The 144,179-nt window shown below is 50.9% G+C and overlaps 1 protein-coding gene across 2 annotated transcripts; it reads right to left on the bottom strand.

The window, feature by feature from the left end:
• Positions 1-929: 929 nt before the first annotated feature.
• On the bottom strand, positions 930-66,505 carry slc1a4 (solute carrier family 1 member 4). 2 transcript variants are annotated; one of them, XM_038807478.1, is made up of 8 exons: positions 66,475-66,505; positions 44,981-45,023; positions 41,931-42,008; positions 41,127-41,293; positions 32,417-32,650; positions 19,720-19,914; positions 5,901-6,035; positions 930-3,221 (listed from the first exon to the last, which is right to left on the bottom strand). In XM_038807478.1, the coding sequence occupies exons 4-8, from the start codon at positions 41,264-41,266 to the stop codon at positions 2,987-2,989; spliced, it is 939 nt and encodes a 312-aa protein (XP_038663406.1). In that variant the 5' UTR covers positions 41,267-41,293; positions 41,931-42,008; positions 44,981-45,023; positions 66,475-66,505; the 3' UTR covers positions 930-2,986. The 2 variants fall into 2 exon arrangements, with proteins under 2 accessions (XP_038663406.1, XP_038663395.1); XM_038807467.1 differs by lacking the exon at positions 66,475-66,505 and adding an exon at positions 65,809-66,444.
• Positions 66,506-144,179: the final 77,674 nt, after the last annotated feature.

Here is a 144,179-nt window from a genome sequence, read left to right on the forward strand (position 1 = left end):
GCATTTGGACATGGACTGCTTCATTATCTGATGAGTTGCAAATGGTGCTGAACATTGTGCAGTCATCAGCAAACATCCCCACTTCTGACCTTATGATGGAAGGGAGATCATTGATGAAGCAGCTGAAGATGGTTGGGCGTAGGACACTATCCAATCTACATTTGGTCGCTGCGATATAAAAAAGACCATATTGGGAGCAGCAAATGCAATAGACCAAATTGAAAGAGGTGCAAGTGAAATGCTGCTTAACCTGGAATGAATGTTTTGGGCCTGGGATTTAAGCATGGAAGAGGTAAAGGAGCAGGTGTTACACCTTCTGCGATTGCATGGGAAGGTGCCATGGGTGATGGGAGAGGTACTGGGTATAGTGGAGGAGTGGACTAGATTATCTCAGAGGGAATGGTCTCTGCGGAATGCTGACAGAGGGACTGAAGGGAAGATGTGTTTGGTGATGGCATCACGCTGGAGTTGGCAAAAATGGCAGAAGATTATGCTTTGCATAAGGAGGCTGGTGGGGTGACCAAACGCAGACTGGGTGATCGCTTTGCAGAACGCAGACCTTCAGTCTGTGCGCATTCAGGACCTTGACCTTCCCATTGCTTGCCATTTCAACACAAGACCCTGCTCCCAGGCCCACGTGTCTGTTCTTGTCCTGCTGCAATGTTCCAGTGAAGCTCAATGCAAACTGGAGGAACAACATCTCATCTTCCGGTTAGGCACGCCTTCCATCTCAACATCAAATTCAACAACTTCAGATGATTAGCTCTACCCCATCTCGACTCCTTTGTTTTCATCCCATTTCATTTTAACTGTCTTTTACCATTTCTTTTTTTCTCGTCTTTCTTTATATATATTTAACCCCCCCCCCCCCATCTTAACCCCCTTTCCTTAACTTTTCTCCCCTTTGCTTCCCCCTTCCCCTCCCCCCACATCTACATCTGTCACAGTTTAGTTAGTTTAGTTCTGCTGTTTGGCCTTTCACACCTTTTGTTCTGTCTGGCGACTGCCATTAGCTCTCTTTCCCTTGGTTTCTGTGGCTGTCAGCACCCTGTTGCCTTTGTTTCTGTGGCTATGACTCATCTTTCATTCTCTCACTCCACAGTATAAATATTTTCCACTTTCTCTGTCTTTTAGCTTTGACAAAGGATCATCTGGACTCAAAAGGTTAGCTCTTTCCTCTCCCTACAGATGCTGCCAAACATGCTGAGATTTTCCAGCATTTTCTCTTTTAGTTTCAGATTCCAGCATCTGCAGTAATTTTCTTTTACCTAATTTGCAGATATGCTGGCGTTGCTCCTGACATGCTCTCCTGCACTCTTCATTGGTGGAAATTGAACTCATGTCCCTGGAATATTAGTCCATCCTCTGGATTACTAACCCAATACCATAACCACTACATTCCCATTCCCTATCTCGTGCTGTGTTGAGTCGTGCTCTGGTAGGGAAAGATGAGAATTAGCCAGATTTTATTGTTCCAGATGGAGTATAAAGTTTTTTAGCAAGAAACATGTATGATAAATATTTCTCGATCCCAAAGGCACTATCGATTTTGAAAAATTGATGTCAGTCCTAGATACAGTGGGCTTGGCTCACAGTGAAACGTGACGATGGACACATACCTGGATTGGAGCTATTTATATGTAGCTTTCTCACAGTAAACTGTTGGGAAAATGTCTTGCGAGACAAAAGTCTACTCCGGAGATGAGCACAAAGGTGGTGAAAGTTAGTGAAACTAACAATTGTGACTTTCGATTATTGAAAAGCTTCCCAAATGCAGTCTCCACTTTGAGACTGAAAAACAGTTTTGAAAACTATCATGGTGGGCACATTGCTGAATATTTTAGTGTCCCTTCTTTGTGTTCTAATTAATCTTCACAAGGGCGTTTTACAAAGGAAAACGTTTTTTTTAAAGATTTGGGGGAACACATTTGAATGAGGTACACTCACTAATTCAGGCCAGAATAGTTTATATAAAAACACAATTAAATCCCTTGGAAGCCTTTGCCTTCTTACCTTCTTTACATGCAGATCTTCTAGCATTTGATTGTTTAACACACCCTCAGAAAGCCAGTTCCACCAATCTCTTAGCTTCTACAGCCTCAGATACAAAGGCAGACCCAGTAGGGAAATCCTATCCCGTACAATTTGCTACCAGGGGATACCAGAAGCATGTAGCAGCAACTCTACACTGCTGCATATTAAAGTAGTACATAGGGAAGCAAAGCTCTTTGCTTAGTTAACCATTTCCCATTTTGTTGGTGCATTGTCTTTCAGTTGTGGGAATGTCTCATTTACATTTCTCGTGAACCCCTGGGTCAAAATAAAGACAGTTAATTCAGGATGAGTTTGAAGAGGTGTCAAAGGAAAGGAGAGAGAACACTTTAAGGCACAGTCTTATTAAACAGGTTAAAGCAACATCTCAAGTATCTGAAATGCACTTTTATCTGAAAAATCTTTTGGCATTGACTCAGTCACACCACCATGTGAAGATATAGAGGATACTGCATTTGGCATTGAAATACTTTCCCAGTGTGAAAGACTAATGATTGACACAAGAATATACAAAGCCTCCTGTTTTTTCTGTTAACAAGGAGAAAGAGGCACATTGCAGCAACGTTTATAGACATTATTGTTAAATAGGGAAAAATAGAAATATTAAAGATAATTGAAGTTTTTAAACTTTGCTGAAACATCACTGACTGACTGAAGTCCTAGCCAGTTACTCTTTAATTCCATGGTGCACTACTCATGAGAATCTTCAATGGGGATGTTTCTTCATTGTTATGTGTGAATTTTATTTGAACTATTATGGAATGATCAGAATGAAGATGACTAAGGCAGTGATACCAACACTAGTGTCCATTGAACAAATCAGCACATTAAATAATCAGCAATCAAAATCACAGGGGGTTATTTTCCCCATTGTACCAGGGTGGAACGGGTTTCTGACACAGGTAGCAGTTGCTTGTCTCAGATATTTTGATGTTCACAGTATAGATTCTTTTGGTTCTGAGTTGATGGTGTTGGCAGGAGGTGAGAGCTGCAGGCTGTAGGTGACTAGTGGAGATGTTTCTTCCTCTGAACTAGGATTAGCCACAGCCTCAACTTTCACGTCTGTTAGTTCCGTTTTCACCGTCTCTGATTCCTTCAAGCTGGTATAGTGAAGGATGGCTGCCCCGAAGGCGTCCCCTTCGACATTAACCACTGTACAGGTCCGGTCCCTGAATCACAACCAGAGCAATCATTCAGAATATGATGGGAGACTTTTGCCCAGCCCTCCAGATACCTCACCCCCTCCCGGCAGTGGGGACTGACCCTCTGATAGCTTACCAAGTGTCTCTGTGGGAACTCAGGTGAGCAAATGTTGCCCAACAGACTTTTCTTTGAAAGAGGCATCAGAACATAGCTTGACTATGGCATTACCCAAAGCAAACGCCCATAAAACTTTCCAACTGGAGCCAGTGCATAGAATCAGAAAGAGGAAAACGAAACATTGCTGCGGAACAGGAACAGGCCATTCAGCCCCTCCAGCCTGTTCTGACAATCAATTGCATCATGGCATTTCGGGGCGATGTCAACACTTACATTGTCCCTAAAATTACCCTGATTGAATCTTCCAGACCAGCAGAAACTGGAGTCCAACCGGGAGTTCCCTCTGTTGTATAAGTCAGTTCTACATAGGCGTGTATTACTCGCAGACAAATCCGGATTGAAAACACTGTTATTTAAAACATTAACGGGCAGCATGGTGGCGCAGTGGTTAATGGTCTGACGGCGCCGAGGACCCGGCTTGGACCCCGGCCCTGAGTCACTGTCCGTGTGGAGTTTGCACAATCTTCCCGTGTCTGCGTGGGTCTCACCCCCATAACACAAAGATGTGCAGGGTAGGTCAATTGGCCGTGTTAAATTGCCCCTTAATTGGAAAAAAAGAATTGGGAACTCTAAATTTAAAAACAAATAATAAAAAATATATATTTAAAATATAAAGTATTTGCCCAGCTGAAATCCACAAAGATCAAACAAGAAATCTTCCTAAGAGCCAAGTCAAGATTCCAACATTACCTGAGAATCTAGTCATGCTTTCATTTCCCTTGATAACATTGCTGAGGTTTTAAGGCAGGTCACTCAGTTGTGTTAACACTTTCAGAACTACCGTCCTCTGAACCGATTGAAGACCCCGATCCTGAAGCAGCATACATGGACACCAAACAATCACTTTCTTACCCCCTTTTACCCCTGCCAACACCTCCCCCACAACCTTCTGAAATGTCCCCCCCACCCCTTAATACCTTTGGTTAACAAAAATCTATCCATTTCAGATTTTAAATTCACAATCAATCTGGTGACAATCACCATTTGGAGAAGAGAATTCCAAACTTTGACCATCTTTGTGTGTAAACGTGTTTCCTCATTTCACTCCTGAAATGTCTGCCTCTAACCTTGCAGACTCTGCCCCCTCGCCCCACACTCCCCTACCAGTGAAATAGTTTCTCTCTATCCACCCAATCTCTTTACCTTAATACCTTGAAAACTTCAATCAAATCACCCCTGAACCTTCTAAATTCTAGGGAATAGAATCCTAGTTTGTGAATAATATCTTCTGATAATTTAATCCGCAGGTGTCCTTCACTGCACACCCTCCAAGGTCAATGTATCCTCCTGAAGGTGCCCAGAACTACTCACAGACTCCGACTGTGGACTGACCATGAAACTATTTTTTGCCATAACTCCAATATTCCTGTCTCTGTAATAAACGTCTGGCCAGAAGTATTCTCATTAATACTCACTATTGGCAAAGTTCAGCTCCTACATTTGATCAATGTTTTGTGAGCAGGAAAGAGCAATTGCATTGTAAAAGCAGAGCTACGATGAAATACAACATTGCCCTATTCATAACTCTCTCCTCCCTGGATGAGATGCTTCCAGACCAACATCATCATCACCTTGTATTTCTATAGCTTCACAAGAATATCTAAAGCAAAATCTAATGGTCAAAATCTGATGGTCAAAGGTTTGGTCAGGAGGGTACGTTTTGAGGGATGTCTTAAGGAAGGAGAGAGATGTGGGACGTGGACCGCTGACAAGACTAGCATTTATTGCCCATCCATAATTGCCCTTGAGCAGATGATGGTGAGCTGCCTGCAACTAAGTGACAAAGCCATGTACAGAGGAGTAGGGGGGTTATTCCAGAGCTTGGGACCGAAGGCAGCTGAAGGCAGGGCCACCAATGGTGGAGCAATTATAATTTGGAGTTCACAATGAGGCTGAATTAGAAGAATGCCAATATCCCAGAGGATTGTAGGCCTGGAGAGGGTGGTGGGTGGGGTGGGGGGGGGGGGGGGGGGGGGAGATTTCGCTTAATGGATTAAAATGAGGCCCAGCCATTCAATTCACTGCTTTTAAATTGATTTAACTCAGTTGACTGGATGGCTGGTTTGTGGTGAGCAGCAACGCCAACAACGCGGGTTCAATTCCTGTACCGGCTGAGGTTATTCATGAAGCCCCGCCTTCTCAATCTTGCCCCTCGCCTGAGGTGTGATGATCCACAGGTTAAACCACCACCAGCCATCTCTGTCCCTCAAAGGGGAAAGCAGCCCATGGCCATCTGGGACTGTGACATAATTTACATTTTGCTTTTAAATCGCCATTAATTAAACAGAGATGAACACTTTTATCAAGTTAGCTCTCGAGTTCAATTTCCTTGAAGGCCTTTCAGTATTTCCAGAATATTAGCTTATCCCTAGTTTCCAGTCATTCTAAGTGGCACAGGTTAATAAATGCAAAGCAAAAGTCACAAACACAGGCAAATGAACAATTCAATATTTAAACATTAAATAAATTATATTTTCTTTTTTAAAAAAGGTGAATATTTGGACTGTAGTGAGATCGAAAGCACTTACACAATCCAGTCAACTGCTAGTATGAGGGAGAGGTCGTTGGTGGGAAGTCCAATAGCTTCCAGAATAATTGCTATTGTGAGTACACCTCCGGCTGGGATTCCTGCTGCTCCAATGCTGGACGCTGTTGCAGTCACTCTGTAATCACACCAAGCAGCACTTCAATAGTAACATCACACACCTTTCATCCAGTTACAGCACACAAACAGACCATTCGGCCCAACTTGTCCAGACTGGGATATATGCTCCACATACCTACCTCTCTTCATCTCCCCTATCTGCATGTCCTTCTATTCTTTCTCCCCCTGTTTAACCCGCCACCCTACACTATTCACCTCAATCACTCCCTGTGGTGGCGGCTTCTACATTCTCACCAAACTCTTGGTAATGACCTTAATCCTGAATTCACGATTGGATTCATTACTGACCGTCATATATTTCAGGCCCCTCGTATTGGTCTCTCCCACAAGTGGAAACATCTTCTCCACATCTAAAATTCTCAATCAGCTCACCCCAGATCGCAAAAGAGCTCCAGCCTATTCAGTTCTTCCTGCTAGTTCTAATCTCTCAGTTCTAGCACCTTTCTTCTTTAATACATTAATTATTCCAAACAGCTACCACAAATTGCATTTATATAAGCAGTTTTAATGTCGGGAAATATCCCAAGATGCTCCACAGAAGCATGACCAAACAAAAGTTGACACTGAGCTCCATCAGGAAATATTTGGACAGGTGGCCAAAAGCCTGGTCAGGTGGTAGCTCTTTTTTTAAAAAAAAAATTTTTATTAGGGTATTTGCAAGTTTTTATAATAATAACAGCAACATAAACATGGTACAATAACCATTTCCACCCCCATCACAATCTTCATACACCCCAACCATAAAACAACAATCACCCCCCTTTGGAATTCTGCTTCTGCTGACATTTTAATTTTCCCCGAGAAAGTCGACGAACGGCTGCCACCTCCGGGTGAACCCAACCATTGACACTCTTAAGGCGAACTTTATTTTCTCGAGACTGAGAAACCCAGCCATGTCACTAACCCAGGTCTCTACACTCGGGGGCATGAAGTCCCTCCGCATTAACAAGATCCATCTCCGGGCTACCAGGGAGGCAAAGACCTCTTTCGCCCCCTGAACCCGCGGCTCTTCCGACACTCCAAAGGTCGCCACTGCCAGACTCAGCACCACCCGTGTTTTGAGTAACGTGGACATTGCCTTATTGAAACCCTGCCAAAACCCTCTAAGCTTCGGACATGCCCAAAACATGTGGACATGATTTGCTGGGCTTCTCGCGCACCTCGCACACCTATCCTCTACCCCGAAAACTTGCTAATCCTAGCCACCGTCATGTGTGCCCGGTGGACAACCTTGAATTGTATCAGGCTAAGCCTGGCGCATGATGAGGATGTATTAACCCTGCTTAGGGCATCCGCCCATAGACCCGCCTCTAACCTTCCTCCTAGCTCATCCTCCCACTTACCCTTAAGCTTCTCCACCGGAGTTTCCTCCGATTCCAAATGTTCCTGGTAAATATCTGATACGTTCCCCTCTCCCACCCAGGTACTGGAGACTACTCTGTCCTGAATCCCCCATGGCGGCAGCAGCGGGAGGCTGGAACCTGCCTTCTCAAGAAGTCTCGCACCTGCAAATACCTGAACCCGTTCCCTGCTGGCAAATTTATCCTCCAAGGCTTTCAAGCTGGGGAAGCTCCCATCCTTCTAATGCCTGCCCTTTGCCATCTCTGGAACCCGCCATCTAGCCTACCCGGTACAAACCTGTGGTTATTATAAATCGGCTCCAAGACCCCCAAGCGTGGAGAGCTGGATCAATGACATGGCGGGATTCATTAAGCTGGAGAAGGTCAAATTCGCCCTGAGGGGGTCGGTACAAGGGTTCTTTAGGCGGTGGCAGCCTTTCCTCGACTTTCTGGCTCAACGATAGGGAACTAGGTCAGCAGCAGCTGCAACCTGGGGGGGGGAGGGGGGGAAAGGGGGGGGGGGGGTTTCAGGGCGGCATTGTTTATGTTAATTTATTTAATTTTTTATTTATTTTGTTGTTCATTGGGTTTGGGGGGGGGGGGGGGGTGGGGGGGTTCGTGATATGCGTTGTTACGGGTCCGGGGGGTGTTTATTATTGTTATTATTGTTGTTCTGTTGTTATACATTTTTCAAAAATTTCAATAAAAATTATTTTAATAAAAAATAAATAAATCGGGGTCCAAATCGATGCTCCCTCTACTCTCTTATATCTCCTCCACTGCCCCCAGATCGTCAGAGCCGCCACTACCACCGGACTTGTGGAGTATCAGGCCGGCGAGAACGGCAAAGGTGCCGTTACCATGCTCCCCAACTGGTGTCTTTACATGACGCCGCGTCCATCCACTCCCATGCCGACCCCTCCCCACTACCTACTTCCTAATCATGGCTATATTACCTGCCCAGTAGTAATTGCAAAGGTTCGGCAGCACCAACCCACCCTTCCCCCGACTGCACTCCACCAACACTTTCTTCACTCGCGGGGTTTTACTCACCCACACAAAACCCAAAATAACCTTATTCACCCGCTTGAAAAAGGCCCTCGGGGCGAAGATGGAGAGGCACTGAAAGAAATCTGGGGAAGACCGTAATTTTCCCCCCAGTGGTAGCGGGAGCATGTCCCATCTCTTAAAGTCCTCTTTCATTTGTTCTACGAACCAGGATAGGTTTAACTTGTGCAGTGCCTCCCATCACCAGGCCACCTGGATTCCCAGATATCTCCTTCCTACCATTCTAAGCAGCAGCTCTCCTAGTCTCTTCTACTGCCCTCTTGCCTGGATCGCGAACATCTCACTTTTCCCCATGTTCAATTTATATCCCGAAAAATGACCAAATTCCCCGTGGATCCGCATAACTTCCCCCATCCCCTCCAACGGGTCTGAAATATACAAGAGCAGGTCATCTGCGTAAAGCGAGACCCGGTGCTCCACCCCACTTCGAACCAGCCCTTTCCAGTTCCTAGAGGCTCTTAACACCGTGGCCAATGGCTCTATGGCCAGAGCAGACAGTAGTGGGGAGAGGGGGCACCCTTGCCTCGTCCCATGGTGTAGTTTAAAATACCCCGACCACAGCCGGTTCGTACACACACTCGCTACTGGTGCCTGATAGAGCAACCGCACTCAGTCAATAAAGCCCTTACCAAACCCAAACCTTCCCAACACCTCCCACGGGTAATCCCATTCCACCCGATCAAAAGCCTTCTCTGCATCCATCGCTACCACCACCTCCATCTCCCCTCCTTCTGAGGGCATGATAATAACATTTAAAAGCCTTCGAACATTGGCCATGAGTTGCCTGCCCTTTACAAACCCCGCCTGGTCTTCCCCTAACACCCCCACGACACAATCCTCTATCCTTGTGGCCAGTATCTTAGCCAGAAGTTTGGCGTCCACATTCAGGAGAGAAATTGGCCTGCATGACCGGCATTGATCCAGATCCTTCTCCCGTTTCAGGATCAATGAAATCGAGGCCTGCGACATTGTTGGGGGAGGACTCCCTTCTCTCTTGCTTCATTAAATGTCCTCACCAGCAGTGGGCTCAATATCTCTGAAAACTTCTTATAGAATTCCACCGGGTAGCCGTTCGGCCCCATGGCCTTGCCCGACTGCATACCCTCCAGCCCCTCAATTATTTCCTCAATTTCAATTGAGGCTCCCAGCCCTTCCACCAGATCCTCATCCACCCTTGGGAACTGCAACTGACCCAAAAACTGCCTCATCCTCTCCACCCCAGCTGCGGGTTCCGACTCATATAATTTGCTATAAAAGTCCTTAAACACCTCATTCACCCCCACTGGGTCCAGGACCGTAATAGGTGGCAGCTCTTAAGGAGCATCTTAACTGAGGTGGAGAAGTTTAGAGAAGGAATTCCAGAGTTTAGAGCCCAGAGGTAACTGAAGGTACAGCTACCAATGATGGAGAGATTAAAATGAGATCCCGGAGGGTTTAAGCTGGAGGTGAGTACAGGTGGAGGGATGAGGCCATGGAAGGATTTTTTTTTTTTTTTTTTTTAAATTTTTTTATTGGAATTTTTTGCAGAAATATAACAAAAAGTATAGCAAAAAGCAGTAATATGCAACTAACAGCCCCATAACACCCACAATTCCCCCCATACCGTAACATCACATGTATCACATTCCCCCACCCCCCCCCCAAACAAGAGAACTTAACCATAAATTAAAATTAATAAGCTAACATAATCAACCCCCCCCACCCCGCCCCCCCGGGTTGCTGCTGCTACTGTCCCAGTACCCTATCGTTGAGCCAGAAAGTCGAGGAAAGGTTGCCACCGTTTAAAGAACCCTTGCACCGATCCTCTCAGGGCGAATTTAACCTTCTCAAGCTTAATAAAGCCCGCCATGTCATTGATCCAGGTCTCCACGCTTGGGGGCCTCGCGTCCTTCCACTGTAGCAAAATCCTTCGCCGGGCTACTAGGGACGCAAAGGCCAGCACACCGGCCTCTTTCGCCTCCTGCACTCCCGGCTCTACCCCAACCCCAAAGATCGCGAGTCCCCATCCTGGCTTGACCCTGGATCCCACCACCCTTGACACCGTCCTCGCCACCCCCTTCCAGAACTCCTCCAATGCCGGGCATGCCCAGAACATATGGGCATGGTTCGCTGGACTCCCCGAGCACCTGGCACACTTATCTTCACCCCCAAAGAACCTATTCATCCTCGTCCCAGTCATGTGGGCCCTATGCAGCACCTTGAATTGGATGAGGCTAAGCCGCGCACACGAGGAGGAAGAATTTACCCTCTCCAGGGCATCAGCCCATGTCCCGTCTTCGATCTGTTCCCCCAGTTCCCCCTCCCACTTCGTTTTCAGCTCCTCTACTGACGCCTCTTCCTTCTCCTGCATAAGCTTGTAGATATCGGATATCTTCCCCTCCCCGACCCAGACCCCCGAGAGCACCCTGTCACTCACCCCCTTCGCGGGGAGCGCAGGGAATCCCTCCACCTGCCGTCTAGCAAATGCCTTTACCTGCAGATATCTAAACATGTTTCCCGGCGGGAGCCCAAATTTCTCTTCCAACTCCCCCAGGCTCGCAAACCTTCCGTCGATAAACAGGTCCTTCAGCTGTCTAATGCCCGCTCTATACCATCCCCGAAATCCCCCATCCATGTTCCCCGGGACGAACCTATGGTTCCCCCTTAACGGAGCCTCCATCGAGCCCCCCACTTCTCCCCTATGTCGCCTCCACTGCCCCCAAATCTTGAGGGTAGCCGCCACCACCGGACTCGTGGTATACCTCGTGGGAGGGAGCGGCCACGGCGCCGTTACCAGGGCCCCCAGGCTTGTATCCCCACAGGACGCTCTCTCCATCCGTTTCCATGCTGCCCCCTCCCCCTCCATCACCCACTTACGCACCATCGACACGTTGGCCGCCCAGTAATACCCCGAGAGGTTGGGCAACGCCAGCCCCCCCCATCCCTACTCCGCTCCAAGAAGACCCTCTTCACCCTCGGGGTGCCATGCGCCCAAACAAATCCCATGATGCTGCTGGTCACCCTTTTAAAAAAGGCCCTAGGGATAAAGATGGGCAAGCACTGGAAGAGGAACAAGAACCTCGGGAGAACCGTCATTTTGACGGATTGCACTCTGCCCGCCAGCGATAGCGGCACCATGTCCCACCTTTTAAATTCCTCCTCCATCTGTTCCACTAGTCTGGTGAAGTTAAGCTTACGAAGAGCCCCCCAACTCCTGGCCACCTGCACCCCCAGGTACCTGAAACTCTTCACTGCCCTCCTGAAGGGGAGCCTCCCAATTCCCTCCTCCTGATCTCCCGGGTGCACTACAAATACCTCGCTCTTTCCTAAGTTCAGCTTATAGCCCGAGAAGCCCCCAAATTCCGCTAACAGTTCCATCACCCCCGGCATTCCCCCCCTATGGAAGGATTTGACCACAAAGTTGAGAATTTTAAAATCAAATCAAGGCCCGGCCGCTCGGCCCATCGGCCTCGGAGAATCGCCGCTCGCCGTAAAAAACGGCGAGCGGCGATTCGTGGCATGGGTCGGGTGTGCGGGTGGGGAGAATAGCGGGAGGGCGTGAAAAATGGCGGGAGGCCCTCCAGCTATTCTCCATCCCGGCATGGGGGGCGGAGAATCGCGCCCCACATCTTTGGACATTAAGGGACAATTTAGCATGGCCCATCGATCTAACCTGCACACGGGGAGAACATGCAAACTCCACAAAGACAGTCACCCAAACCTGGAAATGAACCCAGGTCGCTGGCGCGATGAGGTGCGAGTTACGACACAGGCAGCAGAGGTTTAGATTACCTCACGTTTATGGGGGTTAGAAGGGGGAGGCCTTCTGAGAGTGAATTGGAATTGTCAAGTTTGGAGGTATCTAAGGACGAATAACAGTTTCAGCAGCAGATAAGCTGAGACAGGGGTGGAGTTGGGTGATATTATAGAGATGGAAACAGGCAGTCTTACCAAAGGTGTGAATAGGTGTACAGAAGTTGACCTCAGGGTCAAATATGAGACGGTGGCTGTGAATGGTGTGGTTCAGCCTCAGGGCGCTCCCAGGGAGAGGGATAGAGTCAATGACTAGAGAATGGGGGGCAGAATTCTCCGCAAGGCCCGACGCCGTCGTGGAACCCGGAGAGGTTCACGACGGCGTCGGAAGCCTCTCCCGGCCCCCTATTCTCCCTTACCCGGGGGGATAGGAGAGCCGTACCGGGAAACTCGGCCGCCGGGCCTTGTCCCTGGCTTCAAGGCCCGGCGCGCCAAGAATGATGCCGCGGCGGCACCTAATGACGTCAGCCACGCATGCGCGGGTTGGACAGCTCAAACCCGAGCATGTGCGGTTGCCATCTTTCCCCTCAGCTGCCCCGCAAGACGTGGTGGCTTGATCTTGCGGGGCGGCGGAGGGGAAAGAGTGCGTCCCCTTGAGACGCCGGCCCGACGATCGGTGGGAACCGATCGCGGGCCTGTCCCCTCCCGAGCACGGTCGTGGTGCTTGATCCCCGCTCCGCCCCCCCTAGGACCCACACTTACCTGGCGCGCCATGTTCACGACGGCAGCGACCAGGTGTAGTTGCCGTCGTCGTGAACAGGTCGGGAACGGCAGGCCGCTCGGCCCATCCGGGCCGGAGAATCGTGGGCCGTCGTGAAAAACGGCGGCCCGCGTTTCTCCGAGCGGCGTGTCACAAAACCGGACACGCCATTTTGGGGGGGGTGGGAAAATAACGGGAGGTGCGGGAGCATGTACCCATCGTGGTTGTGGAGAATTGTGGCATTTCAGTCACAAAACGCCCGGGGTTTGTGACTGAAAACAATGGTTTTAGGCTTTGCAATATTTAATTGCAGAACCTTTCTGTTCATCCAGTACTGGATGGTGGATAAGCAGTCTGATAACTTAGCAACAGTGTGCACTGTGCATTGTGGATAATGTCACAAATGAGCAGCATGTAGATGAGCAATAGGAGGGAGCAGCATAGGTCCCTGGGGCATTCTGGACGTAACGGTGTGGGAGCAGGAAGAGAATGCATTGCCATTCTCTAGCTATGACTGAGTAGATAATGGAACCAAGTGCGAGCTTTCCCCAACAGGTGATGGAGAAGGATGTCATGGTCACTGTGTCAAAGGCTGCAGAAAGATGAAGGACAAAGAGGGATAGTTTCACAAACAGGGTTTGTGAGTAACAGCAAAATTCAAATAATCCAAATGTCCTGAAACTCTAGGATGTTGCGATGATGGGCGGACTGCACCCAGAGATTGACAAAACCTAAGTGCTTCACCTCACTGCAAACACAGACTAGTAGCTCAAACTCCCCAATCAGCAAGTTCTGGTAAAGTAGGAATTTATTTTGTTTAAAGAGGTGCAGTGCCTGAAACGTTGAGATTGATGCTATCTTGTTGTCTGTGAACTGTTGAATTGAAGCTAGTTTGAATCAACCTGATTATTCAGATGAGAGGTTTGTCAAGTTAACAAACACTCCTGGTTTTGATTAATGACCAAACTTAAAAAAAAGTGGAGACCTCACAAGTGGAGACAGAGACCAAATAAATACAGTTAGCTTTCAGACAAATGAGACACGATTACTTCAAATTGTTCTCCTCAAATCCATGTCAGAGTACTCCACATAGAGATTCTCCCCCTTGCCCTGATACACACAGCCTACCCCATTGGCCATCACAAAAGACTGTCTATTTCCAACTTTGTGACATCAGCCACCTCTAACCATGACAGCCTATCTGCTGTTTAAACCCTCATCCAGTCCCGACCATTGCAATGCTCTCCTACTCTCCGCCTTTTTGTAACTGTTTCACTCAAATGCCATTCAACACTATCTCAACTTGATTTACTTAGAACTTGCTTTGATTCCTTTTCTATTGAAGAAAACCAGGGGCAGAAAAGCAAGAACACAAAAATGTGAGCGTTTGACTTGAGAACAACAGAGTGGAGTTTTATTTTTCACAGTTATTACTCAGGTACATTTATCTCCACAACTGCCAAAAAGCTCAGCTGCTATGAAGCTTTGAGTAGACCCCAAGGTATGATTGCTCCTCTAAAATATTATTAAACAACAATTCTCAAACCTTGGGATCAAAACTCTCCCTCAAGGTGTGAATGAAACTCAGACATTTGTTAACCATCTAAATGGATATAACAATAATGGAAAACTAGTTCTCCATTTTATGTTGACCGTTGGGATCAAAGTGAGAGTCATCTCTTGGTACTCTTAAAACCCAGTTCAGTTTTGTGATTTCAACCTTCACTTTGAAAGACAGTTAGTTCCTCTAATCCTTCCTGTAATTTCCTCCCTCCCTCCCTCCTCCTGAATCCGTGTCTCAAACACACCAGGCATGGACATTTCAGTAAGCTCAGGGAAGGTGGTAAAAGATGGGGAGGGCTGGCATTGTTAGTCAAGGACAGTATTGCGGTGGCAGAAAGGACGTTTGATGAGAACTCGTCTACTGAGGTAGTATGGGCTGAGGTTAGAAACAGGAAAGTAGAGGTCACCCTGTTAAGAGTTTTCTATAGGCCTCCGAAAAGTTCCAGAGATGTAGAGGAAGGGATTGCAAAGATGATTCTCGATAGGAGCAAAAGTATCAGGGTAGTTGTTATGGAGGACTTTTGCTTTCTAAATATTGACTGGAAACGCTATAGTTCGAGTACTTTAGATGGGTCCATTTTTGTCCAATGTATGCAGGAGGGTTTCCTGACACAGTATGTAGATAGGCCAACGAGAGGCAAGGCCATATTGGATCTGGTACTGGGTAATGAACCAGGACAGGACAGGTGTTAGATTTGGAGGTAGGTGAGCACTTTGGTGATAGTGACCACAATTCGAATACATTTACTTTAGCAATGGAAAGGGATAGGTATACACCGCAGGGCAAGAGTTATAGCTTGGGGAAAGGCAATTATGATGCGATGAAGCAAGACTTAGGATTCATCGGATGGGGAGGGAAACTGCAGGGGATGGGCACAATTGAAATGCGGAGCTTGTTCAAGGAACAGCTACTGCGTGTCCTTGATAAGTATGTACCTGTCAGGCAGGGAGGAAGTGGTCGAGCGAGGGAACCGTGGTTTACTAAAGTAGTTGAATCATTTGTCAAGAGGAAGAAGGAGGCTTATGTAAAGATGAGACGTGAAGGTTCAGTTAGTGCACTCGAGAGTTACAAGTTAGCAAGGAAGGACCTAAAGAGAGAGCTAAGAAGAGCCAGGAGGAGACATGAGAAGTCTTTGGCAGGTAGGATCAAGGATAACCCTAAAGCTTTCTATAGATATGTCAGGAATAATAGAATGACTAGGGTAAGAGTAGGGCCAGTCAAGGACAGTAGTGGGAAGTTGTGCGTCGAGTCCGAGGAGATAGAAGAGGTGCTAAATGAATATTTTTCATCAGTATTCACACAGGAAAAATACAATGTTGTCAAGGAGAATACTGAGATACAGGCTACTAGACTAGAAGGGCTTGAGGTTCATAAGGAGGAGGTGTTAGCGATTCTGGAAAGTGTTAAAATAGATAAGTCCCCTGGGCCGGATGGGATTTATCCTAGGATTCTCTGGGAAGCTAGGGAGGAGATTGCTAAGCCTTTGGTTTTGATCTTTATGTCATCATTGTCCACAGGAATAGTGCCAGAAGACTGGAGGATAGCAAATGTTGTCCCCTTGTTCAAGAAGGGGAGTAGAGACAACCCCAGTAACTATAGACCAGTGAGCCTTACTTCTGTTGTGGGCAAAGTCTTGGAAAAGTTTATAAGAGATAGGATGTAAAATCATCTGGAAAGGAATAATTTTATTAGAGATAGTCAACACGATTTTGTGAAGGGTAGGTCGTGCCTCACAAACCTTATTGAGTTCTTTGAGAAGGTGACCAAACAGGTGGACGAGGGTAAAGCAGTTGATGTGGTGTATATGGATTTCAGTAAAGCATTTGATAAGGTTCCCCACGGTAGGCTATTGCAGAAAATACAGAGGCATGGGATTCAGGGTGATTTAGCAGTTTGGATCAGAAATTGGCTAGTTGATAGAAGACAAAGGGTGGTGGTTGATGGGAAATGTTCTGACTGGTGTCCAGTTACTAGTGGTGTACCACAAGGATCTGTTTTGGGGCCGCCGCTGTTTGTCATTTTAAAAAATGACCTGGAGGAGGGCGTAGAAGGATGGGTGAGTAAATTTGCAGATGACACTAAAGTCGGTGGAGTTGTGGACAGTGCGGAAGGATGTTACAAGTTACAGAGGAACATAGATAAGCTGCAGAGCTGGGCTGAGAGGTGGCAAAGGGAGTTTAAGGGAGGTGATTCATTTCGGAAGGAATAACAGGAAGACAGACTACTGGGCTAATGGTAAGATTCTTGGTAGTGTGGATGAGCAGAGAGATCTCGGTGTCCATGTACATAGATCCCTGAAAGTTGCCACCCAGGTTGAGAGGGTTGTTAAGAAGGCGTACGGTGTGTTAGCTTTTATTGGTAGATGGATTGAGTTTCGGAGCCATGAGGTCATGTTGCAGCTGTACAAAACTCTGGTCCGGCCTCATTTGGAGTATTGCGTGCAATTCAGGTTGCCGTATTATAGGAAGGATGTGGAAGCATTGGAAAGGGTGCAGAGGAGATTTACCAGGATGTTGCCTGTTATGGAGGGAAGATCTTGGGCACGATTCTCCGACCCCCACTCCGGGTGGGAGAATCGCGGGAGTGCCGGGCGATTCACGCCACACCGCCCTGCACCCGCACGCGATTCTCCCACCCCCCCCCCCCCCCCGAAAACGGCGTGTCGCGTTTTACGACAGGCCGCTCGGAGAATCGCCGCTCGCCGTTTCTAACGGATGGGCCGAGCGGCCTGCCTAATCCGACCGGTTCACGCCGGCGCCAACCACACCTGGTCGCTGCTGGCGTGAACAGCCTGGGGGGGGAGGGAGGATCAAGCACCAGGGGGGTGCTCAGGAGGGGTCTGGCCCGCGATCGGTGCCCACTGATCGTCGGGCCGTGAGGCTGTTTTCGTTAGAGAGAAGAAGGTTAAGAGGTGACTTAATTGAGGCATGCAAGATGATCAGAGGATTAGATAGGGTGGACAGTGAGAGCCTTTTTCCTCGGATGGAGATGTCTAGCACGAGGGGACATAGGGACATAGCTTTAAATTGAGGGGAGATAGATACAGGACAGATGTCAGAGGTAGGTTCTTTACTCAGAGAGTAGTAAGGGCGTGGAATGCCCTGCCTGCAACAGTAGTGGACTCGCCAACATTAAGGGCATTTAGATGGTCATTGGATAAACATATGGATGTTAAGGGAATAACGTAGATGGGCTTTAGAGTGGTTTCACAGGTCGGCGCAACATCGAGGGTCGAAGGGCCTGTACTGCACTGTAATGTTCTATGTTCTCCAACAATCACACCTTAGCAGGCCAGCTCCTGGGCAGCCCTGGTCCTGTCCTTTTCACAAGCCCACCCAGGAGACGGTTCCGCCATCCAGCACCTCTCCATGGTTACACAGAGACGGAGAACCTACAACAACAATCTGCATTTATATAGCATCTTTCCTCAATTGAGCGTTTACCAAAATTTGAGGACAGCTCAATCAAAGAGATTAGCTTTGAGGAACATCTTAAAGATGACGAGAGAGGTAGGCAGGTGGAGAGATGTAGGGATGGAATTCGAGAGCTTGGGACCCAGTCGGCTGAAGGCACTGCATCAATGCCGGATGGATTAAAATCAGGGATGTACAGTGGTCAGGATTAGAGGAGTCCAGATATCTTGACAGGATTGTAGGGTTGGAGAAGATTACAGAGATAGGGAGGGATGAGGCCATGGTGGTGTTTGAAGACACAATGGAATGTTTAAAATCAATGTCTTGTGCCAGACTGGGAGCTAATGTAGGTCAGCGAGCACAGGTTGATGGGCAAATGGGTTTTAGTGTGAGTTAAGATACAGGCAGCAGCAATAACTATACATTCAGAGCAGATTTGTTGTGACCATTAGTTGAAATTTTTTTTTTTCCTGTTTTGAATTGAATTATTACTGAAACTGGGGAGTATGGTGAATTAACACATTGTTCTTCCACCTCTGTGACTGGTCAGAATGCAAACTGGAGCAATGAGTTAATTATCATCTCTCTCTCTCTCTCTCTCTCCCTCTTCATGTTTGTGAGAATCCAAATGAGAAGGGTTTCAGCAAATTCAAATAAATTACCAATGAATACAGGTTGTCATTTAGAGTCATTAACCAAAAACCAGAGGGAGAGATGACGAGAATTTTCCTTAAATGCAGCGAGTTGTTGTGATCCAGAAGGCGCTGCCTGAAAGGGCGGCGGAAGCAGAGCCAATACGTAATAACTTTCTAAAGGGAATTGGCTAAATATTTGAAGGGAATATTTAAAGGGCTATAGGCCAAGAGCAGGGAGGAGTGGGATTAATTGAATAGCTCTTTCTAAGAGCCGGCACAGATGATGAGCTGAATGGTCACTTTCTACATGGTGTCATTCTAGAATTCTATGACGTCAATTGCCTAAAATGACAAATTGGTAATCTCCAGTTTCCTCCCACAGTCCAAAGTTGTGCAGGATAGGTGAATTGCCCTTTATGTCCAAAAAGGTTAGGTGGGGTTACTGGGTTCGGGGGATAGGGTGGAGGTATGGGCTTAAGGGGCTGCTTTAGCACACTGGTCTAAACAGCTGGCTTGTAAAGCAGAACAAGGCAGCAGCGTGGGTTCAATTCCCATACCAGCCTCCCCGAACAAGCGCCGGAATGTGATGACTAGGGGCTTTTCACAGTAACTTCATTGAGGCCTACTTGTGACAATAAGTGATTATTATTTTTATTTTTTATTTAACTAGGGTGCTCTGGGAGCAGCACGGTGGCCTAGTGGTTAGCACAACCGCCTCACGGCGCTGAGGTCCCAGGTTCGATCCCGGCTCTGGGTCACTGTCTGTGTGGAGTTTGCACATTCTCCCCGTGTCTGCGTGGGTTTCACCCCCACAGCCCAAAAATGTGCAGAGTAGGTGGATTGGCCACGCTAAATTGCCCCTTAATTGGAAAAAATAATTGGGTAATCTAAATTTATATTAAAAAAAACTAGGGTGCTCTTTCTAAGGGCCGATGCAGACTTGATGGGCCTAATGGCCTCCTTCTCCACTGTAAACTCTATGATATCAGGGCTTGAGGTGGACCTGGAAAAATTCACAGTGGCCGAACAATAATTGTCTACCTGCCGATGAAGTTAAGGGAAAGTGATGAGATGGGTGAAAGCAGCGTAGAATAAGAGATTTCTGACAGTAATGGGCCTCAACGTCAGTCCTTTACAGACAAAAGGATGAAATGAGAACACGATACTCACATAATAGTAAAGATCTGTCCTGCAGACAAGGTAACACCATTCAAGTGTGCAATAAAGACAGCGGCAACACTCTGAAATATGGCAGCTCCATCCATGTTGACAGTAGCTCCAATGGGAAGGACAAACCTAGAAATCCTTTTGTCAATTCCATTGTTTTCTTCAACGCACTTGATCATTGAAGGGAGCGTGGCTGAGCTGCAATGCATTATTGGTAGAGAGAGTTAATATACCGCTTCCATAAGTAACACGGCAACCACAAGATTAGACTCCTCTTTGTGCCTGTGTCTGATGCTCTGGAATTCCCTCCCTGCAAACCAACTTGCATTTATGTAGCCCCTTTACTATAATAAAACATTATAAGTTTCTTCACAGGAGGATTTATCAAACAAAAACACAACAGTTAGCCACACTTTTGGGAAAAACGTGGTTAAAGAGGTAGGTTATAAGGAGCCGAGAAAGGGAGTCTTCTCCCGCTCTTTGCCTCCATAGACACGGAGTTCAGAGGCTTATTATAGAAAGCAGACTTTGCCCCTAAACTATGACCAGACAGAGCTAAATTCAATAGTGAGCCAGCTCGATTGTATGGCAATGCATTTACAGACTAAATCATTGAGGAAGTGAGGTTATTATTCATGTGTGATCACGTTAATCACTGAAAACTGTTAATCTTCTAAGGACTAAGAACTTCTGGAAGAATTTGTATTTTTAAAAGACACTGACTCTTAAAGGGTTAATTCAAGGCCTCTGATTGCTGCTCTTCCTGGAAAAGACAGCGGGTGCGATTCTTCAGAAAAATATGTGTTAGTGAGCCGGAATTGTCGTGAGCTTCCCGGTGCTTGGCCCAGCAAAACCCGTAACACAATTCAACATTAATTGATCCACTTAACAAGGCCTCACCGGCTTCTCGCTGCAAATAATGCCTCACTTTGATTCGCTGGGACAGCCCTCGCCAGCGCCCCGCTAACAAGTTCAAGCAGCACTTAAACTGCACTTGCTCAGCCAACCCCAGCCAGCTTGCAGAAATGGTGCCGAGGAGACCAGCCCCAAGGTTTGGGGACACTGATCTGGGGAGGCTCCTGGACGCGGTGGAGACCAGGAGGGATGTCACGTTCTCCCGAGTGTCCAGGAGGGTCAGCCAGAAGGCAGCCATTGCTGCCTGGGATGAGGTGGGTGTACCCGTTAGTTCCAACAGTATGACCAAGAGGACTGGCCTCCAGTGCAGGAAGGTCAACGACCTACACCGGGCAGCACGTGTGAGTATCATAGAATTTGCAGAATGAGGCCATTCGGCCCATCGAGTCTGCACCGGCTCTTGGAAAGAGCACCCTACCCAAGCCCACGCCCCAACCCTATCCCCATAACCCAGTAACCCCACCCAACACTAAGGGCAATTTTGGACACTAAGGGCAATTTAGCATGGCCAATCCACCTAACCCGTACATCTTTGGACTGTGGGAAGAAACCAGAGCACCCGGAGGAAACCCACGCACACACGGGGAGAACGTGCAGACTCTGCACAGACAGTGACCCAAGCCGGGAATCGAACCTGGGACCCTGGAGCTTGAAGAAATTGTGCTAACCACTATGCTACCCTGCTGCCCGGTAGACACCAATGCTCCTCAACCACGCCTGCACCCTCTCGCTTAATGGAGCATCTACTCCCCAACTCTCCAAGTGGCTCCCAGCCCTCCCTCCCCCTTCCCCCCCTACCCCCCTTGTCCCAGTCACTGAGGAGCATCGCTGAGGGCGTCGACACCATGGTGCGGACCATGGGGGACTATCAGGGCTGGCAAAGCCAGATGATGCAGGGGCAGCCAGGGCTCGAACCAGCTGCATCTCCATCCCAAAGTGATGGACCCATGGGCACCAATCGGGAGGAGGGGCACTGAGTGCCAGGTTGGATGCATCCCATTGAGTGGCGAAGTCCCCCGAGTTCCATCCCTCTGACGAGGCTGCCTCTCACAGTCAGCACACAGGGCAGGGTGGCACCGGCTGTGCATGTGCCGCCAACACATGAGCCGGACCCTCCAGCCTCAGAGCCCCCAGAGGATGCCCGCCAGAGGTATCAAGCGCCACGGGATGAAGTAAATAGCTGCTGCCTCCACCTGTGATGTCCATCCTGGGGAAACACCAAGGCAGAGCTAGAAGGGCCAAGCACGTTGACGAGGGCACCGGGATAGGGGGGAGGGGATGGGAGGGGTAGGTAGGGAGTGGGGGTTGGTGGCTGGGGGAGTTGGACCACCGGGAGTGCGGTATTGTACAGCACATTAAACAACTTTTTGCGCAACCATTATTTTTTAAAAAATATTTCTATTCTCCTTTTCCACATTTTCTTCAAAATTTACACCCCACCGTCAAACAGTAAATGATAACGAATACAACGTCAATCCCCTTATTAACAACGATCCCATCCTCCCACCAACCCCCCAAATAACGTCCCGCATGACAACATAAGCATCAAATAAAAAGAAACCTCCCAAGAAAAAAAGAAAAAGGAACCAGGAATCGCCTATTGTCACCATTAACATATATAGTCCACCCCCCCCCCCCCCCCCCCCCCCCCCCCGCCAATATTCAAAGCCATCCAATCCCCAAAAGTGTACTGTGAATGATACCCATGAATTGTAGACACCTCCCTCCCAACCCCACACAGATTCCTCCCCTCCACTTCCTCCCCCCAGCATCGGTTCCTTCCCCCACTTTTCACCCCGGCTCGACTCACCGAAACCTGTTCTACCAGGCTCTGATGGCCGCACCCCCTCCCCCCACCTCACTCCGTTCACAAGCCCCCGCCCGGTCTCCTTTCACCCTTGCCCGGTCCCAGGGAAACAAAGAAATCCCCTTTAGCACTCAACCCAAGCATACACACCCAAGCCCCAAAGAACCATCAATGCAAATGAAAGTCCCAACTCTTCCCTTGTCCAAATATACAGCGTCGACTCGTTTAGTACATACACCAACTCGCAATGAAAAAATAAAGTTACATGAGGCTACATCTGTACAAGACCAACTCTCAGTCCCATTTCTCAATTCAGCCACAGTCATTCTGCCTTTGCAATTTCCTCCGCCGCTTCTGCTGTGCCAAAATAAAAGTACTTGGATTTGTAGGTCACCCTCAACTTAGCTGGATACACTATGCTGCACTGCACCTTGCTGATGTACTGTGCCTTCTTCACCCGGCTGAAGGCCGCCCGCCTCCTCGCCAACACAACCGTAAAGTCCTGGTACACGCGTATACCAGCTCCAGCCCACTGCACCACCCGCAACTGCTTTGCCCAACACAGGACCTTCTCCTTCACACTGTACCTACGGAAACACACAGTTACTACTCTTGGCAGCTCACTCGCCTTTGGTATAGGCCTCCACGACCGTGAGCCCGATCCAGTTCGTATCGAGAGGGATCGTCCCCCTGCCCCAATAGCTCCGCCAACATCGTGGCAAAATATTCCATCGGCCCCGGGTCTTCCACCCCTTCGATCAGACCCACAATCCTTAGATTCTGCCGCCTGGATCTGTTTTCCCGGTCTTCCATTTTGGCTCGCAGACCCTTGTTGGTCTCTATCACCCTCCGCAGCTCCTTCCCCATCGAGGTGAGTTGATCACTGTGCTGCAACTATGTCTCTTCCACTTCCTTCAGTGTCTCACCCTGCTCCCACACCTCCGTTGCTGCGCTCAATACCGCCGCCCTCACCGGGGTAATCGCCTCCTCCACCAGCACTTTCAATACCGACCCCATCTCCTTCTTCATCGCTTCCATGTGCTTTGTGAACTGTTTTTCCAAGTTCCACAGCCATCACCTTGGTCATTCCTTCCGCTGTGAGCAATGCGGCCTCCCCCGGCAACCCAGCCTCCGCTTTCCTAACAGTTCCCGCACCGGCTTTTGCACTCACTGGCGGACATTCATTAGCCCCCTTTTTCACGACTGCTTTTTTTGAAAACTTGGACATTTCTCCTCACTGTGTCCTCCTATAACTTTTTCAGCATCCGTTGCCCCTGGGACCGGACATTAAAACCTCCAAAATTCTATTCCCGAGTGGGAGCCCTCCAACGCGTGGCTGCCTCCCGCCCAATGTCACCGGAAGTTGTTGCCGTGGATAGATGTTGGAGACAGGAGGAAGTCTCCTTGCACAACCATTATGATGCCTCTGTCACTTTCTTCTGCAATGCGGGCTGACTGCTCAACCCTTTGCCCATCTCTCCAGGCATTCCCCCACCCCCCCCCCCCACTCTCCATTGCGCTCACCAGCCTCCGAACGTGGACATGTCCCTGGAGCTGTGTCCCATCCCCTGGGTGTTGGCTGCTGTATGTGCGGTGTTACCTCCCACAATGTTCAAGCGCAGTGTCCATGCATCAAGGTGTGATTGGGATGCTAGGCAATGACTTCCATATGCTACATGGCCCGCCTACCCACGGGAATCCACTTTGCATGTGTCAAGTGCTCACTTAACCACAAGTGCCAATTCCCTATTAGCGCTAGCCTTCAGCCGTATAGCCAAAGGCCTCAGTAGTCGGTGGGGGTTATGGGTGATCGGTGGGTCAGACGGGTAGGGACAAGGGTTGCCCCTGAAATGCATTTGGGATCCAGGGGTTGGTATGATGGTTCCGTGAGTGAATGCCTGCCGGTTGCACCCCCCATGGCGGCCCACCCCTGGGGTCGCTCTTGTTGATTGTATGGAAATGGGCTTACGTGGTAGATCCTGCTACAGCGAGATCCCAGTTTTGCCTATGGGAATGGGCCAGTTGCATCGCAAACTGTTTGGTGCCCAGCACGGATCTCTTTTTTGGCCTCTCCCGCGATTCACCGTCCTCATTACACTTGAGCTAGAGCGCAAAGAGGCCAGAGAATCGCCCATGTCCAGCCCGTCTGTCCTGACCATTGCCCCCATCCTCCTCATCTGGGGAGGACTGCGCCTCGTCCTGCTGCTCCTCCACTCCCCCCTCCTCTGCCTGCGACATATCGCCCCTCTGCTGGGCTATGTTGTGCTGGACGCAGCAAAGCACAATGATGTGGCCGACCCTATCTGGTGGGTACTGGAGGGCCCCTCCAGAGCGGTTCAGGCACCTGAAACATTTAAGCAGGCCAAAGCACCTCTCTCACACCCCTGGTTGCTGCATGGGCATTGTTGCAGCTGTTCTCTGCGTCAGTCTGTGGCCTCCGTATAGGCATCATCAGCCACGACCGCATCGCCCAGCAACCAGCCCCTCAGCCGGGGATGGCGTCCCTCGAACATGCCGGGGATGTAAGACTGCGCCAATACGTATGAGTCATGAACACTTCCCGGGTACCGGGTGCAGACGTGCAGGATCATCATGCAGTGGTCACAGACCACCTGGATGTTCATAGAATAGGTCCCCTTCCTATTGGTGAAGACGGCCCTGTTATCTGCAGGTGGCCGCATGGCGATGTGCATCCCATCGATCGTGCCCTGGACCATGGGCATCCTGGCCACGGCAGCGAAGCCCACTGCCCAGGCATCCTGGCTGGCCCGGTCCATGGGGAACTGGATGTAGCGGTCTGCAATGGCATAAAGGGCGTCTGTCACTGCCCGGATGCACCTGTGCACCGATGTCTGTGAGATGCCGGACAGGTCCCCACTCGGCACCTGGAATGGCCCCGTGGCATAAAGGTTCAGGGCCACCGTAACCTTGACGGACACATGGAGAGGGTGTCCTCCCCCAGTGCCACGCGGTGCCAGGTGTGCCAGCAGGTGGCAGATGTGAGCCACGGTTCCCCGGCTCATCCGGAGTCTCCTCCTGCATTCCCGGTCCATGAGGTCCTGGTACGATGAACGGGGCCGGTACACACGGGGCCTCCTCGGGCGTCTTCGTCGCCGTGGCGCAACCATCTTCTCCTCCTCTTCCTGTCGGGTGGGCGGCCCTCCAGACTGGGCGCTGCCACCTGCCCCTCTGTGGCTAGCTCCTCTGCGGCAGCCTGCGCTGCCTCCCTGGCACGCTCCTCCTCCTCCTCCTCTTCCCCCAGGTCAACATGTCGAAGTGCAACTGCCGCCACGGCAGACAACATCGCTGGCTGATCAGCAAACATAACGGCACGCAGGGGATGGGGGGCGGGGAAAGACGACATGTCATCATTGCCCGAAAGCACCCCCCCCCCCCCCCCCTCCCGCAGCCAGGTGCCATGGGCTGCATGTGCGCGACTGTTGGAGGCTGGCACCTGGCCAGGCGGACGACCTCCCTCGTCCTCTCCCCTCACCCCGGCACTCTCCCCCTCCCCGGCACACACCCTCTCCCCGGCACTCGCCCTCACCTCCCTCTCCGGCACTCGCCCCCCTTCCCCCCCCCCCCCCCCGACACTCGCCCCCTCGCCGGCACTCGCCTCCTGACCCCGGCACTCACCTCCTCACCCCGGCACTCCCCCCCTCACTCCGGCACTCGCCCCCTCACCCTGGCACTCGCACCCCCTCCCCGGTACTCGCCCCCTCACCCCGGCACTCACCCTCCCCTCCCCCAGCACGCCCCCTCACCCCGGCACTAGCCCTCTCCCCCCTTCCTGGCACTCGCCCTCCCCGGCACTCGCCCCCTCCCCGGCACTCGCCCCCTCCCCGGCACTCGCCCCCTCTCCCCAGCACTCGACCCCTCACCCCGGCACTCACCCTCCCCTCCCCCGGCACGCCCCCTCACCCCGGCACTAGCCCTCTCCCCCCTTCCTGGCACTCGCCCTCCCCCCCCTCCCCGGCACTCGCCCTCTCCACGGCACTCGCCCCCTCTCCCTGGCACTCGCCCCCTCTCCCCGGCACTCGCCTCCTCACCCCGGCACTCGCCCTCTCCCCCCTCCCTGGTACTCACCTCCTCACCCCGGCACTCACCTCCTCACCCCGGCACTCACCTCCTCACCCCGGCACTCACACCCCCCTTCCCGGCACTTGCCCCCCCTCCCCGGCACTCGCCCCCTTCCCGGCACTCCTAGTCTGGCCTACATGTGACTCCAGACCCACAGCAAGGTGGTTGACTCTTAACTGGCCCCTCAAGGGCTATAAGAGATGGGCAATCAATGCTGGCACAACCTGCGACTCTTATGTCCCAAGAAGGAATAAATAAAATACATGAGCAGCACGGTAGCATTGTGGATAGCACAATCGCTTCACAGCTCCAGGGTCCCAGGTTCGATTCTGGCTTGGGTCACTGTCTGTGCGGAGTCTGCACATCCTCCCCGTATGTGCGTGGGTTTCTTCCGGGTGCTCCGGTTTCCTCCCACAGTCCAAAGATGTGCAGGTTAGGTGGAGTGGCCATGATAAATTGCCCTTAGTGTCCAAAATTGCCCTTAGTGTTGGGTGGGGTTACTGGGTTATGGGGATAGGATGGAGGTGTTGACCTTGGGTAGGGTGCTCTTTACAAGAGCCGGTGAAGACTCGATTGGCCGAATGGCCTCCTTCTGCACTGTAAATTCTATGAAATGAGGGAGAGAGAAATGGAGGTTATGTAATAATATAGCGTGTAAGGAGGGTTATGTGAAGTATGAACATTGCCACAGATCAGTTAACCAAATGGCTATACAAATTTGATTCTCCCCTACCGGGGACGGGGGTCCCGGAGTGGTGTGAACCACTCCGGCGTCGGGCCGCCCAAAAGGTGCGGAAGCCTCCACACCTTTAGGGGCCAAGCCCTCACATTGAGGGGCTAGGCCCGTGCCGGAGTGGTTCCCACTCCACCGGCTGGCGTGAACGGCCTTTGGCACCACGCCAGCCGGGGCCGAAAGAACTTCGCCAGCCGGCGGAAAACCACGCATGCGCCGTGCGTCAGCGGCTGCTGACGTCATACCAGCGCATGCGCAGGGGAGGGAGCGGAAGAAAAAGAGTGCCCCCACGGCACAGGCCTGACCACCGATCGTTGGGCCCCGATCGCGGGCCAGGCCACCGTGGGGGCACCCCCCGGGGTCAGTTCGCCCCGCGCCCCCCTCCCCCCCCCAGACCCTGGAGCCCGGCCGCCGGTAAGAGAGGTGGTTTAAACCACGCCGGCGGGAGAGGTCTGTCAGCGGCGGGACTTCGGCCCATCGCGGGCTGGAGAATCGCCGCGGGGAGGCCTGCCGACTGGCACGGTGCAATTCCCGCCCCCGGGGGCGGGATTGACGCCGGGTCAGAGAATTCCGCCTCTTATGTTGGCAGGTTGTTTGACTGCAAAGGCATCACAGCTGAGACTGGTGCTATTCTCACCAGCCATCCATAATAATAATCTGTATTATTGTCGCTCACATTAGCACTGCAATTAAGTTACTGTGAAATATTCCCACAAGAGAGAGCAGGAGTTGGAATCCTTGCTGGACAACTCATAGGAAACTGTAGAAAACAGAAGGATCAAACTGAAATCTCAGGTCGCCTAACACTGACAACAGTCCCAGTTGTTAGTGCAGTCAACTAGGTTGATTCAATGCTAAATAGTTCATTGGTTTAATCTCACTTTCCTTTGATATGGTCAAATGGCTGGGCCATTCCAGGGGGGAAATGGAAACAAGACGGGATAAGGATGGCAAGTCTCCTTCCCTAAAGGGAGACTGGTGAACCAGTTGAATCTTAACAACTGTCCCATTATTAATCAGGTTTGATTGGATCCCGGACTTGTTTTTAAACTAAAATCAAATTCTCAAAACTGTACTGGTGGGATTTGAATTAATGATGCTGAATTATTAGTCCTGGCCCCTGGATTATTAACCCAGCGACATAAGCACTGTTCTCCTGTACTGTTACCTCAGACTCTGATCACTCTCCTCCTCTCCCTTTATCCTATTCTTCTACCTCCCTCAATTCTTCCCCCACAACTCCCCCCAGCCCTTTTACATCCTTTAATGCTCTTTGACCTAAACATTAACTCCCCATCGGCTGACTGGCCAGTTCAACTGCACTCTCTATCTCTCACCTGCTCACATCAACACCAACTTTCAACAATGCTTCCATTGCATGATTCTTTATGACATCCTTTTAAATTTTAAGCATTTATCCCAAGAACACCCAGCTAAGCAAACATTTTGGAATCTTTAGTAATGGGTGAGTAAATTTTCCATTGGTGGAGTCTATTAAGACATCAATTATAGCACTCAGCTGATTAATGGGAGTGACAATCTAGTAAATACACCTACTAAAAGCAACTCTGGAAAAGCCTGTCACTCATTATTATCTTACAAAGTGCTGACTTTGACAACGGTTGTCAGAGATCCCTCAATTATACAAAATTTAAAGAAAACATCTTATGCCCAGGCCAGAAATTCTGCTTTTCGTCTTAATATTCAAGAGTAATTTTGCAATCACTCTTTTGTCTAGTTGGAGCATTTTCACTGGTAAAGGATTCAGTGCAAGTTCACCATCTGTAAAATTCCAAAGATGGACAAGTCCAGTCAATCCTGAAAATTTAAATGTTCACTCTGTAACATTACACTTCTGTCTCCGTCTAAACCTTAATTCACATTTTCATCACTACTACAAACTGCACTTGCCTGGAGTGCAGCTCCAACAACACTCAAGAAGCTCGACACTATCCAGGACAAATCTTGATTGGGACCCCACCAACCACCTTAAACATTCATTCCCTCCACCAGCGACACCCAGTGGCAGTTGCGTGTACCATCTACGAGATGCACTGCAGCAACTCACCAAGGTTCCTTCAACCGCACCTTTCGAACCCATGACTGCTACTATCTAGGACAAGGGCAGCAGATACATAGGAACCCCGCCACCTGGAAGTTCCCCTCCAAGTCACTCACCATCCTGACTTGAAAATATATCACAGTTCCTTCACTGTCACTGGGCCAAAATCCTAGAACAGTACAGGGACTGCAGGGGTTCAAGAAGGCAGTTCACCACCACTTTTCAAGGGCAACTAGGGATGGGTAATAAATGCTGGCCTAGCGTTTTGCCCAGGTAAATAGTGACGATGATAGCTTTTGATAACAGGAAGATATAGATGGGCTGGTCAGGTGGGCTGATCAGTAGGGGTGGCACGGTGGCACAGTGGTTAGCACTGTTGCCTACGACGCTGAGGATCCAGATTCGAAACCCGTCCCTGGGTCACTGTCTGTGTGGAGTTTGCACATTCTCCCCGTGTTTGCGTGAGTAACACCCCCACAACCCAAAGATGTGCAGGATAGGTGGATTGGCCACATTAAATTGGCCCTTAATTAGAAAATAATAATTGGGCACTCTAAATTTATTTTTAAAAAGATGGACTGATCAGTGGCAAATGGAATTCAATCTGAATAAGTGTGAGGTGATGCGTTTGGGCAGGACAAATAAGGCATGGGAGTACATGATAAACAGCAACATCCTGGGAAACATCAAGGATCAGAGGGATCTTGGTGTGCATGTACACTGGTCCCTTAAGGTAACAGGACAGGTTGATACAGTGGTTCAGCAGGCACTGTGGTGCAGTGGTTAGCACTACTGCTTCACGAACTGGGTACTTTAAATTTATTTTAAAAAAAGAAGGCATATGGTATACTTGCCTTTGTTAGCTGAGGCATAGAGTTTAAGAGCAGGAAGGTTATGCTGGAACTGTATTAAACATTAGGCCACAGCTAGAGTATTGTGTACAATTCTGGAATCCACATTATAGGAGGGATGTGATAGCACTGGAAAGGGTACAGAGGAGATTTACCAGGATGTTGCCTGAGCTAGAGAATTTTAATTATGAAGAGAGATTGGATAGACTTGGACTGATTTCCTTGGAGCAGAGGGGACTGAGGGGGGATATGATTGAGATGGATAAAATTATGAGGCGCATAGAGTAGACAGGAAGAAACATTTCCCCTTGGTGGAAGGGTGAATGGCCAAGGGGCATAGATTTAAGATAAGGGGCAGGGGGTTTAGAGGGGATGTGAGGAAAAACCTTTTTACCCAGAGGGTGGTGGGAATTTGGAACTTGCTGCCTGAAAGGGTGGTGGAGGCACCTCATAACATTTAGGAAATAGTTAGATGTGGGGCAGCATGGTGGCGGGGGTAGCGCTGTAGTCTCACGGCGCCGAGGTCCCAGGTTCGATCCCGGTTCTGGGTCACTGTCCGTGTGGAGTTTGCACATTCTCCCTGTGTTTGCGTGGGTTTCCCCCCACAACCCAAAGATGTGCAGGGTAGGTGGATTGACCATGCTAAATTGCCCCTTAATTGGAAACAAATGAATTGGGTACTCTAAATTTATTAAAAGAAAAGAAAAGAAAGCTTGTTAAAAACCTATCCCCCTGAACAGGTACAAGTGGATTTCCTTGATGACGAGGCTATCGTGTTACGTGAATTTGCATAGAATGAGCCTATACACTCTGGAGAATGAGAGGTCACTCTGTTCCTTAAAACCTATGTCTGCGACCAAGCTATTGGTCATCTGGGGCGTGGTTCTCCGATGAATCCCTGGGGGCAGCGTGAATCCTGCCCCGACGCCAGCTGCCATATACTCCGGTGCCGCTTTTCGGGCGGGGGCGGGATTCACACCACGCCGGTCGGGGCCCATTGGCAGCGGCCCTCCCGGCAATTCTTCAGGCCCTTATAGGCCGAGCGTCCGTCCATTTTTGGCCAGGCCCGCCGGCATGGGTTACGCATGTTCCACATGGCAGGGCCTGGCAGGTACATTGGCGGGAGCGGTCCTCGGGAGGTTGCAGGGGGATCCGACCCCGGAGAGGGGGGGGGGGGGGTGGGGGCACGGTGGTCTGGCCCACGATCGGGGCCCACCGATCTGCGGGCGGGCCTGTTCCGTGGGGACACTTCTTCCTTCCGCGCCGACCCCTGTAGGGCTCCGCCATGGCCGGCGCGGAGAAGAGAACCCCCGCTCATGCGCCAAAATACACCAGACGGTCTGCACATGCGCGGAACCATGCCGGTGGTTAAACGCAAGCGCGAGATCATGCCGGCCCTTCGGCACATGCGCAAACTCGCGCAGTCCCTTCGGCGCCGACTGGAGCGGCACCAACCCCTCTGCACTTTCAAGGGTTGTTGGCGCCAGAGTGGTTGGCGCCGGTTCACCCACCGGCGTGGGGACTTAGCCCCCAGAAGGGAGAGTCCTGCTGCTGAGATCTCCAATTGGCTTGTGTTTTTGGGCTGAGGCACTTGGTAATCTTAATAGCTGTAAATGGAAACCTGGGGCTGGATTCTCCAAAAATGGGGCTATGTCCCCATTACGGCGTAAAAACGCTAGCGTTTCACTCTTGACTTTCCTTAAAAAAGCCAAGAACGATTCTCCTAACTGCAAGGGGCTGGCAGGGCCCCGGAGTGCTTCTCGTAGCTCTGGCTGCGGATACGGGCCCCCGTACTTCCGGTCAGGAGTGCATGCGCACAGCGGCCTGCAGCGGCCGCACCGTGCGCCATGGCAGACTCGGACCGCGGACCAACATCGAAAATGTAGGCTCCTCTGAGATGGCGCACGTCTGTGGATCCAAGCCGCCCGATCGCTGCCCCGGCCGCCTATGAGGGCCCTCCGGTGATCGATCCTCCCGCCCCCCCAACCAGGGCGTGTGCGGACTGACTCCGCAGCCGCTACCCGAGGTTCCCGACCGGCGATACGTGGTTAGAACCATGCCATCAGGAATTGCTGGGGGTCCTCTGTCAATGGCCCCCCCAGCCACTCTGCGTAATTCGTGCGCAAACGATTCTCCCGGGTAAACATCGATTCTCCGCCCCCACGCCAAACGTGATTTTGGCACGGGGCTGCGGAGAATCCAGCTCCATATTCCCCACTTTTAATGGCAAAACAATTTTTTTAAATTCTGACCTGGAACATGTTCCGAAGGCCGTTGTTAATGGAGTGATGATGCCCAATAGAAACCTGTATGGATTTCTGCGGGTAAACGTCAGATAGATCATGGGTAGAATAATTCCTCCATGTATGAAATGCCCCAGTATTGAAGCAAGAATGTATTTTCCCAAACCAGTTACCAGGGAAACAACATCATCCATCTCCACTATTTTGCTGGCAACTAGAAACAGGATTCCAATTGGTGCATACCTGTTTAAAACAAGACAGAAAACAATTATCAGTCAAATTGACAGGTAGAAGATGGGACTCACTAGAATATTAACAACAACTTGTATTGATATAGCACTGTTAGACTCAAAAAGGTAGACAAGGATCAAGAGTAGAAGGTTCTGTTCACAAACTTTATTGAAGATCTTAACGAGGCCTGGAGAGGAGTCTTTGCCTATCCTTCAATTAAGGAGTCAGCCAAAACTCGTCTCGGTTTACATGCATGGGAGCAGAGATTACAGACACATTCAGCCTCTTTGTACCATACCGCCTACTATTCTGTGGCCTTGTCTTTCGTTAACAAGTATTCTTTATTCAAGACCCTCAGAGGTTTACATGAAGACGTTATTATCCCAATGTTCGAAGAGTCTCCTGTGACCTTTAGAACTGATAACAGGTCCCATACCCCAGACATCTGCTAGCCTGGGACTCCTTCGTCATACAGGCTGATCCTACAGAAACAAAGTCTCAGTTTTCCTTATCAGCTATATTGCTATGAGGCCCCTACCGGTGTTACTTAGAAGCTGCACTGGATCTTTGTTCTTGAAGACAAGGAATAATATGGTAACAGCTCATGACTCATAGAATGTTTTTTTTTTCTTTTTTCAAAAATTTAGAGTACCCAATTATTTTTTCCAATTAAGGGGCAATTTAGCATGGCCAATCCACCTAACCGGCACACATTTGGGTTGTGGGGGTGAAACCCACGCAGACACGGGGAGAGTTTACAAGCTCCACACAGACAGTGACCCATGGCCGGGATTCGAACCCAGGTCCTCAGCGCCATAGACAGTAGTGCTAACCAGTGTGCTACATGCCGCCCCTTCACAGAATGTTTTGTAATACTGGTATAGAAAGATTACAGTACAAATTATACTTAAGATTATACAAGGTGAATTGTCAATATAACTATGCTGCCACAATCATAGTTTATAAAAGTTGTACAGAGCGAATGCACAATATAATGCACAATAGTCACAGTTTATAATGTGACATTCTAAACCAGTCTCCTAACATTTTTAGTTAATATATGGTGTTGAATAATAATGATTTAAAGAATTGTACCATTACTCACATACCGTTACAACATCTGTGATTATACAAGGTTATAATAAAATAATCTTTATTATTGTCACAAGTAGGCTTACATTAACACTGCAATGAAGTTACTGTGAAAAGCCCCTAGTCGCCACATTCCGGAACCTGTTCGGGTACACTGAGGAAGAATTCAGAATGTCCTATTTACCTAACATGCATGCCTTTCGGGGCTTGTGGGAGGAAATGGGAGCTCCCGAAGGAAACCCACACAGACACAGGGAGAACATGAAGACTCCGCCCCAACAGAGACCCAAGCCGGGAATCGAACCTGGGGCGCTGTCGCCGTGAAGCAACAGTGATAACCACTGTGCCGCCGTGCTATCCACGAGTAATTGCTTCTTTGTATCACTTATAAAATAGGATAGCTTATAATGTACATCTGTGATTCTGTCTCCCCACAACCGGCACAGGCAAGCATAGTGATTCCTTTTATTGCAGGCGGAGGCTCGTATCTGTTATCTATGGGTTATTTCTGAAGTTAAATGGGGACAAATGTTTACAAAACAAGAAGCATTGTCAAAGGGGCCTGAGTTATGTCTGGGAGTGCGCAGGCCAGCTAAGGAGCAATGCTCTCTAAGCTGTGTCTGGTTTTAGTGTGGTGCCCAAGATGGAGGCTGTTCTGTTCTGACCAGTACAAAGTGGAGGACACCTAGATCCTGAGTCCTTCAGCCCATTTTATGTAGCAATAATATGCCAAGCTGCTTCTCAGGAGTACCATCAATCAAGATTTGCCACTAAACCACATTAAGAGAATTCCAGAGCAAGTAAGGTCAGTTTTAAGATGCATCTTAACGGATAAGAGAGAAAGAGAGATGGAGAGGTTAAGGGAGAGAATTCCAGAGCTTAAGGCCCCAGGCAGAACGGCCGCCACTGGTGGACAGATTAATAGTGGGCCTGAAATGAAAATGCTGGAAAATCTCAGCAGGTCTGGCAGCATCTGTAGGGAGAGAAAGGAGCTAACGTTTCGAGTCCAGGTGACCCTTTGCCAAAGCTACAATACAAAGTGGGAAATATTTATACTGTGGAGTGAGAATGAAAGATGAGTCATAGCCACAGAAACTCAGGGAAACCGGGTGCTAATAGCCACAGAAACCAAGGGAAAGAGAGCCAATGGCAGTCCCCAGAGAGGACAAAAGGTGTGAAAGGCCAAACAGTGGAGAAACTAACATCAGAGGGTAAACTGTGACAGATGTAGGTGTGTGCTGAGGGTGAGTGGTGGAGGGTAAGGGAGACATGAGGGCGAGTGCTGTGGGGTAGGAGAGACATGAGGGTGAGTTGTGGGGGCTGGGGGACGAAAATACATTCTTCCTTAGGGACAGGGATCAAAATGATACCCAGTTCCTGGCCTACTAGGGAATGCGGTAAAGATACTGGGCCTGGCTGTGTTCCCAGTGGGTTTAGTGGGTTTAATATGGTGAGGAATCCACCACAGCTCAGGTCTTGGATTACAATCGCACATGAAGGGGGATCTCGTGATGCGAGCGAGGGAGCGGCTGCGTTTTCACAAGCTCCAGCTCTGCTCATCTTTCAATCTTAGTTTTTATTCTTGTGCTCATCTCTTTTATGTCTTTTCTCTGTTCCATGGCTTTTACTAGGTCCTGAGAGTCGTTGGCCAATTTTCAGAACTTTTGTGTTGTGACAATATGCTTTAATCCTCATTGATCCGTGGTGGCTGGAAAGAGTTGGAGTGGGGCCTTGTTATTGGCGGCGCAGCTGCCTTTGAGAGGTTTCCCGCCCTGATGATTCGGTGCACACCGATGGATGATGGTTGCTAGTGGTGAGGGTGATCCGTCTGATAGTCTTGGCTCTGCAATGCAGGACGTCAAAGCCCAAGGCGTCTTTATGGAGGTGGTGATGGTGCACAAGGATGTTCTTGTAGCTGATGGGATGCTGTCTCTGGTGGAAGCCCACCTCCGCATGGTTAAGTTCCTGTTGTGTGGCCTATCATTCATCCTGAGGAATTCAGGTGAAGACGAAGAGGAGCCAGTGAGGAACCCAGTTGTGCATGATGTGTATAGTGAGGTGATGGATACGTTCCCAGCCAAGTTTGAGAACTGGCTTCCATGTTTTGGGAATCTCGATCTGGAGGCCGGGCAGTTCAAATTCAACGGAACACATTTAATCCTGTCACTGAGGCACGGGTTGGATTAACCTTCCAACATCAGGCTCTGTGTGGTCTTGTTCCTGTTGTCAGTTGAGAGGGGTCAGGGGTGACTGAGCCGGCCGGGCTGTCCCCTCCCGGCTGCAGCCTAGGTTGTTGACCACCTGGGCTCGGTTGAATTGGCATGTTGGAACGAATGAGGTTTGTGCTTTGTTTGTGGAAATCCTTGGAAGATCCTGAACAGTGCACTCCGTTTCAGATCCCGCTTTATCTACTTTCTTCATGTGCCGGTGGAGTGGTCTTTATCCTTTAAAAAAAAAATTTAGAGTGCCCAGTTCATTTTTTCCAATTAAGGGGCAATTTAGCGCGGCCAATCCACCTACCCTGCACATCTTTTGGGTTGTGGGGGCGAAACCCACGCAAGCACGGGGAGAATGTGAAAACTCCACACAGACAGTGACCCGGGACTGGTATTCGCACCTGGGACCTCGGCGCCGTGAGGCAGCAGTGCTAACCCACTGTGCCACCATGTTGCCCTGAGTGGTCTTTATCCTGATGACTGCCTCGTTCCTCAGTTGCTACCCTGAACTTTACTCCTTGATAATCATGTTGTTGTCAGTTTACGTTGTCAATTTATCTGTTGGCAGGGAAGTAAATATTCTGGGTGTGATGTCATGCACCGTTGGTTATCTTGATTGAATAAGTTTATATCGTGTTGAGCTGAATGCTGAGTTCATGATATGTGCAAAGTATCTTTATCCTAATGCATCCTACGGGGAAGGCTAGCAGAGCTGGAGTGGGAGGAGGGGTAGAGGGTTGGATTGGTAGGATTAGTTCTGTTCTTGCCATGATCGAGGTTGGTTCCCCCAGTGAGAGTGAATCTATTATTGGCTGCGTCTCTTTCTTCTTCAGGACCAGCCAGAATCTGTGTTATCCTGTTGAGGACTGGGTTTGTTGGACTCCCCATTAGAGGGGAGGGTCTCTCTCAAGAGGGTTTCTTTTTTCTCTTCTCCTGTTGGGTTGTGGGTGTTGGTCCTCTTGTTGGTTTGTGTGTTGGATGGTTTGTTGGGGGGGGGAGGAGAGGTCTTGTGTCCTGTTCGGGGCTGAACTGGTTTAACTTCAGAGGGATGCAGAGACTGGGGTGTTGCAGGAGTCCTTGGAGCCAGTTCACTGGTCTTTTTTCTTTGTGGCGGTGTTGGGCTAGGCCAGTCTCAGCATCACCGTCAGTATCCTGTAGCTCCTTGGGCAGGGGTGTTGTGGGGAGAGTCCGATGTGGGTGGGTGCACACCTAGGGAGTATGAGGGTGCCCACTTTGCATTTGGTTGGCCGGTTCTCGTCTAATCATAATAATGAGGAGGTGGTTGTGGATACGAGAGGTTCATTCTGATAGTTCTCAGTGGTTAGCACAGCTGCCTCAATGCCAGGGACCCGGGTTTGATTCCGGCCTTGGGTGAATGTCTGTGTAGAGTTTGAACATTCTTCCCACGTGTGTGTGGGTTTCCTCTAGGTGCTTCAGTTTCCTCCCACAGTCCAAAGATGTGCAGGTTAGGTGGATTGGCCATGGAGAGTTTGCATGTTCTCCCAGTTTCTGCTTGGGTTTCCTCTGGGTGCTGCAGTTTCCTCCCATAAATCAAAGATGTGCAGGTTTCCCTAGCAAAACTGGAGTCAATAGGAATCCGGGGGGGGGGGGAGGAGAACTCTCCGCTGGTTGAAGTCATACCTGACACAAAGGAAGATAGTTGTGGTTGTTGGAGGTCAGTCATCTCAGTCCTGGGACATCACTGCAGCAGTTCCTCAGGGGAGTGTCCAAGGCCCAACCATCTTCATTTCTTTCATCAATGACCTTCCTTCCAATATAAGTGTGGATGTTTGCTGTTTCTTGCACAATGCTCAGCACCATTCGGAACTCTTTACACACTGAAGCAGTCCATGTGCAATGTCAGCAAGACCTGGACACTATTCAGGCTTGGGCTGGCAAATGGCAAGTTACATTCTCAACGCACAAGTGCCAGGCAATGGCTATCGCTAATAAATGAAAATCAAACCATCGCCCTTGACATTCAACGGCATTACCATCACTGAATCTCCCACTATCAACATCCTGGGGCTTAACATTGATCACAAACTGAACTGTCCTAGCCATATATAAATACTGTGGCTACAAGAGCAGGCCAGAGGCTAGGAATCCTGTGGTGGGGAACTCACTTCCTGACTCCCCAAAGCATGTCTCTCACCTACAAGGCACAAGTCAGGAGTGTAATGTAATATTCCCCACTTGCAGGGTGGCATGTGGCGCAGTGGTTAGCACTGGGACTGCGGCGCTGAGCACCCAGGTTCGAATCCCAGCCCTGGGTCACTGTCTGTGTGGAGTTTGCACATTCTCCCCATGTCTGTATGGGGTTCATCCCCACAACCCAAAAGATAGCAAGTTAGGTGGATTGGCCAAGCTAAATTGTCCCTTAAATGGAAAAAAATAATTGGGTACTCTAAATTATAAAAAAAAGAAAAATATTCCCTACTTGTCTGGATGAGTGCAACTCCAACAACACTCAAGAAGCTCGACACCATCTAGGACAAAACAGCCCGCTTGATTGGCATCCCTTCCACAAACATTCACTCCCTCCACCACCAATACACAGTCATGTGTACCATCTACAAGATGCAGTGCAGGAACTTGCCAAGGTTTCTCCGGCAGCACCTGCCAAAACCACGACCACTACCACCCAGAAGGACAAGAGCAGCAGATACCTGGGAACCCAACCATCTGGAAGTTCCGCTCCAAGTCACTCACCACCCCGACTTGGAAATATGTCCGCCATTCCTTCACTGTCACTGGATCAAAATCCTGGAATTCTCTCCCTAACAGCACTGTGGAAGTACCTACACTACAGTGGTACACGAAGGCAGCTCACCACCACCATCTTCTCAAGGGTAATTATGGATGGACAATAAATTCTGCCCTAGCCAGCGAAGCCCACATCCCCTAAAGAAAATTAATAAAAACAAAAAGTTTAGGTGTATTGGCCATGAACAATATGCGGGGTTACGGAATAGGGCGAGAGAGCAGGCCTATATAGAGTACTGTTCAAAGGGTCAGTGCAGTCTTGATGGGCCAACTGGCCTCCTTCTGTACTGTAGAGATTCTATGGTTCTATGAATTCTGGTACTTGTTCTTCACTCTTATGACTTTGGAAGGTTTTGGGGGCATTGTTTGAAAATCGCTTGTCACAGGTAGGCTTAAAATGAAGTTACTGTGAAAAGCCCCTAGTCGTCACATTCCGGCGCCTGTTTGGGGAGGCTGGCACGGGAATTGAACCCGCGTTGCTCGCCTTGGTCTGCTTTACAAGCCAGCTATTTAGTGCACTGTGCTAAACCAGCCCCTACTTTGCAAAGTTTCTACTTTGCTCATAGCATTGGTGCCTTTGAGGCTGGCTGTGGCGGTGCTAGATGGTGGGCCTTGGTGTCATGGACACTCAGATACAGATCCATTGGCTTTTGGGTGGCTTAATCCTTTCTTCTTTTGAGTGGTCCTGGTTGTGGGGGTGGACACCCATGTTCTGGGGGTTGCTGGTCGGCCCTCCCTCACAGGGCCCCTACGTTTGAGGGTCGCTCTGATGGCCCTCCATCCTGAAGTGGGTTTCCCTGTTTTCTGATTGCGGCCAGTTTATATTCCTTTTGGTTCTTGGCCCCGCGACATCTTGTTATCCTCTTGAGGGCGGTACCCATGCTGGTGGTCCAATGATCTGGGTCTGGGAGATGGGATTACGGAAGTCGGGATTCTTGCTCTTGGTTCTTGTTCTTGCTCTCTTTTTACTTCTTCAATGGGAGACCCTAGGCTGAGTCCAGTCCTCTTTTTGTCTTTATTTTTGTCATTTTGCCATCTCAAAGGTGTAGGATGGCTGCGTGTTCCGGTCTGGATCTAGAGAAGAGTTTAAATTGCGCTGTAAGAGTTAGTCAATTCCCCCTTCGTACTGGGGTTCTCTTCCTCTGTCACTTTGTTTTGTAGCTATAGGTTTATTGTAGATCTATAATGTTGTCTGTATGCTGTTTGGGCTCAGACTAGACATTTATCCGTGGTTAGAACTTGTTGGGGATTTTGTCCCTGATTATCCGGTCTAATTTGTTGCCAATTATGTAATGACTACTCTTTTGTGCTGTACTGCTCTTCATAGTTTTCTTTCTGCTTTTCTTTGTTTATTGTTGCAGGTTTTTGAAAAAAATTGGAAATCCCAATAAATGGACTTTTTAAAAAAAGCACCTCAAGCCCTGCCGATATATCAGAGTTTGACTAGAAGATTTGAGGAAGACCTTGCCAGTTTGGGAATGCACCCTTGTTGTTTAGGATTTGAAATTACAGTCTGTCAAATCAGGGCAGGGCAGCACGAGCTGAGCCCTGCTGCATCCGAACTTCATCAATCCTTTTCCCCATCCTAGACTTGTTTTCCACTCGGAATTATAATCAAAGGAATGGTCAGAGTTCTCCATCCATTCACGCCAGCTGGGATTCTCAGGTGTCACTGTGGTGAACGGAGTTTTGGCTGAGCGCTGAGGTGCGGAGAATCGGCGGCATTTGCGCTGGCGCATTTGGCACAGCGCCAGTCGCGGGCTGCTGTCCGTGGCCAGGCCGCTGATTCTCCGGCCCGGAAGGGCCGAGCGGCCGCACGGAAACAGCAGAGTCCCGCCGCCGCCGTTCACCCCTGGTCGCTGCCGGTGGGAACTCTGCGCGAAGGGTCAGGTGGGGCAGCCTGTGGAGGGGGGGGGGGAAGGGGGCTCCATCCCCGGGTGAGGGATGGGCCCTCCTATGGGGTCTGGCCTGCGATCGTGGCCCACCAATCGGCAGGCCGTCCTCGCCCCCCACCGGGCCTATTTTGTTGCGCGGTCGGCCCCTGAACCCTCACGCCATGTTGCGTAGGGGCCAGCGCACTGAAGAAGTCCCCCGCGCATGCACGGGTTGGCGCGGCGCCCATTTGGCGCCGGGAAGGGAGGCTGGAGCGGCATGAACCACTCCAGTGCTGTGCTGGCCCCCTGTGGGGACCAGAATTGGTTGTCCCCACACCCGTTTCGCGCCATCTTGAAACGCGACGGTGTTCACGACGGCGCGAACACTTAGTCTCCATTTTGGAGAATCGCGCCCACATTCCCCATTCTCGCTGGCAGCGGGACAGGGTGAACTCGAATCCCGGCCAATGTCTTTGGCGGAGGCTTACAACTCTCAATTATTGAAGATCCTTCCAAACTGCACCACACGGAATAACTCACCACATAATCCAAGAAACCAAGATCATGGTTGCATCATTGAAGGCACTGAAAAACCTAATCAGCTGCTCTCCATCGGGGCCAAGCTTTCTGAGAGCGATTCCAAAAGTCATTGCAAAGAGAATCAATCCTAGTATGTTCATCCCTTCCACCTCAGTACCAATCGGAATCTGGAACCACAAACACAAAAACAGGGCAGAGAAATAAACAGAGGATATGATATAAGGGGAATGATCACTGTCATATTTTTCACGCCAACAAGAAGATTAAAGTGATTTATTCCGGTTGTTAAAAGAACATCGCTTTGTCCATTTTTAAAAGAGATCCACTCACAGACCTGAAACGGTAACTCTGTTTCTCTCTCCACAGAAGCTGCCTGACCTGTTGAGTATTTCCAGCACTTTGTTTTTTAATTCTTCATTATCAATAGTTTCTTACTGTACGGGTAAGACCTTTGTTCAATTCACACATCAAAGTTTAAAATCTAGTACAATACACACCACAGCCAATCAGGAAGTTCCATTCTTTGGCTTTCCAATATTCAAATTGTATATTAATTGGGTGTTCAAGTTGCATTCAGGTGGTGGACGTTAACAGGTGGTTTTATATCTAGAAGCAGTAACCCAGTAACAGGGATCTATAACACTTCTGGTCTTATATCTAGGAGCAGAATGAAACTGTGATTGTGGGTTCGGAGGTGCATGCTTGTAATGTGTATTTCTGCAAATAAAAGCTTATAGGTATGTTAAGACCAGGCTCTGGTTCTATCCTTTGCTACCTAGCTAACTACGTTCTAACATCTCTTACCTTTTCATATGTAGTGTTTCCAGATGTTACATTTTCACCAGGAACAGCTGTTAACACCCATTTGTAATCTGTTGCATACTGTAAAATGAAGCGTGCGTTAGACTTGTCCCACCACATAGATCAATACAAATACCAGTTCATTCAGCAAAATGCATTCCACCAGGTACATCAAAATACCAACTGGAACATCCAGGTGACATCACAAAAAGCAAATAAAATAGGTATAATTTCGCTCAGTGAGTTCTTGCGCTCATCATAGTGAGGTCACTTTTAACAGCACCGTTATAATAGCGGCAAAATGTTATCGTTTTCATTTGTTCATTACTTAAAAGTTTAAATTTTTTTACTGCAATTTAATTCACCCTGCAGAAGAAGTCTACTTCCAGTGTTATTTTGAAAGTTGACATGCCCTGTCCCAACCTTTCATCGACGCTTAGCAAAGATTCCATATTCCATCTTCGAATTAAAAACCGTGCACTAGTGAGAAATGTCATCAAAATCTAAAATTTAGTTTGTGGACTAGTGAAACCCAGAGTATAAAATAAAGTTACAGCATTTATTGTTTAAAAAAAAAAACAAGCTTTTCCAATGGCACTCATTAGAACAGTTTGTAAGAATATCAATAGTAAAGGGAACAACAATTTATACTGCAGGAGAACATAATGCTGATTGGTTGACAAGTGATTGGTAGAGGCATTGCCATGGAGAATGCACCAGGGAGCAGTTAACTGCCGCACTTTTGTTCAAATTCAAACCAGTTAGATCAACTCTGATTGGTCAAGGCATTGCCATGGGGAATGAACTAGGGAATGGCTGACTCTAAGATTTTGTTTATTTGAAAAAAGGCACAGTGCGTGGACATGTTGTTTCTCTCTGAAAAGGATAGGGACCCGTGTGTGAACATATGTGGCTTCCAGCATGTATAAGTGAGCCACATGCAAGCCCAACTGATAATCCTTTTTTTATAAATATAGAGTATCCAATTATTTTTTGTCCATTTACGGTGAAATTTAGTGTGACCAATTCAGCTACCCAGCACATCTTTTTGTGTTGTGGGGGTGAGACCCATGCCAACATGGGGAGAATGTGCAAACTCCGCATGGACAGTGACCCGGGGCCGGGATTGAACCCGGCTCCTAAGTGCCGTGAAGCAGCAGTGCGCCACTGTGCCGCCCGTACAACTGATAATCTTAAATAATGCTAGCTCAGTCGGGATTGTTTCGGAAGTGTTGTCCAATCACAGCTATACTTGTTCTTTAAGTGTTACTTGCTCTTTAATTTTCCTATGACGTTGAATTGGTGCTCTACAGAGATCACTGCTGGGAACATTGTGTTTGGAAGATATATAAATGATGTGGAGCAAAATGTAGATGGTTTGATTAGCAAATTTGCAGATGACATTAAGACAGGTGGAGTTGGGCAGCACGGTGGCACAGTGGTTAGCATTGCTTCCTATGGCACTGAGGACCCGGGTTCGAATCCCGGCCCCAGGTCACTGTCCGTGAGGAGTTTGCACATTCTCCCCGTGTCTGCATGGATCACACCCCCACAACCCAAAAGATGTGCAGGATAGGTGGATTGGCCATGCTAAAATTGCCCCTTAATTGGAAAAAATTATTGGGTACTCTAAATTTATTTTTTAAAAAGACAGGTGGAGTTGCAGATAGTGAAGGGGACTGTCAGAGAATACAGCTGAATACAGATAGATTGGCGATTGGGCAGAGAAATGGCAGATGGAGTTCAATCTGAACAAATGTGAGGTGATGCATTTTGGAAGATAAAATTCAGGTGTGAATTCTACAGTAAATGGCAGAACCCTTAGTGGCATTGACATACCAAGGGATCTGGGCATTCAGGTCCATAGTTCCATGAAAGCGGCAATGCAGGTGGATAAGGTGATCAAAAAGGCATATGGCATGCTTGCCTTCATTGGCCGGGGCATTGTACAAGAGTTGGCAGGCCATGTTTCAGTTGTACAAAACTTTAGGTAGGTCACATTTGGAATATTGCGTACAGTTCTGGTTGCACACTACTAGAAGGATGTGGATGCTTTGGAGAGGGTGCAAAGATGATTTACCAGGATGTTGCCTGGTCTGGAGGGTGTTAACTCTGAGGAGAGGTTGAATAAACTCGGATTGTTTTCGTTGGAAAGGCGGAGGGGAGACCTGATTGAGGTCTACAAGATTACGAGAGATATATACAGGGTGAATAGTCAGAAGCTTTTTCCCAGGGTGGAAGATTCAATTACCAGGGGGAACAGGTGCAAGGTGAGAGGGGGAAAGTTTAGGGGTGATGTGCGGAGGAAGTTTTTTACACAGAGGGTGGTGGGTGCCTGGAACGTGTTGCCAGTGGAGGTGATGGAGGCAGGCACGATAGCAATATTTAAGTTGTATCTTGATAGACACATGGACAGGGAATGGAGAGATACAGATCATTTGGGCAATAAGTTGTTGTGTTATGTACTCTGGGATAACACAGGCTGCAATTCGATGCAGCTTTGACCAAAAGATACTCCAGACGTTGAAGTAAGTTCAATGTGATTTACTGAACCATTAGCACAGTTTCCTATGTGTTTGACTCTCCTGCTAATCTTGCTATAGTAACTCAGTCTAACTAACCAGCCTGTTCTAAGCCATGTGGTGGGTGTGATGCTTCTGATCTGCCCCTGTCCTACTCTATAAGTGTCGCCTGTGGAAAGAGACAGAGCATGTGTGCCCTGTCCTTATATATGGGTTGTGTAATGCCGCCTTGTGGTAGTGTCACCTCTGGGTGTCTTGACTGCCCATTGGTCGTGTCCTATTCTATGTGTTCATTAGCTGTATGTCTGCATGTCATGACATCTCTGGTGCTCCCTCTAGTGTTTACTTAGTCGTAGTGTATTTATATTAACCCCTTGTGTATTTACAGTGGTGCATATCACCACATAAGTAGTAGGTCTAATGAAGGAATCTGGATTGGTGCAGGCGTGGCGGGCCAAAGACTCTGTTCCAGTGCTGTAATGTTCTTTGTTCTTTGAATTTATTTGAACGTTTTAACAGAGTGAAGCTCACCGATCGGAAAGCTGCAGCAATTAGATTTGAAGGAACCAGGTTTCTGCAACAAAGAAAACACACAATTTCTCAGTGATCCATTCATAAATTTAACATAGAGAAGAATAAACAGTAGCTATATCAGAGGCAAGAAGTGGAACCTGGAGCATCGGTGAGAATAAAATGTGTAAATACATTATGATTCTAGTTTGTCTGATTTTTCACCAGCTCATTTCTCATTCAGTGTAAAGCTCTTAAGTCACAAAATGTTTTGTCAATCTGGCTATAACCACAGCAAGAGTTTTCATTGATACAGTTTGACTTTTCCATGACCCACACAGGCCACCTGACACTGTATTCATCAACTGTCACTCTCATTTATTATTGAAGGTTGCTCATAACAGTGCAATACTTCAAACATATTTTTGTCAATCCTGTGGTTGTCCTCCCATTGTCAGCATTAAAAATCCTCAAAATAAAAGTCTGAACTATAATGACACGTGGCTTCCTTCTGGTGATGTCATGAGCTAGGCAGGACGGAAGCAAGTGCTGGGATTGCGTGTTCCATTTCTTCATTTCCTTGGAAAGTTAGGAAGCTGTCAAACATCAGCCTCAGCCTCTGATGCATTCAACGCAGCACAAGGTCAAAGGTGAAGTGGCCAAATTAATTAGACAAATGGGATACCAGCAACTTCCAAGTGGGTTATGAGTGCTGTGGCGACCTTCCCTCTGGCAAGGAGGTTATACAAATCACTGGGGTAACAGATAGCACTGTCATCCTTCATTTTGTTCGTCGTTCTGCCTTCAAACATGTAGGAGTCATGTTTTGGGTTTTCCCCAAACTTGCTGGGTTCTGGACAGCCTTCTCCGAGGCAATGTCCAAGGTTGTGGGCGTGAGGGTGAAGCCATGCCCAAGTGTGGCAATCTTCGGGGTATCGGAGCAGCGAGAGCTCACATGGGGAAGAGGGCCCACGCCCTAGCTTTCGCTTCCCAAGGGGGGGGGGGGGGGGGGGGAGGGGAGAGGGGGGACAGGGAGGGGGGGGGCGCGGGAGGGACCACAAGCCAAGGCAGAGGGCAGCAAAATGTACCGAGAAAATTAAGGGAAGGACAGGATAAACGTTTCTGTACAATACACCAAATTAACGCGGCAAGGAATGTATATAACTGTTTATAAATTTGGAAAATGCCAATAAAAAGATTTTCCTAAAAAAGAGTTAGTTATGGTGCATTAAGTGGTAAAGAAGACCTGATATCCCATCAGGCAGCAAAAACGTTACTGACACAATCACTATTAAACTGAACCTTTCTATTATTAATGACTCTATCACTGTGAAACTGCATCTTTTCGTTATTACTGACTCTATTACTGTTAAACTGCATCTTTTCGTTATTACTGACTCTATCACTGTTAAACTGCATCTTTCCATTATTACTGACTCTATTACTGGTAAACTGCACCTTTTTATTATTACTGACTCTATTACTGTTAAACTGCATCTTTCCATTATTACTGACTCTATTACTGGTAAACTGCACCTTTTTATTATTACTGACTCTATTACTGTTAAACGGCATCTTTTCGTTATTACTGACTCTATTACTGTTGAACTGCATCTTTCCATTATTACTGACTCTATTACTGGTAAACTGCACCTTTTTATTATTACTGACTCTATTACTGTTAAACTGCATCTTTCCATTATTACTGACTCTATTACTGGTAAACTGCACCTTTTTATTATTACTGACTCTATTACTGTTAAACGGCATCTTTTCGTTATTACTGACTCTATTACTGGTAAACTGCACCTTTTTATTATTACTGACTCTATTACTGTTAAACTGCATCTTTCCATTATTACTGACTCTATTACTGGTAAACTGCACCTTTTTATTATTACTGACTCTATTACTGTTAAACGGCATCTTTTCGTTATTACTGACTCTATTACTGTTGAACTGCATCTTTCCATTATTACTGACTCTATTACTGTTAAACTGCATCTTTTCATTATTACTGACTCTATTACTGTTAAACTGCATCTTTTTGTTATTACTGACTCTATTACTGTTAAACTGCATCTTTTTGTTATTACTGACTCTATTACTGTTAAACTGCACCTTTCCATGATTACTGACACTATCACGGTTAAACTGCACCTTTTTGTTATTACTGACACTATCACGGTTAAACTGCACCTTTTTGTTATTACTGACACTATCACGGTTAAACTGCACCTTTTCATTATTACTGACACTATTACTGTTAAACTGCAACTTTCCTTTATTACTGAATCTATTACTGTGAAACTGCACCTTTCCATTATTACTGACACTATCACTGTTAAACTGCGCCTTTCCTTTATTACTGACTGAATCACTGATAAACTGCACCTTTCCATCATTACTGACTCTATTACTGTTAAACTGCACCTTTCCATTATTACTGGCACTATCACTGTTAAACTGCACCTTTCCATCATTACTGACTCTATCACTGTTAATGTACATCTTTCCATTAGTACTGACTCTATTACTGTTAGACTGCAACTTTCCATCATTACTGATTCTATCGGGCAGCACGGTGGCGCAGTGGGTAGCCCTGCAGCCGCACGGTGCCGCAGTCCCAGGTTCGATTCTGGGTCACTGTCCGTGTGGAGTCTGCACATTCTCCCTGGGTTTGCGTGGGTTTTACCCCCACAACCCAAAGATGTGCAGAGTAGGTGGATTGGCCACACCAAATTTCCCCTTAATTGGAAAAAATGAATTGGGTATTCTAAATTTACTAAAGAAAAAAAAAAGAAAAAAAATGACTGATTCTATCACTGTTAACATGTACCTTTCTGTTATTACTGACACCATCACTGTTTGCCATATTGTTTTTCTTTTTGTTGAATTCTCTAATTCTGATATGCAGGAGGTGGTTCTGGAGCTGTGGAAACCTTCTCAAATGCTACAATCCACATATTGTGCGAGAATGATATTTGTGCTGGATAATATAACGTGTTGCGCATACTCAATGACTGAACACTCTTTGTGCTCTGGGGTAGAAAGTCCCAAAGATTCTCTCCTGAAGGAATGGTCAACTTGGCCATATTATTGCGCCAAACGTATGTCAATTAATCAATGTCAATGTATTCAAATTACTAACAGGCATCAGAAAATCCTTACTAGGGAAAGTCAACACTCTAATTATAACTGACCAAATGGTTACTATATTTTCCTTGGCTCAGGATTAGATTAGCACATGGTGCCCAACTTTCTTTAGGAGAGGAAATATATAGTGTTACTACAAGTGGTGGCTGGGGTTATACTACTGCATAGTGTGACGAGACATAGTTGGTGTATCTTCAAAAACACTCAAGGTGTGTTTACAGCTGTTTGATTATTGGCTTCATTGGCCTTTTATCAGCCAATGGAAACATTATGATTATAACAACAACTTGTATTAATATAGCATCCTAAATGTAGCAAACCATCCCATGGTGCTTCGCAGGAGTGACTATCAAACAAAGTTTGACACTGAGACTTCCGGTTGCGGCTATGACCAGCTAAGTCGCACGTTTGGCGGCTCCTGCTACAAAGGTGTTTTCGGGCCGATTGGAGGGCCCCAACGGCGCTGTAAGGACAAATCCCGGTGGGGGAAGGCTCCCTGAGGAGAACCAGACCAACTTTATGGTCGGTACCCGGAGTGGGGTGGTAAAAAAAGCAACAGCAGCTCCCCAAAAAAAGCGGGGGAAGAAGACCAAAATGGCGGCCGGTGGCGCACCCGAGGAATGGAGGAAATGGGCGGAGGAGCAGCAGGCCGCTCTCCTGCGCTTCTTTACGGAGCTGAAAATGGAGCTCTTGGAGTCAATGAATGCGACGACCACCAGGCTGATGGGAGCCCAGGCGACCCAAGAGGCGTCGATTCGGGAGCTGCAGCAGGAGATGACTGTGAGGGAGGAGGAGGCCACGGTCCTCGTGGGAAAGGTAGAGGTGCACGAGGCACTCCACCTGAAATGGCAGAGCCGTTTTGAGGAGCTGGATACCCGAATGAGGCGGAAGAACCTGAGGATCTTGGGCCTGGCAGAAGGCCTGGAGGGGTCAGACCTCCCGGGATACGTAGCAGAAATGCTGAGCTCCCTGATGGGGGCAGGGGCCGTCCCTTCGCCCCTGGAGCTGGAAGAGGCCTACAGGGTCATGGCTAGGAAGCCAAGAGCAAATGAGCCCCCGAGGGCGGTGCTGGTGCGGTTCCAGCGACTCAGCGATCGTGAGAGAGTGCTGGAGTGGGCCAAGAGGGAAAGGAGCAGTAAGTGGGAGAATTCGACGGTGAGGGTCTACCAGGACTGGAGTGCGGAGGTGGCTAAGCGGCGGGCCCGGTACAACCGGACGAAGGCGGTGCTACATGCAAAAAGGATCAGGTTCGGAATGCTGCAGCCAGCGCGCTTGTGGGTCACCTACAGGAACCAACACCACTATTTTGAGTCCCCAGAGGAGGCGTGGGCCTTTGTACAGGAAGAGAAACTGGACTCGAATTAGACCCAGGGGGTACTTGGCGGCCGTGTCCGCTCGGGTACTTTCAGCTGAACAAGCGGTTCGTTTTTTTTCGGATGGGTCGGAACTGGGCAACTCTTATTGGAACGGTTTCCTTTTTTTTTTCTTCTTCTTTCCTTGTTTGGATCTTGAACTCTTGCTTTGGGTTTTTTTTTTCTTCTGATGTTTTTTCCCCCCTTTGCCAACTTCCCTTAGTTATTGTTATTGTGGTTATTCATGGTTATTTATGGTTATTTATACTGCTTGGTAGAGGGCGACTGTTAAGTACATTGTTATTTGTTATCTATTTGTTATTTATAATGTTAAGTTGGGGAGGCGGGACGGGGGGGAGAGCAGATCGGGGTTATGGGCTCCTAGGGGGGGTTCTTTACAGGCATGGACGGGGACGGGGGTGGAACTGAAGATGGCGGGGTGGGGTGTGGCAGGGCGAAAGCGCGGGCTTTCCTCTGTTTTCCCGCGCGCGGGGCAGAGGAGGGGGGAGGGGAGGAGTGCGGGGCGTGGCTAGCAATGGCGACCTTTCCCGCGTTGGAGCGGGGCCAGGGAGGAGTGGCAAGGGGGGGGAGGCCCCCCCCCCCGAGCCGGGGGGAGTCGGAGTGTGGCAGGAGCAGCCGGGTCAGCGCAAACCAGCTGACTTACGGGAGTACGATGGAGGGTACATCGCGGCTAGGAGGGGTCCTAGCCTTGGGGGGGGGGGGGGGGGGGGGGGTTAGGGAGGGACACCGGGTTGCTGCTGGAAAGACCAGAAACGGGAAGTGGAGGACTGGAGAGCTGGGGGGAGGGGGCCATCGCCATGGGGAGCGGGTCAGAAAGGGAGGGTCGACCCGGGGCGAGCAGGGAACGGGACATGGCTAATCGGCAGGGGAAGGGGGCGGGTCGTTCCGCGACCCGGCTGATCACTTGGAACGTGAGGGGGCTGAATGGGCCGGTCAAGAGAGCAAGGGTATTCTCACACCTGAAGGGACTGAAGGCTGATGTAGCAATGTTACAGGAGACCCATTTGAAGGTAGTGGACCAGGTTCGCCTGAGAAGGGGGTGGGTGGGACAGGTGTTCCACTCTGGATTGGACGCAAAGAACCGGGGGGTGGCGATTCTGGTGGGAAAGAGGGTGTCGTTCGTGGCGGAGGAGGTGGTGGCGGATAAGGAGGGTAGGTATGTGATGGTGAAGGGTAAGCTGCAGGGGGAGAAAGTGGTGATGGTCAACGTATATGCCCCGAACTGGGATGACGCGGGTTTTATGAGGCGCCTATTGGGCCTCATTCCGGGACTGGAGGCAGGGGGCTTGATCATGGGGGGGGACTTCAACACAGTGCTGGACCCCGGGCTAGACAGATCGAGCTCAAGGACCAATAGGAGGCCGGCAGCGGCAGAAGTGCTGAGGGGGTACATGGAGCAGATGGGAGGAGTAGACCCATGGAGGTTTGGTAGGCCGAGGGCGAGGGAGTATTCCTTTTTCTCCCACGTCCATAGAGTGTACTCCAGAATCGATTTCTTCGTGTTGAGCAGGGGGCTGATCCCGAGGGTACGGGAAGCTGAGTACTCGGCCATTGCGATCTCTGATCATGCACCACATTGGGTGGATGTGGAAATGGGGGAGGCGCGGGACCAGCGCCCGCTGTGGCGGCTGGATGTGGGGCTGTTAGCGGACGACGAGGTGTGTAAAAGGGTCCGGAAGAGCATTGAGAGCTATCTGGACTTGAATGACACGGGGGAGGTGCAGGTGGGGATGGTCTGGGAGGCCCTGAAGGCAATGATCAGGGGAGAGCTGATCTCCATAAGGGCATACAGAGAAAGAAAGGAGAGGCAGGAGAGGGAGAGGCTGGTGGGGGAGATATTGGAAGTGGATAGGAGATATGCGGAGGCACCAGAGGAGGGGCTGCTGGGAGAACGGCGCAGCCTGCAGGTCAAGTTCGACCTGCTGACCACCAGGAAGGCAGAGACGCAGTGGAGAAGGGCACAGGGTATGAGTATGGGGAAAAGGCGAGCAGGATGCTGGCACACCAGCTTCGCAAACGAGATGCAAACGAGATGCGGCTAGGGAGATTGGGGGAGTGAAGGAGGGGGGCGGGAAGGTAGTACAGAAGGGGCAAGAAGTGAACGGGGTCTTCAGGGATTTCTACAAGGAGTTGTATCGGTCTGAGCCGCCGACGGGGAGAGGGGGAATGGAGGACTTCCTAAACAAATTGAGGTTCCCAAGGGTCCAGGAGGGGCTGGTAGAAGGGCTGGGGGCGCCAATAGGGCTAGAGGAGCTAGTCAAGGGAATAGGTCAGATGCAAGCGGGGAAGGCGCCGGGGCCAGATGGGTTCCTGGTGGAATTCTACAAGAAAAATGTGGACTTGGTGGGACCGGTACTAGTACGAGCCTTTAATGAGGCGCGAGAGGGGGGGGTTCTGCCCCCGACAATGTCGCAGGCTCTGATCTCCCTGATACTGAAGCGGGATAAAGACCCCGTGCAGTGCGGGTCCTACAGGCCTATCTCGCTTCTGAACGTGGATGCCAAGTTGCTGGCAAAGATCCTGGCAGTTAGAATAGAGGATTGTGTGCCAGGGGTAATCCATGAGGACCAGACGGGGTTCGTGAAGGGGCGGCAGCTCAACACGAACGTGCGGAGATTGCTGAATGTAATTATGATGCCGGCAGTGGAGGGGGAGGCTGAGATAGTGGTAGCGCTGGACGCGGAGAAGGCATTCGATAGGGTGGAGTGGGAGTACCTGTGGGAGACGTTGGAACGGTTTGGGTTTGGGGAAGGGTTTATTAAGTGGGTGAAGTTGCTCTACTCGGCCCCGACGGCGAGTGTAGTGACAAACGGGAGGAGGTCGGAGTATTTCGGGCTCCACCGAGGGACCAGGCAGGGATGTCCCCTATCCCCCCTACTTTTCGCACTGGCGATCGAACCGCTGGCGATGGCACTGAGGGGTTCAGGGGGGTGGAGAGGACTGACTAGGGGAGGGGAGGAACATCGAGTATCGCTGTATGCGGATGATCTACTGCTGTACGTGGCAGACCCAGAGGGGGGAATGCCGGAGATAATGGAACTATTAGCAGAGTTTGGGGACTTTTCGGGGTACAAACTAAATTTGGGCAAAAGCGAGGTTTTTGTGATACACCCGGGGGACCAGGGAGAGGGTATTGGGAGACTCCCCTTCAAGCGAGCAGGAAAGAGCTTTAGGTACTTAGGGGTGCAGGTGGCAAGGAACTGGGGGACCCTCCATAAGTTGAACTTTTCCAGGCTGGTGGAACAGATGGAGGAGGAATTTAAGAGGTGGGACATGGTACCGCTGTCGCTGGCGGGGAGGGTGCAGTCAATCAAAATGACGGTCCTCCCAAGGTTCCTGTTTTTATTTCAGTGCTTGCCCATCTTCCTCCCTAGGGCCTTCTTCAAAAAGGTGACGAGTAGCATCATGAGCTACGTGTGGGCGCACGGCACCCCAAGGGTGAGGAGGGTCTTTTTGGAGCGGAGTAGGGACAGTGGAGGGCTGGCACTACCCAATCTCTCGGGGTATTACTGGGCGGCAAATGTGTCAATGGTGCGCAAGTGGATGATGGAAGGGGAGGGGGCAGCTTGGAAACGAATGGAGAGGGCGTCCTGTGGCAACACAAGCCTGGGGGCCCTAGTAACGGCACCATGGCCGCCCCCCCCACGAGGTACACCACGAGCCCGGTGGTGGCGGCCACCCTCAAGATATGGGGGCAGTGGAGGCGACACAGGGGGGAAATGGGAGGTCTGTTGGCGGCGCCAATAAGAGGGAACCATAGATTCATCCCGGGGAACATCGACGGAGGATTTCAGAGCTGGTACAGGGTGGGCATACGGCAGCTGAAGGATCTGTTTATAGAGGGGAGGTTTGCGAGCCTGGGAGGGCTGGAGGAGAAGTTTGAGCTCCCCCCGGGAAACATGTTCAGATATTTACAGGTGAAGGCATTTGCTAGGCGGCAGGTGGAGGGGTTCCCCCTGCTCCCCAGTAAGGGGGCGAGTGACAGGGTGCTCTCGGGGGTCTGGGTCGGAGGGGGGAAGATATCAGACATCTACAAGATAATGCAGGAGGCGGAAGAAGCATCAGGGGAGGAGCTGAAAGCCAAGTGGGAAGGGGAGCTGGGAGAGCAGATAGAAGACGGGACGTGGGCGGATGCACTGGAGAAGGTCAATTCTTCCTCCTCGTGTGCGAGGCTGAGCCTCATTCAATTTAAGGTGCTGCATAGAGCTCACATGACGGGGACAAGGATGAGCCGGTTCTTTGGGGGTGAGGACAGGTGTGTCAGATGTCTGGGAAGCCCAGCGAACCATGTGCATATGTTCTGGGCATGTCCGGTGCTGGAAATGTTCTGGAAGGGGATGGCAAGGACGGTGTCGAAGGTGGTGGGGTCCAGGGTCAAACCAGGATGGGGGCTTGCGATCTTTGGGGTCGGGGTAGAACCGGGGGTACAGGAGGCTAGGAGTCCCTAGTGGCTCGACGAAGGATATTAATTCAATGGAAGGACGCGAGGCCTCCAAGCGTTGAAACTTGGATTAACGATATGGCTAGCTATATTCAGCTAGAAAGGATCAAATTTGCCCTGAGAGGGTCGGTACAGGGATTCTCCAGGCGGTGGCAACCTTTCCTTGACTTTTTAGATCAGAGATAGACGTTCGGGGTCATGGCAGCAGCAACCCGGGGGGGGGGAGGGGAGGAGAGGGGAGGGAGGGGGGGGGGGGCAGGGGAGGGGAGGGGAGGGGGGGGGAGGGGAGGGGGAGGGGGGGGGCAGCAATGGTCGTGGGGGGACATGTACGACTGTAACGCGGGCAAGTCTGCTCGCTGCTCATGTCTGAAACTGTAGGCTGCCTTGTTTGTTAAGTTGTTGCTTGGGGGGGGGGGGGGGACTGGTGCGCGCGAGAGGGCGGGCGAGGGAGGGATATTTGCCTAGAGGGATTGTGTTGTATATAATTTTAAAAATAGTAGGGGTAAATGTTTGTATGGAAAAACTCTTTCAATAAAAATTATTTAAAAAAAAACAAAGTTTGACACTGAATTCCATAAGGAGACATTAGGGCAGGTGACCAAAAACTTACTCTCAAAGGAATGTCTTAATAATAATCACTTATTGTCACAAGTAGGCTTCAATGAAGTTACTGTGAAATGCACCTAGTTGTCACATTCCGGTGCCTGTTCGGGGAGGCTGGTACAGGAATTGAACCCGCGCTGCATCACAAGCCAGCTATTTAGCCCAGTGTGCTAAACCGGCCCCTGGTAAAGGAGGAGAGGAAATGGAGATGTTTTGGAAGGGAATTCCAGAGCTGAGGGCCCAGCCACCAATATTGGAACAATTAAAATCAGGGATGTACAAGAGGCCGCAATGAGGAAAGCGGAGAGGTCTGAAGAGTGGTGAGGCTGGGAGAGGGGAGGTCATGGTGGGTTTTGAAAACAAGCATGATATTTTTCAAATTGAGGTTTTGCCAGCTCATCCTGAATATTCCATAAGTTTTTAAATTAAATTTAGAGTACCCAATTCATTTTTTCCAATTAAGGGTCAATTTAGCGTGGCCAAGCCACCTACCCTGCACATTTTTGGGTTGTGGGGGCGAAACCCACGCAAACACGGGGAGAATGTGCAAACTCCACACGGTCAGTGACCCAGGGCCGGGATCGAACCTGGGACCTCAGTGCCGTGAGGCTGCTGTGCTAACCCACTGCGCCACCATGCTGCCCCGAATATTCCATAAATTGAACAATCTACATTCCAGCTATAGATCTAGCCTAATGGACTCACATCAAACGGCACATTTTCAACTTTAAAACATTTGGGTTATACCGGTAATTTACATTTGACATTAGGGGCACAAAATTGCTAATGTCAAACCCGCTCTCTAACCATGGAGACCACTGACAATCTTCTGACTCTGTTGTTTTTAGATCAATTGCATTAAGGTTGAATAACTAAGTGCACTGAATCAGCAGACTGAAGATTGCCAGATCAATTTTCAGGCTCCCCAGTTTGTTACAAGCAGGTTCATGACTGCCCTTTGATCAGAGGTTTCACTAATGATAGAGACCATTATCACGTCTCTCTAGCCCTCCCCAGCTTTCAAAATTCACCACCCACCAACAACTGTTAACATATTGAAGGTGAATGAACTGACATCTGGTCACAGATGAAAGTGTTTCTGAAGCATGGTCACTGAGTTTGAACATGTTCAGCCATTCAGAAAATCTTCTCGGCCACTATGATCAAATGGATCTTATTAATGAGAAGTGATTTCTAGCAATAAAGTGGGAGCCAATTAGGTTCTCACTTTGTTGTTTAAGGACGCTGACCATGGGTAGAATCTTCTGCTCTCTCTGGCGGTGAGCTTGAAGACGGGAATGACATTTAATTGGGTAGGACAACAGTGTCCTGGAGCCCTTCTGAATTCCCACCTCCAAACAAATTACGTTCTGTCAGAAAGGACCAGAGTTGACCTTCCTGCCCCGCCACTAACTTATATGGCCAATTAATGACCATTGAAGGGCCTCATCCTGCTGCCGCTGGTATTAACCCAGCTGCAGATGGGCCTGTTGCCATGTGATGTGCATGATAGATAAACCTGAGCAGGCTGCTTCTCATCTCTGGGAGTCTCTCAATCAAGAGCACTCAGTGCCTGATCAGCTGGTAGAGCGACTCCTCTGCCCTTGCTGCTAAATCTCCTTCACCCCTCTCCCCACAACCCAAACACGCACAAAAACCTACCCCAAATTTCTCCCTCAGGCCTGGGCATCTCTGTGATCTCGGGACTCCAGTGCCTGCCCTTCCAACCACAGGCACGGCCTCCCCAGGGGTGCTGTTGAGCATAAGAGCAACCAGCCTCTGATTGGTCAGCAGGTCCCCGCCCCAAGGTCTTGATTGGGGAAGGTCCATCACTGCCCTTGCCACTGACTGGTTGGCTGGTAGTTCAGCGGAGCTTCCTGAAAAGACGCAGTGTGGGTCCCTCACTGTCTGTCCAATGGGCAGGCAAATATCCTGCACCATGATAACAAATGTTTCCACCAATGCCGTTCAGGAGTGTAATAATTCCAGGAGATGCAGAGTGAAAGGCCAAGCTGATTTATTTTAAACTGAGGAATGCCCTAGCCCAGGACTATCGGGAACTGCTGGTCCGGGCCTGGAACCTACATTTAACGGTTCTGCTAACAAGCCCCAGCTGAGTCCCCTTGCCAGAGGTAGTCACAATGGGCATCAAGGGGGTCGCCTCTGCTGAACTCGTCTCCGCTGGAGTGCGGTCCCTGCTTCTCAGGTGGTCTGGTGTTTTTTCACGACCTTCCCTTAAACTTTGACTTTTTAAGAAACTGGTCCAGTCTTTACCAGCGCGACTCCTGGGATCCATTGGGAGCCATCTCCAAAGTTCCGCACATACACGGCACCTTCAGGGCAGCACGGTGGCCTAGTGGTTAGCACAGCTGCCTCATGGCGCTGAGGTCCCAGGTTCGATCCCGGCTCTGGGTCACTGACCGTGTGGAGTTCGCACATTCTCCCCGTGTCTGCGTGGGTTTCGCCCCCACAATCCAAAAATGTGCAGAGTAGGTGGATTGGCCACACTAAATTGCCCCTTAATTGGAAAAAATAATTGGGTAATCTAAATTTAAAAAAAAAATCTACACCAAGACAACGAGACCAAGACAATGAGATCAAGACAACGAGACAGAGACCTAGACGACGAGACCGATACAACGAGACCGAGACATCGAGACCGAGACATCGAGACCGAGACATCGAGACCGAGAAAACGAGACCGAGACACAGACATCGAGACCGAGACAATGAGACCGAGACAATGAGACCGAGACAGTGACATCGAGACCGAGACGTTGAGACCGAGACATTGAGACAGAGACATCGAGACCGAGACTGAGAAAACGCGACCAGGACAATGAGACCGAGACATCGTGAATGAGACATCGAGACCGAGACGAGACCGAGACATCGAGACCGAGACAACGAGACCGAGACATCGAGACCGAGACAACGAGACCGAGACATGGAGACCAAGACATGGAGACCAAGACATCGAGACCGAGACATCGAGACCGAGACATCGAGACCGAGACATCGAGACCGAGACATCGAGACCGAGACATCGAGACTGAGACGCTGAGACCGAGACATCGCGACCAAGACATCAAGACCGAGACTTTGAGACCAAGACAACGTGAATGAGACATCGAGACCGAGACAACGAGACCGAGACAGTGACACAGAGACATCGAGACCGAGACATCAAGACCGAGACTTTGAGACCAAGACAACGTGAATGAGACATCGAGACCGAGAAAACGCGACCGGGACAATGAGACCGAGACATCGTGAATGAGACATCGAGACCGAGACAACGAGACCGAGACAGTGACACAGAGACATCGAGACCGAGACAACGAGACCGAGACATTGAGACCGAGACAACGAGACAGAGACAGAGACATCGAGACCGAGACCACGACAATGAGACCTAGACAGAAAAAACGAGACCGAGACGAGATAACGAGACCGAGACATCGAGACCGAGACAACGAGACCGAGACATCGAGACCGAGAGAACGAGACATCAAGATCGAGACATTGAGACCGAGACATCGTGAATGAGACAACGAGACCGAGACATTGAGACCGTGACAACAAGACCTAGACAGAGAAAACGAGACCGAGACGAGATAACGAGACCGAGACATCGAGACCGAGACAACGAGACCGAGACATCGAGACCGAGACATCGAGACCGAGACATTGAGACCGAGACATCATGAATGAGACATCGAGACCGAGACATCGAGACCACGACAATGAGACCTAGACAGAGAAAACGAGACCGAGACGAGATAACAAGACCGAGACATCGAAACCAAGGCTGAGACAACGAGACAGAGAGAACGAGACCGAGACAACGAGACCGAGAGAACGAGACCGAGACATCGAGACCAAGACAACGAGACAGAGACATCGAGACCAAGACAACGAGACAGAGACAACAAGACGGAGTCAACGAGATCGAGACATGGAGACCGAGACATGGAGACCGAGACAACGAGATGGAGAGAACGAGATCGAGACAACAAGGCGGAGACATCGAGATCGAGACACCGAGACCGAGATAATGAGACCGAGACAACGAGATGGAGACATCGAGACTGAGACTTCGAGACCGAGACACTGAGACAGAGACATCGAGACCGAGACATCGAGACCGAGACACTGAGACAGAGACATCGAGACCGAGACATCGAGACCGAGACACTGAGACAGAGACACTGAGACAGAGACATCGAGACCGAGACATCGAGACCGAGACATCGAGACCGAGACATCGAGACCGAGACACTGAGACAGAGACATCGAGACCGAGACATCGAGACCGAGGCATCGAGACCGAGGCATCGAGACCGAGACATCGAGACCGAGACATCGAGACCGAGACATCGAGACCGAGACACTGAGACAGAGACATCGAGACCGAGACATCGAGACCGAGACACTGAGACAGAGACATCGAGACCGAGACATCGAGACCGAGACACTGAGACAGAGACATCGAGACCGAGACATCGAGACCGAGACATCGAGACCGAGACACTGAGACAGAGACACTGAGACAGAGACACTGAGACAGAGACATCGAGACCGAGACATCGAGACCGAGACATCGAGACCGAGGCATCGAGACCGAGACATCGAGACCGAGGCATCGAGACCGAGACATCGAGACCGAGACATCGAGACCGAGACATCGATACCGAGACACTGAGACAGAGACATCGAGACCGAGACTTCGAGACCGAGACATCGAGACCAAGACACTGAGACAGAGACATCGAGACCGAGACATCGAGACCGAGGCATCGAGACCGAGACATCGAGACCGAGACATCGAGACCGAGGCATCGAGACCGAGACACTGAGACAGAGACACTGAGACAGAGACATCGAGACCGAGGCATCGAGACCGAGACATCGAGACCGAGACATCGAGACCGAGACATCGAGACCGAGACAGAGACTTCGAGACCGAGACATCGAGACCGAGACAGAGACAGAGACTTCGAGACCGAGACATCGAGACCGAGGCATCGAGACCGAGACATCGAGACCGAGACACTGAGACAGAGACACTGAGACCGAGACATCGAGACCGAGACACTGAGACAGAGACATCGAGACCGAGACATCGAGACCGAGACCGAGACACTGAGACAGAGACATCGAGACCGAGACATCGAGACCGAGACACTGAGACAGAGACACTGAGACAGAGACACTGAGACAGAGACACTGAGACAGAGACATCGAGACTGAGACTTCGAGACCGAGGCATCGAGACCGAGACATCGAGACCGAGACATCTAGACCGAGACATCGAGACCGAGGCATCGAGACCGAGACACTGAGACATCGAGACTGAGACTTCGAGACCGAGGCATCGAGACCGAGACATCGAGACAGAGACATCGAGACCGAGACACTGAGACAGAGACATCTAGACCGAGACATCGAGACCGAGACATCGAGACCGAGACACTGAGACAGAGACATCGAGATCGAGACATCGAGACCGAGACATCTAGACCGAGACATCTAGACTGAGACTTCGAGACCGAGGCATCAAGACCGAGACATCGAGACAGAGACATCGAGACCGAGACATCGAGACCGAGACATCGAGACCGAGACACTGAGACAGAGGCATCTAGACCGAGACATCGAGACCGAGACATCGAGACCGAGACACTGAGACAGAGACATCGAGACCGAGACATCGAGACCGAGACATCTAGACCGAGACATCGAGACCGAGACACTGAGACCGAGACATCTAGACCGAGACTTCGAGACCGAGACATCGAGACCGAGACATCGAGACCGAGACTTCGAGACCGAGACATCGAGACCGAGACATCGAGACCGAGACTTCGAGACCGAGACATTCGAGACCGAGACATCGAGACCGAGACTTCGAGACCGAGACATCGAAACCGAGACACTGAGACAGAGACCTCGAGACCGAGACATCGAGACATCTAGACCGAGACATCGAGACCGAGACACTGAGACAGAGACATCGAGACCGAGACATCGAGACCGAGACACTGAGACCGAGACATCGAAACCGAGACACTGAGACCGAGACTTCGAGACCGAGACATCGAGACCGAGACATCGAGACCGAGACAGAGACAGAGACTTCGAGACCGAGACACTGAGACCGAGACAGAGACAGAGACTTCGAGACCGAGACATCTAGACCGAGACTTCGAGACCGAGACTTCGAGACCGAGACATCGAGACCGAGACACTGAGACAGAGACATCTAGACCGAGAGAACGAGACCGAGACATGGAGACCAAGACATCGAGACCGAGACATCGCGACCAAGACATCAAGACTGAGACTTCGAGACCGAGACAACGTGAATGAGACATCGAGACTGAGACAACGCGCCCGAGACAATGAGACCGAGACATCGTGAATGAGACATCGAGACCGAGAGAACAAGACCGAGACATCGAGACTGAGACAACGCGCCCGAGACAATGAGACCGAGACATCGTGAATGAGACATCGAGACCGAGAGAACAAGACCGAGACATCGAGACCGTGACACAGAGACCGAGACATCGACACCACGACAATGAGACCTAGACAGAGAAAACGAGACCGAGACATCGAGACCGAGACAACAAGACCGAGACATCGAGACCGAGAGAACGAGACCGAGACATCGAGACCAAGACAACGAGACAGAGACAACAAGACGGAGTCAACGAGATCGAGACATCGAGACCGAGACATCGAGACCAAGACAACGAGACAGAGACAACAAGACGGAGTCAACGAGATCGAGACATCGAGACCGAGACATCGAGACCAAGACAACGAGACAGAGACAACAAGACGGAGTCAACGAGATCGAGACATCGAGACCGAGACAACGTAAATGAGACATCGAGACTGAGAAAACGCGACCGAGACAGAGACAACGAGATCGAGACATCGAGACCGAGAGAACGAGATCGAGACATCGAGACTGAGACAATGAGACCGAGACAACAAGACGGAGACAACGAGACCGAGACATCGAGACCGAGATAATGAGACCGACACAACAAGATGGAGACAAGGAGACCGAGGCATCAAGACCGAGACACTGAGACAGAGACACTGAGACAGAGACATCGAGACCGAGACTTCGAGACCGAGACATCGAGACCGAGACTTCGAGACCGAGACATCGAGACCGAGGCATCAAGACCGAGACTTCGAGACCGAGACATCGAGACCGAGGCATCAAGACCGAGACACTGAGACAGAGACATCAAGACCGAGACTTCGAGACCGAGACTTCGAGACCGAGACATCTAGACTGAGACTTCGAGACCGAGACTTCGAGACCGAGACTTTGAGACCGAGACAGAGACAGAGACTTCGAGACCGAGACATCGAGACCGAGGCATCGAGACCGAGACATCGAGACCGAGACACTGAGACAGAGACACTGAGACCGAGACATCGAGACCGAGACACTGAGACAGAGACATCGAGACCGAGACATCGAGACCGAGACATCGAGACCGAGACACTGAGACCGAGACATCGAGACCAAGACAACAAGACCGAGAGAACGAGACCGAGACAACGTGAATGAGACATCGAGACTGAGAAAACACGACCAAGACAATGAGATCGAGACATGTTGGGCGCGATTCTCCGCTCCCGGGAAAAATTGTGAAGGCCTCGGAGCCCGCTCCTCTCACTGAATTCACCCCCACCCGGGGGGGGCTAGGAGCGGCGCTCAGTTATTCTCAGCCGCCGGACCTTGACGCTTGCGTCAAGGCGCGCGCCGAGAATGACGCGACGGCGGCGCCTATGTGACATCAGCCGTGCATGCGCAGGTTGGCCGGCTCCAACCCGCGCATGCGCGGCTGACGTCATGATGGCTGACAGCTCGAACCCGCGCATGCGCGGTGGCCATCTTTCCCCTCAGCCGCCCATCTTGCGGGGCGGCGGAGGGGAAATAGTGCGTCCGATTGAGACGCCGGCCCGATGATCGGTGGGCACTGATCGTGAGCCTCTCCCCTCCCGAGCACAGTCGTGGTGCTCATTCCCCACCAGGCCCCCTACAAGCCCCAAAATGGGCACCTCACGGTGATTTCACAACGGCAGCGACCAGGTGTGGTAGCCGCCGTCGTGAAACGGTCGCGAACGGCAGGCCACTCGGCCCATCCGGGTCGGAGAATCGCCGGTCGCCGTGAAAAACGGCGAGCGGCGATTCTTCCGAGCGGGGGGGTGGGAGAATCGCGGTAGCGCCAGGGGGTCGTGAATTTAGTCGTGGGGCCCTCCTGCAATTCTCCCACCCACGTGGGGAGTGGAGAATCGCGCCCCATGAATGAGACAGAGACACAGAGACCAAGACATCGAGACCAAGACATCAAGACCGAGACATCGAGACCATGACAACGAGACCCAGCAGAGAAAATGTGAACAAGACAAGATAATGAGACCGAGACATCAAGACCGAGACAATGAGACCGAGACAACGAGAACGAGACCGAGACATCGAGACCGAGAGAACGAGACCGAGGCATCGAGACCAAGACATCGAGACGGAGTCAACGAGATCGAGACATCGAGACCGAGACATCGAGACCGAAACAACATGAATGAGACACCGAGACTGAGAAAACGCGACCGAGACAGAGACAACGAGACCAAGACAACGAAACGGAGAGTACGAGACCAACACATCGAGACTGAGCCAACAAGACGGAGACATCGAGACGGAGACATCGAGACGGAGACAACGAGACCGAGACATCGAGACCGAGATAACGACACCGAGACATGGAGACCGAGACAACGAGATCGAGACATGATGAGACCGAGACATCAAGACCATGACAACGAGATCTAGCAGAGAAAACGTGAACAAGACAAGATAATGAGACCGAGACATCAAGACCGAGACAATGAGACCGAGACAACGAGACAGAGAGAACGAGACCGAGAGAACGAGACCGAGACATCGAGACCAAGACATCGAGACGGAGTCAACGAGATCGAGACCGAGACATCGAGACCGAAACAACATGAATGAGACATCGAGACTGAGAAAACGCGACCGAGACAGAGACAACGAGACCAAGACAACGAAACGGAGAGTACGAGACCAACACATCGAGACTGAGCCAACAAGACGGAGACATCGAGATGGAGACATCGAGACGGAGACAACGAGACTGAGATAACGACACCGAGACATGGAGACCGAGACACTGAGACCGAGACAACGAGGTCGAGACATGACGAGACCGAGACATCGAGACCGAGACGAGACCGAAAGATCGAGACCGAGACATCGAGTCTGAGACAACAAGACAGAGACAACGAGACTGAGACATCGAGACCGAGACATCAAGACCAAGACAACGAGACCAAGACAACGAGACATCGAGACCAAGACAACGAGACTGAGACATGGAGACAGAGACAACAAAATCGAGACATCGAGACCGAGACAACGAGACTAAGACACCAAGACAACGAGACCGAGACAACGAGACGGAGACATCGAGAACGAGACAACATGATAGAGACAATGAGACCGAGACAACGGAATGAGACAACAAGACCAAGAAAAAGAGGCTGAGACATCTAGACAAGACATCGACAACAAGACATCGAGACCGAGACATCGAGATGGAGACAACGAGACCGAGACAACGTGAATGAGACAACGTGAATGACACAACAAGACCAAGAAAAAGAGGCTGCGACAACTAGACAAGACATCGACACCGAGACATCGAGATAAGGCTGAGACAGCAAAACCGAGACAACGAGACCGAGACAATGAGACCGAGACAACGAGGCCGAGACAATGAGACCGAGACAACGAGGCCGAGACTGAGACAACGAGACCGAGACAGCGAGACTGAGACAACGAGACATCGAGACCGAGACAGCGAGACCAAGGCAACGAGACCGAGACAGCGAGACAACGAGACATCGAGACTGAGACAACGAGACCGAGACAACGAGACATCGAGACCGAGACAGCGAGACCAAGACAACGAGACCGAGTCACCGAGACCGAGACAACGAGACCACGAGACCGAGACGACGAGAACGAGACAGCGAGGCCAAGACAACGAATCCGAGTCACCAAGACCGAGACATCGAGACCGAGACAACAAGACCGAGACAACGTGACCGAGACAACGAGACGGAGACATCGAGACCGAGACTGAGACAACGTGACCGAGACAAGACCAAGAAAAAGTGGCTGAGACATCTAAACAAGACATCGACACCGGGACAACGAGACCCAAACAGAGACAACAAGACAGCGACATCGAAACGGAGACAACGAGACTGAGACATCAACACCAGGACCTAAACAGACAAGACAGAGACATTGAGTTGGAGGCAAAGACAGCGAAACTATAAGACCAAAGCAGACAAGACATTGGAATCGAGACCAAGACAACAAGAAATCAAGACTGAGACAACGAGACCTAGACAATGAGACCAAGACAAGGTGACTGAGACATCGAGACCAAGGCAAGAAATCGAGACTGAGACAATGAGACGGGGACCCTGAATGAGGCAGTGACCAGTAGCGGTATTGAGATTGATCTTGTGCTGAGACCCTCTGGCCTTGTCGAGCTGTCACTTCCAGGTTCCATTCAGTATTGTGAAGTAGCTGAGGACCTGTTGAGACACACCCTTCACCTGGAGCAATGAAATTCAATATGACTGGGAGCATCCACTTTGATAATATGCTGTCATTTCAAGCAACTGTTCAATCACACATGAGAAAAGCCATCAGTTTACCATAAATATTGACAAGAAGGTCTAACTCACTCCAGCCTTTGTTAACCACACTCCATCCATGTTCTCAATGTTATGTAGAATGTCTCAAGTTGGACAAACATGGACCTTCAGTAGAATGATACAGGAGGAGACCATACTGCACATTGTATCTCTGCCAGCTCTTTGAAAGCATATTCGATTAGTCCCATTCTCAATGCATAGTCCCGCAAAGGGTTCCTTCACATTTTTCCCAATTCCCTTTGTAAAGTTGTGATCAAATCTATTTTTACCTCCTTGTTCAGAACTCAGTGTGTAAAAGTAATTCTCATCACCTCCCCCCCCCCCGCCCCCGCCACCATCACCACCCAGCTTCTTTTGTCACCTCACTTGCCACTTTCTCCTTATTTACTCTCTTAACCCTTTTCCTGAGGTTACCCCCATCTCCCCTTAACCTTCTCTGCTCCAAGGAAATCAAAGCCCAGTTCAGTAGATGCGGCCTTCCGACCTACCTGAAGAGGTCCAGGAAGGAGTCTGTTGCTTCTTTAGAGGGGAGTGTGGCGCTGACGGCTGGGATCTTGCTGTGCCCAGTCTGGCTGTGTCCACCGGGTTTGATGATCAAGCCCAGAGTCACTCCGAGTGCCGAGCCCATGAGGGTGGTGAGGGCAAAGTAGAGGATGGCTCTGCCCCCCAGTTTGCCCAGGGCTCTGGTGTCCAGGCTGGCAGCCCCGGACACCAGGCTGCAGAACACCACCGGCAGGATCACCATCTTCAGCAGCCGCAGCAACAGCTCCCCGGGGAAGGCGAAGTAAAGCAGGTGGGTGCGGGAAATGTGCAGCCTCCTCACTCCCAGACCCACAGCCAGTCCGAGCAGGACCCCGGACACGGTGAAAATCACCAGCGAGTTTCTCCTCAGGAAAGACCGCACTTTCGCCAGGGCGGAGGCTGTCCGCTCGCCTCCCGCTTCTTTCTCAGAGCCCAGGGCAGCCAGCTTGGCGATGCTGCAGGCTGGCCGGCCCTTCACTCCTACATGCCCATTGGCCAGAGGCTCCTCTGCTCCTTTCTGCATCATGCAGCCTGTCAGCAGCGAGCTTGTCCTCAGACTGCCCGAATCCAGCAATGCTTCAACATTCGAGCTGCGAGGGGAGGGGGGCGAGGCTGTGAGATGATGCAACTACCTCTGATCTTGCCGCTCACTGCTGAGAGAAGCAGCAGGAACCGTCCATATGCTCAGATTGCCAGGCTCTGGGCAGAGAGGCGGGGCTGCAATCTCCCAGAGCAGGAACTTCAGAACTACATCAGCATGTTCCCAAAACAGCTCCAACTCAATACTTAACAAAAGCTGCCTGTACCAAATGAATGTCTGACCATCCTGGAGTGAGAATTCAGAATACAACTCAACCTGGGAGATACACAATGAGAGTTGGGGCTCCCTCTCCAGCAGACAGAGAATTGACCATGAAGGTTTCTTTAACACTTGTTGCTTTTTTAACACCACGTTGAGCCAGTTTCACCATCCACACTCCTGTTTATATCAGAAGGCAGAATACTTTCAAGATGCAAAGTTGTTTCAAGCCTGCTGAATACAAATTAAATGGATTTCTTTCTGAAAAGGGCAGGTTGAGCTGAGGAATTTGACACATGAAGTGTGGTTATTAAGTGCACTTTCTAAAGCTGCTGTCACTTTTGCATCTACAATACTGCTGATTGATTATTTTATCTGACATTACTGTTAAATATACATTTTAGTAATTGGCGATATATCTCTGCTTTAATGTGAAATAATAGTCCAGATTCATTTTTGCTACACCTATAACGATTTCATATGTAATAGCGCAGAAACAGGCCATTTAGCCCATCTCTGCCCACTTTTGTTCAGTTCCAACCTTCTCGTTATCTCATTCCTTCTATCCCTCTCTCCCTCATGTGTTTATCCAATTTCCCCTTCAAATACATCAACCCCCACCACTCCCTGTGGGAGCGAGTCCCATATTCTCCCCACTCCGAGTGAAGATGTTTCTCCAGAATTCCTGATTGGATTAATCAGTAGCTATCTAATATCATTGGCCTCTAGTTCTGGACTCCCACAAGTAGAAATGTGATATATAAGACACATCCTTTCCAATGGTTAAACCATCTTTCCCCTTTATCCACACCCTAACCCTGGGTTTCAGCTTGAAAACTCCCACTGCACTGCCTCCAGTGTTTAAATCACTTTTTTCTTTGCAACAACAGCACCAACAACCTTTACTGATACAACCTAATAACCTAGTAAAAGATCCCAAGGTGCTTCACAAGAGAGATTATCCAACAGAAATTCACACCAAGCCACATAATAATTCATCAGGGAAGGTGATGAAAAGCTTGGTCAGAAGTTGTTTTAAAGGAGGAGAGGAAGATAGAGAGATTTAGCAACAAAAACTGGATGCACTATTTAATATAAAGTCTGAACAAAGCACAATAAAGTTTAATTATCTCCTTTGATTTAGGCTCTATTCTATGCAGTTCAACAGCCAATTAACTTAGTTTAATACTAAACACAGATTGGGTGACCGCTTTGCAAAACTTCTTCATTCAGTCTGTAAACTTATTTTATAAATTTAGAGTGCCCAATTCATTTTTTTTTTCCCAATGAAGGGGCAATTTAGCGTGGCCAATCCACCTAGCCTGCACATCTCTGGGGTGTGGGGGTGAAACCCACGCAAGCACGGGAAGAATGTGCAAATTCCACACGGACAGTGACCCAGAGCCGGGATCAAACCTGGGACCTCGGCGCCGTGAGGCAGCAGGGCTAACCCACTGCACCACCGTGCTGCCCTCAGGGGCTGGTTTAGCTCACTGAGCTAAATCGCTGGCTTTTAAAGCAGACCAAGGCAGGCCAGCAGCATGGTTCAATTCCCGTACCAGCCTGCCCAAACAGGCGCCGGAATGTGGCGACCAGGGGCTTTTCACAGTAACTTCATTGAAGCCTACATTTAGATCGAGGTTGGTAAAACTCTGAGGTCTCTCTAGGCTTCATGCTTAATTACTTGACTACCATTCTACCATACCATTGACTACATAGGGGCTGGTTTAGCACACTGGGCTAAATAGCTGGCTTTTAAAGCAGACCAAGGCAGGCCAGCAGCATGGTTCAATTCCCGTACCAGCCTGCCCAAACAGGCACCGGAATGTGGCGACTAGGGGCTTTTCACAGTAACTTAATTGAAGCCTACTTGTAACAATAAGCAATTTTCATTTCATTTAATTTCATTAATTCATTGAGTATGCTTGTCAGCTGGTTTATGAGGTGTTCTTTACAATTGCCTGGATTACATCTGTCATCACTCTGCCCAATCACAAATCTCGTCCCGCTCATTCCAGATTGACAGAATCTTCCTCATCTTCTCGAATATCACTGGGTCGGCAGAGCTTCCACCCAGACAGACCCCAACAGAAACTCATGCCTTTGGTTGGAACCCCGCTTATCCAGGCTCAAGATGATTTTCCAGTTCTGTCATAGCCAATATACAGTGTGACTGTGGTGCTGTCTTTGTGGGAATTTGGAGTCACTAAGTGATGCTTGTTGGCAAGACATATCTGTAGAGCTGGACTCAGCTGTGTTAACCTCCACAGTTCAGCTAACTTGCCAACATTTAATGCTCCACATCATTAATGGCTGCTTGGCCAAATTACCAAAAGACTCAGAAACAAGAAAGGGAAGAGACATAATGGAACTGGGAGTAACAGTTTGGTAATTGTATGTTGCAAGCTCTTTGCTCAAGTATCTGTTGTAAGATCCGTAAAGTTACCTCTGCATTCTGCTGCATAAATAGAAACAAGTTGCCAATTACCCGGTTCGAGGTCTTTGTATAATTAATGATGATAACAATTACCAAGGACAATATTTGTCTTTAAAGCTGATGTTTTGCAAAAGTTTTCCCAATGAATTTTGGAAATTTAGTTTAAAAAAGCAGGGTGAAGTAAGTGTATCCCTCTCGATTAGAAAAGGACTTGCTTCCTTTCCCCTCACTGAGGTTCTGCCATTTGTGTTAGGAACTGCTTTGGTTATGTACTCCGCTACTCTCCTGCCTGCCAGGATTCATTCTCCCACTGAACTATTTAAATATTGAACTCCCCATCAACAAACACGTCAGTGGCAGCATGGAAATGAGGGTGGGCTAATTCGAGGTGGTCACTGTGATGATATGTATAAGCAATCATGCGTACAGTGATAGATACGACCTCCAACCAGCAGGTAGCAATAGAGAATAACCACGTCACACTGTTACCACAGGGAGTCTGGAGATAGTCGTAGTGGATAATCACATTTGTAGTAGCTCTTAGATAATTTATAATAGTTAGTAGATTTTTTTTAAATTTTAGAGTACCCAATTCATTTTTTCCAAATAAGGGGCAATTTAGCTTGGCCAATCCACCTACCTCACTGCCTCACGGGACCGAGGTCCGAGGTTCAATCCCGGCCCTGGGTCACTGTCTGTGCGGAGTCTGCACGTTCTCCCCGTGTCTGCATAGGTTTCCTCTGGGTGCTCCAGTTTCCTCCCACAGTCCAAAGACGTGCATGTTAGGTGGATTAGCCATGATAAATTTCCCTTAGTGACCACAAAGGTTAGGAGGGGTTATTGGTTACGGGCATAGGGTGGGTCGGTGCAGACTCGATGGGCCGAATGGCCTCCTTCTGCACTGTATGTTCTATGTTCTACCCTGCACATCTTTGGGTTGTGGGGGCGAAACCCACGCAAACATGGGGAGAATGTGCAAACTCCACACGGACAGTGACCCAGGGCCAGGATCATGAGGCAGCAATGCTATCCACTGCGCCACCGTGCTGCCCCTATAGTTAGTAGATTTTGATAATATTCTTATGGTTATCTAACCCACGTTTATTGTTGAACAATAAACCTTTAACGTGTCACGAACAAGGTGTTCTCTAGTGCACTCATTCTGACTGGCCAAGCACCAGAATGTAACAGCCACCCGCTCCAGTTCTGTTCTCATTTGTTTGTGTGAGAGAGAGTGGGTGTGTGTGAGAGAGAGTGGGTGTGTGTGAGAGAGAGGGAGAGTGGGTGTGTGTGTGAGAGAATGGGTGTGTGTGTGAAGAACAGGCAAACGCAGGTCCAAGACATCACCCAGATGAAGATGGTGAATATTTGAAACAAAGGATGATACAGCAAAGGAGGCCATTAAGCCCATCGTGCCTCTGCTACCTCTTTGAAAGCACTGTCCAATAATTTCCACTCCCGACTAATCTTTCCCTTATCCCTGCTATTTTTCCCCTTCAAGTATTTATTGAATTCCCTTTTGAAACTTATTATTGAATCTGCTTCGATTGCCCTTACAAGCAGTGTGTTCCAGATCACAACGCCTCGATGTGTAAACAGAAATTATCTCTGGTTACTGACCCTCCTGCCATTGAAAACCCTAACCCAATCTATCAAAAACTCTCATTATTATAAGGGTATAAAACCTCCCGTTAACTTGCATGGAGTAGGGAGTAGTTTATAAAGAAGAGTGCAGTACTGTATAGAACGGTACAGTTTTATTCACATACAACATTTACGCTGATGACATAACTTTATCATCAAACCGCAGTGTTCATCTCTAGACCACAGAGTGACTAGGTTCAGTATTATCAGCAAGGCTGTATTATCACTGAGGCTGATGCAACATTTCAGTTGCGTTACTACAGCAACATAATTTGGCAAAGGAAAAGGAAGAATGCAGCAGTTTGGTACCGTTTAACTACAAATCATTCAAAAGTAACCCAGTCAGGTCAGAGTGCAAAATGCGAAGACCAAAGTGATTACTTTATCAAACTCCCGGGGCTAGATTCTCCATTCGGCAAAGCCGAAATCGCATTCGGCGACCGGCTGGAGAATCCAAGTTTCCCACCAAATCGGGGGCGGCACCGCATTCGCAATGTTCCATCCCCTCCAATGCGGCGTACTCTAGGAGTACTCCGCGCCACGTATCGACAGCCTCAGGATATTGCTTGAGGCCCGCCCCGATGCTCCGCCCCCGACCGGCTGAGTTCCCGATGGCGTGGGTCTCATGGTCTCACCTGTCGGGAACTCGGCGTGGCGGCTGCGGACTCAGTCCACCACCGCCACAGTCGGGGTAGCGCCGGTCCGCGGACGGGGGGCATTATTCGGGGCTGGGGGCACTGTGGGGGAGTGGTCTGGGGCTGAAGGGAGGTACTATTTTGCGGACCGTGTCTGCAAGCGGCTGCTGCCATTAAGCACGGCGCAACCGCTGCAGGCTGCCGCCATGTGCATGCGAGACCACGGACGGAGCATATCAGCAGCTAGAGCCGGGTGCTCTACACTGCCAGCATGCTAGCCCCCAGCAAAACGGGGAATCTGTGGCCGTTTTGCGACAGTTTCCACCGTTCCCACGCTGGCATGGGGCCATAGCCCCATAATTGGAGAATCCAGCCCCCCGAGTGGAATCTGATCAGGAGGGCTGAAAGCTGCTCAGCGCGGAAGCGGAGAATGGGGCGTCACATCCGCGATCGGATCCAACGCCTTCCTGCGATTCTCCGCAGAGTGGAGAATCGCCACCAGTCGCGCGAGCGCGGTCGAAGTGACGCCAGTCAGGGGCCATTGAAAGAAGCCCCCGCTGCGATTCTCCACCAGCAGCTGTACGTGTTCCTGCCGGCAGGTTCTAACATGGTTCCACCTGGCGGGCACTCGGAGTGGCAGCTACCACAGCTGCCCTGTTGGGGGCGGGGGGGATTCGTCACCAGGGGGTCCTCCAGGATGGCCAGGGTTCCGATTGGGGGCCACTGATCGGTGGACGCGCGTGATCTGGGGGGGGGGCTATTTTGTGGGGGCCGGTCCGCTACGTGGCTCTGCCATGTTGCGTGGGGCCGCAAATGCAGGCAGCCGCCGCGCGCATGCTCGGACCCGTGGTCAGAAGTGCAGGGCCCCGTATGGGCATCCGGAGCTTTGAGGAGCACCCCCCCCCCCCCCCCCCCCCCCCCCCACCATCCTGCCACCTCCAGGTAACTGCTGGTTTCGGCCTCAGTGGACGGGGCGCAGGGGAGCAGTCCACTGTCTGAAGATCCCAACAGCATCACAAATCTAATGGCTGCCGGATGCAACCGTCACTAATTGGGTAACAGCTGCTGGTGGTCTGATCTTTGCCTCCAGAAGATCACTTAGAGAGAGGGAGACGGCCCAGCACACAAAAACCCTCCACCTTCCCGCCTCCAAGAGACCAATAAGATTCCGTTTTCGTCATTGCAGTTGTCGCCAGAGAGAACACATCAGAATAGGAGTTGAGTTGAAAGGTGACCTGAGAATAGAAAAACGAAACACTTGATAACCGGATTGAAAGTTTAGTTGAGTGGTTCTCAAGCTTGGGTGAGCAGGGAGATTCTGTGGGGCTCTGTGAAATAACCTGAAAGTGCTTGGCGAGCAGGTGAAGCCTTACAGGTGGGCAATGCCCATGGCACCAAGGACAGTGCTCGGATCTCATCACGCCATCATGTCACCATACAGAGCTGCCTGCCACCCGCTGACTGGATTGGGGGCAAGCCCCATGTGGAGTGATAGGGCAAATAACAGAGCTTGCAGCCTCTCAACTCGGTACATGACACTCTAGGCAGCAGAAAGCTATCAAACCAGTCTGACACCATCCTTCATTCACTCTCCCAGTCAAGCTTTTCCCAGACAGAGGAAATGAATGGAAATGAAGCAGAGTCCTATTTTGAATGTGTTTAGTGGGGTGTTTCTCAGCACTTGCAGGGCCAAGAACGACCCCGCCATTAAACAGGACTCTGCTTCAATATTGGGTCTCAGCGAGGAATGCCCTGCCAAGGGCGCACTTATTCTCATTTCCTACAACTACTGAGTTCAACTCGGTAGTGCAAGAAGAGGTTGGGGCGCCATTTTTAAATGACTACCCAATCTCTAGATCCACCACCACGGCCCCCGTACGCCCCACAAAGCCCCAACTCATCAATTAGAGGATTCTTGAGCCCCCGCACCCCACCTCATAAGGGCAGGGCACCCCGGGTCCGATCCCCAGCGCAGGCAAGATGTTGCCTGGGCACCTCGGCATTGCCAGTCTGGCATCTTGGCAGTGCCCATAACAACTTGGCAGTGTCACCTGGGCACCCTAACATTGCCAAGGTGCCAGGTTGGCAGCACCATGCAGCCTGGGTGGCACCGTGCCCAGAGCCCAACCACCCGGTGCCTCCGATCTCCTGGGAGACATCCCTAACTGCCGGTACGCCTGGTCGCTGTTTGTGGAAACCAGCCCTAAATGGCGCCCACTCGGGGTCTCCGAGGCGAGGCGGTTAGGTCCTGTGCCTTGGCTCACTCCGGCGCGAACATATTTAAATGAGCTTAACCGCACACTTTAATATGCAATATATCAATATATCAATACATCCAATATATCTGGATCTCGCCGACTGAGGGCAGGATCCAGATCTCGACGCTTTGTGACGTGTCGTTAGGTCTAGTGAAGCGTAACGAGAGTTGTAAATATCACGAGAGGTCTCTCACGAAATTTATCGGCCTCATCACGTCCCGAGTCGGATGGCTGTTAGATGGCTCCCAGGGTAAATAAATCTTATTTTTAATTCTACTTGGGTTTTAGGCATAGCATTCCAAAATTCCATCCACTATTCCCTGAAAAAAGAGCAACGTTGGCTGTTGTCGGGAATGATTTAAGAGATTCACTGTCAAACATCACAGCAAGAATAGACATGTAGTGAGAAACAGGCGCACCCATGTACGAGTTTGCTACCAGGACTTGATGGTCTGAGTTATAAGGAGAGGTTGGAGAGGCTGGGACTCTTTTCCCTGGAGTGTAGAAGGCTTAGGGGTGATCTTATAGAGGTCTATAAAATAACGAGGAGCATAGATAAGGTAGATAATCAACATATTTTCCCAAAGGTAGAGGAGGCTCTAACTAGAGAGCATAGGTTTAAGGTGAGAGGGGAGATATACAAAAGGGACCAGAGGGGAAATTTCTTCACACAGAGGGTGGGGAGCATCTGGAAGGAGCTGCCAGAGGCAGTGGTAGAGGTGGGTTCAATTTTATCCTTTAAAAGACAGTTAGACAGTTACATGGGCAGGGTGGGTATAGAGGGATATGGGCCAAATGCGGCCAAGTGGGAATAGCTTAGTGATAGAAACTGGGCGGCATGGACAAGTGGGCCAAAGGGCCTGATCCATGCTGTAAACATCTATGACTCTGTGACTCGAACTGAAATTTGTAAATAAATAACTTATTAAAACACTTTTAAAAATAATTTCACAGGATGTGCGCATCGTTGGACAGGCCAACATTTATTGCCCATCTCTAATTGCCCTTGGAAGGTGGTGATGAGCTGCCTTCTTGAACCATTGCAATCTCTCAGTTGTTGGTACACGGACAGTGCTGTTAGGGAGGGAGTTCCAGGAAGCACTATCACATTGTGTATTATATCATGTAATTTAGTGGGGGTCCGTGATTATTAATCCATTTGAACAGGGGGTCCTTCCACCAAAAATGATGAAAACTGATTAAACAGGTCATGGTTCTAAAATTGGGATAAAGCACTTTGGGCGTCATCAGGAAACTGGACACAAATTTTCCAAAATGATTCAGGAAGGGAGGGTCCAGGCATGTGGAAATTCTGGGAAGAGCTCCAGGGTAGCAGTGGCAGGGTGACAAGTCTGGCAGTTGTTGGGTGCTCGGAGAACACATTAGAACTGTTCAACCTCCTGCTGCCATTTCACTGAGCTTGATTAAAACATCCCCATTCTTACCCCCACCATAGTAACCACAGCTACTCTGATTTCCATAGCAACCACAGATTACATTGTGTTTCTGTAGCAACCACATCTGCAGCCTCTTTCAATGGCTGAATAGTCATTGGATGGCAAGTTGCATGTGTGCCAGAGGAGGAGGGCACATTTGTACAAGGTGAAGTCTGAAGGAAGGATTTTGTTTCCTGGGCACACGGTTCAGATTTAAAGTGTGGACGGGGATTTAAAACACCATACAGCCGATTCCATCAGTAGCAACGCTTGTTGAAACCGTTACAGGTTTTGAGTATGATGCATCCTCAGTAGCTCCTCACGTATGTAGTCACATTTCTCCCTCCTGCTGCTTCACTACTGTTTCACAAATAAAAGTTATGACACAAGAAGGATAACGTGATAGGTAAAGACGGTGCTGGTTCAACACTGAACCCGGATCGTTGAGCCTCCTGTCACACTCTGCTGTACACATTTATGCAGAATGTTAGAAAAATCTGAGGAGACTAGACAGACATCCACAGAATGGTGGTTCAGCATGTCACTGATCTCAGAACTGAATTCAGGAGGGCAAAAACTGGAGAAAGTCAATTAAACTATGTAAAATCACTAAAAATCAGTGCCTGCCTGCCTACAGCTCCAGGTAAAATGATCATGTAAAATTATTGATAAATCCATCAGCGTTAGGGGGCATAGGTTTAAGATGCGAGTGGCAAAGTTTAAAGGAGATGTATGAGGCAGGTTTTTTACACAGAGGATAGTGGGAGCCTGGAACTCGTTGCCGGGAGAGGTAGTGGAAGCAGAGATGATAGTTACTTTTAAGGGGCGTCTTGACAAATACATGAATAGGATGGGAATAGGGGGATTGGGGGCTGGATTCTCCAATCCTGCGGCTATGTCCGCAGGATCCGTCTGGTCTTACGACCAGAAAGTTGTTGCCACCCCGAACCGATCCCCTGCGACCAGTGGGGGGCTAGCAACCGTGCAGCATAAAGCACTTGGCTTTACCTGCGGATACGGCCGGAGAATAGTCTGGTCCTTGGCTGCGCATGCACACGGCGGCGCCTGCGGCGGCTGCACCGTGCAACATGGCGCTGCCTGCGTGTGGACCCGGCCTGCCAAAAACTGCCCCGCTGTAACCAGCCTCGCCACCCCTGGACAAGCCCCCACCCCCAGATGAAGGTCCCCCGGCCAGCGGAACGGCTCCCACCCGACTGTGGGAGCGCTGGACTCAGTTAGCAGCCACCATGCGATGTCCCTGAACGGTGTCGGGGACTCGGCCCATTGGGGGCGGAGCATCGGGGGAGGGCTTCAGGTGACGTCCTGAGGCCGTCCATACGGCATGCGGCGGACAACCGCATTTTGAGGGAGCGGAGCATCACAAAAACGTCGCCACCCCAATTCCGGCATAAACGGGGATTCTACCGGACGATTGCCAAACGCGATTCCGGCTTCAGCGATCGGAGAATCCCGCCCATGGTCCCCGGACTGTTAGGGGGTTTTAGTTTAAACGGGCAGCATGGTCAGTACAGGCTTGGAGGGCCGAAGGGCCTGTTCTTGTGCTGGAATTTTCTTTGTTCTTTGTTACTTCTTACTTTATACAAAATAATTTCTCTCTCGGACTGAATGCGGTGTTTGGTAGCCAGAGTAATAGAGAATAATAATAATCTTTATTATCACAAGTAGGTTACATTAACACTGCAATGAAGTTACTGTGAAAAGCCCCTAGTCGCCATATTCCGGCGCCTGTTCGGGTACACTGAGAGAGAATTCAGAATGTCCAATTCACCTAACAGCACATCTTTTGGGATTTGTGGGAGGAAACCGGAGCACCCGGAGGAAACCCACGCAGACACAGGGAGAACGTGCAGACTCCGCACAGACAGTGACCCAAGGCAGGAATCGAACCTTGGCCCCTGGCACTGTGAAGCCACAGTGCTAACCACTGTGCTACACATTCTGTTTCTACGTAAGTACTGTTAAACTCAAACCACCCTATTTTACCCTTTGCATCCTGTATCTAAAAACAAACAGCTATCATTGAATTTAATCAGTTCAATCATTAAAATATGTCTTCACCGAATGATACTAAATAAGGAACCAGTCGCATTTCTTCATGTGAGCGTGTTACCTTCCGTGGGGTTCTGGGTTACGGGGATAGGGAGGATGTGTGGCCTTAAGTAGGGTGCTCTTTCCAAGGGCCGGTGCAGAATCGATGGGCCGAATGGCCTCCTGCACTGTAAATTCTATGATTAAAACTATTTGTTTTCTGACTGCCCCCCCTCAAACCGTAACTTACTAAAGCTGTTCAAGAATCTGTCTCTCTTCACGCCTGTCTAATCCTGTGCTCTGGACTCCCTCCCTCTCCATCTACCCCATCAAATCCTTTAATCATCTGAAGCACTTCAAAGAATTTCAGTGATATGAGAGGAGTGTTTAGGATTTGGAATGCACTAGGATGGTGGATACAGATTCAATCAAAACTTTCAAAAGGCAATTGGAGAAACATATGGAGGAGTACAATTTTCAAGGATGTGGGAAAGAGTGAGGGAGTGGGATTACTTGGGTTGCTGTTCAAAAGAGCCTTGACAGACGGGTGGACCACATGACCTTCCCACGTGTACTGTTCAATGATCCTATCTTATTGAAAGGTGTGCTGCGTTTTGGAATAGAATACATTGCTGCTCGTTTTGAGGAGTCGAGTCAGTATCTTTGTACAGACACTCAGTCTGACTACTAGACACTAAGCATGTACAGGCAGATTGCCTTGTGTCATCTGTGGGACATGTTGTGTTATGTAATTTGGAATAACACAAGCTGCCACTTGAGGCAGTTTTGAGTAAAAGATGCTCCAGACTTTGAAGTGAGTTCAACGTGTTTTATTGAACTATTAGCACAGTTCTCAATGAGTTCGACTCCCTGCTAATCTAAATGTAGTAACTCAGTCTAACTGAACCAGCCTTGCTCTAAGCCACGTGCTGGGGTGTGATGCTGAGGATACACCCTGTCTCACTCTGTAGATATTGGTCTGTGGAAAGAGGCGGGGTGTGAGTGCCTCATCCCTTTTATAATGAGATACCACCCCTGAGTGTCCTGACTGCTCATTGGTCATCTCCTGTTCTATGTGTTCATGAGCTGCATGTTTGCATATCATGACAGGACAGATTGAATATCTGAGCTGTGCATATCCCCAGCCTCTCTCATTCTCCACTTCATTCTAAATGAAGTCACCAATGTCCCAGGTGACCATAGGCTGTTTTCCCCTTTGTGGGGGGAGCTGACTGGTGGTGGGTTAACCTGAGGATCCCCACACCTCAGGCAAGGGGCAAGGTTGAGAAGGCGGGGCCTTCATGAATATCCTCAGCCAGTACGGGACTGTAATACGGGACTTCACTGTAATAAACGTGTGGAAACCCAGAGGGTCTCAGCCACAAGCCTAGGTATTCAAAGGCACCACATGGGTTTGTCAGGCAGAAACTGAGAGCCTCAGAACCCAATATGGTGGGCAGGCTGCATAGACCCATAGCTGGAGTCTGGGGTACACTATCATGACGGTTAAAAGTGCACTGCAAGGACACTCTGATGATACCACTCTGGGAGAAACATGTCCAGGTTTGCTACACCAGGCGCAATTAAATAAAAGATGGTGTGGGTTCCTTCTAAAGCACCACAAAGGAGAAGGAGAGAGAAAATGCAAGGAGAGGAAACCCTAAGCCAGCATCCCGTATAAAACTCAAACATCTGCTGTGTCCTGTACTATTTGCAGCAGAACTGTCCAGACACAGGTCAGCCTTAGTAGGCCGCGACATATCCACCAGAACTCTGCCTAACACTTCGGATGGTAAACATGGCCATCATCTATGCCCTGTAAAATGAAAAAGATTCCCTCGGTACTGACCCCCTGACAGTGCGGTGTTCCCTCAGTACTGACTCTCTCACAGTGCAGTAGTCCCTCAGTGCTGACCCTCTGACAGTGCAGCACTCCCTCAGTACTAATCCTCTGACAGTGCAGCACTCCCTCAGTGCTGACTCTCTGACTGTGCAGCACTCCCTCGGTACTGACCTTCTGACAGTGCAGCGCTCCCTCAGTACTGACCCTCTGACAGTGCCGCACTCCATCAGTGCTGACCCTCTGACAGTGCCGCACTCCCTCAGTGCTGAACCTCTGACAGTGCTGCGCTCCCTCAGTACTGACCCTCTGACAGTACAACACTCCCTCAGTACTGAACCTCTGACAGTGCAGCACTCCCTCAGTGCAGACCCTCTGACAGTGCAGCACTCCCTCAGTACTGTCACTCTGACAGTGCAGCACTCCCTCAGTGCTGACCCTCTGACAATGCAGCACTCCCTCAGTACTGACCCTCTGACAGTGCCACACTCCCTCAGTGCTGACCCTCTGACAGTGCAGCACTCCCTCAGTGCTGACCCTCTGACAGTGCAGCACTCCCTCAGTGCTGACCCTCTGACAGTGCCACACTCCCTCAGTGCTGACCCTCTGACAGTGCAGCACTCCCTCAGTACTGACCCTCTGTCAGTGCAGCACTCCCTCAGTGCTGACCCTCTGACAGTGCAGCACTCCCTCAGTGCTGACCCTCTGACAGTGCCACACTCCCTCAGTGCTGACCCTCTGACAGTGCAGCACTCCCTCAGTACTGACCCTCTGTCAGTGCAGCACTCCCTCAGTGCTGACCCTCTGACAGTGCAGCACTCCCTCAGTACTGACCCTCTGTCAGTGCAGCACTCCCTCAGTACTGACCCTCTGACAGTGCCGCACTCCCTGTGCTGACCCTCTGACAGTGCCGCACTCCCTCAACACTGACTCTCTGACAGTGCACAATTCCCTCTGCACTGACCCACTGACAGTGCCGCACTCCCTCAGTGCTGACTCTCTGACAGTGCGACATTCCCTCAGTACTGACCCTCTGACAGTGCTGCACGCTCTCAACACTGACTCTCTGACAGTGCACAACTCCCTCTGTACTGACCCTCTGACAGTGCACAACTCCCTCTGTACTGACCCTCTGACAGTGTGAATTGCGCTTTCACGTATCTGATCGTCAGTCCAGAAGTAAAACACTCGAACACGTCAGTAACGAATATTCGTTTATTCACGGCCGGGACAAATCTCTAAGCAGTCGGGTAACCACCTTCGAGAAGTGAATTTCTGAAACTTCTCCCACCTTATCCTTGGCAACTCAGGCAGCTATGGTCCTCTTATCTGAGGAAGGATGTTCCTGCCATAGAGGGTTTATACAGGAAGGATCCAAGCAAGCGACCACAAGAAAGCGATGTTGGATATGGAAGAAAGAGATTTAATACACAAATAACAAGGTACATTCACCACTTCCCGAAGGGTCTCCTGTGCTGGCCCACACTTGGGTCGGGGTTTTTATGTCCACAGGGTTTCCCGGTTAAGGGTTTAGCCCCCCCGCCCCCACACCAGGGAATTTGGATTCAGGTGAGGTCACGGCGAACCTAATGGTCCAGACCCATGTTGGCCTGGGGACACGCATGGCCAGCACCACCTCCACCTACACCTGTAGGTGCTGGATGCTCGTCGACAACCCCTCATGTAGGCCCTGGCTCTGCAACTACGTCTCCACAATCAATGAGACAGTCTGTTCCAGAAGTCTGAAAACCATTTGGACGGCAGCTAGTGCCTGGGGTCCACCTGCCCTCCGACCATCCGCTCCCTTGGAAATCCTATTTCCACCAGCCATTCCAGATCAGCTGTGTGGTGGACACCAGAGAGTGTCCCAGGAGCCTCCTCACTAAAGTTCCCAAACATGTCTCTGGGATGGTGGAGGGTGTGGGAGACAGCTGTGGTGGGAAATCTGTATTATGCTCGGACTCAAGCTCCGGGGTGTCTTGGGTTTCAGGTCCATGGCTCGCGTCCGTGCTGCTTTCCTCATCACTGCTCATCAGGACTTCCGGTGGCGACCATGGAGGGGTAGTCGCACATCCGATAGCTCCCACCTGAATCGGACTTTCGGACCTTTTTTCCTGGATTTTTGTGGACTTTATGAAATAAATTGGTGGAGTTAGCATCAGTAAGGAGGATTTCCCCCCCTGGTGTATGGATAGCTGGACCAGAAGTGGCCTTGTGAAATGAATCAGTCCCGACAGAGGGAAGCAAGGGGAGCTGGCAGTGCGGCGAAGCATGGCAAACAGCAAGGACCAGGGAGTGGCGGCTCACTGGCCAAAGGAGCAGCAGATGGAGCTTTTCAAGAGTTGCTTTGCCGAGCTACAAAGGGATACGCTTGACCCAATGAAAGCATCGATCGACCAAATGGTCACGACTCAGGCAATCCAGGGGAAAGCGATCCAGGAGATCGAATTAAAACTCTCCAACCAAGAGGACGAGATAAAAGTGCTGGAGCACAAGGTGGAGGTGCTAGAGCACCACCACAAGCAGATGCAGGAGAAGCTGGAGGAGCTGGAGAGCAGGACCAGGCTGCAGAATTTAAGAATCGTTGGCCTTCCCGAAGGCATTGAGGGACCAGATGCGGGAGCGTATGTGTTGGGTATGCTGGAGTCGCTGATGGGAGCGGGGGCTTTCCCTCAAACCCTGGAGCTGGACGGAGTGCACAGAGCCCTCGCAAGGAAACCCAAGGTGAACGACCCGCCAAGGGCCATGGTGGTCTGTTTCCACCGATTTTCAGACAAGGAGCGGGTCCTGCGATGGGCCAAGAAGGAACGGAGCAGCAAGTGAGAGAATATTGAGGTGCGCATCTATCAGGACCTGGTACGAAGCTGGCCAAGAGACGTGCGGGGTTCAACCGGGCAAAGACAACCCTCTTTAAGAAGGGGGTGTAGTTTGGGGTGTTATACCCAGCAAGACTGTGGGTAACGCATGAAGACCGACACTATTATTTTGAGTCGCCAGATGATGTTTGGACATTTATTAAAGAAAAGAAGTTGGACTCGAGTTAAGAGACACTTAATGCTTCGAAGATGGGAGGAGGCGGCAGTTTATAATTGTGTTGAGGTTAGTCATGGGCGAGAGAGCGGGTTGGGGCGACTCAAAACTTTGTTTGGAAGGTGGTTGATACGGGGGGGGGGGGGGGGCCTGAAGCTAGCACTACCCTTCGGGGGACTGGGTTCTGTTTTAAGTGAGTGTGTCTGTTCGGCTTTATGGTTATGCTAATGGATTTTGGAGAGCTGATGTTTACTTACTGGGGAACGTGATCTTGTGAATAGGTTTTTTTCTATGAGGGGAGAGGGGTCCGAACAATAGGGCGATAGTCTGACCAGCACCAGGGGCGGGGGCCATCGGGGTCAGCATGGATCAGCTGACTCTCGGGAGCGTGGTGGGGGTGTGACTTAGTGTTGAGTTGGTGTTTGATTTGGGAGATTAGGTTTCTGGTGTTGGGGGGAGGGGTTAGGGGAGGGGGATGGCTGCTCTGCGGGCAAGGGAGAAATTTTCTTCAGGGAAAAAAAGGAGGGTCGGGGGCAGCTGGTGCTTGAGGGGGTGCCCGGGGAAGCGGGGGGCACGGGCTCGGGGCGGCCAAGAAAGGGTGATGGCTAATCGGGGGGTGATAGCCCCCCATCCAGGCTGATTACTTGGAATGTGAGAGGTCTGAATGGGCCAGTAGAGACAGTACGCGTGGTCACGCATTTAAAGGGACTAAACGCAGACGTGACAATGCTCCAGGAGACACATCTGAAGGTCACAGACCAGATGAGATTAAGGAAGGGTTGGGTGGGTCAGGTGATCTACTCAGGGCTGGACTCGTAGACCAGGGGGGTAGCAATTCTGATCAGCAAGTGAGTGGCATTTAAGGCTGGGAGAACAGTAGCTGATAAAGGGAGTAGGTATATCATGGTGAGTGGGAAGCTGAAGGGGGTCCGAGTGGTGCGCGTGAATGTCTACACCTGAACTGGGACAATGTGGATTTTATGAAGTGTGTGTTAGGCAAAATCCCGGACCTTGAGTCACACAACTTGGTCATGGGAGGGGACTTTAATACGGTTATTGAACCTGAATTGGATCGCTCAAAATCCAGGACAGGGAAGAGGCCGGCGGCGGCAAGGGAGCTGAAGGGCTTTATGGGACAGATGAGGGGGTTGTAGACCCATGGAGGTTTACACGGAGTTTTCCTTCTTCTTCTACGTCTACAAAGTTTATTCCTGTATTGATTTTTTTGTTCTGGGTAGGACATTGATCCCGAAGGTGGCGGGGACGGAATACCCGCCAATTACAGTTTCGGACCATGCCCAACACTGGGTAGATTTGCGGCTTGGGGAGGAGAGAGGGCAGCTTCCGCTGGGGAGACTGAATGTGGGGTTGTTAGCGGATGAGGTGGTTTGCGGATGAATAAGAGTATCCAGAACTATTTGGAAACAAACGACACAGGAGAGGTATCGGCAGCGACGGTCTGGGAAGCCCTGAAGGCAGTTGTTAGAGGGAAACCAGTATCGATCCAGTCTCATAGAGAAAAGAGGGAAAGGGCGGAGAGTGAGAGATTGGTGGAGGAGTTACTCCGGGTGGATAGGAAATATGCGGAGGCCCCGGACGCGGGACTCCTGAGGGGGCAGCGCAAGCTTCAGTCGGAGTTTGAATTGTTGACCACAGGGAAAGCGGTAGAACAGTTGAGGAAGGCTAGGGGTGCGGTCTATGAGTATGGGGAGAAAACGAGCAGGATGCTGGCCCACCAGCTTAGGAAGAGAGAGGCGGCCAGGGAAATTGGTGGGGTAAAGAATAAGGAGGGCAACTTGGTCTCAGACCTGGAGAGGGTGAATGAAGTTTTTAAGGAATTCTACAGCAAATTATATGAGTCGGAACCCCCGGTGGGGGCGGAAGGGATGACGCAATTTCTGGACCAGTTGAGGTTCCCGAGGGTGGAGGACGGTCTGGTGGAGGGGCTGGGGGCACTGATCGAGATAGAAGAAATTATTAAGGGGCCGGAGGACATGCAGTCGGGCAAAGCTCCGGAGCCGGATGGCTTTCTGGTGGAATTTTTAAAAATAATTTCAGAGGTGTTGAGCCCACTATTGATGAGGACCTTCAATGAGGCGAGAGAGAATGGAATCCTCCCTCCTACAATGTCACAGGCCTCAATCTCACTCATTCTGAAACGGGAGAAAGACCCTGAACAGTGTGGGTCTTACAGGCCAATCTCGTTGCTAAATGTGGAAGCCAAGCTATTGGCTAAGATCTTGGCCACAAGGATAGAGGATTGTGTCCCGGGGGTGATAGAGGAAGACAAGACTCGATTTGTTAAGGGCAGGCAATGTAATGCTAATGTGCGGAGGCTTTTAAATATTGTTATGGTGCCCTCGGAAGGGGAGGAAGCAGAGGTTGTGGAAGCGATGGATGCAGAGAAAGCTTTCGATCGGGTGGAGTGGGATTACCTGTGGGAGGCGCTGGGTAGGTTTGGGTTTGGTGAGGGCTTTATCCGGTGGGTGCGATTGCTGTACCAGGCGCCTGTGGCAAGCGTGCGCACGAACCGGCTTAGGTCGGAGTATTTTAAATTCCCCGTTATTATTTGCTCGAGCCATTGAGCCGCTGGCCATGGCGTTGAGAGCTTCAAGGAACTGGCAGGGGCTGGTCCAGGGGGGGTGGAGCATCGGGTCTCGCTCTATGCCGATGATCTCCTCCTGCATATTTCGGACCCATTGGAGGGGATGGGGGAAATCATGCGGATCTCCAGGGAATTTGGCAGTTTTTCAGGGTACAAACTGAACGTGGGGAAGAGCGAGCTGTTTGTGATCCAGGATAAAGGACAGAAGAGACTGAGCGAGCTGCTGCTGAGGAGGGTAGAGAAGTGCTTTCGTTACCTGGGTATACGTGGGATTTGTTGTATAAGCTCAATCTGACCTGGCTGGTGGAACAAATGGAAGGGGTCTTTAAAAGGTGGGACATGGTCCCCCTGACACTGGCGGGGAGGGTACAGACTGTGAAAATGACTGTCTTCCCCAGGTTCCAATTTATATTCCAGTGCATTTCTATCTTCATCCCCAAGGCCTTTTTCATGCAGGTTAATAAGATCATCTTGGGATTTGTGTGGGCGAACAAGACCCCGCGAGTGAAGAGAGTGCTGCTGGAACGCAGTCGCGTCGGGGGGGGGGGGGCTGGTGCTGCCGAACGTTTGCAACTACTACTGGGCGGCCAACATTGCCATTATCAGGAAGTGGGTATGGGGGGGGGGGGTTGGCATGGGAATGGTTGGAGGCGGCGTCATGCAAAGGCACCAGTTTGGGAGCGCTGATAACGGCACCTCTGCCGTTCTCGCCGGCCCGATACTCCACAAGTCCAGTGGTGGTGGCGACACTGAAGATCTGGAGGCAGTGGAGGAGACAGAAGAGGGTGGAGGGAGCGTCAGTCTGGACCCCGTTATGTAACAACCACAGGTTCCTACCGGGTAGGATGGACGGCGGGTTCCAGAACTGGCAGAGGGTGGGTATTGAAAGGATGGTTAACCTGTTTATAGATGGGAGCTTTCCTAGCCTGGAGGCGCTGGAGGACAAGTTTAAATTGCCGCCAGGGAACAGCTTTAGGTATTTCCAAGTGCAAACCTTCCTGAGGAAGCAGGTGGTGGCCTTCCCGCTGCTGCCGCCAAAGGGGATACAGGACCGAGTAGTGTCCGGTACCTGGGTGGGGGAGGGGAAGGTGTCGGACATCTGCCAGAAGGTGTTGGAGGCAGAGGAAACCCCGGTGGAGGAGCTTAAAGACAAGTGGAAGGATGTGGTGCCGAGTCCAGAGGTGGCGATCTTTGGGGTGTCAGAAGACCCGAGAGTTCAGGGAATGAAAGAGGCTGACGTTCTGGCCTTTGCCTCCCTGGTAGCCCGGAGACGGATCTTATTAATGTGGAGGGACTCGAAGCCCTCGAGTGTGGAGAGCTGGGTTAGTGACATGGCTGGGTTTCTCAGCCTTGAGAAAATAAAGTTTGCCTTAAGAGGGTCAATGTTAGGGTTCTCCCAGAGGTGGCAGCCGTTCGTCGACGTTCTTGGGAAAATTTAATTTAAAATGTCGGCAGTAGCAGCTTTCCGAGGGGGTGGGGAGGGGGGAGGGGCTAAGTGTTGTGGTTGTTTTTTGTTATTTTCGGTGGTCTGTGAAGACAGAGACGTTCGGGGAAATATCTATTTTTGCACTATTTTAATGTTTAACGCCTATCGTTCTTTTACTGTTTTTGTTATAAAATTTTACAAATACTTCAGTAAAAATATTTTTTTTTTAAATCACTGCTCGTCACCCGGGCTGGGGGGGGGGGTGGTTCTGGCTGAGGCTGGCTGGGGGCGGGGGACACCAGAAGAACCCACCCCATCACCAGCAGGTCCAGCAAGACACAAGACAAGATCTGGCTGGGGAGGTAGTGATGGGGGTGAGGATGGAGGTGATGGTGAGGATGAGGGTTGTGTTGGGAGGTGTTGATAGACATGTAACAGAAAACTGCCACTCAGCAGGGTCTTACTTCCCCACCCACTGCCAATCTCCACCCCGGCGACCTCCCTTTCCTCTGGGCCGCCAAGCACGTCCAGGGCCCTCTGCTCAGCCACGGTGAGGGGCCGCAGGTCCGATGGTCCCCCTCCAGTTTTTCCCCGCTCCTGGCGGTTTTGCACCGCCTTCTCCAGGGCGATGGGGGGGGGGGGGGGGGCGGTGTGGCGGGGGTGGTGGGGGGGTGGGGGGGTGGAGGTGGGAGGAAACAATCAGTCCAACAAATGCAGCCCCGGGGTGGGTAACTGCTGGCCTCAGTGGCCAAGGCACCCGGCCATGGCGGCCGCTGTGGGTGTCGGCATGTGGTGCAAGGTGGGGATTCGGCCACCTTCCTGGTGCGGGGGTTATAGGTGTGTAGGAAGAGAGTTAGTGCCAGGGGCACAGTGTTGTCTATTCACCCTTGCCACCCTGAGGAGGTCGTGCAGTATCGTCCTACACTGCTGGCCGATCCAGACGATGTTGCTGGTGGTGCTGACTGCCTCTGCCACCTGCTCCCAGGCACGGTGAATGGCAGCAGGTGGTAGCCTCCTTCCCGAGCCGGGGATTGGGTAGCCCACCTCTCTCCCATCGCGCCCAGCAGGGTCACCAGCTTGATGTCTGTAAATCGTGGGGCCATGCATCTTGTTGCCATCTTGTTGGCTAGGATGGTGTGTGTGGGGGAGTGAAGTGTGTGTATGCGGCTGCAGCTTGTCAGCCTCCTGAGTGTCAATCACGAAATCGGTCAATCCGGCACCGTTTCCCATTGGAATCGATTGTGTTTCACATGGCGCTGGTGTTAGCCCCTCGACAGTCGCTGAATTGGTCCATGTTCGACCCCATTTTAGCTGTTGTGGAACTCCATGAATCCTGCGCCGGCATCAACACTTAGGGCAGGATTCTCCGGCCGCGTCCGCCTAGCGACCAGAGATTCCCGTCCGAGGTCAATGGAATTCTCCGTTGTATGCGGTTCGCCCGACGAGTTCTCGTGGTGGGCGGGGCGGGAGAATCCAGCCCATAGTCTCAGGAAGGGAGAATCCAGCCCATAGTCTCAGGAAGGGAGAATCCAGCCCATAGTCTCAGGAAGGGAGAATCCAGCCCATAGTCTCAGGAAGGGAGAATCCAGCCCATAGTCTCAGGAAGAGAGAATCCAGCCCATAGTCTCAGGAAGGGAGAATCCAGCCCTGGTGTTTTCAATAAGGATTTAGATATAGCTCTTGGGGCTAAAGGAATCAAAGGTTATGGGGGGGAAAGCGGGATTAGGCTATTGAGTTGGATGATCAGCCGTGATCATAATGAATGACGGAGTAGGCTCAAAGGGCCGAATAGCCTGCTCCTGCTCCTATTTTCTATGTTTCTATGACACTGTGCATGCAACAGTACTGGCCTGTTTTCATACATAATCCTCATGCTGGCAAAGGTAAAAAGTAACTTTTGGCTTTAAGCTTTTATATTATCCCCGGTAATTTAGGCAATGAGAACATGGCCACTCAGATCGCCTTCACTCACAATTACATTCCCACTCAGTCATCATATTTCTGGCATTCGACCAGACATTATATCAACAGTGCTACAGACTCTGAACTTGCTTCTATTTTCAAATAGGATAAATGTATTGATATAGCGCCCTTCCAAATCCAATGATGTCACAAAGCACTTTACCAAAACCAATGAAGTATTTTCTAAATATTGTAATGTGGGAATCACAAAAACCATTTTCTGCAAAACCAGCTCCCATAAACAGCAATGTGATAATAACCAGATAATCACTGTTGTGATTTTGTGTGAAGAATAAATATTAGTCCAAGGAGTCGGGAAGGAAAACCCTGGATCTTCAAAAGGTCTCGGAGGAATTTTTACATCCACCTCTGAAGACAGACAGGACCTTGGTTTAAATTTTCATCTGAGAGATAGCAACCCCAACAGTGCAGCACCCCCTCAGTACTGACCCTCCGAAAGTGCAGCATCCCCTCAGTAGTAACCCTCTGACAGCGCAGTGCTCCCTCAGTACTGACCCTGTGACAGTGCAGCATTCCCTCCATACTGACCCTCTGAAAGTGCAGCACTCCCTCAGTACTGACCCTCTGACAGTGCGGCACTCCCTCAGTACTGACCCTCTGACAGTGCCGCACTCCCTCAGTACTGACCCTCTGAAAGTGCAGCACTCCCTCAGTACTGACCCTTTGACAGTGCAGCATTCCCTCAATACAGACCCTCTGACAGTGCAGCACTCCCTCAGTGCTGACCCTCTGACAGTGCAGCATTCCCTCAATACAGACCCTCTGACAGTGCAGCACTCCCTCAGTGCTGACCCTCTGACAGTGCAGCATTCCCTCAATACAGACCCTCTGACAGTGCAGCACTCCCTCAGTACTGACCCTCTGACCGTGCAACACCCCATCAGTACTGACCCTCTGACAGTGCAACACCCCATCAGTACTGACTCTCTAACAGTGCAGCATCCCCTCAGTATTGACCCTCTGACAGTGCAGCACTCCCTCAGTACTGATCCTCTGACAGTGCAGCACTCCCTCAGTACTGACTCTCTGACAGTGCAGCACTCCCTCAGTACTGACTCTCTGACAGTGCAGCACTCCCTCAGTACTGGCTCTCTGACAGTGCAGCACTCCCTCAGTACTGACTCTCTGACAGTGCAGCATCCCCTTATTATTGACCCTCTGACAGTGCAGCACTCCCTCAGTACTGATTCGCTAACAACAGTGCAACACTCCCTCAGTATTGACTCTCTGATAGTGCAGCACCTCCTCAGTACTGACCCTCTGACAGTGCAGCACTCCCTCAGTACTGACCCTCTGATAGTGCAGCACTCCGTCAGTACTGACCCTCTGACAGTGCAGCATTCCCTCAATACAGTCCCTCTGACAGTGCAGCACTCCCTCAGTACTGACCCTCTGACAGTGCAGCACTCCCTCAGTACTGACCCTCTGACCGTGCAACACCCCATCAGTACTGACCCTGTGACAGTGCAGCACTCCGTCAGTACTGACTCTCTGACAGTGCAGCATCCCCTCAGTATTGACCCTCTGACAGTGCAGCACTCCCTCAGTACTGATCCTCTGACAGTGCAGCACTCCCTCAGTACTGACTCTCTGACAGTGCAGCATCCCCTTATTATTGACCCTCTGACAGTGCAGCACTCCCTCAGTACTGATTCGCTAACAACAGTGCAACACCCTCAGTATTGACTCTCTGATAGTGCAGCACCTCCTCAGTACTGACCCTCTGACAGTGCAGCACTCCCTCAGTACTGACCCTCTGATAGTGCAGCACTCCCTCAGTACTGACCCTCTGACCGTGCAACACCCCATCAGTACTGACCCTGTGACAGTGCAGCACTCCCTCAGTACTGACCCTCTGATAGTGCAGCACTCCGTCAGTACTGACCCTCTGACAGTGCAGCATTCCCTCAATACAGTCCCTCTAACAGTGCAGCATCCCCTCAGTATTGACCCTCTGACAGTGCAGCACTCCCTCAGTACTGATCCTCTGACAGTGCAGCACTCCCTCAGTACTGACTCTCTGACAGTGCAGCATCCCCTTATTATTGACCCTCTGACAGTGCAGCACTCCCTCAGTACTGATCCTCTGACAGTGCAGCACTCCCTCAGTACTGACTCTCTGACAGTGCAGCATCCCCTTATTATTGACCCTCTGACAGTGCAGCACTCCCTCAGTACTGATTCGCTAACAACAGTGCAACACTCCCTCAGTATTGACTCTGATAGTGCAGCACCTCCTCAGTACTGACCCTCTGACAGTGCAGCACTCCCTCAGTACTGACCCTCTGATAGTGCAGCACTCCGTCAGTACTGACCCTCTGACAGTGCAGCATTCCCTCAATACAGTCCCTCTGACAGTGCAGCACTCCCTCAGTACTGACCCTCTGACAGTGCAGCACTCCCTCAGTACTGACCCTCTGACCGTGCAACACCCCATCAGTACTGACCCTGTGACAGTGCAGCATTCCCTCAGTACTGACCCTCTGACAGTGCAACACCCCATCAGTACTGACTCTAACAGTGCAGCATCCCCTCAGTATTGACCCTCTGACAGTGCAGCACTCCCTCAGTACTGATCCTCTGACAGTGCAGCACTCCCTCAGTACTGACTCTCTGACAGTGCAGCATCCCCTTATTATTGACCCTCTGACAGTGCAGCACTCCCTCAGTACTGATTCGCTAACAACAGTGCAACACTCCCTCAGTACTGACCCTCTGACAGTGCAGCACCTCCTCAGTACTGACCCTCCGACGGTGCAGCAACCCCTCAGTACTGACCCTCTGACAGTGCAGCACCTCCTCAGTACTGACCCTCTGACAGTGCAGCACTCCCTCAGTACTGACCCTCTGATAGTGCAGCACTCCGTCAGTACTGACCCTCTGATAGTGCGATGCTCCCTCAGTACTGATCCTCCGACAGTGTGGCACTCCCTCAGCCCTGACCTCCAACAGTGCGGTGTTCTCTCAATACTGTACTGAGCGTTGGCTTGGATTTCAGGTCAATTCTTTGGCATTTGAGCAAGCAACCTCTAAGTCTGACAACATATCCAAAGCTGATATTTCTAGTCGATCATTAGAACCAGAAAAATTTCACATTTCCATTTAGTTTCTACCTGGAAGTGGTCGAGCTTCATTTTTCACTTCCCCACTCCAGCAACTTCCCCACGCTGGCATCTTCTGCAATTCAATTGGTTGATGCTATCTAGAGCACTTGACAATAAGTTATTCAGACAACTGTGGTGGGGTTGGCTAAAACCCAAGACTTGCACCAAGGACAACTTTGGTCGCAAGCTCCATACAGACCGAATGTCTCTCCATCTTCAGAAAAGAGCTGTAAAGAATCCAAAATCCAGAAGGGCTACCCTCGACCCCAGCCTCTGACATTTTTGTGAGAGGGAAGCACATTGGAACTGTCAAGCTGTCAAAGAACTGTCAAAACTCAGTGGAACAGCACTGTGGGCAGCACGGTAGCATGGTGGTTAGCATAAATGCTTCACAGCTCCAGGGTCCCAGGTTCGATTCCGGCTTGGGTCACTGTCTGTGCGGAGTCTGCACGTCCTCCCCGTGTGTGCGTGGGTTTCCTCCGGGTACTCCAGTTTCCTCCCACAGTCATAAGATGTGCGGGTTAGGTGGATTGGCCATGCAAAATTGCCCGTAGTGTCCTGTAAGGTTAAGGGGGGGGGGGGGTGTTGTTTGATTACGGGTATAGGGTGGATGCGTGGGTTTGAGTGGGGTGATCATTGCTCGGCACAACATCGAGGGCCGAAGGGCCTGTTCTGTGCTGTACTGTTCTATGTTCTATGTTCTAACTGTCAAAGCTGTCAAGGGATTTAAATTTGCTGGGTTTAATTTTTTTTAAAAAAATGCATAGGTTAAAAAAAATCACCGCCTGTTATTTCACTCTGTCTGTTTACATTGGCTTCAGGGTTATCATTATGTGATTTGTGCTGCATGATTGATTTTACAATCTAGCATTATCACCGTGTAGTGCCGGTTAAGTGAGCGGTTTGTTTGACAGCTCCAAATGGTTATAGAATAGAAATATTTGTTTCTATAAGAAATAAGTTGAAGAAGTTTAAATGTATTGAATGTCTTTTTATCAACGAGTGTTTTTTTAAGTCGTGACATCGTCGGTAGATATTTAACGTAAATGGCGGGAGATCAGGAAGTGTTGATGTCGAACAGTTCCTGTTCATGAGTCAGTGAAAGCTAACAAGCAGGTGCAGCAAGTAATTGGGAAGGAAAATGGTATGTTGGCCTTTATCACAAGAGGAGTTGACGTGAGTACAGGAGTAAGGAAGTTGTGCCGCAGTTGTATGGAGTCTTGGTGAGACCATGCCTGTAGTCTTGGACTCTTTACCTAGAGGTTCACCAGACTGACTCCTGGGATGGTGGAATTATCTGAAGAAGGGAGAGTGAAGAGGCTGAGCCTGCATTCTCTAGAGTTTAGAAAAGTGAGAGGTGATCTCATTGAAGTGTTCAAGGTTCCTACAAGGTATCATAGGGTGGATGTGGACAGGATGTTTCCACTGGCTGGAGGGTCCTGATCCAGGGAATGCATTCTCAGGATAAGGGACAAGCCATTTAGGACTGATACGAGGAGGAAATTCTTCACTTAGATGCTGGTGAATCTTTGGAATTTTCTACCCCAGCGGCTGTGGAAGCTCAATCATTGAGAATGTTCAAGACTGAGATCGATAGCTTTCCGTTATTAAAGATATTGAGGGATACGGGACTAATACAGGAAGATAGTGTTGAGGTAGAATATCAACCATGATTTAGTTGAATGGCGGAGCAGCATTGAGGCGCCGAATGATGTACTTCTGCTCCTGTTTCCTGTGTTCCTCAGCATGGCTCTTGAGGTTTGGCCATGGTGGATTCAAGATGAGTTGGCATTGAGGAGGTAAGGGCAAAGTTTAATGGGTGGGGTCACGGGTTGGCACTGGGGTTATGAGAGGCCATGGTGGGGTGGGGGTGGGGCATGAGGTGATATTTGTTAGCATGGAAGGGGCATGGGGAGTGTTTGTGTGTGTGTGTGTGTGTGTTGGGGGGGGGGGGGGGGGGGGGGGGGGAGGCCTGGAGGGCTGTTTTTTGTTTTAGTCATTTTTAAAATGCCTTTGACAAAGAGCCGGAGTAGAGAGGCAGCTCTTTCACTTGACCACCTCCTGGCAGTCTCCAAGCTCGCTCTGAGGATGAACGGACCTGACTTCAAATCCACTCCACTCACCAACATTGAAGCTGAGGACTTCTTCCACCAACCCGCACATCTGCTATTGCATCCAGGACCCAATGTGCTTGCGAAATTCAACACATGGTATCCTGGTGACAGCTGGTCCTTTACAATAGAGGGTCACCTCTCTCAGCCCTCTGATCGTCACCCCCAGCTCAGCATTAAAGAGTGCACAAAATACAACACATTCTTTATTGAAACCGTGTGTTAGCCAGTGAGTGAGACTCACAGCAAACTCTCTATTTTATCAGCAGAGTCTGAACTGCACACCACACCAAACGGTATACATACAGAGTGTATTTAAAAAGATTCTCAACAAACTACAGCAAACAAAACTACGACCAAACTGTAACATCTGCCAGTAACAGCTCAATACCACTGGCTGATGTGGGACTGGAGGAGGAGAGGAACTAACTGGATTGTTCTTCAACAGAGCCAACACAGACTCAATGGGCCAAATGGCCTCTTTCTCTGTTGTACTATTCTATGATTTCTCTGGTAAAATGCAGTCAATGGAGGATAGTTACACACAAAATTATGTGAGCAGATCAGTCCCAGTCACTGAGAGCAGTATGAGGCTCCTGGTGTGATTGATAAGGGAAGTTAATCAATCATCTTCATTCTAGATGGGATGTGGAGATGCCGGCATTGGACTGGGGTGGGCACAGTAAGAAGTCTCACAACACCAGATTAAAATCCAACAGGTTTGTTTCAAACACTCGCTTTCGGAGCACTGCTCCTTCCTCTTCATTCACCCGAGGAAGGAGCAGTGCTCCGAAAGCTCGTGTTTGAAACAAACCTGTTGGACTTTAACCTGGTGTTGTAAGACTTCCTACTGCATTCTAGATGGGAACAGTGTTGTCAGCAGTCTCCAGACAGGAATTGAGGGAACAGCTCACTTGGACCTTGGTAGCTCCCTCATCCCACCTGGTGGCTGATCATAGTCAATCCCTCTAGAGTGACCCATTTCTGCAGAAATAAGTCAAAAGATATTGGGCTGGATTCTCCGCAGCTCCGTGCCGAAATCGTGTTTGGTGCGGGGGCTGACAATCCAATTTCATGCTGAAATCGGGCCCGGCGCCGATCCGGCGATTCTCCGGGACCCGGGAATTGGCGTGTTCGCGGCGTACTGTGCGCGGCTAGGGGCCATTGCCAGAGGCCAGCCCAGCGATCCTCCGCTCCCAACCGGCTGAGATGCCGATAGCGTGGATCTAACCATCTATCGGCATTCGGGAAGCTGGCATGGCGGCTGCGGACTCAGTCCGCGCCTACCCTAGTTGGGGGCGAGGGGGGATCGGGCACCGTGGGAGGTCTTATGGACGGCCGAGGGATAGATCAGGCCAGTCAGTTCTTCGGGCGTGCAGCCGATCGTGGGGGGGCTACATTCTTCAGCTGCTTCCACGGCCCGAGTCCACCATGGCGCTCGGTACGGCCACTGGAAGCTGCCGCCATGCGCATGTGCGGACTCAAAACCGGAAATGCAGGGGCCCGAATCCGCAGCTAAAGCTGCGTGAATAACTCTGGGTCCCGGCTAGCACCCTGCAGGTCAGTGAATTGCTTTATCGTTTTTTTAGGAAACTCCGGAGTGAAACACCAGCGTTTTTACGCCGGCGTGGGGACATAGTCCCATTTTGGGGGAATCCAGCTTGTTAATTGTCTGTGACTTCCTCCGGTCAGCAACTGAATTCGCTGATCGCCACGCATGTGCGGTGTGATGACCCGGAAGTGCGGGCATATAGACATGCTCACTGGAAGTGTGTGCCGTTCAGCCTCCTGGCCGGTTTTCCTATCCCTGCTTGAAGCCCTGTGCATGAGCTGGAACTGCTGAGTGAACAATCCAGCTGCAGCACTAACTTGGACAACTTGCCCCAATAGGTGAGTTTTTACACCTTTTTATTTGCGCTTTCATTTCTTGGTTTAGGAGGCATTTGTCTGGTCAGTTAATGTTTTATATTATTAGTGTTTACCGTTTATACATATGCTTAAAATGCAAATAAAGTGAAAGGTTGATTTTTTAAAAAACTTTGGTTTGTCAGGAGGCTGTTAATTCCATTAGAGGAACTATAGTGGATAGAATGTGGTGATCACTCGCTAAAGAGTATGATTACCCATTTAAGATATTCCGTGTTACTGGCCATGGGCTCTTTGGGTCCTTGCATGGCTGGTGAGGCCAATCCTAGAGCTGAATCTGCAAGCACTCACCCGGCAGGAGTTTCCAAAATGGTGGGATTGGTCCTTGGGCGCTACATCGCGGGTATTCCTTTCTCAGGCTCCTTTCCCGGGCCACCTCTTGCCGTGGGGTGTTCTCAAAGAATTGTGGCTCGTCAATCAAGAGGTTTCCTTCAAGTCGATCTCTTCTGAGCAAAGGCATTGACATTTCATTTCTTGAGGGAAGCCTTCAAGGGGCTAGTTTAGTACAGTGGGCTAAACTGCTGGCTTGTAATGCAGAACAAAGTCAGCAGTGCGGGTTCAATTCAAGTACCAGCCTCCCCGAACAGGCACTGCAATGTGGCGACTAGGGGCTTTTCTCAGTAACTTCATTGAAGCCTACTTGTGACAATAAGCGATTATTGAATCATTACATTGAGATGTCTTTGAAGATCTTCCTTTGTACTGCTCTTGTTCGGGAACACTTCTTGAGCTGGATGAAGAAGATTATCTTTGGCAGTGGGCACTCTGACAGCCTAAGCATATGGGCGGCCAGTGGAGTTGGTTTCAGATGATCATTGCCTCGATACTGGTGCTATTGACTCCTTCAAGGACACTAATATTTGCACACCTGGGGCTGGATTCTCCCCTACCCGGCGTGACGGAGGATGCCGGCGTAGGGGAGTGGCGCCAACCACTCAGGGGTCGCGCCTCCCCAAAGGTGGGGAATTCTCCCCACCTTTGGGGGCCAGCCCCGCGCCGGAGCAGTTTGCACCAGAAGACTGGCGCAAACACCCGGCGCAGTCGGAAGCGGGGCTGGCCGAAAGGCTTTCGGCGGTCGGCGCATGCGCCGGCAGTGACGTCAGCGGCAGCTGGCCGCTGACGTCACTGCCGGCGCATGCGCGATGCGGGGTTCTCCTCCGCGTCCGCCATGGCGGAGGCCGTGGCGGCGCGGAAGGAGAAAGAGTGCCCCCACGGCACTGCCCCGCGGAGTGAGCGGGGGGCCCCGATCGCGGGCCAGGCCTCCGTGGGGGCACCCCCCCGGGTCCGATCGCCCCCCGCCCCCCCAGGACCCCGGGGGCCTGCTCGCGCCACTGAGCCCGCCGTTCCAGAGGTGGTTTAAACCTCGGCGGCGGGAGAAGGCCTCCCAGTGGCGGGACTTCGGCCCATCCGGGCCGGAGATTTGAGGTAAGTTTTTAAAAAATGAAATCCCGCCGGCGCCAGCTGTTTTCACAGGCTGCCGGCGGGATTTGCACAACGCCGGTTTATGACCGGCGGGAGAATTCAAAAACCTGCGGGAGCGGAAATAACGCCGCTTCCCGCCAATTCTCCGACCCTGCGTGGGGTCGGAGAATTTCGCCCCTGACCTCCCAGCTGCTTCAGAGCTAAAAGTACATTTGGATTTTGTAATGTATATTAAGCTGTGTTTTTTAAGAGTCTTCCTGATGAAATGTTTATCCTTACAAGCCTCAGTGATTACTTCAAATGATTTAACAAAGTTTAACGCGTTCATTGACATATGCAAGCCCCTGTGAACTATCTCTCTGACAGGTATTGCAGTGAATCAATCGCCTACCCAAAACAGTGTACTGCCAAAGGGCATCCCAAAATTATGTCAGAGGAGATGTGTGCCAGTGCACTGCGCTTCAGCACCTGCTGCCTTCCGACGTTGAGCTTGTAACATGAACAATTGATATGTCAAAACCCTTCCCTTCCCCCCTTCGAAACAAATCAATAGAACCATTGTGTGCATGCCCTGGGTATTGGGTAGTGAGGGCGAAACCCACGCAAACACGGGGAGAATGAGCAAACTCCACACTGACAGTGACCCAGAGCCGGGATCGAACCTGGGACTTCGGCGCCATGAGGCAGAATGCTAATCACTGCGCCACCATGCTCCCGCCCTTTGTTGCTCGTTCTGGGTGAGTGTGCTTAACACTCAATTTGGCTCGGTTTCGTTACTTAGCTCTGGAGTCGCTAGGTATCGTTAAGATATGGCCGTGAGCTCTGCTGCCTGCGCACCTAAGTGACCTGGGAGTTTTAGATATATCTCCTCTAAAGCGCGTCCCTGCGCATCTTCCACGTAAATCCCGCATCCAGTGATGCATTCGCCATCTAAAACTGTGGATGAACCATCCACATATATCTTTAGTGGGGCACACGTGTCTGTGTGCTGAGTGCTCTGGCTTGAATTCCCTATCTTCCTGGGGGGCGTTTTGGCAATGAATGGTCCTGTGTTGTGTAGGGGTGCTACTATCTCTCAATCATGGGGTTGTCCTGGATACTGTAGGTTGTCCGCTAAAAATGTGTGTGTTTTGGTTCGTTTAACAGTTATGTCCCGTCCTTGTAACAGAAGTGTCCACCTAGCTGCTCTTATCTGGCTCACTGAACCGTCCTTCAGTCATCCGTCTAAAAGTAACTGTGTGGGGGTGTGTTCGGTCAAAATGGTGATGGGATTGAGTCCGGTAATGTACGAAAAGTACTGAACTGCCCAAAATACTGCTAGTAGGTGCCTCTCGCAGGCTGAAAATCCTTGTTCTACGGGGTCTAAAAGACTGGAGGCATAAGCCACTGGTCGTAGCTGCTCGTGCCGTTCCTGAAGGAGCCTGGCCGAGAGGGTCAGATCGGTGCTAGCTACCTCTATTGCACAGGGGGAGAGTTGGTCTGGAACTTGTAGTGCGGGTGCTGCGCTGAGGGCTTTCTTTAACTCTTCCACAGCCTCTGTATGCTGCGGAAGCCATTCCCAAGGGGCTCCTTCCTTAATGAGGTCTGAGAGTGGGGCTGCCTTGGTCGCAAAACCATCGATATGGTTCCGACAATACACAACCAGTCCTAAAAACGACCGGAGGGCTGAAACATCTTGGGGAAGGGGCAATTTGACGATCGAGTCAATTCTTTTGAACTCGATCTCGCGTTTGCCGTGCGTGATGACTGTACCCAAATACATCACTTGATTCTCCAATATTTGGGCCTTTCTGGGGTTAACTTTACATCCAATACTTTGCAATAGTTCCAGGAGCTCGGCCAGAAGCGTAATGTGCTCTGCCTTGGTGTCTGTCTGCAGTAATAGGTCGTCCACATACTGTACCAGACATTCGGGTCGGGAAAATTTTGCTAGTCCATTTGCCAGCTGTCAGTGGAAAATGGAGGGGGAATTGTGGAATCCTTGTGGGAGGCATGTCCACGTATACTGCTGTCCGTTAAATGTGAAGGCAAATTTGTACTGGCACGCCTTTGCCAATGGGATTGACCAGAAGCCGTTGCTAATGTCCAATACCGTGAAATATTTGGAGTGGAGTCCCTGTTTGAACATGGTCTCGGGACTTGTTGCTACCGTGGGGGCTACTGCTGGGGTAACTTTGTTGAGTTCCCGGTAATCTATGGTCAGACGCCATGATCCGTCTAGCTTCCTCACTGGCCAAATAGGTGCATTATTAGTTGAGGCTACTGTCCTAAGTACACCCTGCTCTAATAAGCTCTCTATAACCTTTCCAATTTCTCCCTCTGCTTCTAGGGGAAATCGGTACTGTCTCTGTGGTCTCGAGTCAGGTCCTGTAACTTGAACTTGTCCAGTCATTCTGCCGCAGTCGTGCCAGTGACTGGCAAATGCTGTCCTGTGTCTGTTCAAAACTGCCCTAACCTGTTTGTCCGTGCTGAGTGTGGTTGTGTCAAAATAATAGTCGCCTACTGCGCTAATCCTATTTGCATACTCTCCTACTGTGAGAGTTGCGGGTGCTCTGTCAGATTTTGCCATTCTCCAGACACACTGATTTACTGGATCGAACGACAGGCTGTGGGCACTCATGAAGTCAATTCCCAGTATGTGTTCTGCTGTGCGGGGCAGATTAACTAACACAACGGGGTGTCTGGTGGAGATGTTCCCTAGTTGGATTGATACAGGGGCTGTAATGTGTCCCTCTGTGAGTGACCTGTAAAGCTGCTGAGGGTTATTGTAGCTGTAGTGGGCCACGTGTCTGCCTGTGGTGTAGTGGAGGAATTAATGGTAGTGCGGGACCCTCCTGTGTCCCAAAGTAATTCTATGGGCTTCCCTCTAATTTTCGCTGTGACCACCGGTCGTCCTGATCGGTCCCAGAGGGTGTCACAGACCCAAGTGGGGGAGCCCAAACACCGTCAGTCCGTTCCGTCCACATTGGTCTGTCCTGACTGCATCCCTATACTGTGGATTGGCTTTGCTTTGTTCCTGTTCAGAGTGCCTGTCTGCTGGCCTCTCTGAGATTTCTGCGGGGCGTTGCATTCTTTTGCAAAATGTCCTAAATGTCCGCAGTTGTAACATTCCAGCGACTTCTGTGGGGGGCTGTTCTTTCCTTCATTTACCCATGCGGGGTTTTGGTGCGCTCTCACTGCCTGAATATCTGCTGCAGCCTGAGCTTCTTCTGGGGTCTTTACTTTTACCTTGCCTTGGACAGATTGCTCCCAAGCGCGGGACAATCTTTTCAATACCCATTTTTCATTATGGGCCTCTTCTGAGGTGTCATAACTGCTGCAGACATTCTGTCCTGCATCTGTGGCGTGGGAGATGATGGTGCGGGTCCATTTAACCATATTATCGCGGGTTAAATGTGCCCGGTCTAAATCGCCAAAAACGGCAGTGAAATGAATCCACAGCCTTCCTGCGAATGCTGTGGGGTGCTCGGTCCTTTTCTGCCTACACTTATTTAGGCCTTCGACTGGGTCTCCTCTGTTGTACCCTATCGCGTCTAAAATAGCTGTATGCATCTATTCGAGGGTGCCTCCTCCAACATTCTGTGGGTCGGGGAGGGCTGCAACTACTGATGAGTCTAAACTCAAAACTGTGAGCTTCACTTGCTCTTGCTCATCCAGGCCACACAGGGTCGCCTGCTGTTTCACTCTTGCAAAAAATTGGTGGGGGTCTGCAGTGGGGAGGAACGGGGTGGTTTTCTCACACACGTCCCTTAGTTGTGTTACGGTTAAGGGGCTGGTGTAGGTGACCTCGGGTGCGCCTTCTGCGGTTGCTTTTCTTTGGGTGGTGACTGGGTTCATTGGTGCGGGTGCTATCTGATCTGTGGGGGGTTGGGGCGCCTTCCTTTTCTGTTGCGCTGCTGGCGCACATGTTCCCTGAACATAGCGCTGTGCGGTTTCACTCAATTCCTGCCAATCTGGGGCATTTTCTTCATCTAACTGGGTTCCAAATGTCTCTTGGAACCCATTCTGCACAGAAAGCAGAGATTGCAGCTCCGCAATCTGCTTCCTACACTTCGCGTGATCCACTGTGCTTTGCCTTTGCTTAGTGGTGGCAGCGTGGAGTGCTCTTAAAGCTGCCCTTAGGTCAGAGCATTGCCTTTGCAGTGCCTCTACCTGCTTCTCTGAATCTTCTCTTATCAGAACTGTGCCCTGCACATCCTGATAGGCTTTCTCATACTGGGCTTGGGAACTGCTCAGATGGGCTAGACAAGAATGATGTGCCCTCTTGGCATCATCCACCTCTCTATCCTTCTCTGCCAGTCGTTGCCTTAAACTTAGATTCTCCTTTTCGATGTCCCTGACATCCACTTTGCTCATTCTATTCCTCTCTTCTAATTCTTTGCAGAGCGTCCAAACGACCTCCTCTCTGCCTCGCAATTGTGCCAAGCAGGACACAATTGCCATCGGCTTGCGTGCTTTTCCTAAACTCTTTTTATGAATTTGAGATAGGTTCTCCCACCAAATATGTCCTATACTCCCGGGACCTGTCTCCTCATTCACACAAAATTCACTCCAAAGGGGCCATCCTTTCCCTTTGAGGTACTTCCTGAGTTCCAGCTCCCACACGGGACACTGACCTACTCTGCTACTGTTGGTCGCTGCGACCACGAACTGCTCTGGGTTCATGAGGCGTTCCATTGCCTGCATGGCCATTTCTTTTTCTCTATGCTCTCTTTTTAATTTGGAACGAGGGATGATAAGGCAATGCTTTTAAAATACGGGTACGGCTTTCGCTATGTTCCAATTATAAAACTCCCGACGGTTTGTCGCAACAAAAATCTCTCGGTTTAACCTTACAACCCTGTTAGTTACGCATGCAAAAACACACTTCCGAATTATGACTATTGATTTGAACTCCTTGAACACTTGTGGTTTTTCCTTTTCCCAATTGGATTTCAGATTCAAATTTCTGGGTTCTCTTGGAGTGGGGGACGGGCCACTTCTAATCGAGTCCCGGCGGAGTCGCCACTAAATGCTGCTCGTTCTGGGTGAGTGTGCTCAACACTCAATTTGGCTATGTTTCATTACTTAGCTCTGGAGTCGCCAGGTATCGTTAAGATACCGCCACAAGTTTTAAGGTCAAGTTCAAAGCAATCAACCATACACCAATTAGAACATAGAACAGTACAGCACAGAACAGGCCCTTCGGCCCTCGATGTTGTACCGAGCAATGATCACCCTACTCAAACCCACGTATCCACCCTATACCCATAACCCAACAACCCCCCCCCACCTTAACCTTACTTTTTTAGGACACTACGGGCAATTTAGCATGGCCAATCCACCTAACCCGCACATCTTTGGACTGTGGGAGGAAACCGGAGCACCCGGAGGAAACCCACGCACACACGGGGAGGACGTGCAGACTCCGCACAGACAGTGACCCAAGCCGGAATCGAACCTGGGATCCTGGAGCTGTGAAGCATTTATGCTAACCACCATGCTACCGTGCTGCTTAGTAAGTTCAAACAAATGAGTTTATTATAATACAATTATAATACTACCCATGCACACGCTAAGATGACTAAACTATTCCTACCAATAAATAAACCAATACTTATCTTAAAGGGAACTGCCGGATCAGGGGACAAGGCCTCTTGCTCTGCACTGGTCCGCAGACTTCACGTTGGTACGGGTTAAAAAGGGGTCAGGAGTGTCTCTGGTAGCGATCGTTGTGAGACACTTACTTGCTGGCGGCTGCTGTCCCAAACCTCTCCTCTCTCTCGGTCAAGATCTTCTTTGGTAAATGCTGGTCGAGAGGGCTGGTCCAGAGAGGAGGGCTGGTCAAGAAGAACGAACTGAGTTTGGGACCTGTCTTTTATAGGTCCTAGGGCTTCGGGCCCTTTTGGGCGGTCCCTTTACCGGCTGGGAATCGATTGGGTCTCTTCCCAATCGATTTGTTTGAATCCCCCCAATACTGAGGCTGTCCCTCGGCTACTGGGCGGGCTCTCAGGTGCTTTGTTTTCGAACCCCGCTGGTGCCGGGGTGTCTGGTTTCCCATACACTGTTGCAATCACTTCTCTATTTGTGTCCATTGTCCCTGGGATCGTTCCATTGCTATGTTAACTATCCCGGAGATTGCCTCATTAGTATGCGGAATGTTCGTTTCGGTGCTGTCTGCTCTCTTAGCAGACAGAATACACATTGGCTTGGTGCAGCCTGCTTGTGCTGTAAACATTGTCCATTTTAACCTGCAAGCTTTGTGTTCCTCCATTTTGTATTGAGGGAATGGCCAACTTCGGTGGCTACACCTTCAACTTGAACTTGTGTCCCCTCGTAAAGCACCCTTCAACTAAGGGGAACAGCTGTTCCCTATCCACCCTGTCCATGCCCCATATAACCTTGTACACCATCCGGTCCAGGTACCTTATCCACCTTCAGACCTTTCAGTTTCCCCAGAAACTTCTCCTTAAGGATGGCCACTACACTCACCACTGCCCCCGATTCTCCTGAAGTTCTGGTATCCCACTGGTGTCTTCCACCGTGAAAACTGATGTAAATTAACTATTCAGTTCCTCTGCTATTTCTTTGTTCCACTAATACTTCTCCAGCCTCATTTTCCAGTGGTCCAATATCTGTTCTTGCCTCTCTCTTATATATTGAAAAAAACTCTTGCTATCTTCTTTTATATTACTACCTAGCTTACACATATTTCATCTTCTCCCCCCTTATTGCTTTTTTAGTTGTCCTTTGCCCCCTTTTCAAGGTTTTCCAACCATCGGCTTCCCACTAACGCTTGCCACTTTGTATGCATTTTCTTTTGCTTTTATGCTGTCCTTGACTTCCCTCACCAGCCATGGATGACATGTTTCATCCTCCTTGGGACAAATTTCTGTTTTTCCTTCCAAATAACCCCCAAATACTCCTGCCATTGCTGTTCCACTGTCTTCCTTGCTCGACTCCCCTTCAAATCAACTTTGACCAGCTCCCCCTCATGTCTTTGTAGTCACCTTTATTCAATTGTAAACCTGTTACATCTGATTGCAGCTTCTCCCTCTCAAACTGCAGGGTAAATTCTATCATGTTGTGTCACTGCTCTCTAACGGTTCCTTCACCTTAAGTTCCCTAATCAAGTCTGACTCATTACACATCACAAAATCCAGAATTGCCTGTTCCCTAGTACGCTCTGTCACAAGCTGCTCCAAAAACTGTCCAGATATTCCACAAATCCCTTTCCTTGGGATCCACTACCAATCTGATGTTCCCAGTTCGCTTGCATATTGAAGTCCCCCACGATTATTGTGATCTGCCCCACATCCTAACTACTGTTAGGGGGTCTGTACATAACTCCCATCAGGATCTTTTTTTCTTTGCTGTTCCTCAACTCTACCTACACAGATTCTATACCTTCTGATCCTATATCGCTTCTTGCTATCGATTCAATTTCATTCCTTACTAACAATGCAACCCCGCCCCCTTTGTCCATCTGTATGTCCTTTTGATAAGACACATATCCTTCGATATTTAGATCCCAGCCCTGATCCCCTTGCAGCCACGGTTCTGTGATGCCCACAACATCGTACCCGCTAATTTCAATATGCGCAACAAGCTCATTACCTTGTTCCATATGCTGCGTGCTTTTAGGTGCAAAGCCCTCAGTTGTGAATTTAGCACCACCCTTCTCATATTTGTCCCCATTTTTGCTCTGCCACCATCTAGACTCTCTGTTCTATTACGTGGTCTGGAAACTTTACGAACCTCTCCTGAGCCCTCGGCCCTCGTCATTAACATTGACCTGCCGTTCTACCTTCTCCTTTGACTTTGATTTTCTAATTCTCCATACAATTGAACCCATCCCCCCACTATTTAGTTTAAAGCCCTATCTACTCGGGTCCCTTGTGTTGTGAGGTAGCAGTGCTAACCACTGTGCCACCGCCATTTCCTCGGGTGCTCCGGTTTCCTCCCACAATCCAAAGATGTGTAGATTAGGTGGAATGGCCATGCTAAATCACCCCTTAGTGTTCTAAGGTTAAGTGGGGTTACGGGGATAGGGTGTGGCATGGACTTACGCGGGTGCTCTTTCGTTGTAGACTCGATGGGCCTTCTACATTGTAGTGATTCTATAAACACTAATCAAAAAATTAATGGATGTTACAAGGACAGTAATCAGTGACAGCAAAAAACCATGGGCACTTTTAAAACCTTATGACCATATTCTGAATTAAAACGTTCAAAGATTTTTAAGTGTGCCACAAATAAAATTACATAATAATAGGCGGCACGTGGTGCAGTGGTTAGAACTGGGACCACGGCACTGAGGATCCGGGTTCGAATCCCGGCCCCGGGTCACTGTCCGTGTGGAATTTGCACATTCTTCACATGTCTGCATGGGTTTCACCCCCACAACCCAAAGATGTGCAGGGTAGGCTCTTAATTGTAAAAAAAATAATTGGGTACTCTAAAAAAAATTTTAAATTACAGAATAACATAGTGCAGATTGAAATAGTTTGACAGATTTAAAACAAATAACCAAACGTATGTTCAGTTATAAACAAGGTTGAGAGGAAGGTTGAACGTGGTATCCGAGTGCAAGTAAGTCCGCATTTTTCCCTTTTAAAATTGGCGGCCCATGGCTTCCTGCCACAAGCTGGAAGTTTTGGGAGCGTGAAACATAAGAAGCGGGATTCTCCGTTCCTTCAGTGATCCTTAAGGAGCCAGCACCGGTGCCACGTGGAACACAATTGATTCCAATGAGGTTGAGGCCCTCCAGGACACCGTGGAGGAGAGGCAGGCTGCTCTGCACCCAGGCCCGTGAACAGGGCCGGCTCAAGGCACCGGCAACTCGGGCAGTCGCCCGGGGCGCCATGTGCTAGGGGGCGCCAGACTCGGGTCCCGCGCATGCGCAGTTGGGCCGGTGCCAACCAGCGCATGCGCGGTGGCCGCCCTCCCCCGCTGTGGCCGCCCTCCCCCGCTGTGGCCGCCCTCCCCCGCTGTGGCCGCCCTCCACTGCTGTGGCCGCCCTCCCCCGCTGTGGCCGCCCTCCCCCGCTGTGGCCGCCCTCCCCCGCTGTGGCCGCCCTCCCCCGCTGTGGCCGCCCTCCCCCAGGGGAATGGGACAGTTCAGCGCTGCCGTTTCAGCGCTGCCGTTTCAGCGCCAAAAATTTCCGCTGGCCAGCGCTCATTCATTCACAGGTCACTTTACAAGCGCAACGAGATTAACAGGGGAGCCAAAAAGCTGCAGTGCAAAGGTGGTGACACAGGTATACTTAGTTATAACACTTAGTTATTTGGCCTTTTTTTGGAGTTTTATTACTGTGTGCTAAGTGGTGTGCAGAACCCAGATACAGAAGCCTCACCCCCAAGGTCTGCTTAAATGTCATGTCTGATGCTTTTAAAATTTGCTTATCTTTAAACATGGGGATAAAAATCCCATGCTCTTTAAACATAGGGGAGAAAAAGCTGAAACTGTCAGTGAGAGTTTTGAAAAACCCTCCGTTGAACTACATGTCATCTGGTGTAGGTTAGAAAACAATTTACCATCTGCTCATGCGGTTTCAATAATCAATAATCAATTATCACTCCCCCCAAGGACTATTATTATGACTGCATCCCGCTCCTTTCATTCTTTTCGTCTCTCTTGAGGGTGTTATTTCTAATCATGGTGCACTCTGTTGGTCGGGTTAGTTTCCCGGGGTCCCCCTGACTGGGGCTGGAGTGATTATCCTTTTCCTCTTAATATGAATGGGGACAGTACATTTTCCCTGCTGGGACGGGAGAGGTTTGGATTTGGATGGGGTGCAGGTCCAATGATATGGCCAGTATCCTGTTGTCCCTGGGTACCAGGGATGTTCCTTCTGGAGGATGCTTATGAGGGGCAGTTCCCCAAGGTCTTGTTTTTCCTGCTGTATGATTTTTTTTTTCTGGTGCTGAAATGTCCTGTCGCTGAAAAGTCCTGGCGCTGAAACGGCAGCGCTGAAACGTACCGCACCCCTCCCCCAGGGCGGCCCCCCCCCCCCTTGCGGGTCTCCCCCCCCCGCGGGTCTCCCCCCCCCCCGCAGATCCCCCCCCCCCCCCCCCGGGTCTCCCCCCCCCCCCCCCCCCCCGCGGATCCGCCCCCCCCCCCCCCCCCAAGGGCACCGAAGTTCAGCTTGCCCGGGGCGCCAGCAACCCTAGGGCCGGCGCTGTCCGTGAAGGAGGCTGCCAGCCGTCACCGTTTACCGTACTTGGGCGCAGGTAGTAGAGGCAGTAAGCGTCACCACCTACACCATCTGGACCCGCCTGCAATGCTGTAAAAAATGCATGACCTCCTTCCCACCCCCCCCACTCCCTCACTCGGAAAGCAGCCAAACACACACACACACACACACACACACACCCCCCGCCACCACATGCCGGCACTCATACCGGCCGAGGGCCCTGACCATCGAAGCCACCATCTACCCATCCCATGGTCTGCGTGCGGCAGACTGTCTCACACTGTGCATTCTGTTTCCTCAGCCCCCCCCCTCTTCCCCACCCCTGGAGAAGGTCGCTCATACCCGCAGGGGGCGGGAGAAGGAGGGAGACCGCCAGACCTGTGGGCCCTCACTGAAGCAGAGCAGCGGGCCCTGGACGTGATCGGTAGGCCCAAGGAAAGGGCAGTTGCCGGGGTGGAGATCAGCCTCAGGCAAGGGAGTGAGACCCTGCAGAGTTGTGGTTCCCTGTGACACGTGTGTCAACCCCTCTCCCAAAACCACCCTCACACCACCCATAGCACCCTCAACCCCACACCACCCTCACACCACGACCTCACCCCCACTCCACACACCTCCACCATCCCATTCCCTCCCGGCCCCAGTCTAATCGTGCGACCTGCCTTATTAGACGTATTTGATGCTGTGGGATGAAGAGACAAAAGTTCTGTTCCTTTTTCACCAACGCACCTTTATTTCTCCCAACAGACTCTGCACAAAACTCTACACATCACCTGACCCAGAGGCCAACTGAAGTCCCTTTATATATCAGTGCCAATTATTGGGCACTTAACATAAATGAGTAAACTAATTGCAATGTCTCTTAAGCCATTACTTAACAGACTCCCCTTCCTTGGAGAAAAAAAAACAATTAGGTGAAAACAACATCACACACGTGATTTCCTCCCCTTTCTTTTCCAGTTTTTTTTTGTTTGGAAGAGAAAAAAAATCACAGATTTTAACCACTGTGCCACCGTGTTGCCCCTTTTCATTCTCCTTGCTGAAAAACGGTATCTGATGGCCGTACATTATGTCTTAAAGCTCTGCGAATTCTTTCAGAGACTTCTGCTTCCAAAAAAGCTTTTCTACTGCTATGTAATGCATTTAAATGTTCAGCAAAACCAGAGCTAATTGTAGTCCCTTCCCAAGCTGGAGGCTGGTCATCCAAAATGGAGGGAATTTTAGGATTTCTACCAAATACTAATTGATAAGGACTTTAGCCCCCAACCATCTACAATGAATTATTTGCATGTACCGCCCATGCTAAAGCTGAATTGAGCCTGCAGTTTGGTCGATCTGCCAAAATTTTCCGAAGCATGTCAACGATGACAGCATTTCTTTTGCAGACACCATTACTAAATGGGCTTTCTGCAGCCGTGTTCATAACTCTGATATTCATGTTTTCACACATATCCCTAAACTCATCATTAGCAAATTCTCCCCCATTGTCCATAAGGAATTTTGCCGGTAGACCCATTCCTGTCCCGATCCATTTTTCCAGGATTTGATTCAGAATTACTCTCGTTTCTTTACTTCGTACAATCGTTGATTGACTAAATCTGGTTGCTAAATCTACAAAATGCAAAATAAATATATTATTTGCTTTATCCCAGATCTTAAGGTCCATGGCCACAATGTCGTTAAAATCCCTGGCCAAAGGTAGGGTTACTATCGGTTGTGCTGGTGTCCTTCTGTACTTCCTACAAACTTCACAGCGATCACTAACCTGTTCTATCAGTTTAGTATAGTCGTCATCCCTTACCCCTGCATCCTTTATTAAATTTTTCAGCCTCCAAGGAGACGGATGTGCAAATTGCCGATGCAGTTTTACTACAACAAGCTTTTTATCAGCTAAAGTCCCATTTTCAACTGCCATTAACACATCCTTAACAACTCTACTTGAAATATTATTTGTCAGTAATGGAATACAATAGTGTCCCGACTGTATAAATTGTAAGTCCACCGTCTTTCCAAAAACTGTTGCCTTATCCTGTTCCATATCCAGTTTCATGTGTGCTTTCTTCATTGACGGTCTGCTCAGAAGCAAAGGTATCTCACTTGATACAACATCCGTGCTAATGAAATGATTCACTCCAGCAATATTGCAAGGGATCACCACTCTTTTCAGCGACTTCAGAGTATTATCATCCCCAACCTGAAACTTGTGTAACTTTCAAATTCCTTAACCTTGTTACGATTTTCAGCATTCAAGGAGTCCAGATAACATTTTAACCAGTCAATCCCACACACAGTAGATGTGCAGCCACTGTCCAATACAGCACAGTTAAAAGATTCTGCAACCACACCCTCATTACCGGTGTAAAACTGCTTGTTAATAGGACAATGCCTTCTTTCTGGTCACTATCTATTTCCTCTTCTGACTCTTCCGTGTCATGTGTCACTTGAAACACTCTATTATAATGAGTTGGACAGTTGAAAGCATAATGGTATTGAGAGTCACATCAAAAACATCGATTTATCATGCCCCGTGCATTTCTGGGGTTCATATTCCTATTGTAGGTTCTAACTGGGTTTCTGTCATCATAATTTCCTTGTCTCGGTCTCCTTTTATAATCTTGAGGCCTTTTCGTAGGCATACGATTTTGCCATCCTGTTAATAGTGTATCTTCCATATTCTGCCTTATTGCAGGCTGACCTATTTGGGTCATCAGAGCCATTGGAATCGAATGTTTCCCCAGAAACTTTTGTAAAGCTTTTGTCATCTGTTCAAATAAGGTATCCTTATCCGTAAACTGAACTCCTGTCAAAATCAGAAGCCTATCCATGTTGCTCACTCTAGCACAGTCAAGTAATTTAAAGGCCAACACAGACTGTGGAAATTCCAGCCTGTGTTTCTGCAGCCTTTTATATAGTCTGCCAAATTCCATTATATAGTCTTCCATGGATAAATCCTCCATTTTCCGGAACTTATCAAAATCCGACCATGCTTCATACGCACTTAACAAGTCATCTTTCTTATAAATCTTATCCATATAATGTAATAAAGTCGCCAGACCTTCTTCTGAGTATAACTCTTCCAACTCCAGCTCAGAAAGCACTTTGTTTCGGATTTTACTGCCATACGGTAAAGAAAGAGCCAATGCCATACCTTGTTTTCTCTTTCCCAAAGCAGTTACCTTAGTCCACATAACTACTGCACTTCTCCATTGGCCGTACGATTCCCTTTCAGAAAATAAGGGAGGATAGTCATATCCAGCCATCTTTGTCCTGGGTTCAGCCATATATCCCTTTTTTTTCACTGACTCCTTGGTTTGATCTGGAAAAATTGTGTCTTTCAACCCTTCACATTTACACAGCAACCATCCTCTGCTACCATTTGTTAGACGTATTCGATGCTGTGGTATGAAGAGACAAAAGTTCTGTTCCTTTTTCACCAATACACCTTTATTTCTCCCAACAGACTCTGCACAAAACTCTACACATCACCTGACCCAGAGGCCACCTGAAGCCCCTTTACATTTCAGTGTCAGATGCAGCGGCCAGGTGTCGGTGTCGGAGATCAACGGCATGAAGACCCCGGAGGACAAGAAAGCGGTCCTCCGCTTCCTAGGGATGGTCAACTTCCTTGGGAAGTTTATCCCCAACCTTGCATCACATACCACAGCTCTCCGCCATCTTGTAAAAAAACTACGCACTTCCAGTGGCTATGAGCAAGAGTGGCGTGAGCTCAGGGCGAAACTCACCAAGGCCCCGGTGCTGCCGTTTTTCAACCCCACCAAGAAGACGAAAATATCCACCGACGCGAGCCAGGCTGGTATTGGGGCAGTACTCCTCCAGCGGGATGACTCCTCCTCCTGGGCCCCAGTCGCATATGCCTCTGGAGCCATGACGCCCACTGAGCAACGATACGCTCAGATTGAAAAAGAATGCTTGGGTCTCCTCACAGGGATCGTCAAGTTCCATGATTATGTGTATGGACTCCCCAAATTCACAGTCGAGACGGACCACAGGCAACATCTCACGGATGGTTGGAAAAAGGGGCAGTGCCCCCAGTTTTATAATGTAAAGGACGATCTAACGGTGGTAGACGGCATACTAATGAAGCTGGACAGAATTGTGATCCCACAGAGCATGCGAGAGTTGGTCCTCAGCCAAATCCACGAGGGTCACTTGGGGGTCGAAAAGTGTCGAGGTCGAGCCCGAGAGGCAGTATATTGGCCAGGCATCAGCCAAGATATCGCCAACACGGTCCTCAATTGCCCAATGTGTCAAAGGTTCCTGCCGGCTCAGCCTAAAGAGACTCTACAGCCGCATTAAATGGCGACCACCCCATGGTCCAAAGTTGGTGTTGACCTGTTCCATGCCAAGGGCTGAGACTCTGATCTCCTAGTGGACTACTTTTCCAACTACCCCGAGGTGGTCAAACTGACTGACCTCACCTCAGCAATGGTAATCGAGGCATGCAAGGAGACTTTTGCCCGGCATGGCTTCCCACTCACAGTGATTTTTTTTTTTAAATAATGTTTATTGAAAAATTTTGAATTTATACAACAATAACGCACCATAGTAAAATACCAAAAATAACAATAATATTAACAATCATAAACATTCGCCCCACCTCCATGAACAACACAGCATTTTAACAACAACGCAAATTAACACAATATAAAGTTACAGAATAGACACTACAATAAGGAACACCCCCCCCCCCCCTCCCCCGGGTTGCTGCTGCTATTGACCAAGATACCTATCTTTGAGCCAGGAAGTCCAGAAAAGGCTGCCATCGTTTATAGAACCCTTGTATTGATCCTCTCAGGGCAAATTTGACCCTTTCCAAATTTATAAATCCCGCCATGTCACTGATCCAGGTCTCCACACTTGGGGGCCTTGCATCCTTCCACTGTAGCAGAATCCTTCGTCGGGCTACGAGGGACGCAAAGGCCACGACACCGGCCTCTTTCACCTCCTGCACTCCCGGCTCTACTGCAACTCCAAAAATCGCGAGTCCCCACCCTGGTTTGATCCTGGATCCAACCACCCTCGACACCATCCCCGCCACCCCCTTCCAGAATTCTTCCAGTGCTGGGCATGCCCAGAACATATGGGCGTGGTTCGCAGGACTCCCCGAACATCTGGTGCACCTGTCCTCACCCCCAAAGAACCCACTCATCCTAGTCCCGGACATGTGGGCCCGGTGCAGCACCTTGAATTGGATGAGACTAAGCCTCGCACATGAGGAGGAAGAGTTGACTCTCTCCAAGGCATCCGCCCAAGTTCCGTCCTCTATCTGCTCCCCAAGTTCCTCCTCCCATTTAGCCTTCAGCTCCTCCACTGACGACTCCTCCACCTCCTGCATTACCTTATAGATGTCAGACACCTTCCCCTCTCCTACCCACACCCCCGAAAGCACTCTGTCCATCGTCCCCTGCGAGGGCAGCAAAGGGAATCCCTCTACCTGTCGCCTAGCAAACGCCTTTACCTGCAAGTATCTGAACATGTTCCCTTGGGGAAGGCCAAATCTATCTTCCAGTTCCCCCAGGCCCGCAAACCTCCCGCCAATAAGCAGGTCCCTCAATTTGCTGATGCCCGCCCTTTGCCACCCCCTAAATCCCCCATCCTTGTTCCCCGGGATGAACCGATGGTTGCCACCCAGTGGAGCCTCCATCGAGCCCCCTGTTTCCCCCCGATGCCGTCTCCACTGTCCCCAGATTCTTAGGGTCGCCGCCACCACCGGGCTCGTGGTAAACCTCTTAGGGGAGAGCGGCAACGGTGCCGTTACCATGGCACCCAGGCTCGTACCTCTACATGACGCCATCTCCATTCTTTTCCACGCCACCCCTCCTGCCTCCATCACCCATTTACGCACCATTGACACATTGGCTGCCCAATAGTACCCCAGAAGGTTGGGCAGTGCCAGCCCGCCTCTATCCCTCCCTCGCTCCAGGAACACCCTCTTCACTCTCGGAGTCCCATGTGCCCACACAAAGCTCAAAATACTGCTAGTCACTCTCCTAAAGAAGGCCCTGGGGATAAAGATGGGCAGGCACTGAAAGAGGAACAAGAACCTCGGAAGCACCGTCATTTTGACGGACTGTACCCTCCCCGCCAACGATAATGGCAGCCTGTCCCACCTCTTGAACTCCTCCTCCATCTGATCTACAAGTCTGGTGAAGTTATGCTTGTGAAGAGTCCCCCAGTCCTTGGCCACCTGCACCCCCAGGTACCTAAAGCTCTCCCCTGCCCGCCTAAGCGGGAGCCTACCAATTCCTTCCTCCTGGTCCCCAGGGTGCACCACAAACACCTCACTCTTGCCTAAATTTAATTTATAACCTGAAAAGGTCCCAAACTCAGCTAGCAGCTCCATCACACCCGGCATCCCTCCCACCGGGTCCGCCACATACAGTAACAGGTCATCGGCATACAACAACACCCTATGTTCCTCTCCACCTCGCACCAAGCCTCTCCACCTCTCTGAATCCCTCAATGCCATCGCCAGCGGCTCGATTGCCAGTGCAAACAACAAGGGGGACAGGGGGCAACCCTGCCTGGTCCCTCGGTAAAGCCGGAAGTACTCCGACCTCCTCCTATTCGTGGCCACGCACGCCATTGGGGCCTCATATAGCAGCCTTACCCATCTAATGAACCCTTCACCAAATCCAAACCTCCCACTCACAGTGATGACTGATAACGGCCCGTGCTTCTTCAGCCAGGAGTGGACGGATTTTGCCTGGCTGTACAATTTTCGGCACGTCACGTCAAGCCCCCACTACCCCCAGTCAAATGGGAAGGCTGAAAAAGGGGTCCACATCGTTAAAAGACTGTTGTGCAAAGCTGCTGACTCGGGTTCTGATTTCAACCTGGCACTGTTAGCCTACAGGGCGACTCCTTTGTCCACTGGCCTGTCCCCAGCGCAGCTCCTAATGAACCGCTGCAAACGATGGTGCCGGCTATCCACATTCCAGGCCTTGACAACTTCCCTGTCCTACAGTCTCGGGCCCAATGCAAGTCGGCGTATGACTCCCACGCCACAGATCTCCCTGACCTGGTCCCTGCTGACCGAGTTCATGTTCAGCTACCTGACGGTGGCTGGTCTGCCACAGCTGTGGTGGTCAAGCAAGTGGCCCCGAGATCGTTCCTCGTTCGCATGCCTGATGGTTCCTTTCTTCGGCGTAATAGGCGGGCACTGCGTTGACTTCCGCGCCCACCACCTAACCGTGATGTCCCGCCTCGCATGCTGGTTCCTCAGGACGCACCCTTCCTCGAGGCCACCGATCTGCCAGTTATTCTACCAACCTCGACATTGGAGGCAGTTCTGCCCGTTCCAGTGCAGGTGGACCCTGACCCACCCTTGAGGCGGTCAACCAGAATTCGTCGCCCACCACAGATATAGACTGAATGTTGCATTACCTTGTTATCTCATTGTTTACACATCTGTACATAGCGTTTTTTTCTCATGTGTTATCTGTCCTCTATCTGCGCTAGACACCTTCCCATGTAAATACGTTAGCATATTCTGTATGTAGTCAGCTCCTGTACACACACACTCACTATTTATTGACCTGAACACATTTATTTAAAAAAACAAGGGGGGGAGATGTCATAATATACATCCAGGTATATGATGGTGTGCAGACAGGCAGTGATTGACACATAGGATGACCAGTGAACACACAGAACACAGCATCCAATCACCAGACAGGACACGACCACTATAAAGCCAGAGGGCACCAGTTTTCCCGCTCTCTCGGGATCCAGCCTCTGAGACAGTCAGAGCTCGTGAGCAGCAACTAGAACAAACACCATGTGGTAGTAAGATAGTCTGGTCAGGTTAGCCTCAGGTCTCCAGTCAAGTCAACATAGTGTCAACCCACAGTTAAAGTATGTATTATAGTTAAGTGTTCAATAAAATCGAGTTACATTTCTTCAAGTGTTGGAAGCCTGTCTCTCTCACCACTGCAGTAAACACAGTCCTCGCAGACCCAGCTTACCCAACACATCAGGCCCCTTGCTGGGACTCCTGCGGGGGAGGTGCTGGAACACCGCAGCACATTGGACTCCCCCCTCCTGTTCCTGGTGCACCTGGTGGTCAGTGGGCAGAGCAGGGCGGCACCTCGCCACCTTGGATACTCAAACAGCAGCCGGACCCATCAAGGTCCAGTCGCCCCAGAATTTGGCTGCCAACGGGGACCCAGGTCGCAGGGCGGGAATCACAGCAGGCCGCCTCCACTCCTGCTGTACCATCTGGGTGTCCTCCTAGACGTAGCGTTATGGACCGTAAGGCCAGAAAAGTTCAGTTGGTACGGATGCAGGGCACAGTTTAAGGATAGGGGCTTGGGCACAAATCTGAATATATATTTTCACATTAAACCTGTGCGCAATGTTACAACCTGCCTCTGTGCTCTGTCAGAAGGGTGTGAGGGGGGGCTGGTCCGGGCTAGCCGCAGAGGTGGGGGAGGGGGGAATTGGCGGACGTTATGGGCTTGGCTCAGGGTCCACAGTTCAGCCAGTGCTCACCGTTCCGGAGTGCCGCCCCAATCTCACCAACCCCCATCTCCGCCAGCCCAGGATCCCCCCCCCCCAGTTGGTGAACCTGGAGGCAATCAGAGGCTATCAGAGCATCTCCTGCGCATTGACCCTGGCCGGGCCCCAAGTCCTGTCCATCCTCGCCTTCCCCACATTCTCCTCATCAGAGGAGGCCAGGTGTTCATCCTCCTGCTCCAGCACGTCACCCCTCTGCTGTGCGATTTTGTGGAGGACGCAGCAGGCCGCCACAATGCAGACGACCCTCTCAGTATCATACTGGAGGGCCTCTCCAGAGTGGTCCAGGGACCTGAACAGCATCTTCAGGAGGCCTATGGCCCTTGGATAGGTGTCATCAGCCACGACCGCAGTGGAGGCCAGGAACCGTCGAGTGTGCCAGGATGAAGGCGTCATGCACTCTGCCCGGGTATCGGGCGCAGAAATGTATGATGCGCATCTGACCGTCACATACCAGCTGCACGTTCATCGAGTGGAACCCCTTTCGGTTTGTGTAGAGCAGCCTGTCATCTACAGGTGACATGCATCCCGTCGATCGGCCCCTGGACTCGGGGCATGCCAGCAATGGCGGTGAACTCGGCTGATGAGGGACCACCAGAACAGGCTGCAGGTGAAGGTGGAAGATCTGGAGAACAGGTCGCACAGGCAGAACCTGAGGATCGTTGGTCTCCCGGAGGGCATTAAGGGATCAGATGCAGGGGCGTACGTGGCATCCGGAGCTGTTTATGACTGATGCAATCATGTGCAGCTTTAACTATTTTATGAACAAGATCAATGTAAAGTCCAGTTGTACTTTATGTTTGACCACTGGTTGGGCAGCATGGTGGCACAGTGAGTAGCACTGCTGCCTCACGGCGCCGAGGTCCCAGGTTCGATCCCGGCTCTGGGTTACTGTCCATGTGGAGTTTGCACATTCTCCCCGTGTTTGCGTGGGTTTCGCCCCCACAGTCCAAAAAAAAAGATGTGCAGGGTAGGTTGATTGGCCGCGCTAAATTGCCCCATAATTGGAAAAAATGAATTGGGTACTCTAAATTTATATTTTAAAAAATGTTTGACCACTGGTATGTTCGAGAAGCTGCTGGGAGAAGATGGGTTTACCCGACCCTTGGAGGTGGACAGGGCACACAGAGCACGTGCGAGGAAGCCTCGGATGAATGAGCCGCCGGGGTAATGGTGGTGCGAATGCACCGGTTCTTGGATAAGGAACAGATCTTGAGGTGGGCCTGGCAGACGAGGAGCTGCAAATGGGAAAATAATGAGCTGTGCGTTTACCGGGACTTGGGTGCGCAACTGGCCAAAAGAAGGGCGGGCTTCAACAAAGTTAAAACCGCCCTCTTCAAGAAGGGGGTGAAGTTCGGCATGTTGTACCAAGTTCGTTTGTGGGTCACTTACGAGGGGCAAGAAATTTATTCCGGATTGCCGGATGATTTGTCAAGGACAGGAGACTGGCAGGTGATTGAGGACGTTGAACTTGGGTCGAGTAATTCTCTGCCTGTGCTGCTAAATTTCTGTTCTTATATAGTGTATTTGTACCAATGTTTTGGGCAGTTACTCAATTTGGTGTGCGGGTTAACTTTTTTCTTGTGGTCAACTTCCGATGGCGGCAATGCGGAGATAAGCCGCACATTCGGCAGCTCCCGCTGAAAACGGACTTTGGGGATCTTTTTAGGGCCCCCAATGGAGCTGTGTCGGCAAATCCCGATGTGAGAAGAGGACAGGAGTCGACCCCTACGGTCCTATGGTCCGGACCAGGAGTGGGGTAAGGAGAAACCGGAGAAAGCGCCCCTGATAAAGCGGGGGAAGGAAGACAAAATGGCGGCCGGCAGAGGCCTTGAGGAGCTGAGGCAGTGGGCGCAGGAGCAGCAGGCGACTCTGCTGCGCTGCTTCCAGGAGCTTAAGTTGGAGCTGCTGGAGTCGCTGAAGGTAACCAACAGGGAGCTGATGGAGACTCAGACAGCCCAGGGGGCTGCGATCCGGGAGCTGCAGCAGCAGGCCTCCGAAAGGGAGGATGAGGCCGTGACCGTGGCGGGGAAGGTGGAGATGCACGAGGCGCTCCATAAAAGATAGCAGGAGCGGTTCGAGGAGCTGGACAACCGGTCGAGGAGGAAGAATTTGCGGATCCTGGGCCTCACGGAGGGGCTGGAGGGGTCGGACCTGGCGGTTATGTTAAACTCGCTGATGGGGGCTGGGTCCTTCCAGGGGCCCCTGGAGTTAGAGGGGGCCCACAGAATTCTGGCTAGGAGGCCCAAGCCGAACGAGCCGCCGCGGGCGGTGTTGGTGCGGTTTCATCGGTTCGTGGATTGTGAGTGTGTGCTCCGGTGGGCCAAGAAGGAGCAAGTGGGAGAACACGGAGGTGCGGATCTTCCAGGACTGGAGTGCGGAGGTGGCGAGGTTGAGGGCCAGGTTTAACCGGACGAAGGCGGTGCTCCATAGACGGAGTGTGAAGTTCAGCATGTTGCAGCCGACGCGTCTGTGGGTCACCTATAAGGATCGGCACCATTATTTTGAGTCCCCGGAGGAGGCATGGGCCTTTGTGCAGGCCGAGAAATTGGACTCAAACTGAGGGTCTAAAATGGGGGATGCTGTATAATACTGTATTTGTATTTGCTTGGTTTAATGTAAGATGTGGGTTGGCCTTAGGGTGGGTGGGGTGATGTTGATTTGTCTTTTCAATATGGGTTTTTCTGTAGGGGTCTGGTGGACGGGTTCGGGCAGGGGGGTAAACGGGGAGCTCGGGGAGCTGGTGGGGGGGGACTGACAATGGGAGTACCCCTGGAGGATGCGGGGCCAGGCAGGGCGAAAGCGCGGGCTTTCTGCGGGTTTCCCGCGCTGGGAGATGGTGGGGGCGGGGTCGGGGCTGAGAAGCGCGGGTCGTTGCTGGCTGTTTTCTTTTCCCGCGCAAGAGCAGAGGGGGGAGGAGGACCCATTGACGGGCACGATGGAGGAGGGGTAGTCCCACATGGGGAGGAGTCGGAGGTACGGCGGGGGTCGCCGGGGTCAGCAGAAGTTAGCTGGCTCACGGGGGTGCTATGGAGGGAGGGGCGTGGCTAGGAGGGGTCCTAGCCTGGGGGGGGGGGGGTACCGGGTTGCTGCTGAAACAGTCAGGAAGAAGCTGGAGGACGCAGGGGGTGCTGGAGGGGGGGAGTTGCCGCCGTGGGAAACTGGCTGAGTGGGGGACGCTGGCCGGTGGTGGGCAAGGGATGGGGTATGGCTAATTGCCATTTCAGATCATGCCCCGCACTGGGTGGACCTCGGGCTGGGGGAAGAGAGGGACCAATGTCCGCTCTGGCGCATGGAGGTGGGGCTGCTGGCAGATGAGGAGGTGGCCGGGAGGGTCCGGGGGTATATCGAGAGATACCTCGAGGCCAATGACAACGGGGAGGTCCGAGTGGGGACGGTCTGGGAGGCATTGAAGGCGGTGATGAGGGGGGAATTGATCTCCATCCGAACCCATAGGGAGAGGGGTGAGCAGAGGGAGAGGGAGAGACTGATAGAGGAGATGGCGAGGGTGGATAGGAGATACGCGGAGGCTCCGGAGGAGGGATTGCTGGGGGAGAGGCGCAGCCTTCAGGCCAGGTTCGACCTATTGACTACCAGAAAGGCGGAAGCTGAGTGGAGGAAAGCACAGGGGTTGGTGTATGAATACGGGGAGAAGGCGAGCAGGATGCTGGCACAGCAGCTCCGAAAGCGTGATGCGGCCAGGGAGATTGGGGGAGTGACGGATAAGGCTGGGAAGGTGGTGCGGAGGGGAGTAGATGTTAATGGGGTCTTCAGAGACTTCTATGGGGAACTGTACCGGTCAGAACCCCCGGTGGAGGGGGGTGGAATGGGGCGCTTCTTGGACAAGCTGCGATTCCCGAGGGTGGAGGAGGAACAGGTGGAGGGACTGGGGGCGCCGATCGAACTGGAGGAGGTGGTCAAAGGGACAGGGAGCATGCAGTCGGGGAAGGTGCCGGGGCCGGACGGGTTTCCGGCGGAATTTTATAAAAGGTATTTGGACCTGTTGGGCTCCCTGTTGGTCCGGACCTTTAATGAGGCAAGGGAGGGGGGGGGGGGGGGTGCTTTGCCCCCAACTATGTCACGGGTGCTGATTTCCTTGATCCTGAAGCGGGACAAGGACCCTCTGCAGTGCGAGTCATATATGCCGATTTCGCTGCTAAACGCCGATGCTAAGCTGCTGTCAAAGATCCTGGCCACTAGAATAGAGGATTGCGTGCCCGGGGTCATTCATGAGGACCAGACGGGGTTTGTGAAGGGAAGGCAGTTGAATGCGAACGTGCGAAGGCTCCTCAATGTCATTATGATGCCAGCCATGGAAGAGTAAGCGGAGATAGTGGTGGCATTGGATGTGGAGAAGGCCTTTGATAGGGTTGAGTGGGAGTATTTGTGGGAGGTGTTGGAGAGGTTTGGGTTTGGGGAGGGGTTTATCCGGTGGGTGAGGCTGCTCTACGAGGCCCCGATGGCGAGTGTGGCCACAAATAGGAGGAGGTCGGAGTACTTTCGGCTGTACCGGGGGACGAGACAGGGGTGCCCCCTGTCCCCCTTGCTCTTCGCGTTGGCGATTGAGCCCCTGGCCATTGGCATTGAGGGAGTCAGGGAAATGGAGGGGCCTGGTGCGGGGTGGGGAGGAGCATCGAGTATCGCTGTATGCGGACGACCTGTTGCTGTATGTGGCGGACCCGGTGGGGGGGATGCCGGAGGTGATGAGGATTCTTAGTGAATTCGGGGGTTTCTCTGGGTATAAGTTGAACCTGGGCAAGAGTGAGTTGTTTGTGGTGCATCCGGGGGATCAAGAGGAGGGGATTGGTAGGCTCCCACTGAAGCAGGCAGGGAAGAGCTTCAGGTACCTAGGGGTCCAGGTGGCTGGGAGTTGGGGAGCCCTGCACAAGCTCAACCTCACAAGGTTGGTGGAGCAGATGGAGGAGGAGTTTAAGAGGTGGGATATGTTACCGCTGTCACTGGCGGGGAGGGTGCAGTCCGTTAAGATGACGGTGCTCCCGAGGTTTTTGTTCCTGTTCCAGTGCCTCCCCATCCTTATCCCGAAGGCCTTTTTTAGGAGGGTCAACAGGAGTATTACGGGATTTGTGTGGACGCATGGGACTCCGAGGGTGAGAAGGGTGTTCCTGGAACGGGGCAGGGCTGGGGGGGGCTGGCGTTGCCCAACCTCTGTGGGTACTATTGGGCTGCCAACGCAGCGATGGTGCGTAAGTGGGTAATGGACGGGGAAGGGGCAGCATGGAAGAGGATGGAGGTGGCGTCCTGTGTGGGCACGAGCCTGGAGGCGCTGGTAACGGCGCCGCTGCTGCTCCCTCCAACGAGGTATACCACGAGCCCGGTGGTGGCGGCTACCCTCAAAATTTGGGGGCAATGGAGACGACATAGGGGAGAAGTGGGGGGCTCGATGGAGGCCCCGATACGGGGGAACCATCGGTTTGTCCCAGGGAGCATTGATGGCGGATTTCTGGGCTGGCACAGGGTAGGGGTTAGGAGGTTGAGGGACCTGTTTGTGGAGGGGAGGTTCACGAGCTTGGGGGAGTTAGAGGGGAAGTTTGGGCTCCCCCCGGGAAACATGTTTAGGTACATGCAGGTGAGGGCGTTTGCCAGGCAGCAGGTGGAGGGGTTCCCCTTGCTGCCCCACGAGGGGTGCGGGATCGGTTGCTCTCGGGGGTGTGGGTTGGAGGAGGGAGGATTTCGGACATATATCGGGTAATGCAGGAGGTAGACGAGGCCTCGGTGGAGGAGCTGAAGGGTAAATGGGAAGAGGAGCTGGGTGAGGAGATTGAGGAGGGGACGTGGGCGGATGCCCTGGAGAGAGTGAATTCCTCCTCTTCCTGTGCGAGGCTTAGCCTCATACAGTTCAAGGTGCTGCATAGGGCCCACATGACTGGGACGAGGATGAGTAGGTTTTTCGGGGGCGAGGACAGGTGTGCTAGGTGCTCGGGGAGCCCAGCGAACCATGCCCATATGTTTTGGGCGTGCCCAGCGCTGGGGGAGTGTTCGAAGGAGGTAGCAAGGACGGTGTCGAGGGTGGTGGGATCCAGGGTCGAGCCAGGGTGGGGACTCGCAATATTTGGGGTTGCAGTGGAGCCGGGAGTGCAGGAGGCGATAGAGGCCGGTGTTCTGGCCTTTGCGTCCCTAGTAGCCTGGCGGATGATCTTGCTCCAATGGAAGGATGCGAGGCCCCCAAGCGTGGAGGCCTGGATCAATGATATGCCGTGGGGAGGGAGAACTGTGTACATGGGTCTGTGGGATGTGGTGGGTGTTATCTCTTTCCCTTTTGTTGTTTGGGTGTTCTTTTGTTTGTAGTTGCTTTTGAAGTTGGGTGGGTATTGTGGGTATTGTTCTTGGGGTGTTACCGCGGTTGTTTTGTTAATAGAGTTGAGATGTTTATATTTTGTAAAAATTTCAATAAAAATTATTTTTTTTTAAAACTTTGTTCTTGTGGGGAGGATGGTGGGTGGAATTTTCTTCTTTGTGTTTGTTGGGGGATTGTGATGTTTTGTATATGTATGTTTGAGCGGGGGTGAGGGAGAACAATAGGGGGTAGGATGCTAGGCCCCATGGGTGGGGGCTACCAGGCTAGCTGGCCGGGCTAGCTCACGGGAGCGCAGTGGGGGGGGCGAGCTGGTGACTAGTTTGGTACGGGGGTGGTTGGGATTGTTGCTTTTTTAGTGGGGTGAGAGGGGGTGGGAGGGGAGGGATTTGTTCTGCTGCCAGGGGAGGGACTGGTGTTCGGAGGCTGGTGTTCGGAGACGATGATGGTGGGCGCCCGAGGGCGGGCCTGAGGAGGCGAGGGACCCGAACTGGAGGCTGGCCTAAGAAGGGTGATGGTTGACAGTCGGGGTGGGGGGGGGGGGGTGGGTGGATGCTCCTGGCATGTTATTCACCCTGGGGTAACACGGACTGCAACAGGATGCAGTTGTACTGGAAAGCAGACACCAAACGTAGGCGTTGTTTCAATACGATTTATTGAACTTCTGTAACAATGCACACAGCTGGCTGTGGGTTGACACTCTACTACTCTAAGTGTACTAACTCTAACTAACTAGACCAGACTAGCTCTGATCCACATGTAGAAGCTGCTGACTGATATATACACCCTGACTGTCACTACAATTGTCATCAGTGGAAAGAGGCTGAGTGCTGATGCCTCGTGTGTTTTATAGTTGGAAGTCCCCCCTCTAGTGTTCTGTCTGGTGATTGGTTGTGTTCTGTCCTATATGTTGATTGGTTAACCTGGATGTCTGTCACTGCCCGTCTTTACCTCATGATGTACATGGGTGCATATTATGACATCCTCCCCTTTTTAAAAAGGAATTGTCGGCTCCTTAGAGCATATATGACATATTTACAGATATAACTATCTATAGCAAATGGTGAGTGAATGCATATGTACATGTGAGGTGTCTAGCGTGCAGATACAGAACAATATGTACAAAGGAAATATTTATAAGTCCAATCTCTGGGGCTGGCGTCAGATCCTTGTCGACCACCTGAGAGATGGAGGTGGGGACGACGGCGCCTTGACAGGCGGGATTGCAGCCAGATTAGTGGCCTCGTGGAGCGAGGTGTCCGGAAAAGGCATAACGACAGCTGGGAACGTGAGATCCAGTGATGGGCAGGCAAGCTTGCATAGTGCCGGGCAGCACGGTGGCGCAGTGGGTTAGCTCTGCTGCCTCACGACGTCGAGGTCCCTGGCTCGATCCCGGCTCTGGGTCACTGTCCGTGTGGAGTTTGCACATTCTCCCCGTGTCAGCGTGGGTTTCGCCCCCACAACCCAAAGATGTGCAAGCTAGGTGGATTGGCCACGTTAAATTGCCCCTTAATTGGAAAAATTAATTGGGTACACCAAATGTATATTGAAAAAAAGTTTGCGTTGTGCCCTTCTGTTGCACCTGACAATGGATCCATCAGCCATGCGAACCACGAACGACCTGGGAGCAGCTTGTCGAACAACAACATCTGGAGCTGACCAGCCTCCACCAGGCACCTTGATGCGAACAGCATCTTCCGGAGATAGCACAGGCAATTCAGCAGCATGACTATCATATGTCAGCTTTTGCCGGTTTCTGAGTTGCTTCACCTTTTCCAGCACAGGGAGGTGATCCAGATCAGGTAAATGAATGGCTGGAACAGTCGTCCGCAGGTCACGATTCATAAGGAGTTGTGCTGGAGACATAACGGTGGACAGAGGGGTTGCCCTGTACGCCAGGAGCACAAGGTTAATGTCAGAAGCCGAGTCCGCGGCCTTGCAGAGCAGTTGCTTCACGATATGGACCCTTTTTCGGCCTTCCCGTTAGATTGCGGGTAATGCGGGCTCGAGTTAATGTGCTTGAACTGGTATAGCTTCGCGAAGTTGGACTACACTTGGCTGTGGAAGCAGGGACCGTTGTCACTCATGACAGTGAGTGGAATACCTTGCCTGGCAAATGTCTCCTTGCAGGCCTTGATGACTGTCCTGGATGTGAGGTCGGACAGTTTCACCACTTCCGGGTAACTCTAGAAGTAGTCAATTATAAGCACGTAGTCACCCCCATTGGCGTGAAAAGGTCGATTCCCACCTTAGACCACAAGAGGTCACGATCTCGTGTTGCTGGAGTGTATCTTTGGTCTGAGCAGGCTGGAAACGCTGGCAAGTCGCACAATTGGGGACCATGTTGGAAATGTCCTGGTTGATTCCAGGCCAATAGACAGCCTGCCGGGACTGCGCCTGCATTTTTCAATCCCGAGGTGTCCCTCGTGGATCTGTTTGAGCATTAAGCTCTGGAGGCTGTGAGGAATAATAATACAATCCAGCTTGAGGAGGATCCCCTTGACGACTGTCAGGTCTTCCTTAACATTAAAGAACTGAGGGCATTGCCCTTTCTGCCAACCATTTGCAAGGTGATGCATGACCTGCTGCAGAAGAGGGTCCTTGGCAGTCTCCTCTCGAATGTTGACCATACTTTCATCTGAAGCCGGGAGGTTGCTGGCACACAGCTGCACCTGTGCCTCAATCTGGCGGATTAAGCCGACCTGTTCACAGGGCGAGGTAATGGCGCACGACAAGGCATCCGCAATGATTAGCTCCTTGCCCGGTGTGTATACCAACTTGAAATCATACCTGCGGAGACGAAGGAGATTGTGCTGAAGCCTGGGCGTCATGTCATTCAGGTCCTTGTGAATGATATGGACTTAAGGGTCTGTGGTCAGTCTCTACTGTGAAGGTTGGTAGACCATAGACGTAGTCATGGAACTTTACAATGCCGGTTAGGAGGCCCAGGCATCCTTTCTCTATCTGAGCATATCTCTGCTCAGTGGGAGTCATGGCCCTTGACACATAGGCCACTGGTACCCAGGACGAGGAGTCATCCTTCTGGAGGAGCACTGACCCAATGCCGTCCTGGCTGGAGGTCTGTGGAGATTTTAGTCTCCCGCTCTGGGTCAAAAAACACTAGTACCGGAGCAGTGGTGAGCTTTACCTTTAACTCGAGCCACTCTGCTTTCTGTGTGGGTAGCCATTGGAAGGCAGTGGACTTCTTCACCAGATGCCTGAGAGCCGTGGTGTGTGATGCGAGGTTGGGAATGAACTTCCCCAAGAAGTTAACCATACCCAGGAAGCAGAGTATCGCCTTTTTGTCTTCCGGGGTCTTCATGGTGTTGATGGCCTTGACTTTGTCCGAGTCCGGTTGCACGCCCTGCTGGGATATTTGATCACCCAAAAACTTGATTGATGACATGCCAAAGGAGCACTTGGCCTTGTTCAACTTGAGGCCGTTTGCATGGATGCGTCTAAAGACTTGTTGGAGACGAGATATGTGTTTCTCTGGGGTCATGGACCATATAATGATGTCATCAACGTAAACCCACACACCCTCAATGCCCTCCAGCATCTGTTCCATGATCCTGTGAAAGATTTCAGAGGCTGAAACAATACCAAACAGCATGCGGTTGTAAGAGTACCTTCCGAAAGGTGTGTTAAACGTGCAGAGCTTCCTGCTGGACTTGTCCAGTTGTATCTGCCAGAAACCACGCGATGCTTCTAGTTTCGTGAAGAATTTGGCATGTGCCATCTTACTGGTTAGCTTCTCCCGCTTCGGGATCTGGTAGTGTTCCCGCATTACGTTTCGGTTAAGATCCTTGGGATCTATACATATGCGCAGTTCTTCAGAAGGCTTCTTCACACAGACCATCGAGCTGACCCAGTCAGTCGGTTCCGTCACTTCAGAGATTATACCCTGGTCTTGGAGCTCCTGCAGCTGCGCGTTTAAACGGTCCTTCAGAGGAGTCAGCACCCGGCGTGGAGCATGGATCACAGGCTTGGCATCAGGCATGAGTAAGATTTTGTAGCAGTACGGCAGTGTCACTATCCCACTAAACATATCCAGGTATTGCGCAAGGATGTCATCAATGTCAGCCTGAAGATTCATATTGGCAGAGGACATGGCATGTACGCGCTGGACGAGATTGAGTAGCTTGCATCCACGGGCGCCAAGCAGGGAAGACTTGTCAGGCTTGACGATTTTCGAATCGCAGTGTGCCTTTGATGGCCTTGTTGGAGACATGCAGGTGACAGGATCCCAACGCAGTAATGGCGTTGCCATTATAATCAAGCAGCTGGCAGGCCGGCGGAAGAAATTTTTGGTTGCCTTTGGATGCGAGCAAGGTCTGCTTGAGATATGAGATTGGCTGAAGCACCAGTGTCCAGCCTGAACCGGATGCTGCATTGGTTAACTTGTACGACAGCACGCCATTCGTCCGCAGAATCCACATTGAGAATGGGTAGGTGTGTTGCTGAATTTGAGGAGACCTTGTCATACGTGGTAATGATGGCCACAGATATGGGGACTCCAGGCAGTCGTCCTCTGGATCCGTGTTGTTACTAGGTTCCGAATCCAGCAGCCCTTGCTGCACACTTCGAACGCGTTTGTGTTGGAACTGGGATCGCTGGCCCACGATCGGAGGTGCAGACCTGCACAAGGCTGCATAATGGCCAGGCTTCCCACAATTTAAACATCGCCTGCCTCTTGCAGGGCATTGCCGCTTTAAGTGGGCGGTGCCACAGTTCAGGCACGTCATGACGTTGACGTTGTAATGCTCCATGCATCATCGCACATGCGCAGTGCGGTTAGCCGCCGCTCGCACCTGCGCAGTGTGGTCTTCAGCCTCTTCGTTCTCCCGTCCGTGGTGCGCATGCCTGGGACCCCAAGAAAAGCACGCAAAATGGCCGCCTTCATCGATGCGAAGGTGCCGCATTTGGGCGATGGCCTGTACACTCTCTGCCTCGTGGGAGGCAAGTTGGTCCGGTTCTGCCGATTTAAGGCTAGAGTAGCGACTTTTCACCTGTTCATGCACTTTACACGTCTCAATGGCGACTGGCAGGGTCATGTTTTTTATTTTTAGGAGCTGCTCCTTCAGGGCCTGGGAGTGGACCCCAAAGACGATCTGATTCCTGATGAGGGAATCAGTGGTATAACCGTAGTTGCAGGATTGCGCTAGTATGCAGAGATGAGTTAGAAAGGATTGGAAAGGCTCATCCTTACCCTGAAGGCATTGCTGGAAGACATAGTGCTCAAAGCTCTCGTTCGTTTCGACTTCACAGTGACTGTCGAATTTGGCTAACACGGTCTGGAACTTGGTGTTGTCCTCGCCGTCGGCAAAAGTGAGAGAATTGAACATTTGGATGGCCTGGTCCCCCGCAGTCGATAGGAGCAGCACAATTTTCCTGGCATCGGACGCATCCTCAAGGCCCGAGGCCTCAATGTATAGACTGAATTTCTGCTTGAAGACCCCAGTTGAGTTCCGGAGATCCGGACCTGTAGAGGGGCCTGGATCTTCTCCATGCCACTGGAAGGCACTTGCCAGTCGTCACTGAATTATTCAAGGTAAATTACTTAGATGAAGTAGACTCCTGGTATCATGTGTTATTCACCCTGGGGTAACATGGACAACAACAGGATGCAGATGAACAGTAAAGCATACACCAAACGTAGGCATTGGTTCAATACGATTTATTGAACTTTTGTAACAATGCACACAGCTGGCTGTGGGTTGACTCTCTACTACTCTAAGTGTACTAACTCTAACTAACTAAACCAGGCTAGCTCTGATCCACATGTAGAAGGTGCTGACTGATATATACACCCTGACTGTCGCTACAGTTGTCACCAGTGGAAAAGAGGCAGAGTGCTGATGCCTCGTGTGTTTTATAGTTGGATGCCCCCCTCTGCTTTTCTGTCTGGTGATTGGTTGTGTTCTGTCCTGTATGTTGATTGGTTAACCTGGGTGTCTGTCACTGCCTGTTTTTACCTCATTACGTGCATGGGTGCATATTATGACATCCCCAACCAGGTTGATCACATGAAACGTGAGAGGGCTGAATGGGCCGGTCAAGAGGGCTCGCATGTTTGCGCATTTGAAGAGGTTGAAGGCGGACGTGGCAATGCTACAGGAGACACACCTGAGGGTAGTGGATCAGACTAGGCTGAGGAAGGGGTGGGTCGGGCAGGTATTTAATTCGGGGCTAGACTCTAAAGCTAGGGTGGTTGCGATCTTGATCAATAAGTGGGTGACATTTGAGGTAGAGAATATAGTAGCGACTCGGGGGTAGGTATATCATGGTGAGTGGGAATCTGGAGGGATTGGCGGTGGTACTGGTGAATATTTATGCACCAAATTGGGACGACGTGGAGTTTATGAGGCGGGTGTTAGGGAAGATCCTGGACCTAGACTCGCATAGGTTGATCATGGGGGGGGCACTTTAATACGGTTATAAATCTGAGGTTGGATCAGTCGAGTTCAAGGGCAGGGAGGGTGCCTGCCGCGGCGAAGGAGCTAAAGGGGTTTATGGAACAGATGGAGGGGGGGGGGGGGGGGGGGCTCGGGGTAGACCCATGAAGGTTCAGGCGGCCAGGAGCGAGTGAGTTTTCTTTTTTCTCCCATGTTCACAAAGTGTACTCCCGAATTGATTGTTTAGTTTTGAACAGGGCTTCGCTGGCGGGGGTGGTAGATGCCGAGTATTTGGCGATTGTTGTGTCGGACCATGTCCCCTCACTGGTGGATCTATGGGTGAGCAAGGAGGGGGGCCAGCGCCTGCAATGGAGATTGGATGTAGGACTGTTAGCGGATGAGGGGGGGTGCAGGCGGGTGAGGGAGGCCATCCAGAATTATTTGGAGATAAATGATACGGGGGAAGTTTCGGCAGCAACGGTATGGGAAGCGCTGAAGGCAGTGGTTAGGGGGGAGCTAATTACGATACGGGCTCACAGGGAGAACGTGGAAAGAGATGGATAGGCTGGTGAGGGAAATACTCCAGATGCATAGAAGGTATTCTGAAGCCCCGGAGGCGGGACTGTTGAAGGAGCGGCAGAAACTGCAGAGTTTGGTCTATTATCCACAGGGAAGGAGGTGGGGCAGTTGAGGAAGGTGAGGGGGGGAGGGGTGGTATATGAGTATGGTGAGAAGGCCAGTAGGATGCTAGCACACCAGCTAAGGAAGAGGGAGGTGGCCAGAGAGATAGGAAGAGTGAAGGACAGAGGGGGGAACACAGTATTGGACCCAGCTGAGATGAAGAGGACGAGGCAGTTTTTGGAAGGGCTGGAGTTTCTGAAGGTAGAGGAAGAGTTAGTGGAGGGGTTGGGAGTCCCGATCGGGGTTGGAGAAGTAGTAGAGGGATTGGAGGCCAGGCAGTCGGGCAAGGCCCCGGGGCCGGACGGCTACCCTGTGGAATTTTACAAGAAGTTTTCTGGGATGCTGGGCCCGCTTCTGGTGGGGGCGTTTAATGAGGCGAGGGAACGGGGTGTTCTTCCCCCAACAATGTCACAGGCTTCGATTTCATTGATCCTGAAGCGGGAGAAGGACCCAGGGCAATGTGGGTCATATAGACCAGGCATTGTCAAACATTGTCAAAATGCCGGCTGCAAGCGGCCTTCAAAACAGCCGCAATCATGTAATAAAAATGCGGCCGCACTGCGCATGCGAGCCGATGATCGGAGATGCATGCGCAGTGCGGCCGCTTTTTTTTAAAAGATCGCAGCTTTTTGTTTTACAAGTTTGGGGAGGTTTTATTCATTTATTTTATTCATTTAATTTTTTTTTTCAATAATTTTATTTGTATCTTATTTTACAAGTTCGGGGGGGGTTTATTTGATAAAATTTTACCGGCAAAAAATGGAGAACTTTGGACAGATGGAGACTCCATACTTTCCGGCACTGGAAGGCTTCGCCTTCATCCAACAGGTTGCATTGGACGAGCATGTACGAGGGGCAAAGGGACCCAAAACCATTTCCTCCATTTTTGTCAGCAGCAAACAAGGTAAGAGAAAATGTTGGGTCGTACAGGTCGGCCGCCGTGGGTTGCGAAGGTCGGCCAGCGTGGGTTGCAAAGGTCAGCCAGTGTGGGTCCCGAAGGTCGGCCGCCATGGGTTGTGAAGGTCGGCCAGTGTGGGTCGCGAAGGTCGGCCGGGTTGGGTCGCGAAGGTCGGCCGGTGTGGCTCCCGAAGGTCGGCCAGCGTGGGTTGCGAAGGTCGGCCAGCGTGGGTTGCGAAGGTCAGCCAGTGTGGGTCCCGAAGGTCGGCCGCCATGGGTTGCGACGGTCGGCCAGTGTGGGTCGCAAAGGTCGGCCGGGTTGGGTCGCGAAGGTCGGCCGGTGTGGCTCCCGAAGGTCGGCCAGCGTGGGTTGCGAAAGTCAGCCGGTGTGGGTCCCGAAGGTCGGCCGCCGTGGGTTGCGAAGGTCGGCCGGTGTGGCTCCCGAAGGTCGGCCAGCGTGGGTTGCGAAGGTCGGCCGGAGTGGGTCCCGAAGGTCGGCCAGTGTGGGTCGCGAAGGTCGGCCGGATTGGGTCGCGAAGGTCGGCCGCCGTGGGTTGCGAAGGTTGGCCGGAGTGGGTCCCGAAGGTCGGCCAGTGTGGGTCGCGAAGGTCGGCCGGATTGGGTCGCGAATGTCGGCCGGCGTGGGTCATGAAGGTCGGCCGGTTGGTAAAAATGGGTCCCTGGAAAAATAGTTTGAAGAACACTGATATAGACCAATCTCCCTACTGAATGTCGATGCCAAATTGCTGGCCAGAATACTGGCCTCGAGGATAGAGGATTGCGTTCCAGAGGTGATAGGGGAGGATCAGACGGGGTTTGTTAAAGGCAGGCAGCTAACGGCCAACGTTAGAAGGCTCCTGATGTGATCATGATGCCCTCCGAGGGGGTGGGGGGGGGGGGGGGGAGACGAGGTGGTGGTCGCTATAGACGCGGAGAAGGCCTTCGCCCGGGTGGAATGGAATTATTTGTGGGAGGTCCTGGGATGGTTTGGGTTTCGGCAGGGCTTTATTGACTGGGTTCGGTTGCTGTACCAGGCACCAGTGGCGAGTGTGCAGATGAACCAGGTGAGTTCGGACTACTTTCAACTGCACCAGGGGACAAGGCAAGGATGTCCCCTCTCCCCACTGCTGTTTACCTATTGGCGATGGCGCTCAGATCATCAAATGACTGGAAGGGGTTAGTCCGGGGGTGGAAAACAGGGTCTCATTATATGCAAATGACCTACTCCTGTATATTTTTCACCCGTTAGGGGGGATGGGGGCGATTGTGCGGATCTTAGGGGAATTTGGCCGGTTCCCGGGGTACAAATTGAACATGGGTAAGAGTGAGGTTTTTGTGATCCAGGCGAGGGGGCAGGAGAAGAGGTTGGGGGAGCTGCCGTTCAGAGTGGTGTGTGGGAGTTTCCGTTACTTGGGAATTCAGGTGGCTCGGGAATGGGAGCAGTTACATAAATTAAATTTGGCCCAGTTAGTTGAACAAATGAAGGAGGACTTTTGGAGGTGGGACGTGCTCCCATTGTCACTGTCGGGGAGGGTACAAACTGTAAAAATGACAGTCCTCCTGAGATTTTTGTTTGTTTTCCAATGTCTCACTATTTTTATACCAAAGACCTTTTTAAGCGGGTGAATGCGGTGATCTCTGGGTTTATGCCGATGGGTAAAACCCCGCGAGCAAAGAAAGTGCTATTGGAGTGAAGCCGAAGTTTGGGGGGGGAGCTGGCACTGCCGAACTTTAGGAACTACTACTGGGTGGCAAATATAGCCATGATTAGGTAGTGGGTAGTGGGGGAGGAGTCGGTGTGGAAGCGGGTGGAGGAGGCCTCATGTCAGGGCACAAGTTTGGGGGCATTGGTAATGTAGAAGTGGATTTCATTTGGAACTTCGCTGATAGGGTTAATATAACAGTTCTGAAAAGCTCTGTGAAAGAGATGTCAACAGGTCAAGGGATGAAATAAAGGGAGTGTGTCTGACCGGCATCTGTGAAAGCAAAGATGTCAGAAGGATATGGGATGGAATATAGGGAGTGTGGCATTGGTACTAATTAATGTTCTGACCCGCATCTGTGAAAGCAGAGAGGTCAAAAAGTCAAAGAATGGAATGAATGGGAACCGTTACTTTATTGCAGAGATAACGTAATTAAGCTCGTTTTACCAGTTGGAACAAATAAACATTGAAATGTAAAAGGAAGGGCCTTGGAATGAGATAAGCCAGATGGCCATGGGATACAAAAACCTTTGTATTAATATTGATAGTGACTTGTGCTAATGATTATGTCAAAAATAACCTCCCGACCTCGAAGAATAATTCCATATATGTACATGTTCTGGATCCTTGCCAAATCATAGGTGTATCTAGGAATTTAAGGGGACCACCCCTAAGCTGTAAGATGTATAAAGATACCGTCCTTATTCTGGGATTTTGGCACTTCTCGAAGGTGGTTACCCGACTGCTTAGAGATTTGTCCCGGCCGTAAATAAACGAATATTCGTTACTGACGTGTTCGAGTGTTTTACTTCTGGACTGACGATCAGATACGTGAAAGCGCAATTCACAGTAACGGCTCCTCTGCCATTCTCGCTGGCCCGGTACACCACAAGCCCAGTGACAGTGGCGGCTCGGAGAGTCTGGGGGCAGTGGCAGAAGCATATGAGTGAAGGGAGCGTCGGTGTGGGCTCCAATTTGTGGTAATCACCGGTTTGTCCCGGGGAGGCTAGATAGGGGGTTTCGGAAGTGGCAGAGAGCAGGGATTGAGAGGGGGATCTATTTATTGATGGGAGCTTTCCATGTTTAGAGGATTTGGAGGAGGAGTTTGAATTGCCAGGAGGGAATGGGTTTCGATATCTGCAGGTAAAGGATTTTGTGCGAAGGCAGGTTGCAACTTTTCCGCTTCTACCACCACAGGGAATACAGGACAAGGTAGTTTCTAGAACGGGGGTGAGGGAGGGGAAGGTATTGAAAATCTACAAAGAACTCATGGAGTGGGAGGAAACCCAGATAGGTGAGCTAAAGCGTAAATGGAAGATGAATTTGGTAAGGAGTAAGAGGCAGGTCTGTGGGAAGATGGTCTGAGCAGAGTCAACACGTCCTCATCGTGTGCCAGGTTCAGCCTGATACAATTCAAGGTGGTTCACTCGGCACACATGACGGTAGACTGGATGAGGAGCTTTTTTGGGATAGAGGATAGGTGTGCGAGGTGTGCAGGGGGGCCTGCAAACCATGTCCACATATTTTGGGCATGCCAGAAGCTTAGGCGATACTGGCAGGAATTTGCGGATGTCATGTCCGCGGTGCTAAAAACCGCCGAGTCCAGAGGTGGCGATTTTTGGAGTTTCGGAAGACCTGGGAATCCAGGGAGCGAGAGAGGCTGATGTTTTGACCTTTTCCTCCTTAATAGCCCGGAGACTGATATTGGTACCGTGGAGGGACTTGAAGCCCCTGAAATCAGGGGTATAGATTAGTGACATGGCTGGGTTTCGCAGACGTGAGAAAATTAAGTTTGTCCTGAAAGGATCAACGTTAGGGTTCATCCGGAGGTGGCAGCCGTTTATCGGAGAAAACTAAACTGTCAGCAGATTCAACAAGGGGGGGGGGGAGGTTTAGCGGGTAGGGGGGTGGTGTTAGGCTATCTTTTGTCTAGATTAGGCAGGAACAGTGGGCGATGGAGGGATGTGTTACGCACTGAACTATATTTACATTTGTATTTGTATCTTTTATTGTTATAAAACCATAAATTCCTTAATAAAATGTTCTTTTAAAAAAAGGGATGTATTGTGCATTCTGAGCATATAGGGCCTCCGTGACGTCACGGATGCACCTGTGCACCAAGCTCTGTAAGATCCTGGACAGGTCCCTACTCGACGCCTGGAAGGACCCCATGGTGAAGACGTTCAGGGCATCGGGAGTGGGTGTCCACCCCCATTCTCCCGTGGTGCCAGGTGTGCCATGATCTGACAGGTATGTTGCACTGTTCCCATGCTCAGGAGTCTTCGACGGCTCGCCCAGTCCAGCATGTCCTCGAATGACAGGCGATGCCGGTACACACGTGGCTTCATGCGGTGCCTCCTATGTACCTCTTCCTCCTCCTCGGCCTGTTGGGCGGCTCGCTCTCCATCCTCAGCGGTTGGCTCCTGTTCCTATGGAGCACGCTGCGCTGTTTCAGCTACCTGCTCCTCGAGCAGCTCCAGCTTGTACAGCCAAAGTGCATCAAATCGGAAGGCCACCATTGCCGGTTGAATTCCAATATAATTGTCTGGAGGGGGTGAAAGGCCGACATGTTAGCATGGTGTGTAACCCCGTGCCTAACCAGGTCCACCGGGCTACATGGTGGCCCCGGTTGGCACTGCAGGCTCTGCCCCCGCATGTTCCCCCACCCACCCTCGCACCCATGGCCCCATTGCTGCCTGGCACCGTGGGGGCCTCTGGCCCTCGGAGGGTTCGGAGGCCACGGTGGGAAGGTCACGGAAGAGTGGAGCTCGTTAGTGCAGGGAATGTGACTGAATGCGGCCCCGGAGGGGCACCGAATGGAAGCAGAGTCCTGTGTGAAAAGTGTGGTGTTTCTCAGCACTGCTGGTGTCCGGAAACACCCAGCTAAATGCACTCGGCATGGGACAATTTCATTTCCATCAAATCGTGCCCAGAGTCAGACAGAGACAGACTGCGAGGGAGAGACAGAGAGGCAGAAAGGGACAGTGAGAGAGACAGAGAGAGAGAGACAAGAAAGTGAGTGTGAGGGAGACAGAGAGAGAGAGAGATGGAGAGAGACACAGAGGGAGACAGAGAGAGTGAAAGAGAGAGAATGACAGGTAGATAAAGAGAGAAAGAGAGGGAGAGACAGAGAGAGAGAGAGAGACAGAGGGACAGAGGAGACCTACACAGAGAGTGCGAGACGGAGAGAGAGACAGGGAGAGAGAGAGCGACAGAGAGAGAGAACGACAGAGAGAGAGAGAGCGAGAGAAACAGAGAAAGATAGACAGAGAAAGAGAGACAGAGAGAGAGAGACAGAGATAGGGAGACACAGAGAGAGATACCAAGAGAGACAGAGAGAGAATGACAGGGAGAGACAGAGAGAGATACAGAGAGAGAGAGATGCCATCACCTCATTCTCTGGGCTGAATCACGAAGCTAGAACCACATTGAGCCAGTGAAGTTGCTGCTGACCTTGTTCAGTAATATTTTTGTGGCTTCATAAATGTTTCCTGAGTTATGTCACCAGAATCTCTTCTATTGCCTGAATGGTTAAAGTCTCAAAAGAACAAATGAATATTGAGTGAATGCAGCCTTATGGATTTGGAGGTTAAACATCACAAAAACACTGACACCATGCTCACTCTTTGAAATGTACTGTTCTATGTTCTATGTTCTATGACTGATCCCATATCACTACACACCTGTTGTCAGTAACTCTTAAGGAAATGATCTCTTTTAACATTATTTATTGAATCAGCTTCCATCACCGTTTCAGGTTGAATGTCCCAGATCCCGGCAACTCTGGCGTGAAAACAATTCTCCCCATTTCCCGTTTTAACAATGATTTTTAACTCTTTGTTCCCCAGTTATTGACCCACTCACCAAGGGAAATAGTTTTTCTTTCTATTCATCAAAACCTCTCATTCATCTTGAAAATGTTCACTGGGTCACTTCTTAACCGTCTCTGTTCTAAGGGGCCCAGTCCGTGCTTTTTGTAAAATGATGAGATATAGAAGCAGGAGTCGGCCATTCGGCCCATCGAGCCTGCTCCACCATTCACAATGATCAGGCTCGATCCGATTGTGGCCTTAACCCCACTTCCCTGTCTGTCCCACTACTCCCTGAGATCAAAAAACTGTCTAACTCAGCCGTGACTATATTAAATAACCCACAGCCTCCACTGCTCTCTGGAGGAGAGAATTCCACAGAGTAACAACCCTCTGAGAGACAAAATTCCTCCTCCTCTATCTTAAATGCAAGACCTATCTGCCATCCTTCCCTGCCCCTGAGTTCTAGATTTCCCCCTCGAGAGGCAATAGCCTCACACCATCCATCTGTTAAACCCCTCAGAATCGTAGATGTTTTGATAAGATTATCTCTCATTCTTTTAAACTCCAATGAGCATATCCAGGGGATAATCGACAGGATGTAGGTCTGCCTACGAGAATAGGCCCCAACGTCTCCTCATAAGGCAAACCCCTTCGCCCCAGGAATCACGAGTGAATCTTCTCTGAACTGCTTCCAATACAAGTGTATAGTTCCTGAGTTAAGAAGATCAGAGGCGAAATTCTCCGACCCCCCCCCCCCCCCCCCCCGCAGGGTCGGAGAATCGCCTGGGGCCGCCGAAAATCCTGTCCCCGCCGTGGCAGAAATTCCCCGCCACCCGGGAACTGAGCGGCGAGCCACCTGCGGTGATTCTCTGGCCCGCGATGGGCCGAAGTCCCGCCGCTGAGAGGCCAACCCCGTCGCCGTGGTTTGAACCACCTCTGGTGGCGGCGTGATCGGTGGCGCGAGTGGGCCCCCGGGGGGGCGCGGGGCGATCGGATCCCGGGGGTGCCCCCACGGTGGCCAGGCCCGCGATCGGGGCCCACCGATCGGCGGGCAGACCAGTGCCGTGGGGGCACTCTTTTTCTTCCGCCGCCGCCACGGCCTCCACCATGGCGGAGGCAGAAGAGAATCCCCCAGCACGCATGCGCCGGTGGTGACGTCAGTGGCAGCTGACGCACCAGCGCATGCGCGAACCGGCAAAGGCCTTTCGGCCAGCCCCGACACCGGCCGGCGGGCGTCAAAGGCCATTGTGCCGGTTTTGGCGCCAGTCGGCGTGGTGCCAACCGCTCCAGCGCGGGCCTAGCCCCTCATGTGAGGGTTTGGTCCCCAAAGGTGCGGAGAATTCCGCACCTTTGGGGAGGCCCGACCCCGGAGTGTTTGGCGCCACTTCGCTACGCCGGGACCACCCGCCCCGCCGGGTAGGGGAGAATCCCGCCCCAGAAATGCACACAGAACTCCAGGTGCGGCTTCACCAATGGCTGCCTGAAAGAAGCAGACAGAAGGTATTGTGCTGGGCATCCTTCTCTGGCTGTATCTGAGAATGAAACAGGGTAAGCTGGCAGTTGGCTCGAACTGCAGGGATCTGGGCTCTGGTCTGGAATCTTAACATAATAATAAAACCTTTCTGGGCCAGCGAGTGTCTGGGGCTCCGGGGAGTGTCCAGAGCTGTGGAGGATGTCTAGAGCTCCAAGGAGTGACCAGAGTCCTGGGAAGTATTTGGAAACCCAGGGAGCATCCCAAGATGAGCCTGGGGAGTGTTCATAGTCTTGGAGGGGTGCGTGTTTGGTCTTGCCCAAATTGAAGGGCACCTGCTGGCAACAGATAAATTCCTGAACGCAGGTTTAGATTTAAGTTCTCGTCCAGTTGTTCATGTCGGTTTTACAGGTTATCTTGGGTTAATGGTTAGATTAAACTGCCGAGAAGCAGGTTCGGAATCCATTCTGGAATGACTGCTGCACAGTATGTAGGGATCAATATTTGATGACAGCACCAGAGGGCGATATTGGGGCATATTTCCTCCTTTGAGTTCAGAGTTGAGACTGGGGACCTTCAGAAGTTCTGCATCATTTTCTCATTAACTGTCTGTATCTTTAATATATGTTTCTATACCTGTTGCTGGTCCCACACCCTTTGCCTCAGGTGCTTGTTTAAAACCTGTTAAACCTTGAACAGGCCTGATGATCAACCTGAAAGATTAACTCTATTTTTCTCTCCATGGATGCTGCCTCTCTGTAATAACTTAGTCTCACCAGCTCGGCCTGAAACAACGAGTGCACGATTCTCCGGCCTCGGTGTGCTCTCGCTCGAGTGAAACAAGGCCCGTTAGCGGGAGAGGCGGAAAACGGGAACCGTTTGCTATGCAACTGGCCCGCTCCCATAAGCGAAATCAGGATCCCACCTGATGCGACCATCAATTCACACGAGACGGAGAGTTGAAGTGAACAGTGGCTTTAATCAGCTAGATCTGTGCCTGCCTGCGACTGCTCTGTACTGAGTGCCGCCTACAGGCTGCAGCTCTATATACCTCCCCAAGGGGGAGGAGCCATAGGCGGAGCCCACAAGGGCATCAACATAATACAATACAATCTAATGCAATTACAATGGTGAATGATAGCAGTAATACATTCCCCACACCATCCTAGCATGGCGAGAAATAAATTATTACCCGTTAACTCTATTACCATACAATTAACGGCAGCCACCCCACAGCCAACGGCCTCCCCAGTAAGTAGACGTGCTGGCGCTGATTAGTGCTCCTTTCTTAAAATGTGGACATGGTGGATGGGCTGCTGCGGAGAGCCGAGGAGGTGAGCAGCCATGTTCGATCCCAGGCAGTGAGCCCAGGGGCACTGTGCAGCCAGGCTGGGGGTGGGCCCTGCGGGCATTGGGGTGGTGGTGATTGGGGGGGGGGGGCGGTCGTGCTCGGGTCGCCATGCCAACCCTGGACTGTGTGTTCCTGTACTGGGAGAAACCCTAGCACCCAGGGCCGGCTCAAGGCACCGGCAACTCGGGCAGTCGCCTGGGGCGCCATGTGCTAGGGGGCGCCAGACTCGGGTCCCGCGCATGCGCAGTTGGGCCGGCGCCAACCAGCGCATGCGCAGTGGCCGCACTCCCCCAGTGTGGCCGCACTCCCCCCGGTCCGTCCCCTCGGTCCGCCCCCCTCGCTCGGTCCGCTCCCCCCCCCCGCCTCGGGTCCGCCCCCCCCGCCTCGGGTCCGCCCCCCCCCCCGCCTCGGGTCCGCCCGCCCCGCCCCCCCTCGGGTCCGCCCCCCCCCCGGGTCCGCCCCCCCGCCCCGCCTCCCCTCGGGTCCGCTCCCCCCGCCCTCCCCTCGGGTCCGCCCCCCCTCGGCACCCCCCCCCCCTCTCGGCACCCCCCCCCCCCCCGGCCTCGCCCCCCCCTCGGCCTCGGCCCCGCCCCACTCCCTCGCCCCGCCCCCCCTCTCGGCCCCGCCCCCCCCCAAGGGCGCCGAAGTTCAGCTTGCCCGGGGCGCCAGCAACCCTAGGGCCGGCGCTGCTAGCACCTGCCTGTCTACCCCACCAACCACCCATAGCACCCACTGACCACATAGGCCTCTGGCTTTGCGGATGAAGGCTATTGCTAATAGGAATTGGCAATCATTTATTAAAATAAATTTAGAGTACAAAATGTTATTTTTCCAATTAAAGGGCAATTTAACCTGGCCAATCCACCTACCCTGCACATCTTTGAGTTGTGGGGGTGAAACCTACGTGAACACAGAGAGAATATGCAAACTCCACACAGACAGTGACCCAGAGCCGGGATCGAACCTGGGTCCTCAGCGCCATAGGCAGCAGTGCAAACCACTGCTCTCGGAGGATGGGGCACGGGATTAGTGGTCAGTACACATCGCGGAACATCATTCTGGTTGTGGTGTGGGAATTTTAATGTCCTTCAAACAAGAGTACACCACTGCCTCACTATCCTGATCGTGCCACCCCACCATCCCCACCCTCCCTCCCTCCTCCTCCCCCCCAAACCCCTCATAATGCCCCCTCCCCCCAATCCACACTCCACTCCTTGCCCCACCCTCCATCTACCCTAGCCCCTAGTGCCCTCAGTGATCCTCCTTCAATGCCCCTGGCAGGCATCCTCTGAAGACTAAGGGGACAAGGGGGCTCCGGCACACTTGTCGGTGGCACATGCACAGCCGTGCCGCCCTGTTCCAGGTGCTGGCTACGAGACACGGCCTCAGAGGGGTGGAACCGCGGGGAGCTGGTGGCCACCATCGCCAGTCCATAGGATGGGTCCGGGTTGCCCCCCAGCGCCCACTCCTCCCGGTCAATGCCCATAGGGCTGTGGGGTTCATCTCGGGATGGAGGGACAGCTGGTTTGAGCCCCGGCTGCCCCTGCGTCAGCTGCCTCTGCCAGTTCTGGCAGCTTCCCATTGGGGCGATGCTGCTCAGTGACTGGGACATGCTCTGCAGCTCCTTGGCAACAATGCCCATCTGCAACTGGGACAAGCTCCGCAGCACCTCGCCCATTCCCATCTGAGAGCAGGACATGTCCCGCAGAACCTCATCAAGGTCAGCCTGGTACTGGGTCACATCCCCCAGCGAGTCGGACATTCTGCCGAGACCCTCAGCCGTGGCTGTCACCAACTGCGTCACACCTTGGACATTTTCGCTCATGGTGCCAGTGTCGTGCACCAGGCTCGCCACTGCCATCATCACCCTAGCAGTGCTGGCCTCAGTGCCACGCATTGCTGGCACTATCTCCTGCATCCGGAGCCTCTGGCACTCCTCCAATCGAAGGTGGTGAGCATTCTTATGCCCAGCACCCGTCTGACGGTTTGGGCCCTCTTCCGGCGATTGTGGCAGAGCTTCTCCTGCGGAGACACAGAGAGGACATAGCCACAGATGCAGTTCGAGTTGGTGGGGGGGGTGGAGTATGATGGGAAGGTTGGGGTGATGGGAGGGTTGGGGTGAGGTGTGGGGGTGAAGGGCGGGGGTCAGATGTAGGGTTGGAGGGGCTGGTCTCATTGGCAGTGGGAAGGTCTCGAAAGAGGGCGGGTGTTAACTCACCCTTGCTGCCCGGTGTAGGTCATTGACCTTCTTGCGGCACTGGAGGCCAATCCTCCTGGTTACACTTCCTGACCTGACGGCCGCTGCTACTTTGTCCCAGGCAGCACTGGCTGCCCTGGGGCCCGCCCTCTGGTACCCTTGGGTAACAGGACATCCCTCCTGAGCTACACTGCATCTAGGAGCCTCCCCAGGTCTGCATCTCCAAACCTTGGGGTCGCTTGTCTCGGCACTATGGCTGCGAGCTGAATGGGGCTGTTTGTGTAAATGCAGTTTAAGTGCTGCTCGACCTTGTTAGTGGGGGGCTGGTGAGCGTGGTTCTGGTGAATCAGCTGGCGAATCTTCATTCGCCATAGGGGCTGGTTTAGCTCACCAGGCTAAATCGCTGGCTTTTAAAGCAGACCAAGCAGGCCAGCAGCACGGTTCGATTCCCGTACCAGCCTCCCTGGACAGGCGCCGGAATGTGGCGACTAGGGACTTTTCACAGTAACTTCATTGAAGCCTACTCGTGACAATAAGCAATTTTCATTTCATTTCATTTTCATTTGCGGCGTGAAGCCCATGAGGCCTAGTTAAGTAGACCAATTAACGTTGAATAGCGTCGCCGGCCTTACAGAGCCTTGCAGCTTTGTGGCTGCCAGTCAACATCCAGAATCCATCCGAGGCAAAAGCCTTCGCTTGTTAGGGTTACCCTCCCCACCCTGGTCCCCGATTGAGTGTTTCTGGGTCATGTGACCCTATCAGCAAATCACCCCTTAAAGGAGACAGGCACCACATTTCCCCCCCCCCCCCCCCCCCCCCCCCCCCCCAAGTCCTTTTATACAATGATAACAGTTAAACTATACAATCCTCAACAAATTTAACATTTAACCCATTCAACCAGTCCATCATAGGTTTAGTCTCTCTGGTGGTCTCCGCTTTCTGTCAGAGTGGTGTGACTCCAGCGATTTGAGTGCTTCTGCTGGGGTACTTTCTGCAGAAACTGCTACACCTGGTACCTCCACAGGCACTGGCAACTCAGCCTCATCCGTTTCTGTGGTGACGGCAGGCTCTCCTGTCACAGGTTGTCTCGGTGCTTCACCACTCGGACAACCAACAACGTTTGCTGCTGGCAATGTGGTATCTGGCTGTCATACTGGCTGCTGGACTCGCGTCCACGTAAGAGGTCCACATAATCTCCTGTTGGACAATTCAATCTTGTACACTCACTTTGTAAGACAGAGGTCCTGCCTTAGCTATAACAACTCCTGGCACCCAGCTTGGTCCACTTCTGAAATTCCTGACACACACTGATTCATCTAGTGCAAACGGCCTTGCTGCTTTGCCTGAATCGTGGTTTATCTTCTGACTGCTCAAACTGGCCTCTACCCTCACCAGCAATTTCGGAAACACCAGACTTAGTCTGGTTCTGAGACGAAGGCACATCAATAATTCCGCTGGTGGCACCCTTTTGGCATGGTTGTCCAATTTAGATCCATATGCATAGAATCCCTACAGTGCAGAAGGAAACCATTCAGCCCATTGAGTCTGCACTGACTCTCTGAAAGAGCTCTCTACGTAGGCCAATCCACCTAATCTGCACATCTTTGGAAGAAATAGTGACATTCTGGTTTCGAGAGCACCTGACTGCTTTTTAAGACCTGCCTTGAAGGTTTGGACTGCTCGTTCAGCCAGTCCATTGGATGTTGGGTGGTATGGTGCAGTCCCGGATATACTTTATTCCATTCATGGAGGTAAAATTCTGAATTACAGCACTCGTGAAAGCAGTCCCATTATCCAACCTAATTACTTCAGGTATCCCATGGGAGGCAAATCCCTGACGCAATTTCTCAACTGTGGAAGCGACGGCGTAGACTTCTTTTTCAAACACTTCCATCCACTTCAAATGATCATCTATCAGGAGCAAAAACATTGCTCCCAAAAATGACCACACTATTGTGGACATCCACCCATGGCCGACCAGGCCATTCCCAAGGGTGCAAAGTGGCTGTAGTAGGAAACATGTGTTGCAACTGGCACTGATCACAGTGCTTCACTAACCTCTCAATGTCAGCATCTATGCCAGGCCACCAAACATAACTCCTGGCGAGCATCTTCAGTTTTGACACACCCAAATGGACACTATGTAATTCAGCCATGAGCAACTCCCTTCCTGGTACAGGAACGATTAATCTTGCTCCCCACAGTATGATGCCATCTTCACAACTTCATTCATCTTTCACCTTTGTGAATACAATATGGCTTCTCTTCAGACACTGGCTCATTGGTCCATCCTGTTAACATTTTGTGCTTCACTTTGGATAGTAGCAGGTTTTGCTGTTTAAATACTTGATTTGCTGCCTCAAAACTGGCAATGTACCCAAGAAGTTTAACGCCATTGCAATTTCCTGTGGTACTGGCAGGGGGAAGGGGGGGGGAGGGGGGGGGGGGGGGGCACACCACTCTCAGGCAATGGTAGGCGACTCACTGCATCCGCACTTGCTATCTGTGTTCCAGGCCGGTTTTTGGAATGTGTACTCATTTTCTGATAAGGTTAATACCCAACGCTAAATCCTTGCTGATGCGATTGGCGGAATAGTCCTGTCTTTCTTAAAAAGACCCAAAAGTGGTTTGTGGTCCGTGCAATGGTAAAATGCCTTCCATTCACATACTGCTGGAACTTCTTTACTCCGTACACAACAGCCAACCCTTCTTTTTCAATCTGAGAACAGCCTTCTTAAGCCTCTGAAAGGGTTCTGGAGGCATTTCCTACAGGTCTTTCAGACCCACCATCCATTATATGAGGCAAAACTGCACCAACACCATAAGGAGAGGTGACACAAGTTAGCACCAATTTTCTGGATGGGTCAAGTGCAGCCATAAACAAGACAAATGTAATAACTGCTTTACCTTATTAAAAGCTTCCCTCTGAGGCTTCCTCCAAAACCAATGCTTGTGCTTGTTTAGTAACACATGTATGTATTGTCGACAAATTCAGCAGAAAAGACCCATAATAATTAACCATTCCAAAGAAGGAATTAAGCTCAAATGTATTTCTGGAGGGCAGCACGGTGGCCTAGTGGTTAGCACAACCGCCTCACGGCGCTGAGGTCCCAGGTTCGATCACGGCTCTGGGTCACTGTCCGTGTGGAGTTTGCACATTCTCCCCGTGTCTGCGTGGGTTTCGCCCCCACAACCCAAAAATGTGCAGAGTAGGTGGATTGGCCACGCTAAATTGCCCCTTAATTGGAAAAAATAATTGGGTAATCTAAATTTAAAAAAAAAAAAATGTATTTCTGGAGGCTGGTGCCTCCTTTATTGCTCTAACCTTGTCTTATACCGGGTGCAACCCATGTGAATCTACCCGGTAACCCAGGTTCACATGTTCACTAATTGACCTGAAAAGTACATGTCACCTTCTTGAGTTGAACTCCAGCCTTTTGATCTTCTTAATTCTTCTTCCACGTTAGCTAGCTGCTCGGCATCCATCGATCCCACTTTCAATATATCATCCTATTACATGTGGCAATCCTTGCAACAAGCTTTCCGTCATTCTCTGGAATATGGCACCAGCTGGTGCACAGGCGCATATACTAAGTGCAGTCGCGTACACTAAAACTAACCCTTTTATGTGTTAATTGTAACAAATCTTTGGGAGGCATTGTCCAATTCAAGCTGCTGATGAGCACGGCTCATATACAACTTCATGTAGATTATCCTCCAGACAGCTTTGCAGAGAAAACTTCTATCCTTGGAATGGGGTACTTGTTTAGGTTGGCAGCCTGATTCACTGCCAATTGTTTAGTCCCCACAGATGTGGACGTCTTGTTTGGTTTTATCACAGGTACGATGGGAGCTGCCCATTCTGCCAACTGGAAAAGCTGGATGATTCACAATTCTTTTAACTTTTTCAATTCTGTCTCCACCTTTTCTAACAAGGCATAGGGCATCTGTCGGGCCCTGAAAAACTGTGGGGTTGCCTTTGGGTCTACGTGGTTTTTCACCTGCAGGCCCTTAATTTTTCCCAGCTGATATCTCTTCATACCTCTTTATTAATTATTTTTTAAAATGTTTTTATTGGGTTTTGTACATGATATAAATACAGG

The sequence above is a fragment of the Scyliorhinus canicula genome, chromosome 1, assembly GCF_902713615.1.
Source record: "Scyliorhinus canicula chromosome 1, sScyCan1.1, whole genome shotgun sequence".
Classification (NCBI taxonomy): domain Eukaryota; kingdom Metazoa; phylum Chordata; class Chondrichthyes; order Carcharhiniformes; family Scyliorhinidae; genus Scyliorhinus; species Scyliorhinus canicula.

Coding starts and splice junctions, on each gene's coding strand:
- slc1a4 (XM_038807467.1), bottom strand. CDS start 66,368: ATGATGCAGAAAGGAGCAGAGGAGCCTCTGGCCAATGGGCATGTAGGA. Junction 45,024..65,808: donor TCCTTCCTGGACCTCTTCAG/GTAGGTCGGAAG, acceptor TCTTTGTTGCAG/AAACCTGGTTCCTTCAAATC. Junction 3,222..5,900: donor CTAGCAGTTGACTGGATTGT/GTAAGTGCTTTC, acceptor GTTGTGATTCAG/GGACCGGACCTGTACAGTGG.